The sequence below is a fragment of the Solanum dulcamara genome, chromosome 3, assembly GCF_947179165.1.
Source record: "Solanum dulcamara chromosome 3, daSolDulc1.2, whole genome shotgun sequence".
Taxonomy (NCBI): domain Eukaryota; kingdom Viridiplantae; phylum Streptophyta; class Magnoliopsida; order Solanales; family Solanaceae; genus Solanum; species Solanum dulcamara.
Window position 1 is genome coordinate 28,630,260 of NC_077239.1, and position 144,179 is coordinate 28,774,438.

A 144,179-nucleotide genomic window follows, 5' to 3' on the forward strand; every position below is an offset into this window, starting at 1 on the left:
ATGGCAGCTAATATTCTAGCGTATTGTGTATTCTTAGATTTGTGGTGAGGTCCCGGAATTTGGATCGTCACTAGTCTATCTTTATTTTTCAGTCTTTTGTATCATTCAGAGACTTATGTTGTATCTTCAGATTCGAATCTTGTATTAGATGCTCTTTACACTTATGACACCAGATTTTGGGATAATTTATTCATTGTCTTTCTTTTTTGCTTAAATCATGGCATGACTTTCCCTTTGGGAGTCTCATATGAGTTTTATTTTTAGACTTACACATCAGGTTGGATTTTGGGATGTGTGCCATCATGACCTCGATTTTTGGGTCATGACAATATTTAAAAAGTTGGTGAATTAGATGAAAGTATCCAAGAATTAAATAATGTCATCTTTAATTTAGCCTTCAGAAATGTGATGGATGTTGAACATCTTTTGAACTACCCTAACGAAAATGATACAGTTATGGAATCACCTACAGAAGAAGAGATTATTCAATTTGTAATGAATAATGATGATGAGAATGATCCTGAACAAGATGATAGTAGCATTGTCTCACATGTATCGTCAAAGGAGTCATTTCAAGCAATGACTACATTGTCAAACTATTTGGTACAACACGAACAAAATATTCCAGAAATTGTGTTCGCTCTTCAAAAAGTTAAGGATGAGATTAATTCTGGTTCTGGTGTTAAGAAAAAACAATCAACTATAGAATCATATTTTAAAAAGAAATAGTTATTGTTCTAGTATTATTGACTGATTAAATATATATAAATTCTTGATGTATTCTAGTAATTATTACTTTATATTTTTTTCTGGGCCTTTAATACTTTATTTTTAATCATTATCTAATGCATTTAGTGAGAATATTACTTTAATATAACTGGTCCAAGTCGGGACTGAAGAAAAATATATTCATTTAGCGAGATTATTACTTTATCGATATTTTACTGTATGTTTATCAGAAACACTTTTCAAATGAATTAGCCAAACAAATTATTATTTTTTCCAAAGCACTTTTCTGAAAAGTTATTTTTAAAAAGTGCTTTTAAAAATAAGCAGTGTTTAGCAGCAATGCCAAACAAGCTCTAAATTACATTAATTCGATATTTTAAAATAACTATTTAGATATTCTAAAAATTATATGAAAAGTACCATAATTGCAATATTTTTCATATCAATATGATTAAAAAATACATCTTAAAATGTTAGTCAAAGTTTATATTGTTTGACTCTCAAAAAAGAAACTATGACAACTAAAAAAGAACAGAGGAATTACTAGTATACTTGCCCGCACAACTATAAAAAATATAAAATATAAATTGATATTAGTTATTATTCTATTTTTATTTATTTATTATTTTTATATTTTTTAAATTTTAGTTGTCACTTTGAACATATAAGTAAATATATTTACCTGTTAACATGGCTTTAAGATATACAAAAACCGAAAAAATAGAATATTGAAAATGTAGATTTGTCTTAGTTACCTGTTAACATCTTAACCGCAAAATTCACATATTAGTGAAATTATGAAAGGATTGTTCATTCTCAATAATGAGTAAGAATATTAATCTTGTTTTAACTTTTGTATATGAACTTTTATATGAGTACTAAAAATAAGGGTAAAGTTAAAACTAAAATCTTTTAATTTTCATCTTATAGCTATTAATAACCATCAGATATAAAAAAAACATTCAATTTAATATATTTTTGCACTTTTAAAAATAAAATAGAAATTTACTGATATTATTTTTTAAACTAAAATCAAACCTTCTAGAATGCATTACTAATGGTAATAAAAGTTATTTTCAACTAATTTTTGTTATTTAAATTGTAAGAAAATCAGATACCTTGTATGTGATGAAAAAGAAATACGTCTTTTTCCACAGAGTCAAATTTTAAAGAACGCTAATTTAAGCAATTTAGATAAAACAAAGAAGAAACATTACAAAAAAATGATATTCATATCAAGTGGCCAAAGATGATGATGCTTTTGTCCTGTCCTCAAATCTCCCCTAGTTATATTCTAGTCTTCTTTTATTTAAGGAATAAAAGTATCAAAAACACACCTAAATTATCATTTTTTTTGAGTTTCATAGTTAAACTATTGGAGTGTAAGTTTTATATCTAAATTATCACTTATTAGTTGAAAAACACACATCAGTGGTAGTGGTGTGTAATACACTCTCTTTTATTTAAAAATATCTTATCACATGACATTGCACATGAATAAAATATTACATCTTAACAAAATAAAATAAACTTTTAATATTAGTTAAAAGTTAAAGATCAAAGTATTGCTATCCAAAGAAAAAGAAATTATTTTAAAAAAATAATTATTTCTTAAAAAATAAAAATTTAAAATATTTTTCTCACCCAACTCTACCACCTCCCCTACCCCATCCACCATATCCCACACCCACACCCCCCCCCCCGACAATCCCCCAAACTTATATACTTTTAAATTTTTTTTATAAAATATTTTTTTTAAAAAAATCTGACTTGACCTCCGCCCCTTCCTAAAATAATAAATAATTTTTTACCCATCCCATCTAGCCCTCCGCTCCTAATTTTTTTTAATTATTTTTCTCATTTTGTGTTAGATATGTACACATATTTGTAGGAAAATATTTTTTTCTACTTGCATACCGAATATAACAAAAATAAAATTTTATTTTAAAAAAAGTCTTGCGGCAAGTGAAAGATACTTATATATATATATATATTAAAAGCGAAGGATTAGGTGGGTGGCATAGAATTATTTCTTTTAAAATATTAAAACAATATCTAATTTATCATATGAGGAGGGAAGGGAGGGGGGGGGGAGATGAAGTAAGAATTTCTTTTAAAATTTTTACAAAGAAGATTAAAATATAAAGTAAATATTTGAGGGGGGGAGGGAGTACGGTGAGAGGAAATGGTGGAGTGGGTAAGAAAAATATTTTATATTTTATTTTATAATATTTTTTTGGGATAGTAGTACTTTAATATTTAACTTTAGTTAATACTAATAATTTATTTAATTTTTGTCAAAGTGGAATGTTTTGTCCATATGGAGTGTGATGTCACAATTTTTTTAAAAATAAAAGAAAAAGTGTAGTACACACCCTGATGAGAGTGTAATAAAAGAGAGTGTAATAAAAGAGAGATGTATGTTTCTCAAACTAATAAGTGATAGTTTAGGTATGAAACTCACACTCCCAATAGTTTAGGTATGAAGCTCAAAAAAATATGATAGTTCAGATATATTTTTGAGACTTATCTCTTTATTTAATCCACCATTTTATCCTCTCCTTATCCTTGCAAGAAATAATAATTCACAACAGAAGTAATGACATAATGTTTCAAGTTTACAAGGGACAATGTGATCGCATCTAGGGAGTTAGAGGTGTAATGACCCTAAAAGTCATTTTTGAAATTTTTTGCTAAATGGTCGTTTATCCCTCCCGATAGTTGGCCTGAGTCATGTTTGATCAGTTCTCGAAGTTAGTTTTGGAAAATTCTTTGAAAAGTGGAGTTTTTGGAAGTTTTTGAGATTTTAAAGGCTTAAAGTGTTCAAAAATAGTTTTTGGTACCAACCAGAGTTACGAGTCTCGGAATGAAATTTCGTCGATTCCATCAGATCCGTAATGTGGAATTTGGTATAGGAGAGTCATCATTTCTTAAATTGGAGTTATATCAGAGATTTGAGGTTCTAAGTTGGAAGTTTGAAGAATTTTAGGCTAAGGTATGAGTATGATCAACATTTAAAATTTGGATGCTCAGATTGGATTTTCGATGATTTCGTTGGATTCATGAGGTAATTTTATGCCTAGAAAGAGTTTTTGTACATTTTTTGGAAGCTCCGAGGGCGTTTTGTTTTTTTTGAGTCATAAACTAGTTCAGTAGTGACTAAACGGACTTCGGTTCAAGGAGATCTCGAATTCAAATTTCGACGGCTCCATTGAGTCCGAAATGTCAAATTTAGTAAGGTCGCATATATGGTTCATGTGCACAGGGTTCCAAATTATTTTCGAGGGTCTAATCAGTGATTTTGTTCTTATGGATGATTGATGTTTTCTGTTGTCTGAGTCGTCATCTCCGCAATCACGGAGCCCTGACTGCATTCGCGGAGGATTCTTTGGGTGAACCTTCGCGTTCGCGGAAGTCAAGGAAGGTGAACCATCACGTTCACGACATTAGCCTCCACGTTCGCGAAGGTCTTGTTGTATAGGCCCCGCATTAGCAACATTAGTCCGTATTCGCAAAGAAGAAACATACTTAGTCCGTGTCCGCGAAGAAGAAACCACTTGGGACAGTAAGTTATTTCCCAAGAACGGGAAAAGGGCCTCCTTCACCATTGTTGAGTTAGAGAGTTCGGATTAGGCAATTCATTGAAGGATTTAAAAGGTTTTTCAAGTGGGTAAGCTATTTTAATCCTAAGCTTCCATTACCCATTGATTATGTCATGAAATTGAGCTTTAATTTTCAAAATTGAACTCCAAATTTTGGGATTTTTCAAGAACTATGGATTTTCTTAAATTGAAGATTCCAAACTGATTTAACTCCAAATTCAAAACGATTTTCACTAATAGAATCCAAATGCTTCAAGGAACGTTTAGTTTAAAAATTTCCAAATTTACCCTTCATATTCAGAATTAGGTTTTTGGGGTGATTTCAGCTCGATTTTTAAAAATTATGATTTGGGTATCATTGAACTCGTATTCTTATTAGGAATTCATATTTGATTAGATTTAGTCGATTCAGAGCACCGACGTAAGGCCAAAGCAAAAGTTTTAGAGTAGTCGAGGTTGAGATTATGACAAGTGAATCTCTAAACCTTCATTTAAGTTTGTAGGATCTCGTATTCTTTTTATGTGTGTTGGGGAGTAATAGGGAGTGACTTGGGTTATTTGACTATTGTGATTGAACTTGATAACGAAGAATTAGGGTAATAAAATGTCAACTTGATGAATTATAATGTTGTGCTGGATATGATAATTAGTTTGCTAAATTATGACATGTGAATCGATTATATTGATATGAGTTATGAATTATTGTTAATATCATTTCATTAAAGTGACTTATATGAACACTACTTATTTGCATTGGTTCTGATATACTGTGACAGAATTGATATAATGATTATGTCGAAGGGAAATGGTTCCGACGATTGATGATTATGTCAAAGAAAAATAGTTATGACGATGTCGAAGGAAAATGATTCCAACGATTGATGTTTATGCTGAAGAAAAATAGTTCCGGCGGATACATAGACTACGTGACTCCCCTATGGGTTCCAGCCTGCTAGTTAACGATATGTATCATTAGGACAGACATCCATCACTATTTGTGACATTTCATTGCATTGTAATGCACATCTTTTGCCATTTGTGGACTGTGCTTACCCATTGTTGTTCCTATGATTTATGCTATTGATTGATGTGATTTGACTGAGACTTATGATCTATACTGTTGGTGATATATACATATGCTATTAGAACTGTTAGATTAGAGTGATTTCTATGCAGATTGTAGTCTGAGGAGGTTCAGTTGGGGTGACAGAAGTACTTGTATTCTATTTAAGTTTTCTTAGTCTTTGTTGTTCGCATGTTGGGTACCGTATTGTTTGGTACCCACTTCTTGCTATCTAAACAGTGACTCAGTTTTCATTCCTTCATCCGAGACTTTATAGAGGAGACTTGAGAGGTAGTTGTTCGACACCCATGATCTCCCTTGTCCCTTTTTATTATACTTTGTTCTATTCGAGTAACAAAGATATTGAGACTTTTACCTACTTTCATTTTCGTTGTATTATAGACTTTTACAAGTCATACCTGTCTTTGGGGTATTGTAGTTAACTAAGACATATATATATATATATCACATTAAATTGCTTTTGCATTATTTTCCATAATCGTTCAATTTTAGGCTGACTTGTTCGGTAGAAAATAGATACATGTCATCACACATGATTCAGATTGTGACAAAATGGTATTAGAGCCCCAAGTTTATAGATCTCACGTGTATCAACAAAGTCTAAGTAGAGTCTCGAGGATCGATATGGAGAGGTCTATACTTATCTTTGAGAGGTTATTAAGACTGTTAGGGAAATTTCTTTATTCATTATTTCTTATCATGCGAGGTTTTTATCGCTAGTACTGAGTGTCATGTGTTGTTTTGGCAGAAGCGGACGACCAGAGCTACTGCTAGTGGTAGATGAGGTGAGGTTGTCCCCGAGGCTGATGTTGGGACCCCAACTAGGGATAGAGGTGGAAGTCGAGCTAGAGAACGTGGTCATGGAGTGGCGGCAAGCAGGGGTCATTCCCGAGGAGCAGCACCAGCTAGGGGTTGCACTAGGGAGGCTTCTCCTAAGCGACAAATTAATGCTAGAGAGGACCAAGTCCTTCCAAAGATCGCTACTGCACCATTGATTCAGTCTACTTTGATGTGAGTATTAGGTATGATCGAGGGGTTTACTCAGACTATGGGTGTAATAGGTACACCCGAGTGTTTTCAGACTAGAATAGGGGCTCAAACCCTAGAGCAACGTCAGGTTCCAATTACTCACGGTATGGTGGGACAACTACTTGTAGGTCCTATGGTTGATGAGGGTGGATTACAGAGAAAGAGAGATTAGGGTGCACCTGCAGTTATGTTGACCAAAGACGAGCAAAATCGATATGAGAGATTTTGAAAGATGGACCCATCGCAGTTTCAGGGTAGGAAAACTGAGGATGCACTCGAGTTTCTTACCATGTTTAGAGAGTTATTAAGGATAGTTGGGTTAGATGAGACCCATGGAGTTTGATATGCCACACTCTAGTTACATAGGCCACACAGAGAGTGGTGGAGAGTGTATCTGGGTTTCAAACCATTTGGGTCACAACAAGTGACTTGGGATGAGTTTGCTAGGGCTTTTTATAACTATTTTGTCCCTTGGAGTGTGAGGGAGGAGATCCAGTTATGATTCGAGAGTTTGAGGCAGGAAGGCCTCACAATTGCTGAATATGAGACCCGTTTCTACCAGTTGTCTAGGCATGCCATGGTCGTCCTTCCTGATGAGACAAATGTGTTTGTATATTTGTATGAGGATTGACTTATTCCATCCATACAATAGTCTTTCAATCCACCCGAGAGGGGGCTTCCTTCTAGTCCATCATGGGAAGTAAAAGAGGAGGAGTTGATGGAGAGAGAGGAGTTTGGGTATCCTAAGAGGGCCCATGCTTCTGGTCAGTTTTTGGGTACCTCATTTGGAGGTAGAGGTTCCTATATAGAAGGTGGTTCTTTCCAACATAGAAGATTGGTTCATGCATCTATGTCAGCTTTTGAGGGTGGTCAGACACCTTATGGGTCATACAGTGCAGGTCAGGGTTATCTGGGATCATAATAGAGGACGATGGGGTCAAGATGGTCAATCAGGTTTATTCGGTTCATCACAACAGTACTCGGCTCTAAGGTCTTGTTATGGCTGTGAGGATCCCAATCACATGGTACGTTAGTGCCCATTACAGGTTTATTCAGGTCCCCAGCATACATATTCTACTCCAGCAAGAGCACTAGTGCCTTCGGCCCGAGGTCGGGGTAGAGCTCAAACTGATAGAGGTGATCGCACACCTGGTAAGGGTGTTGGTGTGTTATAGTGCCGAAGGGATGAGGTAGAGGTTCAATATAGACTGGTAGTGGCATGAGAGCTTAATGTAATGCTTTTTTGGGGAGAGCCAAGGCTGAGGCTTCCGACGCAGTTATCATAGGTATCGTCCTAATTTTCCATCGACCTACATCTGTGTTATTTGATCCTGGATCTACATTTTCATATGTGTCTACCTATTTTGTATCTGAATTTGATTTGACTTGTGACCACATGCTTATGCCCATTCAAGTTTTAGCCTTTAGTGGTGGATTGAGTGTAGCAATCCTGTCTTGTTTCATTGGCCGGGTATGATACTTGGGTAGATATGATTATTCTGAGGATGGTAGACTTTAATATTTTATTGGGTATGGATTGGATTTCTCCCTATCGTGCTATTCTTAATTGTTATGCTAACACTATTATCTAAGTGATACTTGGTGCCCTGAGGATTGAGTGGAAAGGTACTAGTGGATCCTATCCTTGTAAGGCTATCTCCTATATGTGTGCTCTAAGATTGATTGATAGGGGTCCATGTCTTATTTGGATTTTATTCGGGATACTAACACTGAGTCACTTCGTATGGAGTCTATTCCGGTGGTTAAGGAGTTTGCCGATATGTATCCTACTGGTCTTCCTGGTGTCCTCCGAATAGGGAAATTGATTGACCTAGAGCTGGGCACTAAGCAAGTCTCTATTCCTCTATATCGCATGGATCCAGCTGAGTTGAAAGATCAGTTGTAGGATTTGTTGAGTAAGGAGTTTATTCACCCTAGTGTATTACCTTGGGCTGCATCGATTCTGTTTGTGAAAAAGAATAATGGGTTTATGAGGATGTGCATTGACTATAGACATTTGAATAAGGTGACTGTCAAGAATAAGTATCGTCTTCCTCGTATTGATGTTTTTTTTATCAGCTTTAGGGAGTGGCCTTGTTCTCTAAGATTGATTTGAGGTCTGGTTACCATCAGTTGAGGATTAGGCCATTGGATATTCGTAAGACAGCTTTCTGGACCCATTATGGCCATTATAAGCTCTTAGTTATGTCTTTTAGGCTGACCAACACCCCGATATCATTCATGGAATTGATGAATAAGGTGTTTCGTTCGTATTTGGATTACTTCATGATCATTTTCATTGATGTTATCTTGGTGTATTCCAATAATGAGGAGGATCACACTCGTTATTTAAGGTCGGTACTTCAGAAGTTGAGAGATCAAAAGTTATATACAAAGTTCTCTAAATGTGAGTTTTGGCTCGAGTTTATGGCAATATTAGGACATGTGTGTCCAAGGAGGGGATTAGAGTAATCCAGCCAAGATTGAGGCAGCTAGAGGCTGGACGAGGTCGACTTCACCTACTGAGATTCAGAATTTTGTGAGGCTAGCTGGTTACTACAAACGTTTTATGTAGGGTTTCTCCACCACAGAGACTCATTTGACTAGACTGACTTAGAAGGTTGTGGAATTTTATTGGTTTGATGAGTGTGAGATAAGCTTTCAAAAGCTCAAGAATTTATTGACTTTGACTCTTGTGTTGACTGTACCCGATGAGGGTGTGGACTTCACCATGTATTGTGATCTTCCAGAGTTGGGTTAGGTAAAGTGCTGATGTAGAAAGGAAAGGTGGTTGCCTATACTTCTAGACAGTTGAAGGCTCATTAGAAGAACTAACCTACCCATAATTTGGAGTTAGCAGTAGTGGTGTTTGTGTTGAAGCTATGGTGTCATTACTTTTATGGTATGCATTGTGAGATATTCACCGATCACTAGAATAATTAGTACATCATCATTCAGAGGGATCTGAACTTGAGACAGCACAAATGACTTGAGTTACTAATAGACTATGACATGACTATCTTTTATCATCCGGGGAAGGCCAATGTCGTGGCCGATGGTTTGTGTAATATCCCTCAAAATTCTCATAAGTGCCTTAAGAATGCCTTGGAAATAGGCCACTCATGTAATGCATTATCCTTAATCTTTTTGGAAAATCTGAGTTCGGAATATCGATCAGGGGGTCAAAACCTGCAGGAAAATAGTTTTGGTGGATTTTTAGGACTGTAGATCAAAAGATAGATATCTCAAAGAACTGCGCAAACTAGTAAGGTGTGCGACAAGCCGTATCATGAACTTGCTTGCCTCCGCATCATGGACATGGCAATGATTTTCTAGCTGAATTTAGTTTTTAGCAAGGGCTCTTTAGACTTTTCCCTAATTGTTAGCTAATGAACGTAGACATTTCTAGGACCTAATTCAACTCTATAAAATGACCTAAACCTCTAATTCTATTCATTCTTCTACAATTCACCTACTCAAATATTTTTCTCTCTACAAAAGACTCTCAAGGATTCCATTGAAGACTTCAAGTAAATTCACTCAAGCTCTCCATCAAATCTCTCAAGTTCTTCCAAATTATTTGGTGTTCTCACTTAAGGTATGTGGGTATTGATTCATGGATCCTTTCATCCATGAAGCCCAATAAATTTCTCAAGTTTTCTATCAAATTAAATTATGATATTTTATGGGTTTTATGATCTCTATTCCTATTGCATTAATTATCATTAAAAGTATGATAAGTATGATCACGAGTCTATTTTGATATAAATTGATGGTTATTGCATTAATTTGAAGAGTTTTTTCATGAATTTTCCTATTTTGATCTCTAGGGTTCATGATGTAAAATATGAATATTTTCAATTATACTTCCTAATGATATTATCTATATGAATTATGTATGGGCTGATATAAAGTTTATAATCATGCATGTTTTCAAGTCAATTACATGATTTTTAAAGTCAATTGATTATAATATTGAGTTCTACTCTAAGTTTAAGGTATGAATTTCATGCAAGTTATGAAGTAAGGTGACTTAGGGCCCTATGTGGTAACTTAAGGCCTAACGATATGAATTATGCAAATATGATTGTAATGATGAAAGGACAATTCTCACACTACAAGTATGTTATGAAAATGAGATACTCTATGATTTTAAACCTATGATCATGACTATGATATATGTAATTGTGATTTCTGTGCTATATATATTCTGTGGGATTTGACTTAGTACCTAGTGGACTTGAGGTGGGGGCCCTACCAAAAGTCCTAGTAGAAACCTCATGTCTCTTGAACTACATGTCATCGTAGGAACAAAGGGATTAGAGGCGAATACCCAAATCTCTAAGAGGTGAGTACCCGAAATATCAAGGCTTGAAGGTAAGTACCCAAGTCTAAGAACTAGGGGTGAGTACCTGATTCACATAACCACTTAGTGGATCCACTTAGGCATGTAGAGCCTACCTTGGCAAGTAGATTCCCTTTTTCTTCGTTGTATGGGGAGACAATGGGATTCCATGTGATAGCTCGCGTAGTCTTATTATAGGTTATGGTTCCTATCCCACATATGTATGATCTTTTATGTATTTTATGATTTTAAATTATGCTTTTTAAATACTTTGGTCAAAATGATTTTTCTCATGACTTTACTTACCTCATCTTATCATGTGATTTACTTGACCATTGCATTTCATGATTTATATGCATGTCACGCCCTCAGACTTAGTATATTCCAACGTACTAACGCATACTTTTTGCCTATATTGTCTCATAATGTAGGGGTTGAGGTTGAAGATCATACTCATCTACTTGGCTAGTTTAGTTTTCCTATCCAGTGGTGTTTGTGATGAGTGCTCATTTATCGGGGACTAGTAATCGAGTTAGTTATTATTTTCAAAGAATTTTGCTATCTTTTATATTGAGGGTGAGCTAAGGACATGTCTTAGCCCCGGCCCATATTCAATAGTAGAAGCATCTAGTTGGACAAATGTTTTGAGTTTATATTTTCATGTGACGTTCTTAAATTTCTATTCAAGGTTTAGACTCTCTTATAATATCTCCGCTTTTGCTTTACCTTATTTATGCTTATGATATGTACAAGAGGCTTGGTTAGAGCCCTTCGGAGTTTCAATCATCGTGTTACAACTAGACCCTAGGTCGAGTGTGACAGTTTGAGTAGGAAGGCTCCTAGTATGAAGAGTCTCGCTACGATTAGTGTTGAAAAGATGCCCTTGACAAGGGATGTTTAGAGGTTAGCCAACAGTTTCATCCGATTGCGGCTTTATGAGGACAGTGGAGGTTTTATTACTTTTATTGAGGCTCGTTCTTCTTTAGTTGAGCAAATTCAATAGTGACAGTTTGATGATGAGAAATTGTGTCTCATTCTAGAGGAGGTGTTGAGAATTGAAGCTAAGGAGGCTAGACTCAATTCAAATGGTGTTTTGAGGATTGAGGGTAGGATTTGTATGCCCAAGGTGGGTGATTCAATCATATTGATTCTAGGGGAGGCTTATTGTTATAGATATTCTATTCATAAGGTGCGGCAAAGATGTACCATGATCTTAGCAGCATTATTGGTGGTGCAAGATGAAGAGGGACATCGCAGAGTTTGTGTATAAGTGTTTGACTTGTCAATAGGTCAAGTGTGAGCATCAACGGCCCGGGGGTGTGACTCAGAGGATGCCCATTCCTACATGGAAGTAGGAGCGGATTACTATACACTTTGTTATGGGTTTACTTGCTAACGTGGGTAGATATGACTCTATTTAGGTAGTTGTTGAAATACTGACGAAGACTGTCATTTCATCCCAGTTTGGGTGAAGTACACGACAAAGAAGATAGTCCAATTATATATTAGTCAAATCATTCGGCTTCATAGGGTGACCATATCCATCATTTCAAATCGGGGCTCTTTGTTTACTTCACACTTTTGGAAGGCATTTCAACAATGTTTAGATACTAGGCTTGACATGAGTATAACTTTCCACCCACAAACCGACGGGCAGTCTAAGTGGACGATTCAGGTAATGGAGGATATGCATCGAGCTTGCGTTGTTGATTTTGGTCCTAGATGGGATCAATATTTTCCCTTAGCAGAGTTTACCTACAAAAACAACTATCACTCTAGTATTCAGATGGCCCCATTCGAGATGTTGTATGGTAGGTAGTGTCGATCTTCTATTGTGTTATTTTTTGCAACTGAGATGCACTCTTTAGACACGGACTAGCTTAGGGATAACATGAAGCAAGTTTGTATGATTCAGAGTAGTATCTTGACAGCTCAGAGTAAGAAAAAGAGCGATGTAGACAAGAGAGTTCAACTGTTGGAGTTTATGAAGGGTAATCATGTTTGTCTCTAAGTTTTGTCCATGAACGACGTGATACAGTTTGGGAAAAAGGCAAGATTATCCCTCAGTTCATGGCCCATTTGAGATTTTGAGGTGAGTGGGAGACGTGGCTTATAGATTAGACTTGCCACCTAGCTTGTCAGTTGTACATCCTGTATTCCGTACTCTAAAAGTATGTTCCAAACGAGTCTCATCTGATCTTCCTTGTTCATTAGAGTTGGGTACAGATTTGACATTTAAGGAGGTGTCCACAACCATTCTTGATAGACAAGTCTGTAAGCTTAGGACCAAGGAGATAGCATCAGTGAAGGTCCAATGGAAGCACCATTCAGTTAGAGAGGCTACTTGAGAGGCGGAGTCTGATATGCATGCTCAATATCCGTAACTCTTTAAGGCTTTAGATACTTTATTTTACTTTATGTTTGAGGATAAAAATGGTTTTTAGTGGTGGATAATGTAATGACCCTGAAGGTTATTTTTGAAATTTTTGTGAAATGACTATTTTACCCCTTTTATAGTTGCCCCAAGTCATGTTTGATCAGTTCTCGAAGTTAAAACAACAACAACAACAACAACAACAACAACCCAGTGAAATCCCACAATATGGGGTCTGGAGAGAGTAAAGTGTACGTAGACCTGACTCCTACCAAGGTAGGATGGCTGTTTTCGAAAGACCTTTGACTCAATAAAAGTATAAAAGCATAAAATAGGTTAGATAGGACATATATGAGAAAGAAAATAATGAGAATGACAAGGATAAAATAGAGTAATCAAAGTATAGAAAGTAATAGATAATAATAGAAATCAGAGCACAAGAAATTATAGTGCGCTAATGCGCCTACTAATAGGGAAGAATAACGAGACTATGTACTAACCTTCCACCCTAATGTGGGTCCTTCACACCCTTCTATCCAGGGTCATGTCCTCGGTAAGCTGTAATTGCACCATGTCCTGTCTAATCACCTCTCCCCAATATTTTGTTAGCCTGCCCCTACCTCTCCTGAAACCATTCATGGTCAATCTCTCACACCTCCGCACTAGGGCATCTGTGTCTCTCCTCTTCACATGCCCAAACTATCTCAGTCGTATTTTCCGCATCTTGTCTTCCACCGATGCCACTCCTACCTTATCCCGAATAGCCTCATTTCTAATCTTGTCGCTCCTGGTATGCCCACACATCCATCTCAATATTATCATCTTGGAAACTTTCATCTTTTGAATGTGAGAGACCTTAATCGGCCAACACTCTACCCCATATAACATAGTCGGTCTAACCACCACTTTGTAGAACTTGCCCTTAAGTTGTGGTGGCACCTTCTTATCACATAGCACATCAGAAGTGAGCCTCCATTTCATCCACTCTTCCCTAATACGGTGTGTGACATCATCATCAATCTCCCCGCTGCCTTGCATGATAGACCAAAGGTACTTGAAGCTACTTTTATTTTGGATGGCCTGGTCACCAAGCCTAACTTCTGCGCCTACCTCCTGAGGCATCTCACTGAATTTGCACTCTAAGTACTCTGTCTTGGTTCTACTCAGATTAAACCCTTTAGACTCCAAGGTATGTATCCAATCCTCCAGCTTAACATTAACTCCACTACGAGTCTCATCAATCAGGACTATGTCATCCACAAAAAGTATACACCATGGCACCTCACTTTGAATTTATCGCGTCAATCCATCCATCACCAAGGAAAATGGAAACAGAGTGAGAGCTGATCCTTGATGCAATCCCATCCCGATAGGGAAGTGCTCTGAGTTCCCTCCTATTATCCTTACCCTGGTTTTGTCACCCTTATACATGTCTTTGATCACCCTAATGTATGCCACATGTACACCTTTAGCCTCTAGAAATTCTTTAAAACGTGGAATTTTTTGAAAATTTTGAGATTTTAAAGGCTTAAATGTTCAAAAGTTGTTTTTGGTGCTAATCAGAGCTATGAGTCTCAGAATAGAATTTCGTCAATTTCATCTACTCTGAAATGTGGAATTTGGTCTAGGAGAGTCATCATTTTTGAAATTGGAGTTATATCAGAGATTTGAGGTCCCAAGTTGGAAGTTTGAAGAATTTTAGGCTAAGGTTTGACTTTGGTCAACAAATGGAGTTCAGCTAATCAGATTGGATTTTTGACGATTCCATTGGATTCAAGAGGTAATTTTAGGCCTAGGAAGAGTTTCTGTATATTTTTTCGGGAGCTCCGAGGGTGTTTCGATCTTTTTGAGCCCAAAATGAGTTTAGTTGCGACTAAATAGATTCTAGGTCAAGGAAATATCAAATTCAAATTTTGACGGTTTTATTGAGTCCTAAACATTGAATTTAGTAGGGTAGTATATGTGGTTCATGTGTACAGGGTTTTGAAAGAATCCTAAGGGTCTAATTCATGATTTTGTGCTTATGATTGATTATTGTGTTCTGGTGTCTGAGTCACCTTCTCTGCAATCGCGGAGCCCTGATCACGTTCGTAGAGGGTTCTGGGGTGAACTTTTGCATTCGTGGGATTTGAATGCATTCATGAAAGTCCTGGAAGGTGAACTTTCGTGTTCGCGGCATTAGCCTCCGCATTTGCAAAGTTTAGTTGTATAAGCCTCGCGTTCGGGACACTTAGTCCATGTTCGCGAAGAAGAAACCACATGGGATAGTAAGTTATTTCCCAAGAATGAAAAAAGGACCTATTTCACTATTGTTGAGTCTAGAGAGCTCGGATTAGGCGATTCATTGAAGGTTTTTCAGGTTTTTCGAGTGGGTAAGCTATTTTAATCCTAAGCTTCCTTTACCCATTGATTATGTTATGAAATTGAGTTTAATTTTTGAAATTGAACTCCAAATTTTGGAATTTTTCAAGAACTCATTGATTTTCTTAAATTGATGATTCCGAATTGATTTTAACTCCAAATTCGAAAGGGTTTTCACTAATAGATTCCAAATGCTTCATGGAACATTTATGTGTAAAAGTTTCTAGATTTATCCTTCATTTTTGAAATCGGGTTTTTGGGTCGATTTTGGCTTGATTTTCAAAAATTATAATTTAAATATCATTGAACTCGTATTCTTATTGAGAGTTCATATTTGGTTGGATTTTGTTAATTTAGAGCACTGACATAAGGACAAAGCACAAGTTTCAGAGTAATCGAGGTTGAGATTAAGGCAAGTAACCTCTAAATCTTTGTTTAAGCTTGTAGGATCTCGTATTCTTGTTATGTGTATCGGATAGTAATGAAAAGTAGCTCGGGTTATTTGAATATTGTGATTGAACTTGATAACGAAGAATCGGGTTAATAAAATTACAATTTGATGAATTATAATGGTGGCTTCATATGATAATGATTTTGATAAATTGTGAATATGTGAATCAATTATATTGATATGAGTTGTGAATTGTTGTTGACATCATTTTATTATTGTGACTTATATGAACACTACTTATTTGCATTGGTTCTGATATACTGTGATGGAATTGATATGATGATTATGCTGAAGGAAAATAGTTCTGGCGATTGATGTTTATGTCGAAGGGAAATGGTTTCGGCGGATACATGGACTATGTGAGTCTTTCATGGGTTTTGGCCTGCTAGTCAGTGGATGTGTATCATTAGGACAGACATGCATCACTATACATGACATTTCATTTCATTGCATTACACATTTTTTGCCATTTGTGGACTGTATTTACCCCTTGTTATTCCCGTGATTTATGTTATTAGAACTGTTAGACTAGACTGATTTTTATACAGATTGTAGTTTGAGAAGGTTCAGTTGGGATGACAGGAGTACTTGTATTCTATTTAGCTTTGCTTAGTCTTAGTTGTTCGCTTGCAGGTACCATGTTATTTGGTACTCACTCCTTGCTATCTACATTTGTGTAGGTTTCAAGGCCGGACAGTAACTCAATTTTCATTCCTTCATCCGAGGCTATAGAGGAAACTTGAGAGGTAGTTGTTCGACACCGACGATCTCCCTTGTCCTTTTTTATTATGCTTTATTTTATTTGAGTAACAAAGATATTGAGACTTGTACTTACTTTCATTTTCGTTGTATTAGAGGCTTGTACATGTGACAATCAGTCTTTGAGGTATTGTAGTTGACTAAGACTTCCTATTAAATTGCTTCCGTATTATTTTTCATAATTATTGGGTTTTAGACTAACTTGTCCGATGAAAATAAATAAGTGTCATCACACCCGGATTCGAGTTGTGACATGAGGTCACATGCATTCACCTTAAACTCAAGGAATTTTACTGATGATCTGCCTCTGATATGTGAGGGGACTTGCAATCGCATTAGGCAAATGTTGATTGCATACCCTCATCGTAAACTCTAAGGTTTTGACCGAGTCTCCATGAGAGAGATGAAACGAGACTTGTGGTCACATTTCATGAGATACGGTCATGTATCCCCTCCGCATAGTCATAGATGAAATTTATTTAAAGCCTATTTTTTGAGATTTTTCATTGAACTCTCATTCTTTCAAGATCTAAGTAGTAGTTCTCTTTTTCTCCCAACCTCGAATATCAAGGTAAGTTCCTCCCACGAAATTCTAAGTGATTTCTAATAATTATAACCAGTGATTACAAATTTTTACTGAAGTTTTCGTCACGAATCCAAAAGTTTCCAAGGAAGACCTACCATGAAGGTTCAAGAACTCATTCTGGCTATCCTCTTCTCAGAAATGCATCTCTCTCTCAATGATATGGAATATTTAAGGTATGTAAGGTTAACTTCACGCGTGGAGACGTTATCGACCTTTTTTCACACATAATTTTCATGTCTATGAACTTTTTCTTGATTATCTTAAGGTTTAAGATGAAATCCTTATTCTTAAAAAAATTAAAAAAATTCCTATGATAATGTTTCTACTCAACTATTTTCCTCCTCCATGATTTTTTATGAGTCTCTGCCATGAACCTATGAATGAACTAACATGAAATGTTATGATTTTTCTTGAAAACTAAGCGTTTATGATTTATATTGATGACTTTTATATGATATTATCCTCATGACTTCTAAATTATGAAATCTCATCAAAAATTTAATTTTTATGATATTGTAACATGTTTCTCTTATTTATGAATTATGATATGATGATATGTTTTCCATGATTTCAAACTATGATACTTGAATTGTAAGAACTTATGAACATAAGCCCTCAAGCTAAATTGTGAATGTGAAAATTTATGGGAGTTAAAATGATTTATCAAGAAGGCATAAGTCTAAACGATAAATGCATGAAACTATGTTTGTCGATGTAGGTTAAGGATTTTATCTTTGGGTCGAGCGACTCCTCTTTATGCCCCTAGTACGGATTATTTATGAATCCACATGACATGTATGAATATCTCATAGCTGACAAGGTATGAGATAGCTTAGTTGATCAAGTCGAAATTAGACTCCATATGCTCACATGGTGGTTTATGTTGGTTACACTAATAAACTCCTATAAATTTACTAACACATGACTAAGAACTTATTGATAAGACAATTTGATGACTTTGATTTTCTTGATCCTCTCATATTATATTAATGATGTTGATCGGTCATCTAGTTTCTTTTGATATATTTATGTCTATCTTTTATTCTGTCATTTTACATACGGTACTATTTCACATGTACTTACCTTACTTGTTTAGAATGTTCTATTTTTTAATTGATGCAGATTCAATATTTAAAAAATATACGATCGGGCAAGTCACAGTAAAAATCAAATGAAAACGTCTGATGTTTAGCCTTCACAAAATCACACTTCAAACGCGAATGTCTAAAATTATCAAGTTTCAAACGCGATTGTATGACTTTTTTTTCAGAGAGGATAAACTTGCAAAAGAAAATTATGAAGTAGGTATAAGTTATTGGACTATAAAAATATCAAATTCATTTATATTGGACTAAAAGTAGTACTCTGCAACACTTTTGCTTTAAATTTTACCAATTCTATTATTTCTTGTTTCTCTTTAAATTTGACATCGTTCATATTAAAATAGGTCAAATCGATTTGTAGTTATTTATAAATTTATTTATATAAAAAGGTGTACTTTCAATAACCACAATATGAAAAAATTCTTCGTCCCATTTTCAATAAATGTATCCTTTCTATTAACAAAAAAATAAATTAATTAATGATGATGAACAACATAAGAAAGGAATTTTTAACATCCATCCACCAAAAAAATAAGAACTTATTACAATCAACATACTTACAAGATTTTTCTTTTGGAATTTGAAGTGACTTGTCAAGCAACTACCTCACAATCATAGACGAAATACTATTCTCAAAAATTACAAATTTAGAAAATAAATATATTCAATACGGTTAAACTCAGTTAAGAAAACAAATTTTAGATGATAAAACTTACATTTTTAATCCTTCAATTGCATTGTTTGAGTAATGTGTGGAAACGTATTCTATTTCACTGAAATGATAGGGATTTGAGATTATTAGGTTTAGGGGTTTAATTGAAGCCGTTTTTTCTTACGGGTCGTGGATAAAACTAGATCAATCAGATATTTTCACTTTTGAGTTGGGATTCCACACATTTGCATGTCATCTCCATTAACACAAGTGTACATATAAAATTTTAGTTGACAGTGAAATAATATAGCTTAAAGATACCGGGAGATAATATTAAACAATAGAATACAGTAGAAGAATATTTCGGACCATTTACCGAAAATTTTTTATGGAATCATTTTTTTCTATTCAAATGTTACATGATCTAATTAAGTTTATGATAGATTAATACCCAATCTAAAAATAGTCATATTGTAACGAATTTTCGAAACAGAAGATTTATATCTCTGGCTCGGTCTATATATATTTTAAAATATAATATAGTAAAAAAAATATAACAACACAATTGATTAGTAATATTGATTTGGGCCTTGCACGACTTGTGGATATAAATTTGTCTAACTTGTTACATAAATTTTTATATATATTTGGATTTTATCTAAACTCAGTTTATTTCACTATTATCTAAGGCTAGGGGTGTTTATTCGGTTTTTTGGTTCAGTTTTATGTTATTCGATTTTTGATTTTGAAAAAGTGTAATTCAATTTAAATAAAAAAATGATTTGGTTTGATTTTTCTCTTTTCGGTTTGATTTTTTCCGATTCGGCTATTTGGTTATGTCAATAATTAATAGCTTAATCAAAGTTATATTTGCATGCCAAAAAAAAATTACATACAAGGAGAAGTAATAATATTAAATCTCTTAAATATACTTTCTAATATAAGTTACGAGTAAAACTTTAAAACACAATAACTTAAATTATATCAATAGATGTCCAAACATAATCTAAACTAAATCATAATGGAACTTTCAATGAAACTAACTCTAGTTTAAAAATATTATAACCTAATACCTATAATTTAGGGAATAAGATTGACCAGGAAATCGGGCGTAGTTCGGGCTTAGTACTAATACAGTAAAGTACTGACCCTAATAAAAATTATCTTACTAAAAAAAAAGAGTATGAAAGTGGTTAACTATAACTTTAATTTCTAACATTATAAGTATTATATATGTAATTAGTAAAACTCCTAATTGAAAAAGCAACCTCACACTTCACATTCCTTCACGGTGCTACAAATTTCAGCGCAAGAAGCCGCCTCTCTCAACACCCGAATAGTCGCCAACGTTTACAAAATCCCAAACAGTTGCAACCTTGTAGCTTTTCTGGCTTTCCTCTATTTATATTTATACCAAATAAATGTTGAACCCCGATTTCCATTAGAATTCTTACGGTTGGCCGCTATGACTCATGTTCCAGCCAAAGATCCATGGTCTAATCCTATTTGTAAAAGGATTTGAATAATTCTTCTAATTTGGTTTCCAATTCTATTTGGGAAAGGATTGGAATTATAATCTTAATTGGAGTTGGTTTTGGCTTTAGGAAAAAATACCACTCTATAAATAGGATGATTTGAGAGAATTATGGAATTGCTCATTGGTAGTGTCTTTGAGAGACATTAGGCACATAAGAGAGGTTTTTGAGAGAGCTTTCAACAAGAGAGAAGAGAGAAGAAAAGAGTGTTTTCCGCAAGAGTTTTGCCTCTCCGATCAGCAACCTTCAAATTGCGTTTTCCGATTTATTAACCGTTGGATTGGGCTGAAATTTTTACTGAGTGTTCCTAACATCTTAGTGTTTGATTTTAACGGTGGAGATCGGATTTGGAGAATCAAAACATCCTAGTTTAGGTCTCGAACAGTAGCTCTATTTTGGGTGATTTTCTTCCTATTACTTTTGTTGGTATAGCTATTGCTTCTCCTTACTTGGCAATTGTTGTGTAGCCATTTAGGAGAATATTTGTAACCCTCTTATTGTTATAGTGGAGAAATTCGGATTTTGAAGATCCCGTGGTTGTTACCTTCGATTTGAAAGGTTTTCCCACGTTTAATTTAGTGTTATTTATTTTCTCTGTTTTTGGGTTTGCGTCCTTCCGTCATAACACTTACTTTTAGAGAAAACCAGATAGATTACCTGATATTGTTCAAAGAACAATCCTTGACTTTAGAGCGAATCAAACCTATCAACTTTCCTAAGTTCAATTAATTGCTTCAAAAGTTCAAATGCTGCCGATTCAAGATTAAATGGCTCGTCTTAATCCTTTCAGACAAAAGTTGCTTCTTAGTTTTATCTTGAGTTTTTTTATCCATGTACTAAAATCCCAACCCACTCATATACTTTGAGTCTCTGATAGTTTAACTTTGGCATATACTTATTCTTTAATCTTTGCTTTTCCAAAGAGATGGTTAGAAGACTAAATTATGACGAATTTAGTGTAGTCTGAGTCAACCAGCCACAAGCCTAAGAATGTGAAATTTTTTCCATGATTGACTCACACTTATTTTCCTGATAATTATGATTGAAAAAAAAATGAATTTTACAATATCTGGAGGAGGTTCTCATATGGCCAAAGCCGTACTGAAGATTTATTTCTCTTCCATATGAGGTCACAACTTTTGGTTTGTATGGTGGTAGACACATAGGTAGAGCAACGAATTAAGTAGAAAACAATAATCAAAACAAGTTAAATATTTTTAACCCTTCTCTTTTTTGTAAAAAGCCAAGGGATCTCCTTTTTTTTATTATTTTGTCTGATTTTATAGTTAAGGATAACATTATATATTTGAAGTTACATTTCTTAATCCTTCACTAAAATGTAAATGTGTATATAGATGTTATGTGTATAGAATCATTGAGAGTTTTCTTTCGATTAGTCGAATAGTATATGTATATTATTTGAAATAATCATATCTATATTTGAAATAATCATATCTATATTTGAAATTTGTGATCATATGAAATAAATATGATATTTTTATTTAAAAATATTATGGCTTTCATTAAATATCAAAAGACATAAATTTGATATCTCTTGACGAGGAAAACATTGTACATGTCCAAAATTTTGAATTGTTTGGTTTTCATATTGGTCACTTATTGAAATATAGTAAATATATGTGAAGGTGCATTTTCTAATAATTTCCTTTGAACCTATTGTTTGGTATAGAAAATTGAACAATTTATAATTGTACCATTGACATTAATCAATATTATTTTATTAAATTATGTACTATACGTGCAACGCATATATATATATATATATATATATATATATATATATATATATAACATATAAAATAATTTAGTTTGTTCGATTTTATGGATTTTATTTTTCTAAATTCAAAACTAATCTAAATTGAAATTCGATTTAATTTAGTTTGATTTTTCGGTTTAATCCAAATAATGCACCCTTACCTAAGAGTGTACATAAAGTGACTTTGATACCATCATTTACAATCAATTCTTTAGGATCGAATGCATATAATTTTATATATTCAATATCTCCTCTATTTTGTCAATGTGAAATTCACATATTACAATTAAATTTGAGATGACTATTTAATGATAGACTTAACTAATTTTGAATTGCGGCAAATTGGTTGATTTCTTTTCTTAACATTTAAGACGTTTATTTATAACAAGACTTGTGATAATAGCTTTGACAATGACGGTCCTTTCTCATTTTCTTCTCTTTTTCTCGTTTACATGTCAAAGATCCGATGGGTTTTAGATCTTGGTATTTTTGTTTGGTCATCTATCTTACCTGACATTTTAAATTAATTTAGGAAAAAAGGCATGATATGCTCCTCAATTTTATTATTTAAAGTTGATACATCTCTCGTTATAAAAGTGACTCATATATCGCTCTACTATTATACACATGACTCACATATATCGTTTTCCTTTAACGAAAGTGAAAAAAATTAATTTTTTATTAAAAAAATAATTCATGTAGGGATATTTTTTATCCTTCTCACGTGTATTTTTTTTACTACCTTGATTCAACCGCTAATTTGCATTTATTAATTTCATGATCAAATTTATTTTTCACTAATTTTCTTGTAAAATTTATAATAGATATCCCTTTTTTTTACAAATACAAAAACTAAATTAAATTATTACCGCAAAAAATAATTTTAAATTACAATATAGCGACAAAAAATATTAGTTTATATTTTTTTTCTTCCATTCACACTTCTTTCTTTTTGTTTCTTATATTTTTACACTAAAGAATAGAAGAAAAAATGGAATAAGAAAAAATAATCAAAGAAGTCAAAAAAATAATTCATGTGTGAAAAAGATTATATATATATATCTACATAGATTTTTAAAAAATTAAAAAAAATAAATTTAAAATTATTTTTTTCACTTACGTTAGATGAAAAGGGTATATATGTGCTGTTTTTGTAACGGAGTGTACATATGAAACGCTTTTATAACGATCGATGTGTATATAAGCCACTTTTATAACAAGAGATATATCAATTATAAATAGCAAAGTTGAGGATATCAAATTCTTTTCCCATTAATTTATTCAAAACCTACTAGCTCCCTTTAATCACTACTTGTCTACTATTGTGAATTTGCCAATGTATATATATGATTTTGCTAATAAAGGTACAGTATTTCCTCCGTTCATTTTAGTTTGTCCATTTTACTTTGTAGGCTTCTTAAAAAATAATGTTTGATATGAATATTTTAGGAAAACTTATATAGATATACTATATTAAGAAAAATACTTACCATTTATAGCAATAACATTTTTATTTTCAGTAAGCACTCATAATACATTTATAATACAATTTTAATACATATTACAAAGAATAATTTATAAAACATATATAATACAAATTTTACTGATGAATAATACATTATCACACACTTTAATACATTTATACTAGATTGTGTCAATTTCTTACGAAGGAAACATAATATATTTCAAAAACACTTATAATACATTTAAATCACATGCATAATTCACTTTTAATACATAATGCAGATTTATCATAGTAATACTATGTATTGCTATAGATAATAATAAATAAAAAATATCGTTAAAATTAGTAATTATTTATTAAAAGATATTCACTCAAGTAATTTTTCTAATATTTTATTATAATATTCATATTAATTGATATTTAGTATTAGATAGTAGAAAATAATTTAAAAATAAGTAATTAATTATAAGAATAAAATATGATTTTTTAAAATTATTTTTTTGATATGATAAAAATAACGATAAAAATAAAAATTTATTTTAAATGTCTTTGGCATTATAGATGTCAAAGTTGAAGCTATCACTTGGGATTTTGGTTGACTTGGTTACTCTTAGAAATGAAGAGTGACATGTCCTTTAAAATTTCCTAGTCTCGATTTAGGTGTCAACCTTTTTCATTCTGGCCCGATAATCAAGATTCAAGAGAAGATGAGATTAATGTCATTTTTGATAATTTTCTCAAAATAATTATTTTATCTTTTTTGATAGTTGTTCGAGTCATATTTGATCATTGCTCGAAGTTAGTTTTGTGAAATTCTTTGATGAGAATGTAATGATTCTGTGATTGATATATTTGATACTGATGTGACTTATTCGGTGATGCTGATGAGCTATTGTTGATCTTTGTGCTATATGAATTGTGTAGTATAGATAGAGTTGATTTCTGTGCAGGCTGTAGTTAAAAAGGTTCAGTTGGGATGAAAGGAGTTCTAGTGTATATTAGATTTACTCTATTTTGTTAGTTGGCTTGCTAAGTACCGTATTCTTTGGTACTCACTCTTTGCTATCTACGCTTGTGTAGGTTCCGAGTCCGAATACTGATTTAGTTTTTCTTCCGTTATTTGAGGCTTTTGAGGATACTTGAGAGATAGTTGTTCGATGCTGGCGATCTCCCTTGTCTCTTTTTATTATGTTTTGTTCCATTTGAGAAACAAAGACATTGAGTCTTGTACTTATTTTTATTTTTATTGTATTAGAGGCATGTACATATGACAACTAGTCTTTGGAGGTTGTTGTAGTTGATTAACACTTTCCCTTTATATCTATATTTATTCTATTTAAATTGCTTTGGCATTACTTTCCATAGTTGATTGGGTTTATGTTGAATTATTCCAGTAGGAATGGACAAGTGTCATCACACCTGGGTTCGGATAGTGACAGAAAAAATATGATGTTTAAATTTATTGAGAATTTTGTCGATAGATTTAAAAAGACTAGAATTGTAATAAAATATTTTTTTGTGCTACTTAAATTTTGTTACTATATGTACGCTCCTTAATAAAAAATATTTTACAATCCAAAATAACTGATACTTTAAATTGGAACACATGATTAAATAAGAGTGTGCAAAAATCAAATCGACTAATAAACCGAACCGAAAAAAATGTTATTGGGTTATTGGGTTAATGGGTTCTAAATGATTTTATAAAAACTAATAACCGGATTATCGGTTTTTAATATTAGATTATTAGGTAAATCGATAACCCATTAAGACAGTAGTATTATACTACTTTACTCTTCATAAATATTAAATATTAGTAATAATTTAACATAATAATATGCTACCGTCTTCACAGTACTTCTACTTCACACTATGCAACTTTAGTCTTTACACAAAACCTTAAGATTAAAGTAAGAACTAAGATTGTTCAAGATTGTCTTTTTTGACTGCTTGATTTTAGTTTTAGTTTTACTTTGTAGTTGTAGCTTTTGCAAGTTCGTAAACGTATATAATTTGGTTAACATCAGAAATTCCATATTATCTTTTGATTGTAACATGTAATTGTAGCCTTCGTACTACATATGCTCTTATTGATGCAATTTCTCTTTATCTTTTTTGTTTCAGTATATCAAAGCATTTACAGGCTTACCAAAAACTATTAGAGAAGTGTGAACTCATATATTTATTTTATGAGCATTTTCTTATTGGATAAATTAAAAACCGCACCAAAAATTGATAAACCAAAAACTAATAAAAAAATATCTCTGTTAATCCCTCTAATCCCATATAAATGAATTGTTGGCACTTTTTTTAAGATCCAAAATAAATGAATTTTTTCAAAGTTTCAAAATGTATTAATTATTTTTTTTCCTAAAATCACCCTTCTTTTCAATGCGATTTTCAACTACTTTTAATTCCAAATAATGAATATCTCTACTTTTAAAAGAGTTTGGAAAGAATCAAAAGAGTAATATTGACAGATTATCCTTTAATTAATGTCTTTATATATCTTTTATAATGGGTGTGTCACATTCCAACAATTCATTTATATTGAATGGGGGGGGGGAAGGGGTACTAAGGTAAGTGAAAACAAATACTTTATTCATTCACTTTTACTTGTCCACAATGAAATTTACACTCTATTTAACCTAATGAGAAGGAAGATGTTTTATAAGAAAGGCTTGTCACTTATGAACATAACAACACAACAAAAATGATGAAATGAAGAAGAATGAGCGGAAAGACATCAGAGGAAGGACTGTCAAACTTGTTACTTATGTTTGTTTAACTACTTTACTGACTTGGGGTTCTTTTTTAAGTGATATATCTCAAAAACACACTCACTATATCCGTATACGTCAAATGTTTGAATTTTTGAAAAAAGCCCCTTTCCTTACAAATAATTGGTTGAATGCCTCTCTCCCTTCTTTTGAGTCTACACGTTTTTGCTTGGTATGTCATTTATATACTTCTTAATAAGCCAGATACCTGTCATTTTTGTTCTTCTTTTACTTGTGCACCAACTCGTGGGCTAAGAGATCCAATTCGTAAGACTCAAGATGCAACTTACGACATTCTTTAATAAAATGAAGTGTAAATTTATCATAATATTCAAATTAATAGTGTGTAGTTTCAATGAACTTGGAAAATAATTTGAGAATGAGTAATTAATATTAAAAATAAAATAAAAATGATAAAATTCTTTCTTTCTTGATATGTTAAAATAGATAAATAAAATATATATATATATGGAAGTGAATAAGAAAAAATGAATGAAAAGAATAATTAGTTTTGTCTTAAACTTTTAAAATAATAAATAATTTGAAATAACTACATAGAAAAATCAGTATAAATAAATTGAGATGGATAAAATAGGACTTTACATTTTAGATTTTAGGCAAATTGAATTTTGTTTTTTCAGAATAATCCTCAAATGTGAACAAGACTAATAGGGTTTTTTTAGCTACTCTCCTTCCATCTTTACTTGTCCACTATATTATTTTGGGATATCCAATAATTCTTGTGCAGTTTATAAAATCAATGAATAATTTACCATATATGTGTATTTTACCCTTTGTCATGCCCCGAGTCAACACCATAGGCGTGGCCGACACTGAGAAACTATTGTTGGTTCCCAAGCAAATCCTTGGCCTAACTAAGAGCCCGTTTGGATTGGCTTAAAAAAAGTAACTTTTTTGTATGAAGTGCTTTTAGAACTTTGAAGTGCTGAAAGTTATTTTTATAAATAAGCAGTTGAGTGTTTGGATAAAAGTGCTTATAATGTGAATTTTAGGATTAAAAGAATAAAAAAAGGTAGTTTGAGAATTTAGTTAAAATATAAGGAATATAAAAGTAATTTCCATGGTCAAAGAAAATGACTTTAAGCACTTTGGAAAAAAAAAGTTAGGAATCCTAACTTTTCATTTTTGACTGACTTTAAGAACTTTATGGCTTAAAGTCAGCATTAGGCAAACACGTCCAAAAGCTAAAAAGGGGCTTTAAGTTGGTTTTGACCAACTTAAAGCCAATCCAAACGGGCTCTAACTCACTAATCAGAAGACTTAACTCATGCAAATATGCGCTGAAGGGCACAATAGGTATATGCAAACTTAACTTCCTTAATTTAAAACTCATATACTCAAATATATAAGTAATATAACTCAATGGTTAAGAAAACACGATCTTTGAAAATAACTGAATAAACTCAAACACTGTCTGTGACTAGTCTATGAAGCCTCTAATATTGACTCCAAAAAAAGGTATCGAGACAGGCCCATGGCTACCTCAATGACTAATAATAAATGACTGAAAGAAAATGACTCAAGAGCTCCTCTGAATGGAAGAGATCTCACGATGTGCGTGTTGAGGAACTCTATCACATATATCTGCATCATAAAATTATGCATCACCAAATGACGTCAGTACATGAAATGTATAGTATGTAAAATAAATAAAAAGAAACTTACTCAAAGATACCAAACTCAACTCAACTCTAGAAATAACTCAACTCAATAAAACATGCAATATATGTTAAAGAATGCTTTTAAAGGTATGGATAACTAAATGTAACTCAGTATATAAAAATATAATACTTTATTCTCGAAGAGTTTCTCTAACCAACAACTATCACTTATGAGCTGCTGATGATACAACAAACTGCTGTCGTTGCCATAACCGTTCAATACTTTGCCAGGGTAAGAGACGCAACTCATCTCATGGATCAAATAAAAAGTCCTCTTTTGGGACTATGAGGAGTCGTTCCGAATGAACGACACGATCCTATCCTACGTTGGCTATGCAGTTTATGGGGATCGAGATGTTTTATACTCTTACCCAAATCGGTGCTCAATACTACTTCCAAAAAATATACTTATTATGCTCATATCTCAAGTGAGTGTATTTACTCAATTAACTCATTTAGTCTTTGTGGACTTAGCTCAAAACTCAAATCTTCTGAACTCATCTCTTCTCTTTAAAATAGATAAAATCTCATCTCAATTAAAGCATTGAAAAGCATAATTTGACTTCTCAACTCAATCTCACAATAGATGTTTAGATGTTTTAATACTCAACTCAAGTAGACTCATATGCTCATGCTCAAAATAATAATTAAGATACTTTTCAAACTCAACTCATGCTCAAAGTCTTTCTAAATTAAAAAATGAAATAGATCATTCTTTAACTCAAAACAATGCATAAAATAATTAATGCAAAAAAAAATCAACTAGAGTTCATATGAATGCAAACATGAACACACATCTCAAGAACGCAACTCATAAAAATTATCAAAGTATATTTAAATATATACAAGAAATCAATGGAATTTATATAGGAAACTCAAGGATTCAATATGTCGGAATTAAAACTCAAACTCTAAACTCAATTTTACTGAATGACGATGTAAGGCACGAGAACGAACTTAGTCCAACATTGTGATTAGCCTTATATACCTGAAAAATCAATAATTTAGATGAGACTCAAAGAAATTGGTTGAACGCTTGAACGCTTGAACCGTAGCTTCTCCTCTTCTCCCCAATCCTTTCTCTCAAAATATTCTAAGTAATAATGAGAGAAAAGGCAGGTTGGGTACTGATAAGGGACTAATTTTAGTCCTAAAACATCTTGAGTTTAGTATGGAAAAGGTTGGAAAAGACTAGTTTATCCCTACTTAAAAGTTGTCTAGGTCACCTACAGATCCTTATACGGACCATAGGACCTTCTACTGACCATAGGACTTTCTACAGACCGTAGAAGGTTAGTCATTAGAACTATGGTCCAAAAACTAGGCATTTCAAAATTTGCACAATGGGCTATGACCACCTTTCTACGAGTCATAGACCCTAAGACGGATCGTCGAAGGTTGTTCATAAAACTCGACTTGGAATGGGCTTGGGGTCTACAGACCGCTTTCTACGGTTTATACCAATTATTACGAGTCATAAGACCCAATCTTAGGAACCTGTGCACATTTCAGTAGCTATTGGAATGTGTCACTCATCTCTAAGACTTATCCTAAGGTCGTAGGAGGATTTACGGCTGTAACTCCTGTTTGTAGATCGTAGGAGGATTTACGGCTGTAACTCCTGTTTGTAGAATGGGTCTTCAACACTCAAATTTTGTCTAAGTATGGGAGGGGTCTACGATCAAACTTACGACTTGTAGACCTTTCTACAAATCATACGTGCCCTCGTGACCCTCCTGGACAATTTACTTCTTAATTTTTCTCTGGATTCTTGGAACATATCTAAGTTAAAATAGTACTAGGTGTTACAATATCTCTCCTTGGGGATCATTCATCCTTGAATGATGACCAAGCTAAGTATTTACTCAAGGCACGAATGCATTGCAAGAACTTAAAGACTCAAACTCAAGAATAAGTCACTTAATTACTCAAACTCAAGAAGGTACTAACTTATAGATAAGAATAGGAATATTACCTTCGACATCGATATTGAGGAACAAATAGATGCAAGTTCTTGGATTTCATCTCCTTTTCGGCTTCCTAAGTAGCCTCCTCAATAATCTGATTTTACCATAAAACTTTGACTAAAACGGCCTCTTTGGTTCTCAATTTATGAACCTGATGATCAAGAATTGGGACAAAAATCTCCTTATAAGACAAGCTATCTTTCACACCAATATTTTCTGTAGGATCAATGAGTAAAGGATCTCCCAAGTATTTCTTAAGCATGGAAATATGGAATGCTTGATGAATGACATCTAACTATGATGGAAGCTCTAACTCATATGCGACTGTCACGACCCAAGCCTAGGGCTTAAATATGACACGGAGAACGAGGAACCTGAAGATACCTCACCCAAGCCTCTTATCATTCATTTAGACTTTCATAGGTAATGACAATTAAATGACAAGCAAAACTAAAAGGGGAAAATGAGACTATGGGAAACATCATAGCAAATATCAACAGTCAAGATTTTTCTTATATTGGTCCAATAATACCTCTAGTCTTAGACTTGATGGGGGATAAGATATGTCCCTAGCTCATTCTTAATCAAAATAGAAATGAAGTATGATGATTGATATCTAACAGTCTCAACATAACATAAGCTAGAAAGAAAGGAATATTGTTCTCGAAACATGGGAACTCACCAAATAGTAGCCTTCAAACGATCCCAACTAGCCACGTAGAGGAGAACAAGGAGGAACGTCGGTCCCTACATGGTGATATCATGTAGGTAAAAGAGTATGCGTTAGTACTTTGAATGTACTACGTATGTAGGAATGCAATAGAATGGAAAACATGTTGGCACATAGTTAATGAAACAAGATGTTGCTACTAGAATTCCCTTACTGAACCCCACCTCAAGCCTCATTCGGTGATAAGTCAAATCCCACGGAATAGTATATCATAGTAACATAATCATACATATATTTTAGGACATCAAATCATCATTCAGTAGAATAGCTCCTTAAAACCTTTAGTGATTCAAGTATGCAAGAATTGTCCTTATCGCATAAAGAATCCATTAGCTTAGGTGAGAAATCCTCTCACAAATATTCATCATTTCATACAAGACTCCCTTAATCATAGTCATTAGATTTCTTAAACATTTAAATAGAGTCCATAACCTTCAAATCATGCTTTAATGAAAATAGAGTGAAACTAGGTGGGTTCAAGTCAATTCAACTCTCCAACATGTATGTACTTGAAATCATGCATGAACACTACGAAATTCATCAATTGAAATCATGCTTTAAACAACCCACCATGAATCTCAAGAACCTTTTAGGAACTAAGTAGAGAAAATACTTGCCAATCTTCAATCTGTGGATTTGAAATCATATTGTGTAACATTCCTCAAAATGCTCACAAGTGACTTAAGAATGCCTTGGAAATAGGATGCTCATGTAATGCATTATCCTTATTCTTTTTAAAAAATTCAAGTCTGAAATGTCGATCAAGAGGTCAAAACCTATGAAAAAATGATCTCGGTGGATTTTTAGGACTCGTGTATCGAAAAATGAATTTTGTCAAACAATTGCACAAAGTAGTGAGGTGCGTGGCAACTTCGAGTCGTCCATTTGTTCCCATTTAGTGTAATTCTTTTCTGAGTCAAAATCTAGCAAAAATCTCATTCGCTAAAAATTGGCCTATCCGGGAGCAACTCTGCATCGCGGACCAGGGTAAGAAATTTTATCTGAATTCAGTTCTTAAATAAAGGCACTTTAGACTTTCCCTAATTGTTAGTTAATAAACCTAGACGTTTCTAGGGACTAATTCTACTCTATAAACTACCCTAAGCCCTTAGTTCCATCCATTCTTTTACAATTCACCTACTCAAATATTTCTCTCTCTACAAGAGCTCTCAAGGAATCCATTGAAGACTTCAAAGAAATTCACTGAAGCTCTCCATCAAAACTTTCAAATTCTTTCAAATTCCTTGATCTTCTCACTCAAGGTATGTGGGTATTGATTCATGGATTCTTTCATCCATGAAGCCCAACCTTTCTCAAGTTTTCTATTAAATTCAAAGTATGAAATTTTATGGATTTTATGATCTCTATTCCAATTTCATGAATTATGATTCAAATTATAATTATGAGTCTATTTTAATATAAATTAATGGTTATTGCATTGAATTGAAGATTTGTTTCATAAATTTTCCTATATTGATCTCTAGGATTCATAATGTCAATTATGGTAATTTCAATATACTTCCAAATGATATTATCTTTATGAATTATGTATGGGTTTATAGAAAGTATATGATCATGCATATTTTCAAGTCAATTTCATGATTTCCAAGTCAATGGATCATGCATTCATGTTTTACCCAAAATTTCCAAGTATGAACTATGATTATGTATGTATGATTTATAATGTGGAAGGACAATGCCCAAATTGCACCTATGCTATGAAAATGAGCTACTCTATGATTTCAAACCTATGATCATAGCTATGATATATGTCCATTACAATTCTCACTCTATGAATGTATTTCATAGGATTTGACTTAGTACAGAATATGGACTTGAGGTGGGGAATCAAAATATGGGGTCCCTATGTAAAGTCTCTTGTACCATAACTACGTGCCACCGTAGGATTTCCCCTTATGGCCTAGCTAGTGGATCCACATATAGCGTACGTTATGACCCGCCTAGCAGGGTAGAGTCTACTTTGGCAAGTAGATTCCCCTTTTTCTGGTGTAGGGGCAAAAATGGAATTCCATGTTATAGCTTGCATGGTCTTCTTGTCGGTTATGGTTCCTATCCCACATATGGATGGTCCTTTTTATGTTTTAATGATTAATCATATTCTTTACTTTATATGATACTCTTATCATTTATTATGCATTGATCCTTCTTGTGACTACTTATAATTTTTACTACTTCTCCTATCATGCTATTTAAATTGGTCATTTGTGCAAACATAGTTTTTTATGCATTGCATTGCCTACATACTTAGTATATTCAAATGTACTAACACATACTTTTTGCCTACATTATATCATAATGTAGAGACGGACACTGTATCCTCTTCCCGTGGCTAGTTGGTGTTCCATTAAAGATTAGTGTGGTGAGTCCTCATGCTTCGAGGGCAACCCGATTCATTATTTCCTTTATCGTTGTTTTAGACTATGGTAATGGGTAAATACTATTCTATATTGTGTCCATACTTTCTTTGAGGGTGAGCTAGGAACATGTCCTAGTCCGCGCCTATGTAGTCATGTAAAGGCATGTTAGGCATATATATAAGGAGTCTATGTTGTCTTGATTTTCTCTAGTTATGATTTGTCTTTTGGACTTTTATGAGTTTCCGCTTATTGTTCACCTTGTGTATGCTTATGATATGCTAAGAGGCTTGGTTGGGGTTTCTACGAGAATCATAATCGTCGTGTCACGGCTAGGCCCTTGTTCGGGCTGTGACATATTGCATCAAAATAGACTAATAATCAATGGTTTAATTATAATTCATGCTATTAAGTAGAAATTAGAAAGATCCATAAGAAAAATCTAAGACCCATAAGAAAAATCTTACTTGAAATTAAGAAATTTGATTCAAAAGGGTTTTGGACTCCATGGGTGGAAGAACACATAGATAAATACCCATATACCTTGATAGATTTTGACTTTGAGATTGGAAGAGGAACTTGATCTTGAGGAACCCTAGAATCTACTTGGTCTTGAGAAGAGCCTTGGGGACAGAAGGGTTTTGTGAATTGGAATATGAGAATGAGGGGTTTGAAAATGCCTAGAATCAGTAAATAGGGTGGATTTAGTCCCAAAACGACCATATTTACTGATAAAACATAGGGAAAGGACAAAATACCTTTCTTTAAAATTGGCCGAACTGACTCTACGAATAGGGCCTTATGAGTTGTAGACAGGACTCATTCTGCAGAGTCTGAGAAACCCTAAGAACTGAATCTGTGAACCCCTTCTACCACTCATTCTTATGAGTCATCAACTTGTTTACTGGTCGTAGACCTAAGTCATCCTGTTCATCTTGATAAAACCTACAAATCCTGAGTTCTGAATTTCTTTTACGAGTCATGTCTATGTCTCATCATATTTTCTATGAGTAGTAACCTTGGTTTGTCCAATTCCCAACCTTAATATCACTTCTACGAGTCAGTCCTACAACTCTCAGGTTGAGTCGTAAAAGCTGCTACAATCCACTTTCTTGAAATTTTTCCTTGATTTCAAGTTTTTGACTTATGGAGTCTTATAATATCTCTCCCTTAGGAACATTCATCCTCGAATGAGATTCAACTAGCATAGAAAGGACACAGAACAAGGACTAGCAACCCAACATGAATGTAATGACACATAAAATGCATAAACCTAGAGATTTTCATTCTTAACGTAAAATATGACTTGAAAACCAACTTCATAAACAGTTTGAGCGTGATCAACTTAGTACCTTAGCTTGACTAGAGTGAAAGAGATGAGGGTATCACTTCATCATATTTTCTTCCATTTCCCATGTAGCACTCTTGACTCATTGATTCCTCCAAAGGACTTTGACGGATGCAACTTTCTTGTTCCTCAATATCTTGAATTGCCAATCCAAAATTTCAATCGGGACCTCTTCATAGGTCAAGTTTTCTTCAATATTCACTACTTTCAAAGGCACAATGGAACTTGGATCACCTACACATGTTCTCATTATAGATACATAGAATACCAAATGAACCATAGTCATTTCTAATGGCAACTCCAACTCATAAGCAACTTTTCCAAGATATCTCAAGATCCTATAAGGCCCCACATACCTAGGGCTCAACTTTCCCTTTTTACCTAACCGAACTACACCTTTCATGGGTGAAATCTTTAAGTATATCCAATCATCCACACTAAACTCAAGGTCCCTTCTCCTAGTATCGAAATTGGACTTTTGGCAACTTTAATCCATTTTTAACCTTTCTCTAATGACTCTCACCTTCTTCAAAGCATCAAGTACCAAGTTGGGACCTAATAAAGTCATCTCACCCACTTCAAACCAACCTACCAGAGACCTACATCATCTCCCATATAAAGGCTCAAATGGTGACATTTCGATGCTTGAGTGGTAGCTATTGTTGTAAGCAAACTCAATAAGCGGTAGATGGTCATCCCAACTCCCTTTAAACTCCAACACACAATCCCTCAACATATCCTCTAGTATTTGGATTGGCCATTTGGATTACCTGTCGGTTTGAGGATGGACTGAGGTACTTAGTCTTACTTTAGTACCAAGTCCCCTTTGAAATAATTTCTAAAAATGAGAAGTGAATAAGGTATCACGATCTGAAATAATTAACAATGGCACACTATGCAACCTTACCAATTCCCAAATGTACAACTTAGCATAATTATTGTCACTATAAGAAGTCTTGATCGGTAGAACGTGAGTTGACATTTTCATCCTATCGACCACCACCAAAATTTAGTCATGATGTTTTCGAGTATGAGACAATACTACTACGAAGGACATGTTCATATCTTCCCACTTCCAAGTGGGAATTTCAATGTTTTGTGTTAGGTCACCCAGCCTTTGGTGTTCAGCCTTGACTTGTTGACAATTTAGACACTAAGATACAAACCTTGCTATGTCCCTTTTCATGCCACCCCATCAATATATATCCTTTAAATCTCAGTACATTTTTGTTGAACTGGGGTGAATAAAATATGAGGAATTATGAGCCTCCTTCAAGATCAAACCCATTAGGCCATGCATATCCAGAATGCATAATTGGCCTTTGTAATGAAGTACCCCATCCCCCCACCCCTATGAAAAGACTTCTACTTTCTTATCTCCCACCAATTTATTTAACTCCACCAATGAAGGATCAAGGTCTTTCTTTGACTTAACATCTACTACCAAAGACTATTCGGACCAATTTTGCACTAACACGCCACCATCGTCAGAACTGCTCACCGGTGAACATCCCTTACCAACTCCTTCTATTCTTTATCAACATAAGCCACACTCCTCATAAACACCCTAATAAGTGCATTGACGATAAAATTGGCCTTACCCAGATGATAAGGCATACTCATTTCATAATCCTTGAGGAGGTCAAGCCACCTCTTTTATCATAGGTTGAGGTCAATTTGGGTGAACACATATTAGAGACTTTTGTGATAAGTAAATACATCTACATGTACCCCATAGAGGTAATGCCTCTAAATATTTAGAGAAAACACTAAGGACACTAACTCAATATCATATGTAGGGTACTTACACTCGTGTACCTTTAATTGCCTAGAAGCATAGGCTATAACCTTGCCGTTTTGCATTAAGACACAACCCAAACCGACCTTTGAAGTATCCCAATATATGACGAACCCTTCTATTCCTTCTAGTAGAGTTATAATAGGAGCGGAAGTAAGTCAATATTTCAAAGTTTGGAAACTCTTTTACACTCATCTTTCCATAGGAACTTTACCTTCTTTTGGGTCAATTTCATCAAAGGAGATGAAATGGAAGAGAACCCTTTGACGGACATTCTATAATACCTGGCTAGATCTAAAAAGATCCTAATGTATGAAGGAGACAATGGTCTAGGCTAATTTCTTACCGCCTCCGTCTTCTTAGGATCAATCTTGATTCCCTCTCTGAACACTATATGACCAAGGAAAGCCACCTCTTTCAACCAAAATTTGCATTTACTGAACTTGGTAAATAATTCCCTATCCCTTAAGGTTTGAAGCACAATTCTCAAATGACTCTTATGTTCTTCTTCACCCCGAGAGTAAATCAAAATATCATTAATAAAGACCACCACAAATGTATCAAGGTAGGGTTTGAACACCCTATTTATTAGATCTATAAACACCATTGGGATTGAAATATCATCTTGGAAATGTCATACTCCCTTACCCATTATTGATGGTTGCCAGACTCGAGATCAACCTTTGAGAAATGGCTTGCCCCTTGCAATTGGTCAAATAGGTCATCTATCCTAGGAATAGGACATTTGTTCTTAATGGTCATCTTGTTCAATTGATGGTAGTCTATGCACATCCGAAGTGACCCATCCTTCTTTCTCACAAATAGCACAGGAGCACCCCCATGGTGAAATACTTGGCCTTATGAATCTCTTTTCCAACAAGTCCTTTAATTTCTCATTCAACTCCTTTAATTCTATTGGGTCCATCTAGTAGGAAAGAATAGAGATAGGTTGGGTATCAGGGAGAATATCGATACAAAATCAACTTCGCTTTTGGGAGGGACACCGTTGAGGTTGTCAGGAAAGACATTGGAAAACTCATTTACCACGGGGACAGACTCAAGAGAAGGACTTTTTGAGTTGACATCTCTAACCCTCATAATTTGATAAATGCAACCCTTAAAAATCAATTTTTGGGCCTTAAGACAAGAAATGAACCTACCCTTTACTACCGAATCATGACCCTTCCATTTGAGAATAGGCTCGTTTGGAAATTGAAACTTGACTCCACAAGTTCTACAATCTATAGAAGTATAAGATGCATGCAACCAATACATACCAAGAATAACATCAAAATCCACCATGTCAAGATTAATAATATCATAAGGAACAATATTGTGCAAGATAGACATGGGACAATCCTTATAGACCTTTCTAACCACAACCGACTCACCAACAGGGGTAGACACCAAATAGGGTTCTAATAACATTTTGGATAACATATCAAACCTATTAGCAAGGAATAAAATAACAAATGACAAATTATCACCCGGGTCTAAATGCATACACATCAAAATTGAAAACCTTTAACATACCAGTGACGACATCGGGCGTTTACTCAACTTCTTGTCTACCATACAAAGAATAAAATCGGTTGGTGCATTGGACACTCCCTTGAGCTTTTACACCATGATCAATTTGTCCTTGAGGCCTACAACCACCACTTCTACAATATTTAGCTTGGTGACTCAATTTATCATACTTGAAGCATGCATTGGAGCCGGCTAAGCATTCCTTTTTGTGAGTCTTCCCACACTTCTTGCAAGTGGGGAAAGCTGGAGCACCCACATTCTCCCTAGGAACCATTGGATTGGAACCTTTTTCCTTATTGAACCTTGGAGGAGTGGTATTAATGGGACTTTGACCTATAAATCTTTGCCTACCTTGGCCCATTCCACCACCACTATAATTGGAATTTTGGTGAGTGAACCCTCCACCGCCAACTCTAGCCTTCTTAAACCCTGTTAACCTCTCCCTCAATTTATCATCCTCAATATATTCTGCATATGTTATAAGTTGGGAGATATCCATCTCTTTGACCAACATTCCCATCTTGCATTCTTTGGAAACCAAACTAGAAATATCGAAGATGAATTTTCCCATTCTTGCCCTTGGGTCAGAGACCATGAAAGGAGCATACTTAGATAATTTGGTGAATTTGAGGGCATACTCCCTCACACTTATGCTCCCTTGGAGAAGATTGATGAACTCTTGAATCTTTGACTCCCTTAGATGCAAAGGAAAGAAGCGCTCTAGGAAGGCACCCTTGAAATTTTCCCATTCTACGGGTCCCATATCTTCACCCTTCTCAATAATCCATTACTCATACCAAACCTTGCTACGCCCTTGAGTTGATAGGCCACTAGCTCGACCTTTTCATTTGGAGGTACTTTCATAATAGCCACAATTTGATAAACTTCCTTAATGAACTCCATTGGATCCTCATCTACCTTGGAACCATCAAATTCGGGTGGATTCATCCTCTTAAAGTCCCAAATCTTAGAAGATGGGGTAAGCACTTGAGGTGGAGGAGGAGCAACACCTTGATTAGCTTGGTTGGATACGGCTTGGACCAACAAGGTGATGATATTTTGGAACTTAGCTGATGATAGTCGGACCGAAGATCAATCTTGGAGAAATTACTTGCCCTTTGCAATTGGTGAAACAGGTCATCTATCCTAGAAATTTGGTACTTGTTATTAATGGTCACTTTGTTCAATTAACGGTAGTCTATGCACATCTGAAGCGACACATCCTTCTTTTTCACAAACAACACGGGAGCACCCCATGGTAAAATACTTAGACTTATAAATCCTTTCTCCAATAAGTTATTTAATTATTCCTTTAACTCCTTTAATTCTGTCGGTGTCATTCGGTAGGGAGGAATGGAGATAGGTTGGGTATCGAAGAAAAGATTGATATTGAAATTAACTTCTTTTTTAGGAGGGACACCGAGAAGGTCATCGGGGAAGACATTGAGAAACTCATTAATTCTGGGAACCAACTCAATAGAAGGAATTTTAAAGTCGACATCCCTAACCCTTACGATATGATAGATGCAACCCTTAGCAATCAATTTACGGGCATTAAGACAAGAAATGAAACTACCCTTTACCATCGAATCATCAACCTTCCATTCAAGAATAGATTCATTTGGGAATTGAAACTTGACTCTACGAGTCCTACAATATATAAAAGCACAAGAGTCATGAAACCAATCCATCCCAAGAATAACATCGAAATCTACCATGTCAAGTTCAATGAGATGACAAGAAACAACTTTGTGCAAGATAGACACAGGAGAACTCTTATAGACTTTTCTAGCAACAACCGACTCACCAAATAGGGTAGACACTAAGTAAGGCTCTAATAATATTTTGGGTGATAGACCAAACCTATTATCAAGGAATAGAGTAACAAACGAAAAATTGGCACCCGAATTTAACAATGAATACACATTAAAAGAAAAGATATTTAACATACCGGTAACAATATTGGGTGCTTTTTCAACCTCTTATCTCTTATGTAAGGCATAAAAGCGGCTGGTACATTGTCCACTCCCTTGATCTTGTTGACCATGAGCAATTTGGCCTTGAGACCTACCACCACCACCTCTATAATCCCAAGCTTGGTGACCCGACTTACTATATTTGACGCATGCATTGGACTCGGCTAAGAATTCCCCTTTGTGAGTCCTTCCACACTTATTGCAACCAGGGAAAGCTTGAGTACCAAAATTCTCCCCCATCAAACTTGGAACATTGTCCTTGGTTGAACCTTGGAAGAGGAGTATCGATGGAACCTTGCCCTATAAATTGTCACCCACCTTGCCCCTTTCCACCACCACTACAACCAGACCTTTGAGGATTGAAACCCTGCACCATCAACTCTAGCCTTCTTGAACCCTCTTGACCTTTCCCTTAACTTCTCTTTCTCAATTTGTTCTGCATATGTCATAAGTAGGGAGATGTCCATATCTTTGACTAGCATGACCGTCTTGCATTCCTTGGACACCAAACTAGATACACCAGAGATGAACTTACTCATCCTTGCCCTTGGATCGGAGATGATGAAAGGAGCATACTTAGATAATTTGGTGAATTTGAGGGAATACTCCTTCACACTTATGCTCCCTTGGAGAATATTGATGAACTCTAGAATCTTTGCCTCCCTTAGATGCAAAGGAAAGAAGTGATCTAGAAAGGCACCCTTGAACTCTTCTCATTCTATGGGTCCCATATCTTCACCCTTCTCAATAATCCATTACTCATACCAAACCTTGCTATGCCCTAATAGGCCATTATCTTGGCTTTTTCATTTAGATGTACTTCCATAATACCCACAATATGATAAACTTCCTTAATGAACTCTATTGGATCCTCATCTACCTTGGAACCATCAAATTCTGGTGGATTCATCCTCTTGAACCTGAATCTTAGAAGTCGGGGTAGGCATTTGAGGTGGAGGAGGAGCAACAACTTGATTAGCTTGGTTGGCTATGTATTGGTCAAACAAAGTGATGATATTCCAAAACTCATCATGTATAAGTCCTTCCTCATGGGGAGCCTCAGGAACTGAATGAGCTTAGTCCTCATCATCAACTCATACTCTAGGTAGATATACCCTTCCTAGAGGTATTATCTAGAGAACATGAAATGATTCATTAGTTAGAGGAAGTCTTAGAACAACCCTAGGGCATGACATGAATCTTGAAATAAGGGAAAGTTTCCTAAATGCCTTATAGCTTCCTATTCATAATTGTGGCGCACTTCACAACCATGAACAAGACCATATTTGATGTGGAATATTGGACTTTGAGGACAATTCAAAACCTCAACTTTGATACCAAGTTTTTTATGACACAAGCCTAGGGCCTAGACATGACACGACGAATGAGGAACCCAAAGATACCTCACCCAAGCCTCTTAGCATTCATTTAGCCTTTCATAGGTAATGAAAATTAAATGACAAGCGGAACTAAAAGTGGAAAGTGGGAATATGGGGAAACATCATAAAAAACATCAATAGTCAAGACTTATGTTATATTGGTCCAATAATACCTCTATTCTTAGTCTTGACGGGGCTAAGAGATGTGCCTAGCTCACCCTTAATCAAAAAAAAAGAAATAAAGTACCATGATAGATGTCTAACAGTCTCAACATAACATAAGCTAGAAAGAAAAGGAATATTATTCTCGAAACATGGGAACTCACTAAATAGTAGCCTTCAAACGATCCCAACTAGCCATATGGAGGAGAACGAGAAGGAACTGGGTTCCTATATGGTGATATCATATAGGCAAAAGAGTATGCGTTAGTACTTTGAATGTACTACGTATGTAGGCATGTAATACAATGGAAAACATTAAGATATTTGTAAAGTAAAGTATATAAATGAGTACATGCATGACTAACCAAGTAGATAGCATTTGAACCATACATATGTGGGAAGATGACTATAATTGACATTAAGACCATGTGAGCTATAACTTGGAATCCAACACAACCCCTTACATAGGAAGGGAAGACTACTTGCAAAGGTAGAGCTCCATCAATATTTATTTCTTTAACATTAGATGGCCATTTGAGGATCCACTAGCCGAGCCTACAAGGGCTCATATATTGGTACATAATTAATGAAATAAGAGGTTGCTACAAGAATTTCCTTACCGAACCCCACCTCAAGCCTCATTCGGTACTAAGTCAAATTCTACAGAATAGTATATCATAGTAACATAATCACATGTACAATTTAGGACACCAAATCATCATTCGATAGAATAGCTTAAAACCTTTAGTGATTCAAGTATGCAAGAATTATCCTTATCGTATAAAGAATCTATTAGCTTAGGTGAGAAAGCCTCTTACCAACATTCATCATTTCATTCAAGACTCCCTTAATCATAGTCATTAGATTTCTTAAATATTTAAATAGAGTCCATAACCTTCAAATCATGCTTTAATGAAAATATAGTGAAACTAGGTGGGTTCAAGTCAATTCAACTCTCCAACATGTATATAATTGAAATCATGCATGAACACTATGAAATTCATCAATTGAAATCATGCTTTAAACACCCCACCATGAATCTCAAGAACCTTTAAGGAACTAAGTAGAGAAAATACTTGCCAACCTTCAATATATGCATTTGAAATCATATTGCATGAAAATAGACCAATAATCAATGATTTAATCATGATTCATGTTGTTAAGTAGAAATTAGAAAGACCCATAGGAAAAATCTTATGTGAAATCAAGAGATTAGATTAAAAAGGGTTTTGAACCTCATAGGTGGAATAACCCATGGGTAAAGACTCACATACCTTGATAGATTTTGAATTTGAGATTGGAAGCGAAACTTGATCTTGAGGAAGCCTAGAATCTGCTTGGTGATGAAGAAAGCCTTGAGAAGAGCCTTGGGGAGGGAAGGGTTTTGTGAATTGGAGTTAATGTGAGAATAAGGGTTTGGGAATGCCTAGGGTCAGTAAATAGGGAGGATTTAGTCCCAAAATGACCACATTTACTGATAAAACATAAGGAAGGACCAAAATACCCTTCTTTAAAATTGACCGGACAGACTCTGCGAATGGGCCCTTACGAGTCGTAGACCTTTTTACGACTCATAGAAAGAACTCATTCATCAGGATCTATGAAACCCTGAGAAGTGAGTCTCTGAACCCCTTCTATGACTCATTCTTACGAGTCGTCAACTTGTTTGCAGGGCGTAGACCCAAGTCATCCTGTTCATCCTAAGAAACCTGTATATCCTGAGTTTTGAAGTTCTTTTACAAGTCGTGTCTATGACTCATCATATTATCTATGAGTCGTAAGCTTGATTTGTACACTCGTTCCCTTACTTAGTCCAATTCCCAATCTCAACATCACTTTTACGAGTCAGTCCTATGACTCGTAGAAGTACCTATGACTCATAGGTTGAGTCGTTAAAGCTGAACAATCCATTTTCTTAAAAATTTTCCTTCGTTTTGACTTTTTCACTTATAGGGTCTTGACATTGCTAACTCTCTTTATAATCTGGTAAGTATCAACGTATCGGGGACTCAAGTTTCCTTTCTTCCTAAATCTCATAACACCTTTCATGGGTGAAACTTTCAGATACACCCAATCATTTATCTCAAATTCTAAGTCTCTTTTCCTAACATCAGTATAGGACTTTGGATGACTTTACACATTATTCAACCTCTTTTCGATAATTTTCACTTTCTTCATAGATTTATGAACTAAGTCTGATCCTATCAACTCAACTTCACTAAATCCAAACCAATAAATTAGCGATCTACATCTCCTCCCATAAAGGGCCTCATAAGGATTCATTTGAATGCTCGAATGGAAACTGTTGTAAGAAAACTCAACAAGGGGAAAGTGATCATCCCAATTACCTTTGAAATCAATGACACAAGCTATCAACATGTCCTCAAGAGTCTTGATTGTACGCTTTTCCTGACCATCCGTCTGAGGATGGAAAGTGGTTCTAAGATTTACCTTTGAAGCCAAATCTTTTTGAAATGACTTCTAAAATTGTGCAGTGAGTTGAGTACCTCTGCCAGAGATTATAGATAAGGGAACTTCATAAAGTCGGACTATCTATTGAATGTAAAATCTTACGTACTTCTTGGCTGAATCTGTAGTCTTAATGAGCAAGAAGTGGTGTGATTTGGTCATTCTATACACAACTACCCAAATAGAGTTATGCTATCGGTGAGACCGTGGTGAACCTATAATGAAATTGATATTGGTAATTTTCCACTTTCACTCTTGCAACTCTATATTTTGAGCTACACCACAAGATCTTTCACGCTCAACTTTGACTTGTTGGCAATTCGGGCACTTGGAAATAAATTCTGCTATATCTCTTTTTGTAACACACCCTAAAACTATTGTATATGATGTTTCAATTCTCGGTGAAAATAATATAATTTCTGTATTTTGGGCATAAATTTTCATAGGATGGTCCAAATTTGGTAATTCAAATTTTTAAATAACTCCAATATTATTAGCTACAACTTTCATAAAAGCCATATGTTAAGTTTTAGAGGTTAAGTAGGTCAAATAAATTAATTATTGCAAGACATGGTGTTGTGACAAAATGGAGTATTCATAGAAGAAAATTCATATCTCACTGTAGGATGCTCCAAATCAGTTGATTCTTGAACAACATGAAAGTATACCTCTAGAGAAACAACTCATATGCAGACACCAAATCCTAATGAGGAAGTTATCTTATTCAAACGTAGCTCCAAAAAAGGGTATTCTGTTAAAAGAAGGTTCATCTCACCAACCATGGAAATATCTAGATCCATTTGACATTACCCATGACATCAATAGTCCTCCATTTGATAACACCCATGACATCACAATCTTCCATTAAATTTTTAAATTTTTAAATTTTTCTTTATAATTATTTTAATTATTGTTAGGTCCGTCTTTCATACCTATAAATACCCACCTTATTTCATTATTTTGTTCATCAAGCTTTGTCAAACAACTCTTCTCTCTATACACTCCTTTACTCATTCTCAAAATATAGTTTTAGTTCTTAGTAGTGTAAAAATACTATTTCGGTGATTCATATACTCCGGGTAGTACAGAAAATGTTCCGATGAGGAAAAAAGGCTAGGATTCAAGAGTATTCATTAAGTTCTTCAATTTTGAGTAACGCTTCGGATTTCAGGTATATAAAGCTTCAATGAGAGTATTCCTTCCACTCTCATGCCTAAAGTATTTTGATTATATGATAAATTATATTTATTTTCTTTAAGTTTTACTCTAAGTATGTGGGTGTTTATCAATGGGTTATTCCACTTATGTAGTCCAAAAATCTTTCAACTAAATCTCCTGATTTTAAATAAGATTTTCTTATTGGTAATTCTTATTTCTACTTAATAGCATGAATAACGGTTAAACTAATAATTATTGGTCTATTTTGATGCAAAATGATTTCATATGTATGAATTGATGGTTTGCAAGTATTTTCTCTATTTAGCTCTTTAAAAGTTCTTGAAATTCATGGTGGTTGTTTAAAACGTGATTTTTAATTAATGGATTTCAAAGTATTTATGCATATTTATTTACATACATGTTTGCAAGTTGAAGTGATTTGAAGCCACCTAATTTTACTATGTTTTCAATGAAGTTTGACTTAAAACCTTTGACTCCAAATGAATGTTTATGAAAGCAATGTCTATAAGAAAAAGAGAGTCTTATAAAATAAAATAATGACGAAATGCTATGAATGATGGATTATGTATGCTATAAGTATAATTCTTGCATATTTGAATCACCAAATATTTTAATGAGTTATTCTACTGAATATGATGTTTTGAATTCTCAAGCTATATGCTATGACTATTTTGAAGTACTAAACTATTCCGTGGGATTGATTTAGCACCGAATGGGTTATTGAGGTGAGATTCAGTAAGAAAATCCTAGTATCAACCCCTTATTTCATTAACTATGTGCCAAATAGGAGCCCTTGTAGGCTTAGGCTAATGGATCCATAAAAGCCCTTAAAGTTAAAATTAAATAAATGAATGAAGTTAACGGAGTTCTACCCGGCAAGTAGTCTCCCTGGCCAATGTAGAGGGTTAATTTGGATTCAATATAATAGCTCACATGATCTTAAATGTCGGTTATGGTCTTTTTCCCACAAAATGAATGTTTTAAAGGATATCTATATGATTGACTATGCATGCATTGCATTATGTTTCATATTATATAAATGTTTTAATGTTTCCTCAATGTTCATGCATACTTACATACTTAGTACATTCAAAGTACTAACGCATATTCTTTTACCTACATGATATTACCATGTAGGGACCGGTGCTCCTCCTCGTTCTCCTCCACATGGCTAGTTGAGATTTCATTTGAAGACTACTTTTGGTGAGTTCTCATGTTCTGGGAATAATACTTCTTTATCTTTCTGGCTTAGGATATATTCAGATCTTTAGACACTTAGTATGACATTTTTTTCTATTATGATTGAGGATGAGCTAGGGGCTTGTCTTAACCCCGTTAAATCTAAAAGTTATTGGTATTGTTGGACATATGTAAGTTGAAAATTTATTATTATGATTTTTGCTTATTTATTTATTTTCATTACCTATGAAAGGCTAAAAGAATGCTAAGAGGCTTGTTTGAGGTACTTTCGGGTTCCTCATTCGCCATGTCATATTTAGGCCCTAGGCTTGGGTCATGACATTTTTCATACCATCCCACAAATAGACTTCTCACAAGTTGTGGTATATTTTGATAGAGCCTGTATGAATTGAATATCTAGAGCTATGAGCCTCTGCCATAATTCTATCTTGAATAACATCAACACTCGAAACACAAAGTCTACGTTGATACCTCAACACTCTATCTCCCCTTTTGGAAAAATCCATCACATTCTGTTTATGAACATATTCTTTCAATTAAAGTAAAATAGGTCTTGGGCTTTCTCTTACTTCACCTCAAAAACTAATGAAGACTAAGCCCTATTCTGAACAATAACACCTCCATCATCAGAGTCCACAAGACAAACTCCCAAATGTACAAGTCTATGCACTTGTTTAGCCAACTTTTTCTTTTCTTCCTCAACATGAGCAGTAATCCACATGAAAAACCTACTAAGAGCATCAGCAACAACATTACCTTTACGTTAATGGTAGAGAATACTCATGTCATAGTCCTTGAGCAATTCAAGTCATGTCCTCTATCTTAGGTTAAGCGTTTTCTGACTAAACACATACTGTAAACTCTTATGATCAGTGAACACATATACATGCATGTCATAAAGATAGTGATGCTAAATCTTGAGAGAAAATATTACCGATGCCAACTCTAAATCCTAAGTCGGATAATTCCTCCAGTAGATCTTAATCTATCTAGAAGCATATGTTATCACTTTACCTCTCTACATCAAAATACAACCCAATCCAACTCTGGACGAATTACAATAAATTATGAAACCATTTGTTCCCTCAAGCAGGGACAATGCTAGAGTAATAGTCAATCTTGTTTTCAATTCTTGAAAATTCTCCTCACAAGCATCAGACCATTGAAACTTAGTCCTCTTCTGCATCAACTTAGTCAATGGCGATGATGGATGAAAATACATCAATGAGCCTCCTATCGTAACCAATCAAAACCAATAAATTTTTTATGTTAGTCGGTAAGGTGGGTCTGGGCCAGTTCTTTATTGCCTCAATTTTCTGTGAATCTACCCATATTCCATCACCAGAAATAATATGGCCTAAGAATGACATAGATGCAAGCCAACAATCACACTTTAAAAGCTTAGCATATAACTCTCGGTCTTTAAGAGTTTGGAGAATAATTTTGAGATGGTTGGCATGCTCCTTCCTATTTTTAGAGTAGATCAAAATATCATCGATAAATACTATAACAAACATGCCTAGATACTACTTAAATACTCTATTCATAAGGTCTATAAATCCCGCATGAGCGTTAGTCAATCCAAAGAACATAACTAAGAACTCATAGTAACCATACTTGATTTTGAAGGTCATCTTCGAAATGTCACTTTTTCTCACTTTCAACCGATGATAGCCTGAGTGGCACCCTGAAGTTGGTCGAATATGTCATCGATTCTCAGAAGAGGATACTTATTATTTATAGTAACCTTATTCAACTAACAGTAGTCAATGCACATTCTTAGGAAACTGTCTTTCTTGTACACGAATAGGACAGGACCGCCATAATGTGAGATACTCGGCTTAATGAATCCCTTATCTAAGAGATCTCTCAATTGCTCTTTTAACTCTGTTAGAGCTATTCCATATGGTGGAATAGAAATAGGCTGAGTATCGAAAAGAACATCTATTCTGAAGTCTATCTCCCTATTAAGAGAGACTCACTTACAACTAGAACTGACTGAAGGGATAGTGTCTCCACACTATCATCTCTAATTCGAATAATGTGGTAGATATATCTCTTATAGACTAACTTTATGGACTTAAGGTATGATATGAATCGACCCTTAGGCAAATATGAACTACCCTTCCACTCATTAATTGGCTCATTAGGAAACTGAAACTTCACAACTCGAGTTCTACAAAAAATTGAGGCATAACAAACAAAAATCCAGTCCATGCCAAGAATGACATCGAAATTAACCATGTCTAACTCAACTAAGTCTGTTGAAGTATATTAATGATAGATAGATACTGTACAATCTTGAAAAACTATCTTAGCCAGAATAGACTCACCAACAGGAGTAGAAATATTCAATGGCTATAAGAGTCATTCGGAAAGGATCCCAAACTTAACGGCTACATAAGGAGTCATAAAAGATAAAAGTAGTACCTGGATCAAGTAATGCATATACATAATGAGTAAAGAATCGAAGCATACCAGTGACAGCATCTAGTAAGTTCTCTTGGTCATGGCGACTAGCCATAGCATACAGAAGGTTTGGACCTCCGCCTACTCCTAAAGTAAAACCTCCCTAATTACCTCTACCTACTAGTGCTGCTGACGAAGTTGGGCTCTGTTTCCCCCATTATTTTGCCTATTTGATGAGAAATCACTCATGAAGTGACCCATCTGACCACACTTATAGCATCCATTAGTTTCATCTCGATACTCTCCCAAATATAGTCTACCATACTTACCAAAAGGCGACTTGCTTGAAAAACTCTAGAACATACTCCTATGAGATTGTGAGCCTTGAGCTCTTCAATTTTGGTTGCCTTGAGACCTTTGGTCATTTCAGTTGTTTACTGTAGGTGCACTAGTTGAAGATAGTGCATAACCAGAAGACCTCTCTAAAAGAAGGAACGATTTTCATTATCACCCTTTTGATGGTTAGACTCATTACCTGTGGATTTGGTTTTCTTGCTCTGGTTCTCCTCCATATCCATCCTCTTGTTCTCCTCAACTTGCTGAGAATACACAATGAGCCTGGAGGTGTACATAGCTGAAATCAATAAGGTTGCCTGACACTCCTTCTTCACATGTCTGGTTAAGCCAGAAACAAACTTTCTCATATTCGCTCTCACATCGGGAACCATTTCAGGAGCATACCTAGATAGTTGGATGAACTTGAGGTTGTACTCCTTCACGGTCATTCCCTTTTGTTCTAAATTAAAAAGCTCCTCAACTTTTTCCTCTCTCAGTTCTAGAAGAATAAAGTGGTCTAGGAATACATTTTTAAACTCATCCTATACTGTAGACTCAGCATTCCCACCTCGAATTTCCTATTACTAGGTGTACCAGACATTAGCAACATCCATCAACTGATAGGAAACAAGTTCAACTCCTTCTATATCAGTCACATGCATTGCCTTCAGGATCTTCCACATGTCATCAATGAAGTTCTGAGGGTCCTTCTCAACTCTGGATCTAGTGAAGACTGGTGGGTTCATCCTTAAAAATTCTTTAATTCTTACCAACAAATAACTCTTGAGAACTAGAGCTAGGCACTGGAGTAATGACCAGACTAAGCAGTCATCAATTGGTGAGCATAGAAATTTCTCCTATGATATCAACCTTAGAAAGACCAGACTAAGAAGTCATCAATTGGGTGAGCATATAAATTGTTTGTCTGAATTCAACCTCAGAAATCATAGCAGGCTGGGTAGTCTATGGGACCTTTTGCGTCCCATTCTCATTCTCATTCTCAGATACTTAGCTTAGTTCCAGTTTTACATTTCAGACAATTATGGAATCCCATTCTCAACGACGTTCCTCTGGCTTAAAGTTCTTTTGGAAGGCATGATCTAAAATTTTAAAATACACGAATTAGAAGGAGATTTCATAGAGTTAAACTCTATAACATGAACTAGAGTATGAAAGAAGAGAAATAATTTCTAAAGTCCTGTAGTCTCTCTATTATAGATGTGGCGCACTTCACACTGATAAGAAGGACTCTATTCGACTTGACTTCATAGACATCCTAGCACTCTTGAACTCTATGCTCTGATACTAAATTTTTTACGCCTTAAGTCTACACCCTAGGAATGACTGACACTAAGAAATCATTGATGGTTCCTAAGCAAAACTTTGTCCTGGCTAACTTACTAAGAAGAAGACTTAACTCATGCAAATATGCGCAGATAAGCACAATAAGTATATATAAACTTAACTTCCTTAATTTAAAACTCAAATACTCAAATTTATAAGTAATATAACTCAATGTTTAAGAAAATATGAACTATGAAAATAACTAAATAAACTTAAACACTATCTTTGAAGCCTCTAATACTGACTCCAAAATTAGGTACCGAAACAGGCCCATGGCTACCTCAAAGACTAATAATAAATGAAAGTAAATGACTCAAGATCTCCTCTGAATGCAAAGAGGTCTCACCAATGGTGCGTAGAAAACTGATCTTCAACGATGCACATGTTGAGGATATCTATCACATGTGTCTGCACATTGCCAAATGGCATCAGTACATGGAATGTATGGTAAGTAAAATAACTGGACAAAAAACTACTCAACTCTAGAAATAACTCAACTCAATAAAGCATGCAATATATGTAAAAGAATGCTTTAAAAGATATGAATAAGTAAATGCAAATCAGTATATAAAAATATAATATTTTACTCTTAGAAAATTTTTCTAACCGGCAATTATCACTTATGAGCTACGTGATGATACAACGAACTTCTATTATTGCCACATTCATTGAATACTTTGTCAGGGTAAGGAACGCAACTCATCTCATAGAACTAATAAAAATTCCTCTTTTGGGACTATGAGGAGTCGCCCGAATGAATGATAGAATCCTATCCTATGATGGCTACGTAGTTTGTGATGTTCGAGTTGTTCTACACTCTTACCCAAGCCAGTGCTCGATACTACTCTCAAAAAATATTCTTATTATTCTCATATCTCAAGTGAGTGTATTTACTTAATTAACTCACTTTCTTTCTTTGGACTTAGCTCAAAACTCAAATCTTCTCAACTCATCTCTTCTTTTTAAAATAGATAAAATCTCATCTCAATGAATGTATTTAAAAGCATAATTTGACTTCTCAACTCTATCTCATAATAGATGTTTAGATGCTTTAATATTCAACTCATTTAGAATCATATGCTCATGTTCAAAATAATAATTAAGAGATTCTCAAACTCAGCTCATGCTCAAACTTTTTCTCAATTAAAAGATGAAATATATCATCCTTTAACTCAAAAAAATGCATAAAATAGTTAATGCAAAAAATCAGCTAGGGTTCATATGAATGCAAACATGAACACACATCTCAAAAACTCAACTCATGAAAATCATCAAAGTAAAGTTGAATATATACAAGAACTCAATGGAATTTATATAGAAAACTCAAGGATTCAATTATCGAAATTGAAACTCAAACTCTACACTCAATTTGGCTGAATGAATATGTAAGGAACGAGGATGAACTTAGTCTAACGTTGTGATTAGCCTTACATACCTAGAAAATCAATGATCTAGACAAAACTCAAAGAAAATAGTTGAACGCTTGAACCCTAGCTTCTCCTCTTCTCCCAATCCTTGCTCCCAAAATATGCTAAGTAATAATGAGAGAAAAGACATGTTGGGTACTGATAAGGACTAATTTTAGTTCTAAAAAGTCTTGGTTTATCTTGGAAAAAGTGGGAAAAGACTAGTTTACCCCTTACTTAAAAGTTGTTGGGCCGCCTACAGACCCTTCTATAGACCATAAAAGGGTCGGCGTAGGAACTATGGTCCAAACACTGGGCATTCTGGAATTTGCACAATGGGTCCATGACCACCTTTCGACGGGTCGTATAGCCTAAGAAGGATCGTCGAAGGCTTCTTGTAAAACTCGACTGGGAATGGGCTTGGGGTCTATGGACCCCTTTCTATGATTCGTTATAATTCTTACGGGTCATAAGACCCAATCGTAGGAACTTGTGCACATTCCAGTAGCTACTGGAATGTGTCACTCATCTCTATGACAGATTGTATGGGTCATAGGAAGATTTACTGCTAGTAACTCCCATTCATAAAATGGGTCTTCAACACTCGAATTTTGACTAAGTATGGGAGGGGTCTACGAGCCACATCTATGACTCGTAGACCTTTTTACAGATCGTAGATTCCCTCGTGGCCCTCCTGGACAGTTCACTTCTCAACTTTTCTTTGGGTTCTTGAAATTTATCTAAGTTATAGTAAGGGGTCATACAACCTTACTATTAAATATTATTTATTTTTCAATATTTAGATGACTTGTATTTAATAAGGATGATTTGGTAAAATTACTCTTATTATTTACTGCTTCTTAATTTTTGTGTCCAGTCAATTGTGGACAACTATTGTTGGTCAGAGGGAGTAGCAATTTTTGGTCATAAAATATGATATCTTAATGTTTTTGCTTGTTTGTTTCGTCTAACAACTTATGTTTGTTCATAAATTTTGAAGTTGAAATTTAAAAATTTGAGTTACTTAAGTTGTGATTTTCGGAACTTAAAGTTGTGTTTGGATTTACATTTTACTTGGAAAAAACTTGAAGTTTTGTGAGTGAAAGTAAAATCAGATCAAATTTTGAGAACTAGAAAATATTTAAAAGATTTTCAAAACTTGATCAAATTAAAATGTCATGGTCAAACAGATATTTGATGATAAATTTTTAATATTAATCTGAAATCTATGCCCGAGCGCTAGCTAAGATTGCTTTTGTAGAGTGATAAACAAATGAATTTTGAATTTAAGTCGACTTTAAAAAGCTAATTCATGAAAAAAGAATTGCCCAAGAAGCCAAGACCGAGGAGGTCAAGTGTCTATTAACTCACTGAGATGTGGGTTTCATTTCATCTCTACATTTAATAATGAAAAAATTACGACGGAGAACACTTTTTAATAAATAATTATTGATTTTAGCGATACTTTTTAATTTATTATCATTTATAGCAATACATAACAATATTATGATATATCTGTCATGTATTAAAAGTGAATTATGCATGCAATATAAATGTATTATAAGCGTTTCAAAATATATTGTACTTGTTTAGTAAGAAATTGACACAATGTATTGTAAGTGTATTAAAGTGTGTGATAAATATATTATCCATGAATAAAACTTGTATTATATGAGTTTTATAAATTATTCTCGTTAATATGTATTAAAATTATATTATAAATGTATTATAAGTGTCCAGTGGAAAAAATATTATTGTTATAAATGATAAATATTTTCTTAATATAATATATTTATGTAAGTTTCTCTTTAATAGTCCTCCATTTTAAGTATTAGTAATCAAATTTAGATTTTAAAATATAGTTCATAAAATTGATTTTTAATACTTATTTAAATAAAAGTGTCAAATGAATATGAAATAAACAAAATGAAACGAAGGAAATAGTTAATTTGTACTATATTTGGAAGTCCAGAATCATTATTATGAATGGAATGGAATAGAGTACGTAGTTGAAGAATCTAAAATGGATAGAATAGCAATGAGAATCGACAACTCAATTAAAACCATTGCCCTCCATTTAAGCAACGCCAAACCCAAGTTTGTTTGACTAACAATATATATATATGACTATCATCGAAAAGTGTAACATATCGACAAAATAAGAAAATAGGGTTTGTTTTGGATTTTGCAGCCTTGCTTTTGTTCCCATTGTACTCCTTTCTTGCCACTTTGTTTAAAAAATAAAGAAATGCCAAAGATCTAAAATTAATAATAAACAAAGAGGAAAATAACAATAATATCCTACTTAACATTGTTAATAACGATTGGAAGTACAAAAAGAAAATATTACTATAGTCAAGTCACGCTAACATCCTTTGACCACCGGAGAAAGGGAAGGATTTATAAGTTAAAATTCCTCTTTACAAGGTATTTTTTACTATTAAACTTGGGATTAAGAAAGAGATATGGCAGCAAAAACAAAACTTGGGTAGTGAAAATGGTTGATAGATGAGCCAATTTTCTCCTTTTCAGATAAGAAAAAGAGTGAAGAAAACATAAAAAGGAGGACTCCTAAATAAATACGCTAATTCTCAACTAAACACTTTTGTCTTAAACGGACTATTCTTCACATTGTAAACTTGTCTCAATCTACTAGTCCCTCACTTCCATATTACTTTTTTTATCTATAAATTTTATTTTTTACTTATCATTTTTAACATATTAAATATAATAATTTGTTTTCATATTTTATTCTCTAATCATTTTCCAAAATATAACGCTAATCATTAATTAATAGGGACAATGAAATAAAATAATCATATTAATTATTTTTTAATAGATTTGTCAAATCTAAATATGACATATAAAAGTGAAACAGAGAGTAATTACCGGTATTATTAAAATTATCCTGTCTCAAAACATTTAACTATTTATTATATTAATTAACTTTCTCTTCATTGCCTAAAAAATAATGATTATATTAAAAAATTAAGAATAAAATAGTAAAAGAACTTTTTATTTAATAATTTTTAAAGAAGGTGCGAAAGAGAAAGGTGAGAACTAATATGAGATTAAGGGAATACTCCCTCCATTCCATATTAAGTGAATTTTTGAGAAATTTTTTATTGTCTAAAATAATTAAATTGTTTAAAGTTTAAGATAGATATTTGAAATTTTTTCCATATTTGCATTTTTATTTATTGAAGTTTTATATTTTCTAGGAAATAAATCACACTACTTACAAAGTTATATATATGATTTTTACAAAGGATAATAGTGAAAAATATGGATTTTTATTAATATGTGTGTAATGCTTTACAAATTTACTTAATATGGAATAGAGGGAGTAATATATTAGTACTCTGATTAATGTCATTAATTGACTTTACCCTAATGATTTGATTATTTGTAACGAAAGTTTTAAAATAATTAATATTAAAAGATGACTTTGTGTCTTAAGCAGAGGGATTTCAGTTATCGGGGATTGGCTTATATGGAGTGTGGCGTGAATGGCGCGCTGTCCCAACTCTTTCAATAGTAGTAGTGAAAGACACGCCGCTATTCCATTAAACAATGTATTTACGCGTTGGTTGAAATTATTCATCTATTAAAATTACCATAATTTTATATATGATTTAATTACTCTCTTCATTTTAAAATAAGTATTGTTTGACCTCTTTTTTTATAGTTCAAAATATGAATTATTCAAAGTTCAAGAGAGTTGTTTAAAATTTCTTTTATTTTTGCTCTTTTATTTACTTTTTTTAGGTGATAATTTAAAAAAAGTTAATTACTCATATTTATAATTTTACTTTGAATTATTTATATTTTCAAGAATAATTTGAGCATAACTAAAAGGGTAAAAATGAAAAATGATATTCAATTTATGTCCTAAATTGTTTTTCTTAATGGATATGCGTAGCCTCAACAATAGGGAGTACTATAATTAGTTAAGTGTGTGTTTTATACTACATGTGTATTATGTCAATTAATAATAAATATATATTACAACAACAAATTATTGTGTGTATGCTATATTATTAAGTACAAAACTTTTTTTAAGAAATAACATAAAAAATTTTAAGACAAAAAATGTACTTAAAGAGGAACACTAACTCACTATCACACTAACAATTAAGGAGCAAACTTAAATATAGTGAAAAAAATCCGTCATTGATATTAAGACCCAAAATCATATTGGTATTGATATACGAAAACACACTCTATACAATAGGTAAAAGAAAAATGAATTGGATTTTTATATGAATAATAATATAACACAATTACTTGTTACAAACTAGCAATAACAGAAAAATAATGGTAAAGTAGAAGTGATAACTTGAAAGTTGTAATGGAAGAAAACTGAAAGTCATCTACTAAGAAGCTAACAACACGATAATTTTGCCACTAAATCAGTATCAAAATATCAACATTTATTTTAAAATCTATTTGCATATAAGAAATTATTATATTGCCAAAATATGTATAATAGTGTTTGCACCTAAATTGATATCACTAAGTTAATATTTATTTGGACTTTGTTCTATGTAAAGATTTAGAGTATTTCAATTAGTTAAAAAGATAATTACAATTTAGTGTAGCCCATAAAGTTATTTTACATAATCTAATCAAGGTTTTTAACACTTACTTGAATTAGCCCAAAGAAGGAACTTAAGGGCTTCAAAGGGCTGCCATGGGATCACAATTCCACTCCAACCTCCAAAAACTCCAAAGGCAGAATCAAGTGATAGATCTTGATGAGACGAATCCAACGCAATAAGAATTGTCTCAAAATTTCAATTGTAACTCTAAGAAATTGCAAATTACAAACACAATTATTGTAGCAAAGTTCAAAGAGCAAACTGTCATCAATTTTCAAAATATATCACAATCAAATTCTGTCTTAATTTATGTTGTCTCACCTATTGGGGATGATAGGTCATCAATATATCTACCTCTCCACAAATTTTCAGAAGATTCCATCTTGTTAATTGAGAGAAGTCAATCGATGAAGTTTAGCGAAATTCTTGTTTGTATAATAGCATATAAAATTATATATAATTATTTATGATGTATAAATACCTCTTATAATTTTATATTATATTGTATATTAGGTATATATCAAGTTCTTAAAACATTTTTGTAAAAAATAATATGAAAGTTGACGTGTAAGTACAAGTCCTAAATAGAATTTACAAGTTTTAACCCAAAATATATTAGCAAAGTTTAGCCATAAAAGTATTGGCAAAAATTAGCGAAATTTTTTTTGGTAGTTTTTATGGTAATAATTTTTTCCAGCCGTATTTTCAATCAGCGCAATTTTAGGGATTTAATATTCCAATTTTTCTTGTAACTTGTATTCATAAGAATATTAACCGTCTTTATACTTCTTTAAATTAGGAAGAAATTTTTATGGATACATGTAACATACTAAAATTGTTATATATACATTAACTATATTGCACTTTATCGTTGTATAAATTTATTCAGCTAAATTTTATAAATATACAAAAATAATTTTATTTGCATCAAATATAGCCAAATTTTTATTTACATAAGAAAATAACCCAAAATTAGAGATATATGTACAGAAAATAAAAATATTATTTTCAACCAAATGGTCATATGTATATGTAACGTATCAATATGAATATATACAATATATCGATATTGTATAAATAGTGTATACTCATATATAGATGATGTATAATTATGTATCATAGATGTACATACATCTATACACATTGTTAATACAAAAAATATATATTGCATATACACCGTTGATAAGATAAAATATACATTGCAGACCGATTTATTTTTTAATCCCAACCAACTCAAATTTCCTCTAAACAATTTCAAAATTTAATATGAGTTCCTCTCAATATTTTGAGTTTATTTGATATATTATTCACTTAAAACAATTAACATTTGCGGTACATCAAATTTTAAAATTGAACTTTCAACATAGAAGAAGAATAAAAAGAAGAAGAATGAGGAGGAGGAGGGAAAGAAGGAAAAAATAAAAAAGAAGAAGAAGGAAGGAAGGAAGGAAGGAAGATGAAGTCATTAATGGCTAGAAGAAGAAGACAAAAAAGGCGAAGAAAAAGCATGAATTGCACTTTGCTTAAAATCAAAAACCGTCGAATAACCATTTTTGATAAAAATGATATTTGGATTATTTTGGATAAGAATTTATGACGAAGGTTATTTTTCTTAATTATCCCTTTTATTTAATGTGTTGATGTATACTTTTTTTTAATTTGATTCAAAATTTATTGTATACATTGATTGTGACATGGTAAATACAATATGTATAAATTATTTATATTATATCTAGGATTTTTTAATGAATGGAATTTTATGCGCTGCTTTGCATTCAATTTCTTGATTGGAGTCTGATTTTGTTGATAAAATTAGACTTTGTGCTGTAAATGATTCATTATATGTTAAGTTAATGAGTCAAGTCAAAGACGGGACAATGCGGAGGTATTGGATCGAGGATGATCTTTCAAGGGGGGAGAATCGTCGTACCTCAAGGTGGTGGTCTGCATAAAACACTAATGAAAGAGGCGCATGACACTACATGGGCGAGGCATCCAGGTGTGGAACGGATGTTGGCACTACTGTCTCGTGTATATTTTTGGTCAAAGATGAAAGATGATGTTGAAGCGTTTGTGAAAACTTGTCTAGTTTGTCAGCTAGATAAGACGAAACGCAAGAAGGAAGCGGGGTTGCTGCAGCCTCTTCCTATTCCTGAAAGACCGTGGATGTCCATTTCGATGGACTTTATTGGTGGATTTTCGAAGGTAAACGGGATGTCATCAGTCATGATTATGGTGGACAGGTTCTCAAAATATGCTATCTTTGTTGCTGCTCTGGTGGTGTGTTCGTCGGATGTTGCGGCAGATTTGTTCTACAAAAATGTGGTTAAGTTCTTTGGTATGCCATCTGACATCATCAGTGATAAGGATACTCGGTTCACGGATCGATTCTGGACGGCTTTGTTCAACATGATGGGGACCGATTTGAAATTTTCAATGGTGAACCACCCTCAGACTGATCGGCAAACCGAAAGAATTAACCATCTGCTGGAGGAATACCTGAGACACTTTGTGATGGCAAGTCAGCGAAACTGGGTGGAGCTATTGGATAGTGCACAGTTTTGCTACAATTTGCACAAGTCGTCGGCGAAGGAGATGAGCCCATTTGAGTTGGTCCTAGGCAGACAACCTATGACTCCACTTGATGTTGCTAAGCAGAAAACTCAAGGGAAGTGTCTTGCTACTTACTGTTATTCTAGGGACAAGCAAGAGGTGCTTGATGAGTCGCAAGACAGTTTGCGCAAGGCCTATAAATGAATAAAGAAGTATGCAGACCCGCGGAGAAGGTCGTTGGACTTCAATGCTGGTGACGAGGTGCTACTCAAACTTACTCCCCAAATCTTGAAGCAGATCACAGGTAAGTTTATCCACCGTGGTTTAATCCCAAAGTATGATGGACTATTTGAAGTGGTTCAGAAAGTTGGTGAAGTCGCTTATAGGTTGAGACTACTTGAGAGGTTGAAGTTGCACCCAACCTTCCATGTAAGTTTTCTAAAGCCTTATTATGAGGATGTTGATGATCCGGACAGGAACATGTCGAAGAGAGCACGGTTGTGGTGCGCACATAGTTTGATACTAAGATTGAGAAGATATTGGATCACCGGGTACTTGGTGTCAAGAAGAATAGGCGGACAGAATTCCTGATTCAGTGGAAGGGTAAGCAAGAGGCTGATGCTACTTGGGAAAATACAAAGTCACTGTGTCAGTTTGATAAGCAATTGGAGGACTACCTGAAATCAGCCTCGACAAGGACGTCGAGTTCAACTGGTGGGGGTGGTTTGTTAGACCCCCAAGTTTGAACTTAGACGTATGGTGGGCGAGGGAAGTGTCAAGGGCGTACATTGCCCCTTGACATTGGCCTATGCGGCTGTGGCAAGCAATGTGCGGAGTTGCATGTTGATGGCATGGTATGCAGCTAAGTCAAGGTGCTTGGGTGTTGTCAAAGCAGCTTGGTGAATATCATGCGCGAGACAGGCGCATGACATCAGGCGGACATGAACGAGACAGGCGCATGGCACCAAGCGGGCATACGCGAGACAAGCGCATGGAACCACGCGGGCATGCGTGAGATAGGCGTATGGCACCAGGCAGACATGCGTGAGATAGACGCATGGCACCAGAAGGACAGGCGCCTGGCACCAGGCGGGCATGCGCGCGATAGACGCATAGCAGCAGACGGGCATGCGTGCATGCAAAGGGTTGGCACCGGCAGACATGGAGACTGACATGGGCTGGCTGTCAGCGTCGTAGCCAACTTCAGCCTACCAACACACACACGTTTGACACTTAATTTAATTCGTATCAAACACAATATATAGATTTAGCCATTATAGATAATAGGATAATTAACAAGAAAGAGGATTGCTTAGGAATATTATGAGGAAATTTATAATATGGAAAGATTAAATTTAATATTTATCCTAGGATTTCATACCATCTCCTAGATAAAGACTTTGACAAAACACTAAGCTTAATACAAGATTTTAAAAGAAAAGATTTCTTTCACAAATCCAATAGACCCTATTCGATAACATATGTAATCTCATATGCTATCTCAAATAAACATCATTCAGATTGCTTTGCCATAAAAGATACCATAGATTATCCCCATCTATTCGAAGAAGTCAGTCAGATACAAATGCCTAGTAAAGCACAGATACAAGAAATAGAAGCTACACCATTAGATTTAGATTTGCAACTTAAACTCTTGTATAACCAACAAGATTGAACCTCTCGATTATCTTTTGATGAAACTCGAGTCATAAACCCTGCTGCGATAATAAGAAAAACGCAATCAGAAAGATTTATAAGACCTATTTTAGAAGCAAAAAATGATGAAATAAAAAATTATAAGATAAAAGACGAATATTTTAACGGCATAAGATTCGTTCCCATTGACATCTTATTAGATACCGGAGCTAGTGGAAATTACATTAGCCTCCAACTATGTAATCAACTTCAACAATATAAATTAAAAGATAAACACCTCTATAACGATTTTAACGGAAAAAGACATGAAATCACCAACATGATAGAAACTATTTTAAAATTTGGAGATGAAACTATACCGATAAGATTGTTAGTTGAACCAGAAGAAAATAACAATTTTTTAGAAATCCTATTAGGAACCACTTTCCTAAATAATGTAAAACCATATGATATACTTGATCAAGGTTTCAAGATCACTTATAATAATAAAATAATTTTTATATCAAAATAACAAGTCCATGTAGTATTTATATACCTATTGGAATAACTTATAAAGATTATAAGACAGAATATTCTGCTGCTTATATCGATAATGGATCAGGACAATGTTGCTGCAAGCCAGATATATTTCCTAAAGAATACCATCAAGATTTACCTACTACTCAAGGACGAGATATATCAAATAATATTGTAATCATGTCTAAAGGCATTGCCCAATCGATTATACTACTAGGATATTTTTTAATAAAATGTCTTCCATTATGCTTCTTTCCTGTAAATTATTCTATTATCTATAATGGCTAAATCTATTGGGGTATCCAATCCTTCCCTAAAGGTAGATTTTATTATTATCTGGATTGCTCCTATATGTATCCATCCTAGTGTACTTTTTATTTCAATTTTTATTTTTGCAATTTATGTTGAATATCTTTTTTGGATAATAACGGTATTATTACTTTGTTAGAAGTAATAGAAACTTCTAGAGCTCTTTTTTGGATATTTAATCCATAAAATAAATGATGTTGTCTTTTTCTTAATACGAATCTTTCAAGTATATTTACGTCAAATTCTGAGTAATTAGTTAAAGAAAATATTTCTTTTTGTATTTGTTTTAATTTTCCTTTATCTATAAGTATATCTTGTTTATATTCTCCTGTCTGTTCTATCATTTCTTCTATTATATCCTGAATAGTTTCTATTTCATTATTCATCTTGATTGTCTTCTTCTGACGAAGAATAATAATCTGTATCAGTTAATATAAAAATTGTATCATTTGATTCAACTTCTTCAAAATTATTTAGTTGTACAAATTCTTCTGAATTTATCATTTCTTCTATATCGTCATCAATTTTTATTTTTTTACTATTATTAGCAAATTTCTTTTGACATCTATTAGCATAATGTCCTATCTCTTTATAGTAATAACATCTGCATTCTTTTGAATTTTTTCTTTTGTAAAATGATTTTTGATATCGAGTATATTCTTTCTTTTTGTAATATCTAGCCTTTCTCTTTTTAAAATATTTCCTTTTAAAGAGTTTCTTTTTCTTGTATTTTCTTTTAATCTTTTTATAATAGTAGGGGCTTTCACAACCAATCATTATTGGCATTTTTGGATTGTCACAGCAAAGACTTATTTTCTTTCTTAAACCTTTAGTTGCTTTGGCTAATATGACGTCTGCACACCACGTGCTAAGCTTATCTTTTAAATGAGTTATTTTTTTCCTAAACTATCTGCTATTTCAGGATTATAAGTATCCATTAATTTTTTGCCCCAAGGGTCTGAAATCTTAGTAAAAATATTGGTAAATACATTTCTGTATTTTTTACTCTATTATAAACATAATAATAATACTAATCTTGAAAAATACATAGATATTTATCTATTTCACACATGTCACATAGTTGCAATCGTAACAAGGCAATTTTATATTTCTTTATTGTTGCAGGGTCTTTTAAAAAATTATCTTCTCCGATAAATTCTAATCTTATAGCTTCAGTAGCTCTTGTAATTAAATTAGCAATATTATCATTCGTGCCGAAAATATCAATTTTAGTGGCTTCATTTAAGTTTTGTTAAAATCTTAATACACTATTCAATAAGCTTCTTTCTATAAAGTGTTTAGTAGTGTCATAATCCATTTTGTTTACTGTAACAACTATTCTTAATGAGGTTTTACATTTATCTATAGCTTCTTTTGTATTGTTGATACAATCTAAATCTAAATATATTCCGAACAGATTAATGACTTCGCTCTTCATTGATCCTATATGAGTATGACTATCTTTTGCTCTGAATAAGACGTTTATAACTGCATAAGCCCTTGTGGGCTTATTAAAACTTGTCTGGCTAGTTTCAGCCTTAGTAGGAAGTTCCGTAATATTAGAATTAAAATCTATATCTTCTGGTTTGTTAGTATCCATTTTTAAGTTTATCATGTCACCTTTGTCTTTTAACTTGGTGCCTTTTATATTAATTATGAGATCTTCTATTTCAGAATTTTCTGAATCTGAGCTTACCATTTTAAATTATTTTCTCTGTATCCTTTAGGTATTTTTATGTTTGCAATATGTGATCCTATAGTTCCTATGATTTTAACTATAGGTTCTTCATCGATCTTGATTTCTTTTTGTGTTAACATATCTTTTAAAGTCTATATTTCTTTAACTATTAAGTTTTCAAAGTGGATTATCGTTCTTTGTATTGCATACAAATCTTGTTCTATTTTTAGACGATTTTCTTCATTAAGTAATTTATAAGTGAGTTTATTATTTATTTTATCCGAAACTGGCCGATTGTTTTTAAAGTAATAGTTGTTTAATAATTTTAGATTATCTTTTTCTGCTATTATCTCGTTATCAGTAGCGACTAGTATTTTCTGTATCCTTCTTATCTGCTCAATATTAGTAAGGTCTATTTTCCTTAAATATCGTTTATATGATTAATCTTTCATTTTAGAGAATTTTAAATTTTTTTGAAAGGTCCAATATAATCGATAGTTTAGACTAATATCTGAAAAAGATGGTAATTTTTTCATTATCTTAGACTAGAAGGATGGGTATCAATTTTAATTTTGATAAGTTTTATATTATCAGTTAATCCTTCTATGATTCTGTCATAGTCGAATAGTAGTTGTTTTGTTCTAATAATAGAATCTTTCTCATTATCATTATTATCTTTCTGGAGTAAAAGTAACAACTTTATGCATTTTTCCCTACCTTTTTGGCTATCTTGTAAATATTTTTTAAACTTCCATAGATAAGTATTATCTATTTATATATTAGCAAAAGTAGGATGCCTTTTCATTTTATATCTATATCATTAAAATTTTCATCGCATCTTAATGAGTTAGTTATTTTATCAAATTTATTTTCATTTTTTGCTTGTCTAATATTAATATCTATAGAGGACATGAAAATGTTTTGTATTATCTACTTCTATGTCCTTAATATCTATCATGACTCTGATATCAATTGGGAGACAGAGTCCAAAAAATCGCTGATTCGATAAATCAATAGTCTATAGAGGTATATTTTCATATCTAACAACACAATCATCTTGTTTAGATTATCTTTCTCTGGTTTATTTTCATTGGGAATATGTTATGTCTAATATCAACATGGTATTAACAATAGAGTAATTTTCTAAAGCTACATAGTATTATAACAATATAACATCTTAACTTAAATAAAAAGTCAAGGGTCCAATGCGCTTTCATACCTTATTCCGCTTTGACCAATATTATTTTGGGTATTCATCGAGACTTTTAACGGATATTTCAGTCCCAACCTATTTCCAGGTAACTTCCCTGACGCTCCTTCAGAATAACTTAACACAACCTTGATTCATTTTCTACTTGAAGGAGTAAGGGTGATATGGAAGAGGAGATCTTTTCTTTTTAAGAAAGGAAAGAGATTATCATAAAATAATAAAGAAGCTCCAGAAAAATACTCACAAACTTAAGTATTATTGATAAGTGGGTATTTTCATATCTAACAACACAATCATCTTGTTTAGATTATCTTTCTCTGGTTTATTTTCATTGGGAATATGTTATGTCTAATATCAACATGGTATTAACAATAGAGTAATTTTCTAGAGCTACATAATATTATAACAATATAACATCTTAACTTAAATAAAAAGTCAAGGGTCCAACACGCTTCCATACCTTATCCCGCTTTGACCAATATTATTACGGGTATTCGTCGAGACTTTTAACGGATATTTCAGTCCTAACCTGTTTCCAGGTAACTTCCCTGATGCTCCTTCAGAATAACTTAACACAACCTTAATTCGTTTTCTACTTCAAGGAGTAAGGGTGATATGGAAGGGGAGATCTTTTCTTTTTAAGAAAGGAAAGAGATTATCATAAAATAATAAAGAAGCTCCAGAAAAATACTCACAAACTTAAGTATTATTCATAAGTGGGTATTTTCATATTTAACAACACAATCATCTTGTTTAGATTATCTTTCTCTGGTTTATTTTCATTGGGAATATGTTATGTCTAATATCAACATGGTATTAACAATAGAGTAATTTTCTAGAGCTACATAATATTATAACAATATAACATCTTAACTTAAATAAAAAGTCAAGGGTCCAACGCGCTTCCATACCTTATCCCGCTTTGATCAATATTATTCTGGATATTCGTCGAGACTTTTAACGGACATTTCAGTTCCAACCTGTTTCCAGTTAACTTCCCTGACGCTCCTTCAGAATAACTTAATACAATCTTGATTCGTTTTCTACTTCAAGGAGTAAGGGTGATATGGAATGGGAGATCTTTTCTTTTTAAGAAAGGAAAGAGATTATCGTGAAATAATAAAGAAGCTCCAGAAAAATACTCACAAACTTAAGTATTATTCATAAGTGGGTATTTTACAAAGATAGAGAAGAGAGGTTCCTAATTTTTTTTCCGATGCCCTCCTCTATACATACAACTTCCTTTTATAGAAGGAAGTAACCGCCTTGCAGATTTTAAACATACAATTTACATTCGTTTAATAAAAGTGAAAAAGACCTGAAAGAGACCTATACCTATCAGTTAACAAAAGGAAAAAAAGGATAACTACTTGTCTTACATTATTACAAGAAAACAATTTAGGTGGGTCCCTATGTTTTATATAATTACAAAAGACAAAAGGGTCCCTATCAGTCACTATCTTCTCTAATCTTCTGGCCTCTTCGTTTCTTCAGCCTTATCTTTTTTCTCTTCCTTATCTTTTTATCTGCCGTCCATCTGTCTTGATTTTATTTCGAGGATGTAGTTATGGCATATTTTATCATTTTCTCCTATTTGGGAGAACAAAATTCACACGTGCCTTTGGCGTGCTTCCTCATTTCGTATAATCTTTGTTGTGTCTGGGGGCTAGATTTAATAATTCCCTTGTTAATCAAATCAATCTTAATCTCCATGTATCGTTTTGCTGATGGTGGAATATTTTTAGCCGGGGCAATCATAATGGAAGAGTGTATTTTTGTTCCTCCATATGTCCTGAATCCTTTCTTAAAACTATGTTCCATATTTTGCAACACAATTCTCAATCCAATTGCACGTCTCTAGTGGACATCTTTTTCGGTGAACATCTGAAATATCTTGTCTTGGAAATTATTTATAATATTAAAATCTTCATCTTTACCAATTTGTATGAAATGATAAGCTGGGTATCTTTTGTGTTTGTAAAAATCAGGTCCAACAGAAATAAAATTAAGGACTAGAATATCTTTTACTATAATTGTGGGGTTATTTAAATAGCAATCTTTTACTCTGTCTTGAATTCAAGATGGTAATCGACTGATTTCTAAAAAGTTTGGAGTAGTTAAATAAATTAAATTAACAACTCCAAAATCATACCAATATCTAATTTCTTAGGGAGACGAGTATTGTAGATAATTAATTCTAGGATAAATTCCCGTAAAATCAATGTATCGGTTTGGAACAGTTTTGAGAGAAAATAAATCTTTCATTATCTGTTCTTGATTTTTCCCTAGAAGTATTTTATCAATTTTTTCTTTCATTAATCCCAAAGTAATTCCCTTTTAAGGTAATTGGGGTCTGAAAGATATTTTATCATACTTATCTGTCTGTATCTCTGTGGTAGTAAAGGTGTTATCATCTTTTTGAATTTTTATCAAACTGGTAATAATATCATGAGCGTCACTACAGTGACCAATCCTGGATGTTATCCTTGCACAAATATCGAGTAGTTTATCAGCAATCTGTTGATCGCAATCGAAATTGGCTATTTCGATTATATCAAAAACTGTGGTTTGTAAATCTTTGAAGATATCGATATTTTGTAGATGGTTCTTAATTTTTTTCATCTCTTATAAGAAAATCTGTTGCAATATTTTTGTTAGTGCTAATAATCTCAATATCAAAGGAATATTCAGACAACAACATTTGCCATGTAATAAATCATTTGTATTCTGATTTTGAAGGAAGATTATTATGAATAAAGGCTTTTACCTATGTATTATCAGTTCTAAGGGTAAATCATGTAGGTAGTAGAAAATAATACAACTTTTGACAACTTTTCACTACTGCTAATAATTGTTTTTCATTGATGTGATATTGTGTCTGAGTGTCGGAAAAAGTTCCAGAGAAGTATCGGCATAAACTTTCTCCCATCTTATTTTTATTGGAATCATAATCTATCTTCTTTAGTACGCCGCTCCAGCAATATTCTGAAGCGTCCGTTTCTAAAATTAAGTCATCATTATATTTTGGTAATTGTAACTTTGGTAGCTTGTTACACATTGACTTTATTTCTTTTACCTTTGTGGATAAGACTTCATTAAAATCAAAGCTCTTATCCTTTTTCAGTAATTCCTGAAATGACCTTCTTAGTTCAGCCAAATTCTTAATATAATCAGAGGCATAGTTAAGGATTCCTAAAAAGCTTTGTAATTGCTTTTTATCGACTAATTTTTCTGAGAAAACATATATCTTTTCGACTATGTGGCTTTGTAATCTTATACCATTTCTGTCTATTATCATTCCTAAAAATTCTATCTTAGTTTTTATTAAGCTTGCTTTCTTTTTAGAAAGTGTCAATCCATTTTCGAAATATAAGTTTGTAAATTTATTTAAGTGTATAAGGTGTTCTTCAAAATTATCGGATAATAATAAAATATCATCAATGTAGACAAATATATAGTCATAATCTTTAAAGATATTGTCCATTTTTCTTTGGAATATCTGTGGTGCATTTTTTAATCCAAATGACATAACCAACCACTCATACTGTCCTTGAGGGTAGAAAATACAGTATATTGAATACTATCTTTATTCATTTTTATTTGCTAAAATCCACTTTTACAATCAGACTTAGAAAATATCTTTTTGTTAGTAGTTCTATTAATTAAACTTTCTTTATGGGGTAAGAAATATCCATCAAATATGGTGTTATCATTTAAATTTTTATAGTTAATAACCATTCTGGGTTTATTCCTGACTATCTCTGCATGGTTTCTAACCATAAAGACGGGTGAACTATGAGGAGAGTTACTAGGTCTTATTATCCTAAAACTTAATAATTCCTTAATCTATCTTTGAAATTCTTTTTGGTCCTCGGGACTATATCTCATTGGTTTTACTCTAATGATTTTATCTTTATCTTTCATTTCTAGCTTGGCTTCTATCCTATTTTTATTCCAAAATTCTAAAGGATTTTTAGAGAAATATTTTTCTAATTTTTGTTTAATCGAATCTAAATTTTCCTCTAATTTATTGAAGGTTATCTGATATTCTGATAGATTAGCTGGCGATGGATTTATTATTTGAGGGTTTTCCCAATCAGTATCATATTGAAGTATAGGAGTACTTTTTGGAAAAAATAGTTTGCTTTGATATCCTATATCACCACGCTAGGCTTCACGGGGTTTAAAGTGAATGGGTAATCATTTTGAATAGGCAGTTTTAAATCGTTTGACCACAATAATATGTTGGCAAGGAGTTTTGAATTACACGCAACATTACAGGCAAATTCCCAACCTTTTATTATTATCTCTCACTCAGATATACAAAAGGAACTCACGAATTTGGAAGGCCTATAAAACTCTTGCTACCCTTCCTTAGCCAAATTCTGCCTACATATATACAGCCTGCCAAGGGCAGTTACAACCAATTACAGGGGGAGGGACGTGCATGGAATATACCAGTATCTACATGGGATGGTGGGAAATCATGGCATACATTACGGGCCCTAACATTTCGCCCATGTTTGCAAAGCCTTCGGAGAATCGAGTATAACTGTCGCATGTGTCTCGCACGTGACTCCTCTGTATGTGCCGCGCGCATGCCTCGCTCACGTGACTCGTACGTGCCTTAGCTTGATCCTTACCTCATAACTTTGCTCCAATGTCATGCCATCGACATGCCAACACCATGCCAACATCATGCCAATGCCTTGCCATGTCCATCCACCTTAGCCATAGCCAACCCATGTCAATCTCTATGTCTGCCGGTGCCAATTCTTTGCCTGCACGCATACCCACCTGGTGCCATGTGCCTATTGCGCGTATGCCCGCTTGGTACCATGCACCTATCTGCCTGGTGCCATGCGCCTATCTCGCGCATGCCTGCCTGATGCCATGCGCCTGTCTCGCGCATGCCCGCATAGTGCCATACGCCCGTCTCGCACATGCCCTCCTGGTGCCATGCGCTTGTCTCGTGCATGACCGCCTTATGTCATGTGCTTGTCTCGCGCATGATATTTGCTAAGCTGATTTGCCAACACCTAAGCACCTTGACTTAGCTGTACACCATGCCATCGACATGCAACTCCGCACATTGCTTGCCACAGCCGCATAGGCCCATGTCAAGGGGAAATGTACAAGACCTTGACACTGCCCTGGCCCACCATACATCTAAGTCAGAACTTGGGGGTCTAACGAACTACCCTCACCAATTGAGCTCGACATCCTCGTTGAGGCTGATTTCAGGTAGTCCTCCAATTGCTTGTCGAACTGCCACAGTGACTTTGTCTTTTTCCAAGTAGCTTCAGCCTCTTGCTTACCCTTTCACTGAATTAAGAATTCTGTCCGCCTATTCTTCTTGACACCAAGTACCCGGTGATCCAATATTTTTTCAATCTCAGCATCAAACTATGTGCGCATCACAGCCGGTGCTCTCTTCGACTGGTTCCTGTTTGGATCATCAGCATCCTCATAATAAGGCTTTAGAAAACTTACATGGAAGGTTGGGTGCAACTTCAACCTCTCAGGTAGTCTCAACCTATAAGCGACTTCGCTAACTTTTTGAACCACTTCAAACAGTCCATCATACTTTGGGATTAAACCACGGTGCCTAAACTTACTTGTGATCTGCTTCCAGATTTGGGGAGTAAGTTTGAGCAGCACCTTGTTACCAACATTGAAGTCCAATGACCTCCTCCACTGGTCTGCATACTTCTTCATTCATTTCTGGGCCTTGCACAAACTGTGTCGCACCTCAGCAAGCACCTCTTGTTTGTCCCTAGCGTAAAGGTAAGCAGAAGGACACTTCCCTTGAGTCTTCTGCTTGGCAACATCAAGTTAAGTCATAGGTTGTCTGACTAGGACCAATTCAAATAGGCTCATCTCCGTCACCGACGACTTGTGCAAATTGTAGAAAAACTATACACTGTCTAATAGCTCCACCAGTTCCGCTGACTTGCCGTCACAAAGTGTCAGATTTTCTCTAGCAGATGGTTAATTCTTTCGGTTTGTCCATCAGTCTGAGGGTGGTTCTCTATAGAGAATTTCAAATCGATCCCCATCATGTTGAACAAAGATGTCCAGAACTGACCCATGAACCGAGTATCCCTATCATTGATGATATCAATTGGCACACCAAAGAAATTCACCATATTTTGTAGAACAAATCTGCCGCAATATTCGACGAACACACCACCGGAGCAGCAAAAAAGATAGCATATTTTGAGAACCTGTCCACCACAACCATGATTGTTGCCATCCCGTTTACCTTCGGAAATCCACTAATAAAGTCCATCAAAATGGACATCCATGGCCTTCTAGGAATAGGAACAGGCTGCAGCAATCCCGCTTCCTTCTTGCGTTCCGTCTTATCTAGCCGACAAACTAGACAAGTTTTCATAAATGCTTCAACATCATCTTCCATCTTTTGCCAAAAATATACACGAGACAGTAGTGCCAACATCCGTTCCACACCCCGATGCCCCGCCCATGTAGTGTCATGCGCCTCTTTCATTAGTGCTTTACGCAAACCACCACCTTAAGGTACGATGATTCTCCCTCCCTTGAATGGAGAAGATTATCCTTGATCCAGTACCTATGCACTATCCCGTCTTTGACTTGACTCATTAACTTAACATATAATGAATCATTTGTAGCACAAAGTCTAATTTTATCAACAAAATCAGACTCCAATCGAGAAATTGAATGCAAAGCAGCAAATACCTCTTTTCTACTCAAAGCATCGGCTACCTGGTTGTGTCTTCCCGACTTATGCTCCCACATGAAGTCATACTCTGCTAAGAATTCTTGCCAACGCGCCTGCTTAGGACTCAATTTACATTGCGTTTTGAAGTATGTATTAGCAACGTTGTCCGTCTTTACCACGAACTTTGTTCCTAGAAGATACACATGCCACGTCCGTAGGCAATGCACCACAACAACCATCTCCTTCTCATGAGTAGATTATCGTTGTTCTGCTTTATTCAAGTTTCTACTTTCAAAGGCCATGGGGTGCCCTTCTTGCACCAACACGCCTACCACAGCCTTGTCTGAAGCATCAGTATACACTTCGAATGATAATTCAAAATCAGGCAATCTTAGTATGGGTTCTGCAGCAATGGCCTCCTTCAACACTTTGAACGCACCATCACAGTTTTTAGACCACGTCCACACTATATTCTTCTTCAACAAATCCGTCAAAGCAGCAACCTTCTTTGAATATCCAACAATGATTTTGCGATAGTAGTTTGCTAACCCAAGGAAAAACCTCAAGTCCTTCACACTCCTCAGCGCCTGCCAATCAACAATAGCCTGCACCTTCTTTGGGTCCATCCTCACTTGGTTTTGACTCACCAAGTTCCCAAGAAGCTTGATTTCTTGTTGCACAAACTCGAACTTCTCCATTTTTACATAGAGTTGGTACTCCTGCAACTGAGACAATACCTTTCGCAAATGGCCGATATGTTCTTCCAACAAGAAGCTATATATTACAATGTTATCTAAGTACACTACAAAAAACTCATCAAGGTACTCGAATAAGACATTGTTCATTAAATTGCAGAAAGTAGTTGGGGCATTGGTTAGCACAAACGGCATTACAAGAAACTCATATGAGCTATATCTAGTGACACATGTTGTCTTAGACTCATCCCCCTCCGCTATCCTAACTTGCCAGTAACCAGACCTAAGGTCTAGCTTAGTGAACCAACTAGTCTTGCACAATCTGTCCATAAGATCCTTCACCAACGGAACAGGGTACTTGTTCTTCACAGTCACCTTGTTCAGCGCCTGGTAGTCCACACACATTCTCATCGTCCCATCCTGTTTCCTTTGAAATAAAATAGAAACACCATATGGAGCCTTTGATGGATGAATCAGACCCGCAACTAACAACTCATTCAATTGTTTTCTCAATTCAGCCAACTCCTTGGGAGCCATCCGATAAGGAGCTTGTGCAGGTGCAATGGAACCCGGCAACAACTCGATCTTATGGTCGATGTCCCTCTTAGGTGGCAACGTTTATGTTAAGTTTTTTTTAATAAATGCATTAAATTACATTCCAAATTATCATCGTATACATTTATTTAACGTGTTAATTAGTTGACGTATTCTTTTTATAATTTATTTAAAATTTATTGTATACATTAATTGTGACACAGAAAATGCAGTATGTATACATTACTTATAATTAGTTTGTATACATTATTATTATACATAAGTATATTGTGTAGCTATTGATGTGTACGTCGAATAGATATATTACTTTCCATCAAAATATTTTGATACATATAATCAGGTTTATAGATATTGTGAACTGTGTATACATAATACCTATTGCGTATACATTCAATTTGAAGACATATACACTATACTAGGGGCTATTTAGTTTCAATTTTATCTATAAGTTCACTTACTGTGTCCTCTTTTCATTTGTAATGTAAGTTTACATACCGTGTCAGTTTTTATATTTGTAATATAGGTTAGGTAATGATAGTTTTATGAATTTTTCCTTAATTAAAAGATATATTAGCTATACAATTTGTTATCACATATGAAAATTCGATACTAAAATCTTACTTGAAATAATATACATGGCAAACACAGTCAAACCCAACTAAAATTAGAATATCTGACCTTGTTCAAATAAGAAAATATTTAATATAGAAAATCTTGTTGATATAAAGCTCTCAAACGTCGAGGAAAAACAAAGAAGTAAAAATTTAATAGCTATAAATTTAATTAATTTTAAAGTCCTAAATATTGTGATAATACCTAAATGATAATTATTTGGCAAAAATAGTAAATAACAATTTTGTCTATTGTAAATTCTTTTAATGAGAGGCAAAAAGTTTAATTAACATTTCTAAGGATTTTCATTTTTTAAATATAGTACTATTTTAGTGTAGATGCTTTGAACGTGTGTATTGCGTTAATTAATAGTAATAGTGATATATGAAAACAACAAAATTCTTGTGTGTATGTTATATTATTAAATAAAAACTAACATAGACTTTTTAAGATAAAAAATGTATTTAAAGAGAAATGACTTAACAATTCACCACTGTAACGACCTGATTGTAAGACCTCGGAAGTTGAAAAGTTGAAAAACGAGGAACAAAAGATGAAATCCTAGAAAAATGCAGGTTTTGGCACCAGGGGATGACCACAAAGGCCATCATGGGACGTAGTCGGTACCACCGCTCATGGGGAGGTGGTTCCGAAACTCAGACTTGTAGGGAAAGGATCACGGGCCGTGGTGAGCACCATGAGCTGTGGTGCCCTCCGTGGTGACCCATCCCGTGGGACCCTCAAAAAATTTTCCCAAGGCAGGGACCACACCTTACCACTATGGGTCGTGTTTCCCTTCAAGGATCGTGGTGGGTTTTGTGGCGGTCAATTCTGCAGACCCTTCTGCAAGTCCTTCACTACGCCTGCGATTCATGGACCATAATGACCTCCACAGACAATGAAGGCCTCCATGGAGGAAGTCCTGAAACTCTTCCCTGCAAGCCCAAGATTTAAGTTCATGTCAAGCACCACGGATGACCACCAAGGGCCGTGGTGAGGATCGAGGACCGTGATGGGTCCTCCGTGAAGTCCTAGTCTTTAGTTAAATGAAGGATAATTTGGTCATTCCCTATTATTTTATTAATGTATGTAGACATTTTTGGGACTAGATTCATTATTTAATTGTCCTAAATATTCCTAAGTCTATTCTTTTCCCTCATAAACTCTAAGATCACTTTTAAGAGTTGTCTCTCAAGGTTCCTCAAGATATTTTCATCTTCCACAAATTTTGGCTAGGGTTTCTTCATGAACAAGTCTCCTTTCTCAATTTAAAGTTCAAACTCATTCAAGGTATGTCGGGATTGATCCATGTGCTCGTTTCACCCATGGAGTCCCAAGGTTTTTACTCAAAATCTCATTAATTTCAATTGGGTTTGTAAGCCTGTTTCAATTACGTTTTTAATTGTTATCAATGATCATTATAAGTATGTTTCTACATAAATTACATGATTTCAAGTTAAATTATAAATGTCCATGCATGAAGCTACTTTCAATGGTAATTTACATGAAGTATGATTATGAAGCTTAGTGATTTTCAAGTATTTCATGGTTTTTAATCAAATTGACTATGTATTTAAATTTATCCTAAATTTAGTTATGAATTATGATCATGGATGACAGTATGTTCAAGATGTGAATTTCATGCAAGTTATGAAGAAAGGTGACTTAGGATCCTTAATTGGGTGACCTAGGAATCTAATGACATGAATTATGCAAATATGATATTGTGATGTTGAAAGGCATATACTCACATTGCAAGTATGACATGAAAATGAGCTAATCTATGAATTATGAAGTTTATGCACAAGTATATGATTATATGTTAAGTATGATTACTATGCTATGTATTTTACGGGATTTGACTTAGCACCGAATGATGATTTGAGATGGGGGATCGACCTACAGGGTCCTATTATAAAGTCTCTTGTCTCATAACTATGTGCCACCATCGGATTGCTCTTAGTCAAGAAATTTCATTGATTCCATTCAATCTCGAAATTGAAATATCATTACGTAGGATGACAAACAACAACAATAACAATAAGGGACATGAACTTGGTGATGGAGAAGAACATCTTAGAGAGCAACATAACAATGAACCACAACATCCTCTACAACATCTACCACAAAATGTCCTTAATAATCCACAAGTAGCAAGGCAACGTCCTTAACCTAGACAAGACCTGAATTCAACATATGGAACAACTATGGGGTCCATCCTGTCGCAGTTGGAACTACGGGTGCTATTGTGTTAGCTCTATTGCTCCCAGGAACTAAGTTTAGCATAACAAGTGAGCTGATTCAAATACTTCATAGTAGAGGACTATTTTCTGGATTGCCATCCGATGATCCAAACATTCATCTCCAGAATGTGGCGTACGTTTGCCAAAGCAGTATTGGCAACCCAGGCTTAAATATGGATATCATTGGTTTGCACATTTTTCCATTATCACTTACTAGCGAAGCTTCAATTTGGTTATCCGAACTCTCATATAACTCCATCACAACTTGGGATGAATTACGCATAGAATTCATGGAGAAGTATTTCCTATTATCTAAGAAGTTGAAACTAACAAATAGAATCAACAATTTCCAACAGTTATCCGGAGAGTCAATTTGTGGAGCTTGGGAGAGATTTGTAAAGTATCTACAAAGAGTTCCAAATCATAGGATAGCAGACAAGTCATTTCTTGAGCTATTCTATCGTGAACTTGATAATAATGAAAAGGCTGTCGCCGACACTATCATTGGCGGAGCATTTTTGGCTAATATTTTCCAAGAGGCTGCAAAGAGGCTTGATCGTATTACAAAGAACAACAAAGCTTGGAGCACTAAGGACACAAAAACTTTAAAAAACTCTTTTTCTATTCGCACAAATTAGAATCCCAACTTACAAAATGAAGAGATACTTTCGAAGCTCGCTCAATTAAAAATTGACATCAGGTTGGTAGTCAAAAGCATGGGACTAGAGAAAATTAATTCAACCGACCATTAAGGTAGGGCACCAAGTTATGACGATTATGGATATGAGAAAGATGCTTATTATGTGAATGATCAAGTGGGGGGTTTCCGGATTAATGCCCAAGTATCCAATAAGGATTCTTGGAGCCAAGATCAAGGAAATAAAGGTCGAAACTATAACAACTTCTATCAAGAGGGCCATTACAACCGTGACAACAACTACAATCATGACAAAAACTATAATCGCTAGAATAATTACAAATGGAATGGATATAATGATCAAAATTGCGGGCAAGACATAGTAGTGATTGGAAAAAGAGAGATAACAACAATAGTGGTGCATACATCCCTCCTAAAAATTGAGATGGAGGATCCAGACTTGCAAGAATTGAAGACATGATGGCTAAGATAATGAAAAAGTATGACGCAACAGAGGATAATCTTACGGAGATACGCAATGATCTTTCTGGAATGAATCCAAAAGTTGAGTCACATTCTATATTTACAAAGCTTATTGACCAACAATTGAGGCATATTTCTTCATCTTTGAACCCACGCCAAAAAGGAACTCTCCCAAGTAATACAAATCAAAATCCAAAGAATGACGAGCAATGTATGGCAGTGACTACCTGAAGTGGCATTCAAATAGTTGATCCACCCATGCTATAACTTGAGGATGATGTGCACGACATAGTTGTTAGTGAGGATAAAACAGAAAGAAAAATCGAGGAAGAAGCAATAGGTGAAGACACAAGCACCAAACAGCCTGAAAAAGGAGATACAAAGTATGATAAAAAGCGGGCAATGCAAAAGATGCTGCTTCAACTCCAATTCCAACACTAAGACCTCCTTCTCCATAAAGATTAAAGAAAAAGCTGAAGAAGGAAAGTTTCTTAAGTTTATTTCCATGTTGAAACAACTTTCAGTTAATTTTCCTTGTTAGAGGCGCTAGAACAAATGCCGAGTTATGCTAAGTTTATAAAAGATCTTGCCATAAAGAAGAGAACGGTAAACTTTGAGATGATCGACAACTTACATCATTGTAGTGCAATCCCCACTGACTCCCTTGTACAAAAGAAAGAAGACCCAGGCGTATTCACCATACCATATACCATTGGGGTATTCAACTTTGAAAAAACATTATGTGACTTGGGTGCTAACATAAACTTGATGCCTATCACAGTATTCTGACAATTGGGCTTTGGAGCCCCCACATTGGCATTAATGCAACTCTTGATGGCAGATCGTACTGTGAAGAAGGCCATGGGCATTATTTATGATTTTCTAGTAAAGGTTGAATCATTCATATTCCCTGCTGACTTCGTCATTCTTGACTGCAAAGTAGACTTTGATGTTCCTATCATTTTGGGTAGACAATTCTTGTCAACCGAATGTGCTTTGGTAGACATAGAAAATGACCAACTAAAGTTTCACCTAAACAATAAAGAGGTGGTCTTTGATGTATGTTGAGCAACAAAGTATCACAATGATCTACGAGTTGCTTTCGTGATTTATATTATCGATGATTTTCAACCAGACATACCTATTGAAGAGAGGTTGGGTGTTGAATTTCTAGCTTTTGTCATCATGAACTTTGATAAAGATCACATTGGAGAGTATGATTACATCCTTTGTGCACTAAATGGCCTTGGGATTTTCAATCACGCAGCCAAGAGACTCGACTTAGACATAAAGAATAGAGCAACTGTAACGTTCCTAATTATATAAGATAGTATTCACACTTCGATGGGACACTTCTTAGTAAATATATTATGTTTTACTCACTTTTTATGAACTTGACATTTTGAGAGATTTTAAAATTTTCTTATCATAGATTTGCGATTGTAGTTTAGGCGATCGTATTGGGGTATTTATGTAAACTACTAATTAGAATTTCCCTTTACATATAAATATATATTTGCATATATGTATGCATTTGGGCTGTCCACTTTTACTTTTGGGGCAAACACCTTTCTAGTAAGTGCTAGGTGATAAGTATAACTTTAGAAGACTTTTTATTACACTTTCTCTCCCAATTTTGGATTTTTAAAGCCAAGGCTCTCTCTCCAGCATAATCCCTCAAAAAATTCACCAAGAAAACTTGTCCTTTCAATTAGAACTCAAGGCATCCCCTCTTTTGTGGTAAGTGTTCAAATCCATTTTTGGGATTGTGTAGGTAGTAGTAATTCTTGAATATCTCATTGTGTAGACCTTTGATTTTAGTAAATAAATATGTTTTGGAAAGATAAAAGATGTACCTATAACTCGTATGTTTATGTTCGAGCCTAGATCTGCTGCTATTAAGTCGAAAAAAGGGGATGAATCATAAGACAAGTTTTATCCAGATTCTTGAGTTAAGCATCCCTCATGTATAACTGTTAGTGTTTGATTATATCTTTTTGTGACAAATGAGTTTTGCATTGATTTCTTATAGATTGAAAACTTAAGAATTAGATCTAAAAGTTTCGTGAAGGACATAAAGTCCAGATTTGTCATTTTCAGTTTCAAAATTTAGATACAACCAAAGATACTTGGCTTTTCTAATTTACTATTTTGGTAACATAATTCGGGTGAAAATATTCTAGGATTATTTTTAATAATAAATCTTATTTTATGTCAATATTATGGATATTTTGAAAATTAAAGAGGACATTTAATGGTATTTTTAAGGTTGTTTATATCGTGTACAAGTTGAGGAACTTGAGACATTGGTTGGTTTACGGTTTGAACTCTTGAAGTCGTGTTGGGTTATTGAATGCTAAAAGGCTGAGGTTTATGTATAAACTCTTGTTACCTGCTAGTATATTTGAAAGCCTACCTTGGTATGTTTTTTATTTCTTGAAATTTGTATTTTCATGTTGGTATGTTTGGAAATTTGCAAGACACTTGTTTAACTCGCCCATTTGTACGGATTGCTCGATCACTTGACATTCTTATGGACTTTGTACTTCTTATGGCTGTGACTTTGTCACTATTGGCATGGCTCTTATTTCAGACCCTTTGCCATCTTGATTATGTATTTTTAGTTCATCTTAAGTATAAAAGTTGTCCATTTTAAGTATGAATTAGGAAGCCATTTTTAATATGGTTCTTAGTTCTCTTGATTATTGGGTCTTTACCCTTCTTGATACTTGATCATGTTGGTGTGATGACATGATGTACATATTGGGAGAAACTTGGTGTTAAATTTTGTAAATGTGCATTTATGAATTATTGACACTTAAAGTTTTACATATAGAACTTGATACTCGTGATATATTTGTTGCCTTATTTTATTTATTATGTGTACATTTGTGCTGCTCATGACTTGAGAAAAATAAATTGGAGAACCTAAAGACTTCAAACTTGTAGTTTTGCACCACTAAGCTTTATGCTTAGCGATAGTTGTTTCTATCGTAAGAAATGTCCGAGAAGATGCTTGAGGTTGGCCATTGGAGATAAGGTTTTGGGAGCTTTAAGGAAGATCACATTTGCATATAGGCCTCTATATTTTGTAGTATTTTGGGACATGTATGTGATCTATGGGGTGATTTTTATATGTATTTATATATTTATTTATGAGGGTTGATCCATTCATGACACCATCTATTATAACTTAAAGTTGGTTGCTTGTTTTATTATTTTGGGTATGTAAATTTTTAAGTCTTATGATGTACTAAATTTATCTTTGGAGTTGGAGTATTTGGATGAATTACATCCGAGAGGTGGTCCGATTACATGGGGTGCCAGTTTCTATCATTTTAGACTTTGGTACTCAGTTCACTTTGCATTTCTAGGGGTCGATATAGAAAGATTTGGGTACCTAAGTCGAGCTTAGCATGGCTTTCCACCCCCAGACCGATGGCCAGTCAAAGCAGACTATTCAGGTCTTGGAGGACATGCTACGGTCCTGTGTTATCAATTTTGGAGGTCAGTGGGATCAGTACTTGGACTTGGCAGAGTTTTCCTATAATAACAACTACTATTCGAGCATCGAGATGACATATTTTGAGGCATTGTATGGTATGAGATCCGTTCCCTAATAGGTTGGTTTGATGTGATTGAGGTTCAGCCTTGGGGCACTGATTTACTACGTGAGTCGATGGACAGAGTTTGTATGATTCAGGAGAGACTCTGTGCTACCCAGATTAGGCTGATGAGTTATGTTGATACGAGGGTGTGGCCTCTGGAGTTCATGGTTGAAGATCGGGTATTCCTGCGAGTGTCTTCCATAAAGGGCGTGATGAGATTCGGGAGGAGGGGTAAGCTTAGCCCCAGGTTTATTGTCCCTCTTGAGATCTTTAGATAGGTAGAGGAGGTAGCTTATGAGTTGTCCTTTCCCACAGCACTATCAGGCGTCCACCCTGTATTCGATGTTTCTATGCTATGACGGTATATCCCAGATGAGTCTCACGTGCTTTAGTGAGATTCAATTTAGTTTGATTAGTCCTTAGCCTTTGGGGGGGGGGTGCCTGTAGCTATTTTGGACATGCAGGTTAGGAAGTTAAGGTCTAAGGAGAATCCATCGGTGAAAGTCTAGTGGAGGCATCATCCGATCAAGGAGGCTACTTGGGAGATTGAGCAAGACATGCAGACCCGATATCCTCACCTTTTTGAGGCACCAGGTACTTTTCTTGCTTGAATTTTGAGGACAAAAGTCCTTTTAGTAGTGGATGTTGTAACGACCTACAAGTTCATTTTCATGTTTTTGCATGATTTTTACCATTTTACCCATTCCCATAGCTTCTTTATAGCTTATATATGATGTCGAGATGTGTGGCTCATTTCCCAAGGTGTATGGTTGAGCTTTGTGGTAGTTTGGCCATTTTTGAGGCTTAAAGTTTGAAAGAATTGACTTAAGTTATGAAAATTTGGCTATTTTATGAGAGTTTCGACGATTCCATCAGTTTCGGAAGGCCCAATTTGGTCTAAAAGAAAGGTTGATTTGAGTTTTGGACTCTTCGTTTTGAATTTAGGTGGGTTTGCCATTTTAACTTTAAGGTTTGGACTAATTAGACTTCGGTTAATATTTTGGGTTAACGCACTCGAATGAAAATTCTGTCACCATGGTTAGCACTAGAATACCGAGTTTAGTCTAGAATGACCTTTGGTTCTTTTTTTGAGGTGATTAGAATGAGTTTTTGGCCGTTTATTTATTTTAAGTGTTTTTCTTTGAAATTCTTTGACTTTGGTCAACATTCTGTCGAAACGACCTCCGTTGGGAAATTCATCAAATTGATTGAGTCTAAAATGCCATTTCCAGTTGGGGTGTATAGTTCGTATGTGTCAACGGGATTCTGAATGAATTTTGAGCCCATTGAGGGACTTGTTTCCTTTGGTGAAAATGCACTAGCACAGCTGCTGGTGCACCTCAAATTTACTCTCCGCGATTGAGAGCCCCTGGCCACATTCAAACCATTTGTTCTCCACGTTCGCAGGCTTCAGGCCACGTTCACAGAGGGATGGCTGGTTGTACTCCACATTCGCGGACAAGCCTCTACATTCGCAAAAAGTTAGCTTGCTGACTTCCGCATTCGTAGAGCTTGTCTCAGCGTTTGCGAAGAACATTGAGGGGCCTGGCAGTGAGGTCTTTTAAGACCCGATGCTAACCCTTTTCTCTCCATTTCCAACATTTTAAAACATAATTTTTAGAGAAAATCTTGATTATTTTCAATCATTTTATTCTGGGGCATTGGGAATTCTTGTAGGAACATTTCGAGACCTTTTTCAGTCCTAAAAATCTTGTAAGTTTCGCGTAAATTACATTATTTCTTGCATTTTAACACTATTCTAGGGCTTGAAATTGGTTTGGTTGTTTGAGGTTTTTCGGTGGTTGGAATGTGCCCATTTTTGGGGCACAAGTTCCTTGAGTTATTTAGGACCTTGCGATGGAGTTGGTTTTATTTAATTTCGTGTTGCGAGTCCCAATGTCAAATTTTGACCTGATTTTAGTTTCGTTTATAATTTTACCAATATGGGTATCATTGGCCTTATTTTGATATATTCTTCGATAATTTGATAGAGTGACATCATTTGGAGGCGGCCCGAAAAAGAAAGACTCAAATTTAGTAGTTCAGATGCAGTTTCGGCTTTGAGCTAGGCTATGACTTACTCTGTTTAGGCTTGGATTGGCTAGAATTGGTATATTTTGAGTATTAATGCATGATTTAAGTTTTGATATTCAATTGATATGTTAGGGGTCAATGATCATCGTTAGTGATTAGTTGGCGCTTTAGTCGTTGGATCCTAATTCTAGGTGATTTCTTGGCTTATTTATATCGCTTAGAATCCTTAGAGCTTGTGCCTAGGTGATTTGAACGTAGGATGCCATTTGTTTGACTTGTTTAGTTTTGGTTGCCGGTTAGTGTGATTTCTGTGTATTCCTATATCCTTCTGGTTTTAATATTAAAATATTAGGCCCAAGGTCGTGTTTTTGGTACGCCGAAGTCTCAGGTTAGTGATTTGGCATCTCTGACGGGTTTTTACTCAACTCGAGTGATATATGACTTTTACTTACTACTTTTATTAATTGTCCTTGCCGATGTTAATAAACCTTTTTTTAAAGATTAAAACTGGAAATTTCAAGATTTTTGTTTTATAAATAAGTGTAATGATTTAAAGGAAATACCAGTGATATTTTAATTATGGCAATCTTATTGAGAAGCTAGAGGCGTGAATTTTGGGCGACCCATTGATACATAATTTTTTTTATTCTTATTCTTATTCTTATTCTTATTATTATTGAGAAACTCGGGTTGTGAATTCCGAGCGTCCCATGCTACATATTTGGGTTACTATTACTATTATTATTATTGGGAAGCTCGAAGCATGAATTCCGGGTGCTTCATGATACTTTTGAGGATTTTCTTTCAGTATTTGTATCAGATGGGATTATTGATGTGTTTACTTGATTGGTCGGACTTGCTTGACTGCCATATGATTATTCCCGTGCCCTTTTCCCCGTATTTGTGGTTTGTATTCTTCTCTTATTGTTATTAATATCATCATGCTGCTTCTTATATATTTTATTCTTTCTGAGCTCGGTTGGCCTATGATGCCTACTGGGTACCCCATTATTTTGTACTCATACTGCACTTCTGCATCTTTGTGATGCAGCTCCTAGTTTGAACCACCCTCCACGAGCCTGATCATTCGTAGTAGTGCCAGTTCCGGATTGTTGTGATCTATTGGCTTTCAAAGACTTTCTACATTCCCTCTTTTGCTCTAAATTATATTTTGTATTTTGGATAGTCAGATCTGTATTGTATATTTATATATTTTTTCAGTTTTTGTACTTAGTAACTCCTGTATAGGTGACACCAGGTCTATGGTTTGGTCTAGTGTCGGTTTGTCATTTCTTTTGGTCACTATCAGGCATTTTGTATATTTTGTATCGTATTTACATATCTATACCTTGGCTTGAATTTTCTTTAGTTATATTCTTTTGCTTCTGCCTTTTTATGTTATTAATTATTTAATTAGATTGAGAAGGGGAACCTTGGAGTAACTGGTAAAGTTGCTGCCATGTGACCAAGAGGTCACAGGTTCAAGCCTTGGAAATAGCCTCTGGCAGAAATATAAGGTAAGGCTGCGTACAATAGACCCTTGTGGTTAGGACCTTCTCCGGACTGCGCGCATAGCAGGAGCTTTAGTGCATCAGACTGCCCTTTTTTAGATTGAGATTTGTCTTTCGTTTGTGTTGGATTTGGCTTGCCCCGTAGCTTGTATCGCCTACATAGGGTAGAAAAGAATACCTACTCGGGGGATATGGTAGGCGTCATCATGACCCGAATTCAGGTCGTGATAGTTGACCAATGCACTAACATTATTTTATGAATTTAATAAATGGTGTCTTAAAGTCATTTCTAAATTTGTTTCTGATAGTATCTATAAACGATATCTTGATCTACTCCTAGACTAAGGAGGAACATGCATAACATCTTCGCATTGTTCAGGGATTTTAAGGAGACAAAAGTTGTATGCTGAGTTTTAAAAGTTCAAATTTTGGTTGGATTTGACTGCTTTCTTAGGGAATGTGGTCCCAAAAAAAGGGGCGATGAAAGATCCCTAAAAAATTGAGGGAGTAAAGAGTTGGGTCCAGCCTTGCTCCGCGACTGTGGTTAGGAGCTTTGTGGATCTTATTAGCTAATATCATAGATTTATTAAGAACTTTGCTTGCATTATTGCTCATTTTACAAGATTGATATAGAAGGAGGTACCATTTGTATAGTCTGACAAGTTTGAGGAGAGTTTCAGAAAGCTCAAGACAATCCTCACTACAACTATATCCTATCATTGCCAGTTGAAGGTAAGGATTTCACTGTCTTTTATGATGCTTCACATTCGGGCTTGGATATTTTGTTAATGCAAGATAAGAATGTTATATCTTATACTTTGAGGCAATTGAAGCCTTATGAGAAGAACTATCCAAACCATGATTTGGAGTTGGCAGCTGTGATAATTTCACTTAAAATCTAGAAACATTATCTCTAAGGTGTCAGGTGTGAAATGTTTACAGACCACTACAACCTGCATCATGTGTTTACACAAAATTATTTGAATCTAAGACAAAAGAGGTGGATGGAGTTCTTGAAATATTATGACGTGAACATCTAGTATCATCCGGGTAAGGCCGATATGGTGGCGGATGAATTGATATAGATAATGGTCAGTATAGGTAGTTAGGCTTTTTTGGGTATGTATAAGAAATCTTTTGCTAGAGAGATTCGAACTCTAGCATCCTAGTTCATGCAGTAGTAAATTTTAGAAAAGGGTAGAGTGTTGGCCACTATCAAGGTTACACTCACATTTCTAGAGGAAATTAATGCCAAATAGTTTAAGGATGTGCAATTAAACAAGCTTTCCACAAGGTGGTATATGGGGAGGCCCAGACGCCATATTTGATGCATGTGGGGTGTTATGTTTTAGAGGGTGTTTTTTTGTTCCTTGGGTTGATGATTTGGTCCAGAGTTTGTTGGAAGAAGCTCATGATTTGAGGTACTCAATTCATCCAGTCATAACCAAAATGTACTAGGACTTGAGGGAACTTTATTGGTGGCCAGGGATGAAGAGTGACATAGCCAAATATGTGTCTAAGTGTCAAAATTGTTAGTAGGTGAATTATGAGAACCAAATCAGCCCACTTCATTCTAAGACCACTTTATTCTGGTTGGTCTTGCTAAGACCTTGGAAATGTATAATTCAATTTGGGTTATCGTGGATAGGCTAACAAAATTAGCCCACTTCATTATACTAAAGGTAGATTAAACGCCCAGCAGTTGGCCAAGATTTACGTCAAGGAGATAATAAGGTTGCACGGGGTGACTATTTCTATTATTTTAGATAATGGTACACATTTTACTTCTAAATTATAGGGTAACTTACACAATGAGTTGGGCACCCAGCTCACTTGTAGAAAAATTTTTCATCCTCAGACGAATGGTCAGTCGAAGAGGATGACTCAAGTGTAGGAGGAGATGCTGAGATCATATGTGATTGATTTTTATGGACATTGGGATAAATTCTCATTGTTGTGTGAATTCTCATGCAGCATTAGTTATCACTTCAGTATTGACATGGCACTATTCGAGGTACTGTATGATAGGAAATGTAGATCACTCATAGGGTGATTTGAGGTAGGTGATGTGAAGACTTTAGGCATTGACGTGGTAAAAGAATCTGAAGAAAAGGTTAGAGGTATCCAAACCAAGTTGTTAGTAGCCCAAAGCAAACAAAAGGAATATGCAGATCACAAGGTAAGAGATATGACATTTCAGGTTAGTGAAAAGGTTATGCTGATAGTGTCACCGATAAAAGGTTTAATGAGGTTTGGAAAAAAGGGTTAAGCTTAGCGCCTGATATATTGATCCATTTGATATTCTAGAAAGTGTAGGGATGGTACCTTAAATGTTAGCATTGACGTGCAGTTTGTTCGGAGTCCATTTATTTTTCTAAGTATCCATGTTGAAGAGATACCATGGGGCTGGAGATTATATTATTAACTGGGATTTGGTCTTGCTAGATAAGGACCTCTAGTGTGAGAAAGAGCCAATTGCTATTCTTGATTGGGTCATTCAGAAGTTGAGGACGAAGGAAATTACATTTTTGAATTATCATTTGATTGAAGAAAGTACTTGGAAAATTGAGAAGGACATGTATGACAAGTACCCTCACTTGTTTGAGGATTCAGGTACTATCTTCATCTTAATTTAACTCATATTTTTCTTGTTTTATCATTCGAGGATGAATAATGAGTAAATTAGTATCTTTTGTAATGACCAATCGTATCATTATGGGTTAGATAATTATAAAAGAAATTGGGTGAGAAAACTTATGGGTTAGGAAGTTGAAAATTTTAGGCTAGGCTAGGCTAGGCTCGAATGAAATCTGAGCGAGGTAAGGTCTAGAGTAATCTGAGAAAGGATTTGGTAAAATGTCCAAGTTTGAGCTATTTTTCCTTTTAGCTAATATGTTACGGAGTTCATAGGACCTTCGAGAATTGAATTTGGGTGAGTATAGAACTTGACGTGAAGGAGTTTGTCTAGAATGTAAAGATTTAAAGGTGTGTTATGAAATGGGAAAAACTGGGAGGATTCCCAAGTTTCTATTCTATGTTAGCCCTCTATAGCAAGTGATACGCTGCAATAGCGACTACCGCTATAGTCGAGAAATAATTGCTATAGCAGGAGTCAAAAATGGTCAACTCCGCTATATCAGGAGTCAAAGGGAGTTAACTCCTCTATAGAAGGCAACTTCCACTATGGCGATGCTGATATAAAAGGATTGGGCTGCTATTGTGGGATAAATCGCTGCAAAAGTAGAAACTTCCCCAAAAATGTTCATTCTAACTAAATAGCATTTTAGGGAATGGCAAAGGCCATTTGGGCAAATTTTCATCACTTTTCTACCAAGATTATTCGTAAAGGTAAGTAACTTATTTTCCTAGTCTAGTACTTTTATTTCTATACCTTAGAATTGATAATTATGGGTCTTGGGGATGGTTTAGCTTGACTTAAGATGGAAAAATCTAGAGTATCAAAGATTATTAAATATTGCACCTTGGGTTTTGTTTATAAACTATTTATTCATGGTTATACTATTGTAATTCTCTAGTGTGACCATAAATTTGGTAGTTCTATGTGAATTATTAGTGGGAAAGTCCTGAGTTAGGTGAAAAGATCATGAGATTGGCTTGCGGTTTAGGATTAAGATATAATTAGGAGATATTTAGGCCATTTGGGGTTGATATTGTGTTATTATTTTTATACCAAGATCAAGTTAAAGCTTTACAAAAAGGGAAGGCTCTGGTTCAGTAGAGCATTCGGGCTTGATTCAAGGTAGGTGATAATTGAATTATTTTCCTAATTACGTTATGTGTGCATGTCAACTCTTTCATTAATACTGCTTGTACAGTTTTTATTTTAGGGGATAAGGGAATAAATGTTAAGGATAATCTCTTGTTAATCTCATACAACAAACTGTCTTAAATACTTCTTGGTTATACAAGTGTGAGTTGTTTTCATAAAGGTTGTAATGTCCTTGACTTTCGGTTGGCTCGGGTACCACTCCTAGTAAGGGATATATGTCAGTTGGCTCAGGCACCATGGTTTGTACATGTTTGGTTGTGTTTTTGTGTTTTGGCTCCACGGGTGAACCGGGTTTTATTTCTTGTGATGCAATTATCATATTTCAGTCCATGAGTGGCTAGATTATTATGTTTAAATGTTGGAGTGGTTCTTGAATAGATAGCATAGAAGATGTATTAGGGATCCCTAGGTGATCCGAGTTACTTGAAGAGTGTGAAATTGCATATATTATTTTTGTTGTGATATTGTACATGTCTCTATAATGATCTGAACCATCGTTATATAAAAAGGCACTTCATGTGAATGCAAATGGATGACGTGGTGGAATTTTACAAATTAGGCTATTCCAAAACTGAGATTGTCCCGCCATAGAGAGCTTGCTCACGCTATGACAGTGCCGCTATAGAATGATTTGGGACGCTATAGCAGGGCCATCGAGGGCAGAAACTATTCAGCGTGAATTATTTTATTTTCCTCCCCCCTTTAATGGTAAAATAGATGGGGTTCACCCTAAAATCTCTCAAAAAGTTGCTTAGAGAGAAGGAATCTTAGCGCAAGAAAGGCTGCAACCCATGGATTTCAGGTCTGCCTGACGTTTTGCCTTTCAAAAGTTAGAAATTGCGCTAGAATTCTTCAGTGGATACTTGACACCCAGGTAGGATAGGTTTTTTTCCCTCCTACAACAAAACTTTTTTCTACGATAATTGTGGTATCTTTCTTGTATGGCATTATTGGGAAACCTGAAAAAAAGTATGTCTGCCTCATTGATTTTCGCCATCGTTGGTAAGAACCTAGAATTTAATGGTTGTACAAATTAGAACTCATCAGATATAAGGAACCATGTGTAAAGAAAAGGAAAAAATATTCAATCAAGGCTGGCTAGGATGTCGCCCTCACTATAGCTGGTTGCGTTCCACTATGGTGGGGTTGCTAGTAGTAAGGACCCTGCTACAACATCCTCCACTATGGTAGAATCAACGCCTCTATAGTGGCCTTTATCTTGTTCAAAATTCAAGGGGTACGCCCATGGCACCCCTTAGCCCAATATTCCTATTTTAATCAATTTTACCTTAAATCAGTGCTCCTAAAGTACCCCACTACATAAATATACAAAGTTTGGGAAATTATAACTCATAAATAGTGCTCAAATCTAAGTGTTAAGAAAAATAATTGTTCATCTTCCCCCATCAATTCTGAACCATTTTCAGCTATTATTTTTGATATTCTTACGCTCAAAATGTTGTAGACACTGTAAATGTAAGGGAAATGTCCATGCTAAAAATATTCCATCAATTTAGGCAACCCATTCATGTTTGTACAGAAAACTAACCCAAGTCTATTCTACTCAACCTATTCCTAGCATGCGATTATGATTATGTAAGGAATGATGTAAATGAAGTAGGGAGTAACATCCTTACCTTAGATTTGACATTCAGAATGGAGAGACCGAGAGATATTTTTGAAGTTTGAGGGTCTGATAGAGAAGAAAATTAGAAGAGACCCATCTCTCTTCTCCTATTTTCTGATCCCCTCCATCCCACCATAGCTGGTGGGCTTCCACTATAGAGAAATTGCTATAGAGGGATCATAGCCATTATAGCAAGGTTCAACTTGGTAAGAAGGGGGAAATTTTCATGGTTCCATTTTATCTTCCTAGCTCAGTCTATTGGCAAGGTCCTCCCTAAGTTGTGATGGTGTTGCACCATTAGTTTAGAAGAACATCCAACTCTAATCATGCCCACTTCTCCATGTTATTATATGGAGATGAACGATGGATAAATTGATATCTATTGTAATGACCTGAATTGTTATTATGTAAATAGACACTTTATGTGAAAGCACTTAGGATGAAGTTGCGGAATATCATAAATTAGGTTGTTCCAAAATTGACACTGTCCCGCCAAAGAGGGCTTACTCCCGCTAAAACGACATTGCTATAGTGCAATCTGGGTCACTATAGCAGGGTTATCGGGGGCAAAAACTCTGAAGCGCAAATTTTATTATTCTTCTTCTCCCCGTAAGTGGTAAAATAAATAGAGCTCACCCTAAAAACCCTCCAAAAGATACTCTAGTCTTGGGAGCCAGAGAGAGAAGGAATATTAGTGCAAAGAGGGTTGCAACCCATAAATTTCTAGCCTGCCTCTGACATTTTGCTTCGAAAAGTTAAGAATTGCGTTGGAATTCTTCAGCAACTACTTGGCGCTTAGGTGGGCTTTTTTTATTAATTAAGTAGTTATAGACATGTTTTCATTATATAATATATATTGTATATTGCCGATTAACAGGAGATTTTATATCTAGGTCTTCGGGCATGGAGTTTGGATGATTGTGTTGTTAATATTGTTTAAGGGCAGATGTATGTTATGTCGGTTATGAATTTTCTATGACCAGAGGTATATGGCTAGTTCTTGATTGTTAGCATGGATAATTTCGGTTCAGATAGTTGGTAATACCTAAGAACAAAGGTGTGTTTATAAGGGAGGTCCATTAGTTGTCTATGACTATGTATAAGCATAGGTTCACATATATGCGTGTGACTATGTGACTGCCCGTGTGAATTACTTGTGTAAGAAATACTCAAGGAGTAATGGTTAAGTGTGAATATGTAAGGCCTTGAAAGTTGAAAAGTTGGAACAAAGGAAAAATTCAAGAAAAATAGACTGACTTAGAGTCTACGAGTTGACCTATGAGTGGTAGGTATTTCTATGAGTCAAAAAAGTGACTCCTAGGACTGATGCTAAGGTTGGAAATTTCACTATGTGAGGAAGTGAGTCTACAAGACAAGTTACCACTCATAGAAGGATTGACGAACCGTATATAGGACTCTCAGAGAAACTTTAGAAACTCTAGTTTTACAGGTTTTCAGAAGTTGCAGGATGAGTTAGGTCTATATCCTGTAAACTTTTTGATGAATTATAAGAATGAGTCATAGGGATGATTCAGAGACTCAGTTTTTAGAGTTTTTTTAGATAGAACAGGATAAGTTGTTTGTACGAATCGTAGACCAAATGATAACTCATAGAAGCCCATTCGTAGGGTCTCCCAATGGAATTTAGTGAAGGGTGATATCATCTTTTTTCGATTTTAGTTCAATGATTCTAGACACTTTTAGGGGAAAGTTCAGAGCCTATAAATACCTCAACCCTTTAAATTTCCTCCTATTCCAATTCATTCTCAAAAATTCTTCAAAGGCAATCAAGGGAATTCTCTGAAGGTCTTCTCCTACAATTTAAAGCTAGGTTTTCAAGAACATAAGTATCCTCTCTAATTTCAGAGTTAAATTCACCAAAGTATATGGGATTTCATTCATGGGTTCCACTCACCCATTAAGTCCCATGGTTTTCCTTAAATATCTTCTAGATTTCAATGGTTTCCTAACCCTAGATTGTTGATATTGAATTGGGTTATTTCAATTATGTTTTTACTCATCTTCAATGATTATCGTAAGCATGATTCTATCCTAATTGCATAATTTTAAGTTGTTTTACGAATGCCATGCATAGAGATATATTCAATGATGATCTCCATGAATTTTGATCATGGATTTCAATGCTTTTTAAAGAAGGATTGTATAAAAGAATGTTTTATGAATGATACGGGCTTCACTCAAAATTTATGAAAGTTATTTAATCATGTTTTATTGAATTCCCTTAAGAATGAATTAAAGATGGTGAGATGTTATGTCATCTATTCAAGGTGTGATAAGTATAATGCTCACATTGATTGAATCAATGTTTTTAAGTTGAACTCACCTATTCACGGATTTGAGATGTTTATATGTCGAATTCTCACATTGATCGAATCAAAGTTTTAATGAGCTACTCTATATGAGTGATGTTATAATTAATTTCAAAAGCTTATGATTGATACATGAATTACTATAGTATTATAATTTACTATTCCATTGGGATATTGACTAAGCAACCAGAGGACTTTTAGGTGGGGTTCGGTCCAAAAGCCAAAATTAGTTATCCAAGGGAATCCTAGTAGCAACCTAGAGCTCCAAACTACGTTGCCCCCATAGGTTGAATTTATGGCCTAGCCAGTTGATCCACGTATAGCTTATGATGTTCATGATGTTCTCATAGAGTCTACCTTGGCAAGTAGCCTCTCTTTTCTCGATGTGGGAGTTACATCAGATTTTATGTTATAGCTCGCATGGTCTTCGATGTCGGTTAAAGATCTTATTCCACAAAGGTTATATTAATGATGTAAGTTTTACTATGAAGTTTTATGATACATTGGCCACATGATTTTACCATGATTTCAAATGCTTTTATGTCTTATCTATGTTCTCATTACGTTGGTCATGCATCCTATGCCATATTGCTTATGCTATAGTTCTTGTTTATGCATATCTCATATACTTAATACTTTCTATGTACTAACACATACTTTTTCCTACATTATCCCATAATGTAGGGACAGGTGATCATATTATGTATCCTATTCATGGCTAGAGTTTTCCATTACTTCAAAGTTATTGGTGAGTCATCATTCATCGAGGATGAGACTTTATTTTCTTGTTGTCCACTTTTCACTCCTTTTATGTTAGGGTGAGCTAGGAGCTTGTCCTAAGACCCCATCTAGTTCTAGAGGCATATTAATATATATAGTGATGTAGTCCATTCTTAGACATTTGAATTGAGTTTCATTTCATTTATACATATCTATGATTGAGATATTTCTTTCCCTTATTCATTATGTTTTATTCGACCTTATGAATGTGATGTATACTAAGAGGCTTAGTTGGGTTCCTTCAGATTCTCGATCTCCATGTCACTCCTAGGGTCTAACTTAGGGTGTGAAAAACTTCGTATTATAACACAAGGTTTAGGAGTGTCTTGGGGAATTGTAAGAACCCCTAAAAACATTGTATATGATGCTCCAATTTTCGATGAAAATAATATTGCTTTTGTATTTTGGGAATAAATTTTAATAGGCTGGTCAAAATTCGGTGATTCAAATTTTTGAATAACCCTAACATTATTACCTACAACTTTAGCGAAGACTATATTTTAAGTATCATAGTTTAAGTAGGTCAAATAAATTAATTATTGCAAGACATGGTGCTGTGATGAAATAGACTATTTGTAGAAAATTCATTGAGGTTTTCTCCCAAGGAGGAGATGGTGTGCTTCATTATTAAGGTCGGTCGTGTGTACCTAATGTTAATATTCTAATAGAATTGATCTTGCATGGGGATTATAGTTCTCGGTATTTTATTCATCCAGGATCCATCAAGATGTATTATGATTTGAGGAAAATATATTGGTGAAATGGCATGAAGAAGGACATAGGACATTGCGGAATTCATGGCTAAGTATCCTAATTGTCAACAAGTGAAGGTGAAGCATCACCAACTAGGAGGTTTAGCTCAAGACATTAAAATTCCTACTTGTAAGTGGGAAGATGTGAATATGGATTTTGTGTTGGACATGCCTCATACTAGAAGGCAACATTATTCTATTTGAGTTTTTGTGTATCAAATGACTAAGTTGGCATATTTTCTACAAGTTAAGATTTCTTATAGTGTCGAAGATTATGCTAAGTTGTATATTCGTATGTTGGTAGGGGTTCATGTGTCCTCTTATCTATTATATCAGATCGAGGTACTCAATTCACATCACATTTTTGGATGTCATTCCAAAAGGGTCTTTGTATGAAAGTCAAGTTAAGTGCCGCTTTTCACCTTCACATCGATGGTCAACCCGAAAGAATAATTCAAATGTTGGAAGATATATTGAGGACATGTGTCATTGATTTCAAAGGAAATCAGGATGAACATATACCGTTGATTGAGTTTGCCTACAATTATAGTTATCACTCTAGCATCCAAATGGATCCTTTTGAAGCTTTATATGGAAGAAGATGTAGGTCCCCGGTGGGATGGTTTGAGTGGGTGAGATGGCATTGAATGGTTCCAACTTAGTGTTGGATGCTATGGAGAAGGTGAGGCTCATAAGAGAAAGGCGGAAGATGGCTCAAAGTCGCCGAAAGTCCAATTTGGACATTAGGAAAAGAGAACTTGAATTTGATGTGGATGATTGGATCAATTTGAAGGTTTCACCTATGAAGAGTGTAATATGCTTTGGTAAGAAGGGAAAATTGAGTCCTAGGTATGTGGGACATTATAAAATATTGAAATATTTTTGGAAGGTGGCATATGAGTTAGACTTTCCATTTGAATTGGCTATGGTTCATTCGGTATTTCATGTATCAATATTGAGGATGTTTGTGGGTGATCCAAAATCTATTGTACCTTTGAAAGATGTGAGTGTTGAAGAAAACTTAACGTATGAAAAAGTTTCAGTGGAAATTCTAGACCAGCAAGTGAAGAAGTTAAAGAACAAATAGGTCGCATCCATCAAGGTGCGATGAAGAAATCAACAAGTAGAGTGTGCTATATCGGAAGCGGAAGAAGACATGATGAAGCGATATCCGTATTTCTTTCCTTCCACTCAATTTTAAGGTATTAGGTTGTCTTATTCAAATTGCCTAAATTCCTACGTTTTAGTTTTCCTTTGTCTTTCATATGCATGCATGTTCTTAAACATTGATTTTAAAGTCATGTTTTTATGCTAAGTTTGAAAATCTCACATTCTATGCATTTTAAAGTGTCATTATATTCATGTTGGGTTGCTAGTCCTCTTTCCGTATCCTTTCTATGCTAGTTGAATCTCATTCAATAAAGAATGTTTCCAAGAAAGAGATATTGTAAGACCCCAAAAGTTGAAAACATGGAATAAAGGAAAAATTCAAGAAAAATAGACTGACTCAGAGTCTATGAGTTGATCTATGAGTCATAGGTACTTCTACGAGTTGTAGGAGTGATATGTAGGATTGACGCTGAGGTTGGGAATTTGAGTAAGTAAGAAAGTGAGTCTACAAGAAAATTTATGACTCGTAGAAGGATTTATGAGCCGTACAGAAACTTCAGAAACTTAGGTTTTGCAGGTTTTCAGAAGTTGTAGGATGAGTTGGGTCTATGACCCATAAAACTTTGGACGAATTATAAGAACTAGTCATACAGATGATTAAGAGACTCAGTTTTCAGAGTTTTTTAGACTCAGTAGGATGAGTCATTTGTATGACTCATAGACTAAATGATGACTCACAGAAGCCCATTTGTAGGGTCACTTGATGGAGTTTAATGAAGGGTAATATCTTTGTAAGACCTCATATGTCTAAAAGTTAAAATGAAGGAGAAACCCTCAGAAAAAGTGAACTGACCCAAGTCTATAACTCCACCAACGAGTCATAAATGCTTCTACAAGTCGTAGGACTAACTCGTAGAGAGGATACTGAGGGAAAGGAAATTGGACCAAGTGTAGGATGAGTGTTTGAGTTGAAATTATGACTCATATAAGGAATGACGAGTCGTAGACACGACTCATAGCAAAAGTTTAGAGACTCAGTCCTCCGAGTTCCTCCAACCCTGCAGGACAAGTCCCTTTGATGATTCATAAAAGAGTCTACGAATCGTAGGGATGAGTCGTAGCAAAAGTCTTCAGAGTTAGTTCCATGGGTATTCCCAAAACCCTATAGGATGAGTCGCTCCTATGACTCATCGACCTTTGTACGATTTGTAGGGTCAAATCATAGCGTCAATTCGGCTAGTTTAAAGAAGGGTATTTTAGTCTTTCCTTACATTTAATCAGTAAAGTGAGGTTGTTTTCGGGACTGAATCTAACCTATCTAAAGAATCTAAGCTATCCCAAACCCCTCATTCTCATGCTTATACTCAAACATAAAATCCTTTCCTCAAAAGGGTTTCATCTTCCAAGCTAGGGTTTCATCCCCAAGATCTTCAGTCTCCAACTTTCAAGATTTCATTAGGACTTTATTCCTCAAGGTATGTGGGTATCATTTATGGTTTCTTTCATCCATGGATCCTAAGTATTTTTTTTAACCTAGCAACTTAAATTCTAAATTTGTGAATGCTATGCCTTTTCATATTATAATTTTCAAATGCATAGATTATTGAATATTTAAAGTATATTTACCTATATTAGCATACATTGGTCCTTAATTGCATGAAATTGGTGATTTATATTAAAGGTCCTTATTTGAAGGTATGAAAGAGTTTTAAAGTGAATTCGTGGGTTGTTTCAAGTACGTATTAAATTGTTGTATTCTTTTACTCTCATGCATGCTAGCATTGATTTTGATGATTTGAAAGTTGGATTGAGTAGAACTCACCTAGTTTTACTATGTTTTCAATGACTTTTGGCTTGAAGGCTTTTGACTCCAAATGAAAGTTTATAAAAGTATATTTTATGATCCAAGGAAAGTCTTAAGAAATGAACGAATGATGGATTCTACTTGTGAAAGGCTATTTCTCACTTGTGTGAATCAATGAAAGGTTTTAATGAGCTATTCTATCGAATGATATTTTGATGATCTAAATCTATGTAAATGATTATGTTCTTATGTTATATTAAACTATCTTCCGTGGGATTGACTTAGCACCGAATGGGGCATCGAGGTGGGATTTGGTAAGGAAATCCTAGTAGAAACCCCTTGTCCTATTAACTATGTGCAAACATAAGAGCCCTTGTAGGCTTAGGCTAGTGGATCCACAAATAGCCCTTAATGCCAAAGAAATAAATAGAATTTGATGGAGTTCTACCCAACAAGTAGTTTCCTTGTGCTAACGTAGGGGGTTGGGTTTGATTCTATGTAATAGGTTGCATGGTATTAGATGTTGGTTGTAGTCATATTCCCACAAGAATGAAAGTTTCAAATGTTATTTATATTGATTATTTATGCATTCACCTACTTATGTACTCTACCTCAAAATGCTTTAACGTCTTCATTGAATTGCAAGCCTACAATCATAGTATATTCAAAGTATTAACGCATAATCTTTTTTCTATATAATATAACTATGTAGGGATTGGTTTTTCTCCATACTCACCTTCGCTTGTCTAGTTGATTTCATTGAAGGCTACTATTTTTGCGAGTTCTCATGTTTCGGAACAATATTCCTTTCTTTTTCTAGCTTATGTTATGTATAGACTTTTGGATACCTTTCATGGTACTTGTTTTCATTGAGATTGAGGGTGATCTAGGGACATGTCTTAGCCCCCATCAAGTCTTTAAGTAGAGGTATGTTGGGACATAAATGTATGAAGTTTTGTGTTGACATTGACTCTTATTCTATAATGTTTCCCTTAGTCCCTCTACCCCCTTTTTATTCTGCTTGTTATTGAATGTCATTATCAATGAAAAGATAAATGAATGCATAGAGTCTTGGATGAGGTACCTCTGGGTGTCTCATTCATCGTGTAACGTCTAGGTCCTAGACTTGGGTCGTGATAATCATTTTTCCCAATTTAGGTTCAATGAATCTAGAAATTTTAGGGGAAAGTTCAAAACCTTTAAATACCTCAACCTTTCAAATTTCTCCCTATTCTGATTTATTCTCAAATATTCTTCTAAGGCAATCAAGAATATTATCTCAAGGTCTTCTCCTAAAATTCAAAGCTACTGTTTCAGAATACAAGTCTCCTCTCCAACTTCGAAGTTAAATTCACCAAGGTATGTGGGATTTCATTCTTGGGTTCCGTTCACCCATGAAATCCCAAGGTTTTCCACTGAAACCTTCTTGAATTCAATGTCTTTCTAACCCTAGATTGATGATATTGCATTGTCTGTTTCATTTACGTTTTTACCTATCTTCAATGAATATTGTAATCACGATTCTATCTTAATTTCATGATTTCATTTGTTTTACAAACTCCCATGCATAAAGCTATATTCAATGATGATCTCCATGAATATTGATCATGAATTTCAACAGTTTTCAAAGAAGGTTTTTATGAAAGAATGTTTTACGTTTAATAAGAGTTTCACTAAAGTTTTACAAAAGTTATTCAATCATGTTTTATTGAAGTCACTTAAGAATAATTTAAAGATGGTGAGATGTTATGTCATGAATTCAAAGTGTGATAAGTACAATCCTCACATTGATTAAATCAAAGTTCTTAATTTGAACTCACCTATTCACCGATTGGAGATGTTGATATGTCCCATTATTATATTGATGGAATCAAAGTTTTACTGAGCTACTCTATATGAATGATGTTACAAGTGATTTCGAAAGGTAATGATTGATTCATAAATTACTATGGTATGATGATTTACTATCCCATTGAGATATTTACTAAGTACCAAGAGGACTTTTAGATAGGGTTTGGTCTGGTAACAAAAGTTAGTTACCCAAGGGAATCTTAGTAGAAACCTAAAGTCTCAAACTATGCTGCCGCCGTAGGTTGTCTTTATGGCCTGGCTAGTGGATCCACATATAGCTTATGATGTTAACGATGTTCTCATGGGGTCTTCCTTGGCAAGTAGCCTCTCTCTTTTTGATGTGGATGTTACATCGGATTCCATGTTATAGCTCTCATAGTCTTAGATGTCGATTAAAGGTCATATCCCACACAAGTTATATGAATGATGTAAATTTTACTATGAAGTTTTATGATGCATTGACTACATGCTTTTACAATGATTTCAAATGCTTTTAAGTCTTATCTATGTCTCTTTACATTGGTCATGCATCCTATGCCATATTGCTTGTGCTCTATTTCTTGTTCATGTATATTTCACATACTTAGTACCTTTTATGTACTAACACATACTTTTGCCTACATTCTCTCATAATGTAGGGACGGATGATCAGGTTATGCATCATATTCATTGCTAGAGCTTGCCATTACTTTGAAGTTTTTGGTGAGTCTTCATTCACCGAGAATGAGCTTTCTTTTCATGTTTTCCACTTTTGACTCCTTTTATGTTAGGGTAAGGTAGGAACTTGTACTAAGCCCCCATATAGTTATAAAGGCATGTTTAGACATAGAGTGATGTAGTCATGTAAGGACCCAGAAATGTGAAAGGTCCTAAATCAAGAATCAAGAAAGAATTCTCATAAAAGTTAAGAAAACTAGCTCATAAGCTCACCACGAAAGTTTCACGGACCGTGGTAAACACCACAGATTGTGGTTTGCAATTTAGAGGCTCAAACTGCAAGGGATGAACCACAATGGAGGACCATAGAAAGAATGAGCACCACGGGCCATGAAGCCTCCGTGGTGAGACTTCCTCAAAGTACTCAGGAATTTTCCCAAGGCGGGGTCCACAGACGACCACCACAGGCCGTAGAGACTTTCACAGATTGTGTAGTGGTCCATGATGGTGAAATCTGTAGTCCTCGTGTAGGACCTGCACCACAGTCACCCTAACGGGCTGTGATGCGTTTCACGAACCGTGAAGGTGTCCATGAAGAAACTTCAGAGACTAACTTACAAGTCATTTTTTCTGAATTTCTCTAAGTCCCTTATCACGGGACCCCACCACGGACCGTGAAGGGTCACCGTAAAGTCTCTTTTGGCCTGATTTTTTAAAGGGGCATTCTAGTCTTTACCTACATTTTAAAGTAAAATAGTGTCGTTTTGAGGTCTAAATTCTCTTATCTAAAGACCCTAAACCCTTCAAAGCCCTTATTTCTTTCACTGTAACTTCTCCTACACAAATCCTCTCCAATCAAGTTCTTCCAAGGGCTTCAAGCTAAGCCAGGGTTCATCTCAAGGCATCTTCAAGTCTCCTCTCCTTCTCAAGCTTTCATTAGGGATTTTTTTTCCCTCAAGGTATGTTGGTTTTCATTCATGGGTCCTTCCACCCATGGAACCCAAATATTTTCTCAAACTAGTTTTTCAATTTTAAATGATGAAATGTTATGTGCTTTTATTTGATGACCTTAAATGCATAGATTATGATATATTTGAAGTTTCCTTACATATATTGGTGTATATTGACTACTATTTTTATGAAGTTATGATGTTATTAAAGTGCCTATATGATGGCTTGGAAAGAATTTTAAGACATATATGATGGGTTACTTTAAAAATGTGTATTTTATGCATTTTCATCACTCCTATGCATGCAACAAGTCTTTAAAGGCATTGAAAGTTTTTTGTGAAATGAACAAACCTAGTTTCCTATGATAAAGTAAAGTTGAAATGAAGTTTGACTCCAATGAATTTTATGAAGTAAATGCTTATGAAAGGGAGTCTTTATGAAATGAATGATTGATGAAAGGGCTTCTTAGCCAAACTAAGGTTTCAATGTGAAAGGAGAATTCTCGCATTGAATTAAATGAAATGTTTTAATGAGCTATTCCACCGATTGATGTTTTAATGTTAAAGTTATATAATGCTTATGTTATAATGATGTTTAAACGTTATTCCATGGGATTTGACCTAGCACTAATGTAGCATGTAGATGGGGACTCGACCAAAGGGGTTCTTAAGTAATGTCTCGTATTGCATTAACTATGTGCCACCATAGGAGCCATTGTCAGCTAGGCCTTTGTATCCATCAAATGTTAAAGTTAAAGTTAAAGAATGTTCAAAGTTGAATGGAGTTCTACCTGGAAAGTAGTCTCCCTATGCCAACGTAGAGGGATATGTTGGATTCCATGTAATAGCTCGCATGGTCTTAAATGTTAGTTATGGTCACTTCTCCAAAAAATAAATGTTTTAAGGTCTCACATGATAATTTCTCATACATGCATTCACTTATGTATATTTCTTATACATGTCTTTCTAATGTTCTTCATTTCATAGCATACTTACATACTTAATAGATTCAAAGTACTGATGCATACTTTTTCTTATATGATATTACCATGTAGGGACCAACGTCACTCCATACTCTCCTCCCCATGGCTAAGTTGAATGTTGAAGGCGACCACTTTGGTGAGTTTCCATGTTCCAGGAATGACACTCCTATGTTATCTAGCTTATGTTATGTTTGGACATTTAAATTAAGTGTTTGGTACTTTTGATTTAATCTTGAGGGTGAGATAGGGACATGTCTTAGACCCCGCTAAGTCTTAATGTAGAAGGTATGGTTGGACATATTAAAGGATGTTATATTGTTTTTGACTCTTATTAATGTGAAGCCCCTTATTTCCTATATCCCTTATGTTTCCGCTTGATTTTTTTTATCATTACCAATGAAATATTTAATAAATACTAAGAGTCTTGGGTAAGGTACCTCTGGGTGTCTAGGACCTAGGCGTGGGTCGTGGCAAGTCCATTCTTAGTCATTTGAATTGAGTTTCATTTTATTCCTAGACATTTATGATTGAGATTGTTCTTCTTCTTCTTCATTATGTTTTATTCGACCTTATGAATGCAATGTATACTAAAAGGCTTTGTTGGGGTCCTTTGGGTTCTTGATCACTATGTCACTCCTAGGGTCTAGCTTTGGGTGTGACAGAATATCTTCACGTTGATAATCTCATGCAATGAATATGTAAGATTTACTTATAATCTTAAGTATGGTTGTTGCATTTTGAGATGTGATTATAATATGTGATTTTTTGTGAATCGGGTGCCAAGCCAGCACAACTAGATTATGTACCACACCAGTACAATTGAAATGGGTGTCACACTGACAAAACTGGATTGGGTACCACGCCGGTATACTACTATGATTGGGATCAGATACCATGTTGATATACTAATAGTTTGGATGCGAGTTTGATGAGAAAATAATAAACTAATGTTGTTGTATTATGATTGATCGTGCTCATGTTGTATAATGAAATGAAGGTAAGCAATGAAGGTTTGATGGTTTATATTCATACTTAGATAATATATCATCATCTTGATTATGTTAGTCTTGCAGTGGTTTACTAAATAATCAAGGCTAGAGTGTTGGCTTGAAAGCATGAGGAAAAGTGGTAAACTGGTTAGACAGGGTTAGTAGTGGACGTATTTGGGAACTTCTTTATGTGATACAAGGGCTAATTTATGATATGACAAAGTGTTAGGCTTGGAAAGTGGTAGTAGATTAAGGGAGTTGAATGATAAATGGTAGAATACATAACGGAATAGAGTAGGGGCTGAAATCAAGTGTTCTAGTGGTGTCTATTGTAGTTGTGGTGGTGTATTTCCTTATGTCATGCCTTATTCTAGTTGATTACATTATATTATAGTTTGGGTATTGGATTGACCAATTATTCCTACCAATACGCATTGTGTGTATTGGTACTACTCTTGTTATGCCAATTAACACAGTGTGGTTGCAGGATTAGTGATGTTTCATAAGCGAAGATGGCTATGATCTCCGATAGCTTCTACTCCTTGTTTTCTCATGGTGAGAACTGTGTATTATTTCATTCTTGTATAATGTACTTCTTTAGTAGTGCTTTTACCAATTCAGACTAGTTCCTTGGGGGGGGGGGTAGTATATTTTTTAGTAATTTAACTCTGGAGTTTTAAATTAACTCATGGTAATTTTATAATTATTTAAGGTGATTCTTACCAATAATTTATTTTTTCCAAGTTGTACCCGCTTAGGGGTTGAGGGTTCTCTTATCTAGATATTAGAGTAGGTGCATGTATGGCCCAATCGATTGGGTTATGATAGTCTCTTGTAGGTGAGTCAAGTTTATGACTGATAGTCTTGGTTATATTCACTTACTTGGGTTATACATGTTTTGTACTGTTTTACTAAGTTATAGTTATATGTTCATATTTCATATATTTGGAGCTAGTCAATGATCCTACCAATATAATATTGTTTTGTATGCTGATACTGTACTAAGTCAACACAATGTTGTTTTTTATGTTGATACTGTACTAACTCTTCTTTTGTTGAGTACAGGGCATATTCTAGTAGCAATTGCATGACCTCAGTTGTGATATAGACGTTTCCTGAATCTAAGCATGCGCCGCTTTTTCCGTCGTGCCATGGTTTCATGTATTCTCTCTTTAATCCATTATTTGGACTTATTATTTTTATTTGGGATTGCATCCAGTTTTCTAGACTATGTTAGATGTTTTGATACATGACTTCAGATTCTAAAGAGAATCATTTCCACAAGTTTTTCTTTTAATGATTTTAGGTATGAATCTTGGCTTTAATTAATGCAACTATTTTTCTTAATTGTTTAGTGCGTTAAGTGTTGGTTTGGGTAATTGTTTTACCCATCGTGGGCTTAAGTGTGTATGTAATGACCCTAAAGGTCATTTTTGGCATTTTCAATAAAATTACAATTTTACCCCTCCCATTAGATTTTTCGAGTCACTTTTGTTTGGGTTTGAAATTTTTTGAAAACTTCTGAAAAGTTGAGGTTTTGCTTGAGAAATGTGTTCTAAAGGCTTAAATTGTCAAAAATTCAGTTTCGGAGTCATTCAAAGTTTCGAGTCTCTAAATGGAATTGTATCAATTCCATTAGCTCCAAAATATAGAAATTAGTCTACAAGAGTTGTTGGAATTAGATTTAGAGTTAAAATGGGGATTTTAGGTGCGACGTTGGAAATTGAGTTCAAGTTTGATCCAAATTTGACTTTGGTCATCATTTGAAGTTCGGGTGCTCAGATTAGATTTCTAATGGTTCTAAATGGTTTCGGGAGGTGATTCTAACGCTATCAATGGATTCATTATAATTTTTAGAAGTCTCGAGGGTATTTTGGGTATTTCAAGTGTCAAAACTAGTTTAGTTGCAACTTATCTGATTCTGGGTCGAGGAGGCCTCAAATTTAGTAGGGTGCATAAATGGTTTCTGTGCATGATATTTCGAATGAATCTCGAGGGTCTATTCCGTGAATTTTAGACTTTCCAAAGATCTGCTATCTCGTGCTAGATATGTCCTTTTCCATGTTAGCAGAGGAGATGCCGCATTCGCGAAGCTTACTGAGTCCTTTCTTCTCATTCGCAGAGGACATGCCGTGTTCTCGGAGTGTACCTAATCCCTTCTCTGAATTTGCGGAGTGTGATCCACGTTCGTGGAGAGATATCTCTGTTGTACCCGTATTTGCGGAGTAAGTTGTCCGCATTTGCGGAGAATAAATGTGGCTTGAATAGTGTTTGGTTGAGGTTTAGGCCATTTTCACCATTTCTAAGTTTTCAAGCTTTAGAGAGGCTATTTGGAAGGGGTTTCTGGCGGGAAAAATATTGTGTAAGCTATTCTAACCTAATTTCTTGATTACCCATTATTTATTTGGATTTTTATATATGAAATTGATGATTTTGTGTTGGAGGAATTGGGTTTTTCAAGAACAATGTAAGTTTGGTTTTCTAAAGATTTTCAACTCATTTTTCAAATAGATTTCATCGTTAGATTCCTTCTTACTTGATGAACACCTACATCTAAAAATAATCAAATTCTGAGTTTGATTTCCAATATGAGATTTTTGACCCTTTTACCCTTTTCCCCCAAATTTCTTGATTCTAGTGTCAATATATTCGAAATATGATTGTGATTATATAGTTGATTAGATTGTGGTGATTTAGAGTATTGTTGGATAGGAAAATCAGTAATTTCAGATTGTTCATGACTTTTTGGCTAAGGCAAGTAGAATTCTAACATTTGTTAAGTATGTTGGACCTTGTATTTTCTTATGTGGGGGGATTAGGGTGTGTTGGGTCATTAGATTGGATTGAATTATATGAGTTAAAGGGTGATAGTGGAAATGCGGATAGGGTTTATTTTCTATGTGTTGTGAACTACTGGACATTGGTCTATTGTGTGATTGTGAATTATATGATATCTTATGTGAATATTTATCATGTTTCACTCATTACTTGTACATATATTATATCTATGATGGCTGAGAAATTATATGAGTGAGATACTGGATATTAGGGCCGAAGTTTCTACCGGTCGAGGTGATTATTTGAGGGTTTTTTTGGTGGCCGAGGTCTCTTTCAGAGGATATTATGGTCGAGGTCTATTCTGGTAGATATTGGCCGAGGTCATTTCCGGCAGATAAATAGTCTATGTGAGGCTCCATAGGTTTTGATATGAGGTGATCAGCGGATATGTATCATAGGACAAACATGCATCATGATATTTTACATTGCATTTGCATCTATTTCATCCTGTGATTGATTATGATTTGAGATTTCCTGTATTTACATGAGTATAATGGTGAGAACATACGTGTACTTTCTATTTGTGGACTGTCTAGTATTCTAGTGCAATTGTGATATAAACTATATAGATTGGGTTGTCTGAGTGAATATGTGTAGTTATGGAGGATTGTGGTTGGGATGTCAGGAGTACCTGTATTCCACATTGCATTACTTAGGTTTTAGTTTCCATTTTGCTGAGTATCATGTTATTGGTTCTCACCCCTTGCTTTTATATTTATGTAGGATCTAAGCCCGACACCTTTTGCTCTTAATACCCCTTTATCAGGCAGCTTCTGGACGCTTGAAAGGAAGCAATTTGTCATCTTTGGCTGACTGTCGTCATTCATTTACTTTATGTTTAGTTCTACTTGGGAACTAAGATAGATATACTTGTATATTTTCCATTTCTGTTGAAATAGTAGCTTGTACATATGACACCAAGTCTTGGATAATTTAGAATCTATTTTCTGCTTATTTTTATCTATGTCGTTTTAGACTTTATATTTCTGCTTTTATTTCTATTTATTTTAAATTGTTCAGACTTTTAGGCTGACTCATCTTGGAGGATTAGGCGAGCGCCATCATACCCAAATTTGGGTTATGATAAATTAGTATGAGATGAGTACAAGCCAAGTCTAGTAGAGACTTGAGGATCGGTGCGGAGACGTCCATTACTTATCTTCTAGGGGATGTAAATCCTGTTAGGAAATTCTCTTTTATTTCTTTTAACTCTATCGTGCGTAGGTTCTTGTATAAGTATTGAGTAATCTCGTGTTCTTTCGGCAGATGGCTAGGACTCGAGCATCAGCTTCTACTCGATGAGGTGAGCCAGTCCTCAAGGCTGCTACTGCGACCCCTGCTCGGGGTAGAGGTAGAGGCAGGGCCAGAGGCCGAGGAGCAGCACTAGACAGGGATCATGAGAGAGGCATTTCCCTGAGCCGGCGACAGAGTCTAGAGTGGAGTAGGTTCCTCCTGAGTATGCGGTAACACCATTACTACAAAACACTTTATTGAAGGTGTTGGGTGTGCTTGAGACTATGGCATAGAATGGCAGTGCAGCAGGCACACCTGATACATTATAAACCCAAATGAAGGTCCAGGTCCCAGACTAACAGCAGGCTCCTAAGGCTTAGAGACAGGCGGGACAACCACTAGTAATCCTTATAGATGAGGTTCCTCTAACTCAAGTAGTTGAGGTTCATGACGCACTAGTAGCTACATTGACTGAGAATGAGAAGCATCGTTATGAGAAGTTGAGAAAGATGGACCTATCTCAGTTCCAAGGTGGGAAGACTGAGGATGCATATAAGTTCTTGATAACCTACATGGAGTGCTTGAGATAGTTGGTTTGGCTTAGTCCCATGATGTTTGCTATGTTACTCTTCAGCTTTGTGGGCCATCTAGAGAGTGGTGGAGGATATATTTTATATCTTTACTAGTTGGATCCCCTTTAGTGACATGGGAGTCATTCACGAGTTCTTTAATAATTGTTTTTTCATGTGGATTGTGAGGGAGGAGAGTCGCATCAGGTTTGAGAGACTAAAGCAGGATGGGATGTTCATTTCTGAGTATGAGGTTTGCTTTTGTTAGCTAGCCAGACATGCCACCACTATTATCCCTGATGACACTAAGAGAGTTCTCCATTTTGTGAAGGGTTTGACTTATTCTATCAAGAAGTCAGTGTTCTGGGTATCTAGTGATAGAGCCTCTATTTAGTAGGTGGTTAATGCCACCAAAAAGGCAGATTTGATGGAGAAGGAGGAGTTTGGGGACCCCAAGAGGGCTCGTGCTTCTAGATAGTTTTTGGGTACCTCATCTGGAGGTAGAGGTTCTTACAAAAGAAGTGGTTCCATTCAGCGCAGAGGGCTGATTCATGCCTCTATGCTAGAATCTGAGGGAGGATGGGGTTATCTTGGTTCATATAGATCGAGTCAAGGTTCATCCAATTCACATTATAGGCTTGTAGGTTGAGGTGGTTACATTATTCCTCCTATTTATCTGCATTAGCCATTTATTTTGAGGTCGTTTTTAGGTGTGGATCCCCGAACTACATGATTTAATAGTTCCCCATGAACACTCATGATGGTCTACAACTTACTTATACAGCAGTGCCAGTCAGGGATCCGGCGCCACCAGCCAGAGGTTAAGCCCCATAGACCCAGGGTTGTGGTAGGGGTCATCTTGATAGAGGTGGTCATACTAGAGGTAGGTGAGTGGGTGATGTGTTAGCATCGCAGGGTGGTAGAGGAGTCTCCCAAACAAGTGGAAGACAAGGAGCTAATTGTTATGCTTTTCCAGGTAGATACGAGGTTGAGACCATTATTGCAGTTAGCACAGGTATTGTTTTGGTTTGTCATCGCCCTGCATCTTAGTTATTTGATCCTGGATCCACTTATTCGTATGTGTCAGCATATTTCTTTTCTGGGTTTGACTTGCTATATAATCGTATGCTCATGCCCTTTTATGTTTCTACCACAGTAGGAGAGCCCTTAGTCGTGGATCGGTTGTACCGTTCCTGTCTTGTGTCTTTGGCGGGTTATGAGATATGAGTGGATATGATTATCCTTGAAATGGTAGACTTCGATGTCATTTTAGGTATGGATTAGCTATCTTTGTATCATGCTATTCTTGATTGTTATACCAAGATGGTGACATTAACTATGCCTGGTAGGCCATGGATAGAGTGGAAGGGTTTGAGTGGTTCCTATACTAGTAGTGTTATTTCTTGTATTCGGGCCCAGCGATTAATCGATAGGGGTTGTTGGGCATATTTGGCATTTATTCGTAATACTAATATTGAGCCTCTTTCTATGGAGTCTATTCCTGTGGTTTGAGTTTATAGATGTATTCCCTACTGATCTTCAGGGGTTCCACCTGACTGGGATATTGACTTTACTATTGACCTCGAGCCGGGCACCAAGCCCATTTCTACTTCTCCTTATCGTATGGCTTCAGTTGAGTTGAAGGAGCTAAAAGTGCATCTTCAATATCTATTGAGTAAGGGGTTTATTCGCCCTAGTGTTTCTTCTTGGGGTGCCTAGGTATTATTTTGAAGAAAAAGGACTAGTCTATGAGTATGCGTATCGACTATAAATAGATCAACATGGTGACTGTCAAGAACAAGTACCCTCTTGCCCGTATAGATGATTTAGTTGATCAGCTCCACGGAAAGACCTTATTCTCTAACATTGATTTGATATCCAAGTATCATCAGTTGAGGATTCGGCCTTCAAATATTCTTAAGACAGCCTTTTAGGCCAGATATGACCACTATGACTTTCTGGTTATATCTTTCGGGCTGACTAATGCCCTAATAGCTTTTATGGAATTGATGAATGGGGTGTTTAGTCCATATTAGGACCTATTTGTGATTATCTTCATTGATGATATCTTGGCTTACTCCAAGACTGAGGTAGATCATGTGCAACACTTGAGGATTGTGCTCCAGAGGCTTAGAGAAGAGAAACTTTTATGCCAAGTTCTCCAAGTGTGAGTTTTTATTATGTTTGGTAATGTTCTTAGGACATGTGGTATCTAAGGAGGGCATTAGAGTCGATCCGGCTAAGATCGAGGTGGTGTGAGGATGGACTAGGCCTACCTCAGCTGTAGAGATTCGCAGTTTTGTGGGTTTGGCTGGGTATTATCACTGTTTTGTTCAAGGCTTCGCTATGATAACAACTTCAATGACCAGGCTCACTCAGAAAAATGTGATATTTCATTGGTAGGATAAGTGTTAGGAGTGCTTCTAAAATCTCAAGGTATTATTGAATACTATGCTTATGTTGACCTTGTTTGATGAGGGTGTTGACTTCACCATGTATTGTGATGCATTAGGAGTAGGCTTAGGTTGAGTGTTGATGCAAAAGGGGAAGGTGATCGCCTATGCTTTGAGACAATTAAAGACTCATGAAAAGAACTATCCCACCTATGATTTAGATTTGGCGGTTGTCATCTTTCTTTTGAAGTTATGGCAATATTATTTTTATGGAGTTCATTATTAGATATTCATCGATCACCAGATTCTACAGTACATCTTCAGCCAGCAGGACTTGAATTTGAGATAAAAGAGGTGGGTTGAGCTTCTAAAGAATTATGACTTGACTATATTTATTTCACCATGGAAAGGTCAATATGGTGGCCGATGCATTGAGTAGGAAGAATTCTAGCATGGGAATTCTTGTAGCTATTCAAGCTGAAGAGCGACCCTTGGCTAGAGATATTCAGTGATTGGCTAATGGGTTGGTGAGATTACAACTTTCTGATAAGGGTTGAGTTCTTTGTTTCATAGATTTCTGCTCTTCTTTGATAGATCAAATCCGAGAGAGGTAGTTTGAGGATGATAAGTTGTGCCTCATTCAAGATAAGGTGATAAAAGGTGAAGCTAAGAAAGTGGTGCTTTATTCGGAGGGTGTTTTGAGGATTGGGAGTCGCATTTTTGTGCCTAAGGTAGGTGAGTTGGTTAGATTGATACTTAAGAAGGCCTATTGCACTTGATATTCTATTCATCCAGGAGCAGCAAAGATGTACCATGACTTGAGTCAGCACTATTGGTGGTGTGGTATGAAGGAGGACATCGCCAAGTTTGTGTCCAAGTGTTTGACATGCTAGCAGGTTAAGTGTAAGCACCAGAGTCTTGGAGGTGAGTTTCAGAGGATGCCCATTCCCTCTTGGAAGTTGGAGAGGATAATGATGGATTATTTGGTAGGTTTTCCCACTACCATGGGAGGTTTTGATTCTATTTTAGTTGTGGTCGACCAATTGACCAGATCGACTCATTTCATTCCAATTAAGGTTAGTTTCATGGTAGATAGGTTGGCTCAGCTCTATATTAGCCAAATTATTAGGCTTTATGGGGTCCTTGTTTCTATCATATTGGGTCAGGGTCATTGTTCATATCTCACTTCTAAAGGGCCGTGAGGTATGGATTGGGTACCCGATTGGATCTAAGTACCGCATTCCACCATCAGACGGACGGACAATCTGAGAGGACTATATTGGTTCTTGAGGATATGATACAAACATGTATTACTAATCTTAGTTCTCAGTGGAATCAGTACTTGCCCCTGGCAGAGTTCTCTTACAACAACAATTATCATTCCAGAATCTAGATGGCTCCATTTGAGTCCTTGTATGTCCGGAGATGTAGATCTCTAATTAGATGGTTTGATTTGATGGTGGTGGATAACCTAGATACCGATTTACTTCTAAATACCATGGAATGGGTTTTGGTTGATTCAGGGGAGGTTGTTGATAGCTCAGAGTCACTAGAAGAGCTATGCTGATAGGAGGGTTAGACCTTTGGTGTTCATGGTTGGTGACCAGGTATGGTTAAGGGTCTCACCCTTAAAGGGTGTCATGATATTTGGGAAGAAGGGAAAGCTCAGCCCTAGGTTTATTGGCACTTTTGAGATCTTAGATCGAGTGGGAGAGGAGGCCTACGTTCCAAATGAGTCTCATGTGATTTCTCATGATTCAGTAGAGTTGAGCCCATATTTGACATATGAGTAGGAGCCTGTGGCTATTTTGGATAGATAGATTAAGAGTTTGATAACTAATGATATATCTTCGGTGAAGGTTTATTGGCGGCATCGATCCATGGGGGAGGATACATGGAAGCTAGAGTCCGACATGCGGGCCTGTTACTTCCATCTTTTTGAGACTTCAGGTATGTCCCTTGCTTTAGGTTTGAGGAAGAACATAGTTCTTAGTAGTGGATGTTGTAATGACCCTAAATGTCATTTTTGTATTTTGATAAAATTACCATTTTACTCCTCCTGTTAGTTTTCCCAAGTAACTTTTGTTTCCATTTGAAAGTTAGTTTTTTGAAATCTTGTGAAAAATTGAGGTTTTGCGTGAGAAAAGGATTCTAAAGTCTCAAGTTGTCAAAATTTGAGTTTCGGAGTCATCCGGAGTTTCAACTCTCAGAATAGAATTCTGTCGATTCCATTAGCTCCAAAATATAGAAATTGGTCTAGGAGAGTTGTAAAAATCAGATTTAGAGTTAAAAAAGGGATTTTAGGTCTAAAGTTTAAAATTGAGATAAAGTTTGATACAAGTTTGTCTTTGGTCAATATTTGAGGTTCGGATAGTCGGATTAAATTTCTTATGGTTCCAATGGTTTTGTGAGGAGATTTTAATGCTAGAAATGGCTTTTTTATATTTTTTAGAGGTCCTATTTTGGGTATTTCAAGTGTCGAAACTAGTTTAATTGTGACTTATCAGATTCTGGGTCAAGGAGATCTCGAATTCAAATTTGGATGATTCCATTTAGTCTGGAACGTCGAATTAAATAGGGTTGCATATATGATTTGTGTGTATGGGATTTCGAATGAATTCTGAGGGTCTATTTCGTGACTTTGAGACTTACCAAAGATCTGCTATCTGGTGCCTGATATTTCTTCTACGTGTTCGCGGAGGAGATGCCGCATTCACGGAGCTTACTGAGTTCATTCTCCGTGTTTGCGGAGGACAGGCCACGTTTGCGGAGTGTACTAAATCCCTTCTCCATATTCACGGAGGGTGATCCGCGTTCGCAGAGAGATATCTTCGCTGTCTCCGCATTTGCGGAGTAAGTTTTCCGTGTTTGCGAAGAACAAATGTGGCCTGAATAGTGTTTGGTAGGGGTTTAAGCCATATTCCACCATTTTTGAGTTTCTAAGCTTTGGAGAGGTGATTTGGAAGGGGTTTCTTGTGGGGAAAACATTGGGTAAGATATACTAACCCATTTTCTTGATTACCCATTACTTATTTTGGATTTTTAGACATGAAATTGATGATTTTGAGTTGGAGGAATTGGGGGTTTTCAAGAACAATGTAAGTTTAATTTTCTAAGGATTTTCAACTCATGTTAACCCCATTTTTCAAATGGATTTCACCATTAGATTTCTGATTACTTGGTGAACATCTTCATCTAAAAATAATTAGATTTTGAATTCAATTTTCGATATGAGATTTTTGACCCTTTGACCCTTTTCACCCAAATTTCTTGATTTTAGTGTTAATAGAATCAAAAAATTTTTGTGAGTCTATATTTGATTAGATTGTGGTGATTTGGAGTACCATTGTAGAGGTGAGTGATATAAGTGATGTACTAGATATTGGGATTGAGGTTTCTACCAGTCAAGGTAATTTCCCGAGGTTTCTTCTGACAGCCGAGGTCTCTTCCGGCAGATATTTTGGCCAAGGTCTCTTCCGGTAGATATTGGTCGAGGTCATTTCTTATGAATACATGGTCTATGTGAGGCCCCTATGTGTTCCAGTCTAAGGTGATCAATGGATGTTTATCATAGGACAGACATGCATCACGATATTTGAGAATGCATTTGCATCTACTTCATTCGGTGATTGATTATGATTTGAGATTTCCAGTATTTTCTTGAGTAAAGTGGTGAGAACGTACTTGTACTTTTTATTTGTGGACTGTCTAGTATTTTAGTGCAATTGTGATATAAATTATATAGATTGGGTTGTCTGTGTGCATGTGTGTAGTTGTGGAGGATTGTGGTTGGGATGCCAGAAGTACCTATGCTCCGCATTGCTTTACTTAGGGTTTAGTTTTCATTTTGCTGAGTACTATGTCTTTGGTGCTCACCCCTTGTATCTACATTTATGTAGGATCTAAGCCCGACACTTCTTGCTCTTAATACCCCTTGGTCAGGCCGAGCTTCTGGACGCTTGAGAGGTAGCTGCTTGTCATCTTCGGCAGACTCTCATAGTCCATATACTTTATGTTTTGTTTTACTTGGGAAATGAGACACATATATATTTATGTATTTTCCATTTCTTTTGAAATAGTGATTGTACATGTGATACCAAATCTTAGGTAGTTTAGAATCTATTTTTCGCTTATCCTTATCTATATCATTTTAGAGTTTATATTGCTGCTTTTATTTCTGTTTATTTTAAATTATTCAGACTTTTAGGCTAACTTATCTTGGTGGGTTAGACGAGTATGACAGGGTGCCTCACACAACAATTTAGGTCATAACAACCACCCATAACAACAGCAACACCATCTGCTCAAGGATTCATGAAATAGGTTGTTATGGCGCGAGATCATAATGACCAATTGTCAAAGTTGGTAATAGCCTAGCTTTATTTCATTCATAGAGCAATTAAAAATATTATAAAACAAATGTCTAGAACACTGAGTAAAGTTTGCAAAAAGATCAATAGTTTTGAAAGGGAAGTTGTACAACTGCAAAGGCCAAGTGACCCAATACCACCACCTCATCCTTGAGAGTTAGATCTTAATCTCCCGGCTAGTGAGGAAGAGTCTGCCCTACAAGCTGCCAGCCTACTGAATGATTGGTGGGCTGATGACGATAAGTCCCCAAAGTCTGATACAAGGGAGAAGAAAGCAGAAGCCGTTCCAAGAGGCTCAACTACCCATCAGCAGGATGCATCACCTCAAGTACCCCTGTTTCTCCTATCATCACACCAAGATTATTGCCAGTAGGTGGGAAGTAGTGTCTCCATCAGGTATATTGATCTATCTATTAGATATTTGGATATTTTAGTCTAATTAATAGAATGGTATAGTATGAGCTTGGTTTTTAATGTTTTGATCATGATGGACCCAATCCAATAATTTTATTTAATATTGTTTGTAGTTGGATTGGTCTTACATTTCTCTATTGTCTTACTACCCGTACTTATTACTTTCACTTAGTGCCCTCTATAGACCTTGTTCTCTCAATGAATTTACGAGCGCACGATCCAAAATTGTCTTTGTGAATAGTAGGTAGTCGAATAAGCTCTGTAGTTTTTTTCATACCACCGTTGTTTCTTACAGAGAAAAGTCTTCTTTAATTTTCTTTTCTTTTCTTGAGTATTTTTGTTGGGTCTTTTTGTGTTGAATTGGGTTGGCATTTCCCTATGACATATTGAAGGTGACTTTCTTAAGGGAAAATGCTATGTTTTAGTTTTTAGTTGAGTCTTGTGTCCCACTTCTTGCAAAAGGGACCACCAAATTTACTTTTTTTTGGAAAGGAAGATTGAAAATAATTTCAAAAATGAGGAAAATAATAAATTTTGAAGCAATCTCTTGTCATGGATCATACATTATTTGTTTGTCTTCATGATTTACAAGTGGGTGGCAACTCATCCTGTTGTAGTTTGTCAAAACTCATTCGGTTCATTTATTTTGAGACTAACTTGAGATTTTGTTCAGTTGTAATGCTTTATGTTGTAAGGTTTTGATTCATTCGTGTGTATGCATATTGTCTAGAACTTGCATCTTAATGTGCTTCAAGGCAAAATTCTAGATATGACTTGGCTTGAAGATGATCCTACGCCTCCATTAACTAACTACTTTACTCAAATTTTGATTCCCTTTATATTGAACTTAGTCAATCCATTAAGACTAAACCTATTTATTTGGTCACCATATTGCACACCATAATATTTTTAAATCCTCTATTTTAGTACCCTCATCTCCCTAATTGCTTATGACAAAATTGTAGGCTAAGAGCATATGTTTGGGGAGAAGAAATGAATGAAATATTGATGTAGGCAAAACCCTAAATTTGGGGGTATGATCACAAAGAAAAGAAAAAGGAATGAGCTGAAAAGTTTTAATGCACTATAAGATTCAAATTGGAAAGTTTTTAAGTGAACTCTTAGATGAAAGAATGAGAAGAAAAAGAACAAAAATATTTGCTGCTAACTCATTTTATGCACATACCTCAGGGGTCCTTCAAGGAGTTAATGTCATGAATAGAAGAAATCAGGTGAAATCAAGTCGATGATGTGAATGGTGTGCTAAAAATAAATTAAAAAATGAGATGTGATAGCATTAGAGAGGTTTCTTAGTAATTTTGAGCCTTGTAAATCTACATTAGTGACTTATTTTATATAGAAAAAGCCTATAATTTGATGTGTGTATGTTCGAATTTCTTTATGAGAGTGAGCATTGTTGCATGCTCTATAATTCCTTAAATTGATAGTCAAAATTATGAGTGGGATGCTCTCTTGTATGAGTTTCATTACATCTTTTATTTTAATAGTGATATCTTTATTTCAATTGAGTTGCATGAATGTGATAAATTCATGTGAATCTTTTAAAAAAATTTGAAGGTTGACACCACTGGCTTGAGATTCTTTGAAATAGTGCTTGAATGAATCATTATCCCAGATTGTGCTTGAAAATTTGTTTTAAATGAGAAATATTTGGAAAGAAAGAAAACCATTGCCACTTGTTGAAGGTGGAATTAATTGTGAGTTGTATTTGTATATAGAGCCTTTTATTTTGAGTCTTTTGTTTATGACGTTTTTGAATCTTAGTGTGTAGTTATAAATATCCCATAATGTGTGGTTGAGTGTCAATCCTATGCTTTGTGAGTGTTTTTCTTGAGGACAAGCAATAGTTCAAGTTTTTGAGTCTAATGAGTTTGTAATATACCAAGTCATCATTTGGCCGATAGATGTCTGAAGTTACTAATCTCATCTTCGAGTTCTATACTTCTAGTTAGTGGAAAGAACCTCTCAAAAAATATTATTGTAAGTCTTGACAACCTCAACTATATTCCTTCTTGGGAGATTCATAGAATGCTATATGTCAGACACTCTCTAACAAAGCCTTTTTAAATATTTGTTTGGGTCTTCATGAGCTTAACCACCAAATAATTCCTTCATGCCTAATAAAAGAAACACTATGATGGTGATGTTGAAATTTCATATATACCAGCCTGTGGTGGAGGTCGAATGGCCCTAACAAAGCCCTTTTGTTTAGGAGCAACCTTATTGCTACCATCTGATCAGCCTTGATGTTGCCTAAATTGAATCTTGTATTGAAATATAATGTGATTGTTGATCAAATATAGAACCCAGCTAAGTTGGTATCGATCATGCGGGGAATATGACTAAAATTAGGTCAATCCAATTATTTAAATTAGTACTCAGTTATTCTCAAATGGGGGTTTTTAAAGTAACAAGTAATAGTTTGTAAACTTTAGCAACCAAATAATAGAATATTAGAATATTTTTGTATCATTTAATGCGAATGGACCAAGATTATGTTATCCATGATTTCATAACTCGATAATGTAGTGTGCCAGTGATCTATCCCTGTGCTTGGTTCACCTAAATGTCTTTCAACACTAATTAAATAAATATCACAATAAATACCTCTCGGTATTTGAGTGTTTGAATATTGACCCTTACCCTTAGTCTCAGATTAAATTTATCTATTAAGGCTCAAGTCATTAGATAAGGGGTTAGTAGCCTCAAATATCCTTTGTTAATCTCTTTTCGTATTCTCTATCTTTATTATCAAGCAAGTTAAGGATTAAGGTGAGTTCTAATGTTTGCAAACATTAAAAAGAAATCAATACAAATAGAAGAACAATACATGCATGGACACCATTTAAGAATAACTAAGTACTTTAACCTACTTTATTAATTCATCATGGTTCACACACTTCTAGTTATGAAATTTATGTATTCATGGTTGCAAGAAAAAAATTAAAATTTATTATAAAAAATGTGATTAAAAACTTACACAATGAATAATTAAAATCTGGAGCCTTGAATTATAAGAATAAAGTCAATAATCAAGAATTAATGTACTTTATCGCTCAAAAACCAAAGAATGTATGTTTCCGAGCAAACAAAATTACAACAATATATTTAGGGTGTCTGAACTGAAAATTAAAACCGAAGTAAAGTATTTGTAAACAACAAATCATGTCCTAAACAAAATAGGATTGCAGGCCCATAGGGTATGTGAACTAAAAATTAATTTCTAAGTAAAGTATTTTTAAACAACAAATCCTATCCTAAAATAAGTAGGATTGCAGGCCCACCAGCAATGTACGAGTCGTAGGTTCGATATGTACAACTCATGATCTGAATATCTCAACTCGTGGTTAGCCAAAAATTAGTAAAAATTCTTCATTTCCAATATTTCATTCCATGATTCGTGATCAAGGAATACAACTCATACTTTTGACTCATGGTCTTAAACTCTATTTTGTACACTTGCAAATATCCACCTATGAGTACACAGTACGGACCCATACTATGAATGTCATGGGTTTTAGGAGTCGCAGTATGACTCATTCTATCTAGGATAGCTTACTAATCTAAAATTCAATCTACAACAAAGAGTACGACTCAAACTTTGTGTTCAAAAGTTGTTGGACGAGTCAACGTATCAATTTTCACTTCGCACAATCTTTAATGATCACAATAGGCCTTAGTATGACTCATCAAGGATTTCACAAGTCGTACCTAGAACTTGACAAGTCATACTTAGCTCATTTTCAGTATATTTTCAACTTTAGCTTTCAGAACCTTAACACACAAAAACATACCACATCTATCAAAACACACTCAAGAACATAAAATTTCTATATTTAAAGCATTGAAAGTATCATAAAATTCCGGCACATCAAGCCTCAATATCCATAGTAATACTCAACCTCAGGTGTCTCAAGAAAAATCAAGAGAGATGCTTAACTCAGAGTATCATGCATACATTAAAATTATAACCTATAACAAAGAAAAAATAAAATAGAATAATTATAAAAAACAATAATCACTCTACGAAATTTTAAAAAATTGTAATCTATAAACGACACTCTCGATAACGACATAAAAATTTGATGTCGCTCAAATTACCCCCTCAATAATGTATGAAATATTAATGTCAAATATAGTAACCCAACTAGGTTGGGGTTGAATTCCACATAGAGTGTGGCGAGAAAATTATAATTTGTTACGATAATTTAATCTAATGATTACTATTTCTGATGGAGGGGGAGTTAATGGGGATATTGTTAATCTGATTTATGCTATTAAATACGAATTAGAGTTATGATTCCTACAAATTAGAATTCAAATGGATAATTGACTCCCAACTCATCCAGATATATTCATAATGCAAAACTGACGACTCTATAAGTTTTGTAAAATCTCTCGACCCAATTAGAACAAGTTCACCCTAATTTCTTCCAACACTTAGGTATTTATTTGATTTGATCATTATCATAGGTCTCAAGTAAGTTATCCAATCTCTAGCTTAAAATATTAGATGGGTGTTGGTAGCCCCAAATTTTTGTTAATGATTCTTATTCCTAATCTTGGCTTGTTATGTCAAGCAAGTCAGAATACAAGTGAGTCTTTAATTGTTACAATCATTATAAAAAAAATCTTTATGAAAGAACATTAATGCACAATGATCACACCTTCATGCAAAGATTTTAACATGAATAATCCATTATCCTAATCCCTACTTTAAGTTCCATAGCCATACGTATGAAATTTAACTAATCATAACTAGTTGTGAAGAGGAGCCTTGGAGTAACTGGTAAAGTTGCTGCCATGTGACCAGGAGGTCATGGATTCAAGCCTTGGAAATAGCCTCTGATAGAAATGCAAGGTAAGCCTACGTACAATAGACCCTTGTGGTCAGGCTCTTCCCCGAACCCTGCACTAAATCGGGATGCCCTTTTTATAACTAGTTATGAAGAATAAAAGTAATTGTTATAAGTAATAAATATTACAACAAAAAAATACAAACTTTGAATTAATTGTAGTACTTGCAAGAATCTCTTGTTTGTGCAAAAGTAATGTAATGACCTTGAAGATCATCTTTGGTTTGTTTTGTAAAAATGACCATTTTACCCCTTCTGATAGTTGCTTCGAATCATGTTTGATCAGAATTTGAAGTTGCTTTTGAGAAATTCTATGAAAAGTTAAGGTTTTGGGAAAAATTGAGTTTTGAAGGCTTATGTTGTCAAATAGTGGTATTCAGTGTCATTTAGGGTTATGAGTCTCGAAATTGAATTCTATCGATTCCATCAGCTTTGGAATATAGAATTTTGTGTGGGAGAGTTGAAGAAATCATATTTGGAGTTATATCAACGATTTCAGATCCTAAGTTGGAAATTCTTCAAATTTTGATCATAGAGTTGACTTTGCTCAAAATTTTGAGTTTGGATACTTGAAAATCAATTCCTATGACTCCCTTGGATGTGGGAGATTATTTTAGGCCTAAAGAGAACTCCTATGTATTTTTCAGAAGAGCCGAGGGTGTTTTGATATTTTTGAGGCTTAGAATTAGTTTGGTTGCGACTTATTGGATATCGGATCAAGGAGACCTCGAATGAAAATTTTGATGATTCTACTGAGTTTGGAATGTTGAATTAGTATGTTAGCATATATGGTTTGTGTGTACAGAATTCCAATCTAATTCTGAGGGTCAATTTAGAGACTTTGTGACTTGTAAAATTTTCTGGTATGCTATGTTCTGATGCCTTCACTTTTCAGAAGGGGACTTGTCTTTAGAGACCTCTGCTTTAGCAGAGACCCTTTGCTTTAGTGAAAGGAGAATATTTTTGCGAGCTATGCTTAAGAGACCTTGTGGTTTGGATGGGGTTTTGGTCCATTTTTCCATTTTTTCAGACATTGGAAACTCGATTAGGAGATTTGTGAAGTAATTTTTTAGGCTATTTGATTGGGTAAGTGCTCTTAACCTAAAACCTACATTACCCATAATTTATATCATGATTTTAACTTCGAATTAAGTTTTTTGGACCCCAAATTTTGAGAATTTATTCAAGAACTTTAAATTTCTTTAAATAGTGATTATGGGATGTTTTGAACTCCATTTATGAAATGGTTTTCGTTAATGAGTTCCTAATGCTTTGAGGATCATTTTCATCCAAAAATCCCCAGATTTAAACATTATTTTAGGAATCAGATTTTTGAGTTATTTTGACTATTTTGCCTGAATTTCATGATTTTGGTGTTGTTAGTTCCGTAATTTAATTATGAATTACTATTTGAATAGATTGTGGTATTTCAGACTCTATTCGGAAAGGGAAGGCTCAAGTTAGTTATTGACCGAGTATCGATTAAGGCAAGTGAACTACTAAAACCCTATAATTCTTGTAGATTGCTTGAACTTGCTTTCATGTATATGTTGGGGAGTAACGGAAATAAGGTTTGGGATGATAATCATATGAATTGTGTTTAATGAAATATCAGGGTAATAAAAGGACTATGTGTTTGCTATGGTGTTGATCGAACTCTTTGACTTGTACTTGGCATGAACTTGATGAAATGCTATGATAGCCTAAATGTAATTATGAAATTAATTATCATTTTCTCATTGTTGATTATGGGAATTGACTTGGACATACTTGCTCACCAATTGATCTTAAATATGATAAAGGGGTAATGAAATGTAGACTTGATGACTTATAATGATGTACTTGTGGATGTTGATATATTATTGATAGCGTGATGTGAATTGCATTATGACTGTGAGCACTATCATTCTCGCATTATTTTTGTGAACATGCTTATTTGCATTAGTTCTATAACACTGTGATGAGACTCGATTGATGACTATGTAGATGAGAAATGGTTTAGGTAGATTGATATATATGCTGATAAGAAATGGTTCCAATAGATTGATATCTATGTCAATGGAAAATAGTTTCGGTGGATTTATACTTATGCCGATAGGAAATGGTTCTGACAGATTGATAGTTTTACTGATGGGAAATAATTCGGATAGATACATGGTACTTGTACGGCCCCCATGGGTTCCACTCTAGTATATAACGGATGTGTATCATTAGTACATGCATGCATCAATCTACATGACATCCCATTGTATTGCATTGCATCTCATTTGCCATCGCGAAGTTATATATATGCCCTCTGTGTTTTCTGTGATTGATCTATTTAAAACTTATATGACCAATTTGGTGATACTGATGATTTACTATTGATCCATGTGCTATATAAACTATGTAGGATAGATTGGGTGGATTTTAATGTAGGTTGAAATTGAGGAGGTTCGATTGGTATAAAAGGAGTTCTAGTGTCTTTTTGATTTACTTGGCTTTGTTAGTTGGCTTGCTGAGTACCGTGTTATTTAGTACATAACCTTGCTAAGTACACTTGTGTAAGTCCAGTGCTCGGACAGTGATTTTGCTTTCATTCCTTCATTTGAAGCCTTGTGAGGAGACTGGAGAGGTAGTTGTTTGATGCCGATGATCTTCTTGTCCCTTTTCATTATGTTTTTTTCTATTTGAGTGACAAAGACATTGATACTTGTACTTATTTTCATTTATATTGTATTAGAAGCTTGTACATGTGACAACCAGTCCTTTGGGGGTCTTGTAGTTGACTAAGACTTCCATTTTTATATATTTATTTATCTGTTTAAACTGCTTCTGTATTATTTTTCATGTATGTTGGGTGTTAGGTTGACTTGTTCTGTGAGAATAGATAAGTGTCATCACACCTAGATTTGGGTCATGACAAATGGTATCAGAGCCCCAAGTTTATATGTCTCACACGTACAAGCCTAGTCTAAGTAGAGTCTCGAGGATTAGTACATAGACGTTTGTACTTATCTTTAAGAGGTTATAAACATTGTTAAGAAACTTCCTTTGTTCATTCTTTCTTGTTGTGCATGGTTGTTGTCATTAGTGCCGAGTGTCGAATATTGTTTTGACATATGCTGAGGATCAGAGCTTTAGCCATGGGTAGAGGGGAGGTAGTCCCTGACGCAGTTGTTGAGACTAAAACTAGGGGTAGGGTAAAGCTTGAGATAGAGGCCATGCCTGAGGTCATGCTAGAGAGGCTTCCCTAGAGCCACATGTTGAGGTTGGTGAGGAGCAAGTTCATCCAGGATCGCATGACCATTGCTTTAGTAGACCTTATTGAGGATACTAGTGTGATGGAGAGCTTTACTTAGGGTGCTACAGGCATGCCACTACGGGGCCCAGACCATAGAGCAGTATTATGTCCCAATCGTTTAGGATCAGGTAGGTTATCTACCATAGGTTCCCCCACTAGCTGTCGGTTCAAGTGTAACACCCTATGTTATTCTAGCCTAGACGGACTTTATGAACCATGAGGAAAGTTGAGAAAAATAAGCTGATTAGTGGACCACGAGTATCCTCTATGGCTCATAGAACCTTCTAGCACTTAGTTAAATTTTGTTTTATAAGGAGCCACCTACAACTGACCTTATGAATTGTAAGATTTTCTACGAGTCATAGAGATGACTTGTAGCACCCCTTTGTTACTTAGACAAATCCAAAAATTGAATGTCACTTCCATGAAAGAAATCGATGACTCATTAAAGAGTCTACTAGTCATAAGAAAGACTCGTAGATGTTCAGAGACCTGCAGAACGAATCGTGTCTTAGACTCATCGAGGGTTTTAAGACTCGTAGACTTAAGTCCTAGACCATAACCTTTTCTAACCCAATTCCATGAATGGAATTAACGATCCATCAATGTTCCTATGAGTCGTATTCGTAATGAAGACTCATAGACGAACAATTTCAAGTTCTAATGAAGGGTAGATTGGTCTTTTTCCACCCTTCCAAAACCAAAACTCTGTTATTTTCGGACTAAATTGAGTCCCTTATCAGTACACTGAATGTATAATACTCTTATTAACACTTAGATTATTTGAGAGAAAGAATTGGAAAAGAGAAGGAGGGCTAGGGTTCAAGTTTTTCAAGTAAGGTCTTTAGATTCTCGATTGTCCTTCGAGTCCTGGTATGTAAGGCTGAAATAAACTATGAACTTTGTTCCTTAATTCGCCCATGATTATGGTAGGTCGATTCTGAATGGATTGAGTCGCCATTAATGTGTTTCTTGAGAATTTCTTTTCTATAATATACATGTTTTACTGATTATTAATAAATTCATGATTTTCTACGAATGAGTTCCTTGAACGTATGATTTGAATTACATGTTTTATATATCCTAGTAGCATGTTGATAGATATTAAATTATATAAGTCTAAGGATTGAGTCTAGAGCCTTGAACTTGTGAATGTATGATTATGATTTGGATGTCAGCATGATGATAGTTTTGATAAAATTAGATTGTCCTTTATATCTTGATAATTGAACCCAAGTGAATGGTCTTACTTGATTATTGTCATAAATGATTGTTTAAAACTTCTCTTAAATAAATGATTTGGAACTATTGGGAAATTGATTTGTTGAAAGGATTGATTTGATAGAACTGATGAAATAATTAGAGACCAACTAAGACTTATATGATTTGGTTTGAGTGGATTAATTGTCTTATGAGCTTTGAATATTGGGAGGAGTATCGAGCACCAAATTGGGTAAGATTAAGTAATAACTTAAATCCAATAACTACATCACCAAACATAGAAGAGGATAGAACCGTTAAGTCAGATGTTTCCTAAATTATTGTCCTGACATAATAGGATATGATTGGTTTTAGATGCATGATTAGTTGATTCGTTCTTACCCTGGTAAGGTATTGAATAAATGTGGCAACAATTTCAGCTTGTTGTACTATCACTGGATCATAAGTGATTGTTGTTGGATAATAACAACCCCCATATAGGTCTTGATAGAACTCTGATTGGAATAGATTAGATAGGATTATATATGATTGATTTCTATCTAAATCTTACTCTTGTCTTAGACTTATGACATCTTGATTAAGTTCCTTACTCCTAATTGAGTTACTTGAGTTGATATTATTCTACCTTATGCATGTTTCATCCTGCTATATTACATACCCATACATTCCATGTACTAACGTCCATTTGGGTCTGCATCATTTTATGATGCAGAGATATGTACTAGAGATCATCAATAGCCGTATCATTAAGGATCTATTCGTATTCAGCTGATTGGTGAGTCCTCCATGCTTTCGAAGGATACCATATTTATCTTTCTAGCTTTTGAGTTTTGTTTTTTTCATTTGATTTGAGTAGCCATGAACCTATTATTGGCACCACCTAGATAGTTGATAGAGGTTTATTTGTCTAGTTTCATTCATACTAGTCATGTTGAGTTAATTGATTAAAAAGATTTGTTGGCCTTTGGCCTTATCTTATAAGTTGTGTTTCTCAATGAGTTAAGTCTTCCGCTGATAGAATGTGATTAAATGAATCTGTGAAGGAGCCAAGTGGTTCTCTTGAGGATCAACAATAATCTTCGAGTGTCGGCCACGCCTAGGGTACCATCCTGGGGTGTGACAAACTTGATATTAGATCAGAGAGTGCAAGATTCCTAGGGAGTCTTTAAATCCATGTCTAGTAGAGTCTTGCTTATTAATGTGTCGTGCACTATACATATAATCGGGAGGTTATAGGACATTAGGAATTGTTTCACTTCTTCCATACTCTGAGTGCGTGCTAAAGAGTTTAATTCTAAAAGTTCCTTCTTAATTTATGCGTTATATGCTTGCAGATAATGCCTTCTAAATAGACCGCTAGTCAGAGAAACACCGCCAGCACTTGAATCCTATAGACTGAGATTCCCCCACTATCTGGAGTGAGAACTAGGGGCCGACCTACAAGGTCTACTGAGGCACCCAAGAGGCTACTACTCAGCCAACTCATACTTCGAAAGCTAAATTCATAGGTGTTATCATCATGCTCACCCAACTGATAGTTGTCTAGAGTGGTAACCAGAGTTTGGTGGCTCTCAGTTCTAGCTGTCCAGAGTCATTAGCTTCGGTGAGGATTAGAGACCTTTTGAGGATGGACTCACTAGTTTTCATGGCTCTAAGGCTGAGGAGGACCCCAGAACTTCATTAATGAAATGTGCAAAATACTAAAGGCAATGCATACCACTAAGATAGAGGGGGTTGAGTTAATTTCCTATCAGCTCAAGAATATTGCTATGTCTGGTATAACTAGTGGAAATAAGGTAGATGTGAGGAGGTTGATCCTGGTATTTGGGATGAGTTCGTGGGAACATTCCTTGATCACTTTTTTCCCAGAGAATTGAGAGAAGCGAAAGTTAAAGAGTTCATGAATTTGAAGAAAGAGGAATTGAAGTGAAGGAGTACAACCATAAATATATCTAGTTGTCTAGATGTCATGACCCGACCTAGGGCCTAGTTGTACCATGATGATCGGGATGCGAGGGACCCCAAACCACAAGCCATCTTAGCATATATCGCATAAATGAGGTAAAGAACAACATAGTTATGAGAGGAAGTAATCATTAAGTAGGGAAATGGGACTAAGGGAGATCAACTTTATAAACGTCCAACCGGACTACACCATAATTTCGTCTAAACATGTCTCTAGTCTAGCCTTTGATGGGGGCTTAGGACAAGCTCCTAGATCACCCTAACAATAAAATAAAGTGTAAACAATAGTAACATGAATAAAAGTCTTGTCCTTGGTAGAATGAAAACTCACCAACTTCTTTGAAATCTAAACAAATCTCTATCTACGAGTAGGGTGATTTTTGAATGTCATCCGTCCCTACATTATGAGATAATGTAGGCAAAAAGTATATGTTAGTACGTTTGAATATACTAAGTATGTGAGGTATGTATGAACAATTAAAGTACGTAATCAATATGCCATAGGATGCATGATCAATCATAATGAACAAGAGTATATTTTAAAATTAATTTAAATTATAAAAAACTCTTGGTCAATTCATATCATAAAAATTTATCATAAACTTATAACTTGACATCTCATAACTTCAACTTCAACTTGTGTAGGATAGGACCATTAACTGATAACTAAGACCATGCGAGCTATTACATTGAATTCGATGACTTCTGTATCCAGACATACCGATGACTCCTGCATCAAAACAGGAGAGGCTACCTTGCTAGGGCATACTCCAAAAATAAATCAACTCAATTCAATAGTGCTACATGTGGATCAACTAGCTAGGCCAAGGAGACAACCTATGCGGGCACCGTAGTTTGGGACTTTAGGTTGCTTCTAGGATTTCCATGGGTAAGTAACTACGTTATATGACTGAACCCTTCCTAAAATCCCTCTCGATGCTTAGTAAATATCCCAAAGGAAACTCATAAAGATGATCATAACACAGTAGGGAAAGATAGTAACTGTCTATCAATCCATCTTTAAAACATATTAGGAATAACTAATATATTTAGTGTTCATAAGAATCTACAAGTTCAGTGAGAGTTGTCCTTATCACCATCTTTAAACATCTTTTGATCTTAACTCTGATCATCATTATAATATTAACTTTAGAATCATAAATCTCAACTTTAACACATATAAAACTTTTATTGAAAATCATTTAACTCATGATCAACTCATAAACTCATCTTGAATTCATAATCATAGCTTGAAAATATAGCTTTATGCATAGGCATCTATAAATCAACTTGAAATCATGCAATTCATATGAGAACATGCATTAAAGATCATTGATAACATTTAAAAATCAAATCAAATCAGCCCAATGCAATTCATAAAAATTAGGGTTCATAATCAATTGAAAATTAAATGAAAACTTGAGAAATTTTTGGGACTTTATGGTTGAAAAGGGCCCATGAATCAATCCCCATATACCTAGAGTGAGAAGACAAAAGAATTTGGAAGAATTTGAGAGTTTTGATGTAGAGCTTTAATGAATTTCTTCGAAGTCTTCAATGGAGTCCTTGAGAGCCTCTTGTAGACAGAAAAATATTTGAGTAGGTGAATTGTAGAAGAATGAATGAAATAAGGGTTTAGGGTAGTTTATAGAGTAGACTTAGGCCGAAAAAACGTTCAGGTTCATTAACTAACAACTAGGGAAAAGTCTAAAGTGACCTTACTTAAAAACTGAATTCGGGCAAAAAATATCTCCTAGGTCCGTGACGCAGAGCTGCTCCTGGATAGGTCAATTTTTAGCGAATGAAATATTGGCCAAATTTTGACTCAAGAAAAAATTACACTAAATGGGAACAAGTGGGCTATGCAGTGCTTCCGCGCACCTCACTACTTTGTGCAATTTTTGAAAAAAATCATCTTTTGATACACGAGTCCTAAAATCCATCGAGACCATTTTCCCACAGATTTTGACCCCTAATCGACATTCCAAACTCGGATTTGCCAAAAAAAATAAGAATAATGTGTTATGGCCTATTCCCCAGGAATTCTTAAGATTTTTATGAGTATTTTGAGGAATGTTATAATATCTCACCCTTGAGAACATTCGTCCTCGAATGAGTTTTAACTTATCATAAGAAGGAGACGAAAAGAGGACTAGTGACCCATCATGATTATGATATCTTAAAATACATGGAACATGAAATCTTCAACTAAACATAAAATCATAACTTTGAAATCAACCTTTTCATGAACATTCATGCATATGAATGACATAGGAGGAACTGAATGTGTAAGAGTTCAACTAGCTTGAATAAGAACAACTTACTACTTTAGGCATGAGTAGAGGGAAAGAGGTATGGGTATCATTTCATCATATCTGACTCTACCTCCCAAATAGCACTTTCTACTTGTTGATTCCTCCATAACACTTTGACGGACACAAATTCTTTGTTTCTTAACTTCTTAACTTGTCGGTATAAGATTTTCACCAAAACTTCTTCATAATTCAAATTTTCCTCAACACTTAAATCTTTCAATGTCACAATGGAGTTTGGATCACTCACAAACTTCCTCAACATAGACACATGAAACAGCGGGTGAACCATAGCTAACTCAAATGGCAAATCTAACTTTTCCAACACATCTCAATTCCTTGTAAGGTCCAACATATCTAGGACTCAATTTCCCTTTCTTACAAAAATGCATTACACCCTTCATGGATAAAACCTTCAAATAGATCCAATCATCCACTTCAAATTCAAGCTCTCTTATCCAAACATCAGAATAGGACTTTTAACGACTTTGAGCCATGTACAACCTATACCTTATGAGTCTTACCTTCTCCATAGGATTGATAACCAAATATGGACCAATCAAGGCTATCTCACCAACTTCCAACCATCCCACCAGGGATCTACATCTCCTCCCATACAATGCTTTGAAAGGAGCCATATGGATGCTAGAGTGATAACTATTGTTCTAAGCAAACTCAATTATTGGCAAATATTCATCCCAACTTCCTTTAAAATCAATAACACATGTCCTTAGCATATCCTCTAGAGTTTGGATTGTTCTTTCGGCTTGACCGTCGGTTTGAGGGTGAAAAGCAGTACTTAACTTAAGTTTTGTACCAAGAACCTTTTGAAACGACCTCCAAAAGTATGAAGTGAATTGTGTAACTTGATCCGATATGATTAATAAGGTCATCTAATCTACAACAGCCCAAATGGAATCATTTTTCTTCTTAGTACGAGGAAAACCCATTAGAAAATCCATATTTACATCTTCCCATTTCCAATTATGAATTTCAATATCTTCGGCTAGACCTCGATCTTTAATGCTGAAATTTTACTTATTGATAAATTGGACACGTAGCTACAAACTCTGCTATGTTATTCTTCATGTCATTCCACCAATACACTTCTCTCAAATAACGATACATCTTGGTGGAACCTAGATAAATCGATTATTGGGAATTATGAGCCTCATTTAATATCACCTCTCTTGAAACTCTTAAAAAGAAGTCATCAATATCCTACTACAATCACTCGCATATCTACAACCACAAATTCAAGACTACCATTCTAAATACTTTATGGCTTCCTTGAAGTCAACATCACTTAAGGATTTTCATGTCTACCTTAGCATCTATATATCTTCATTTGTATTAACTCCTCCCAAAGGTCACACCAAATATACTCTTACCTATCTATTGCCCATAATAAGATCCTATCTACCTCTTCCTCTAGGTGTATAGCCTTAAATGGAATAAACATACTTCAATCCTCATAATATGGAACACCTACTCTTTTCTCAATCTTCCCTAACTCAGCCATCAAGAGCTATGGGCTTTACTCAATATCATTTTTCTTAAGCCATCAACATTTGGAACACACAACAGATTTTGGTAACGAAATACTCCATCTACCCTTTGTGAGAGAACCTCAATTTTCTCATCAGCCACCAATTTATCATGCGCTACCATTTATAATTCTGAACTATTCCGAACAAGAACACCACCCTCATTAGAGTCACTCAATCTTACCCTCACTCAATCTCATGAACCTGGATATCTAAGAGACTACATTTGCAATAGTGTGGTGTTCACTAATCTATGAAAAGCTTGTTTTGATCACCCTCATAAGGCTAACCCTATCTTCGCGCATACTTCCTTGGTTGTCTGGGAGTTGAATCAGAATCATCGAATGAAAGGTTGAGGCTGCATTCATTTATTCATATTCAACTTGACACGTGGGAAGGGCTTTGCTTCTCCTCTTTCCACTTCCCTTCCTCACCCTCACTAGTTGTAGTTGACCGCTTTCTTAAGGATCCTCGCTAATTCAACTAGTTTTCTTTTCCGGGAATGAACTAGCCTAGAGGAAAGCAAGGAACTTTCCATTCCATTTTCTTTTCTTTTCATAGGCTCTTTTATTGAGACCAGAACATCTTTAACTAACTCCTTCTCGCTATCTTCCACATGAGCCACACTATTCATGGATAACTGACTAAGAGCATAGGCAATAACTTTTGATTTATTTGGAAGGTACAACACCCTCATATCATAGTTATTTAAGGGTTACAGCCACCTTCTTTGCCTAAGGTCCAAATCCTTTTAGCTAGACACATATTGCAGACTCTTGTAATTGGTGAAAATATCCATATGGACACCATAGAGATAGTGTCTCCTCAATTTCAAAGCAAATACCACCACAAAAATAACAAGGTACTGTTTAAAAATTCGATTCATCAAATCCATAAATATAGTGGGAGCATTAGTAACCCAAATGACATAATCAAAAACTCTAAATGTACATACCTCATTCAAAAAGCCATCTTAGGAATGTCACACTCCCTCACCCTCAAATGGTGATAATTGGACCAGAGGTCAATCTTGGAGAAGTGACTTGCACCTTGGAGTTAATCAAATAAATTATCTCTTCTTAGAATAGGATACTTACTCTTTATTGTGACCTTATTAAATTGCCGGTAATTTATACACATGCGAAGTGACCCATCCTTCTTTATAACAAACAACTCGAGAGCAACCCATGGTGAAATACTTATCTTTATGAAATCCTTATTAGTATCAATCCTTCTTTGGATTTGAGCTCTTCTTGGAGACATCTTTTGAAAATCGCAAAGAACAATCGTTAGGGGTAAAAGACCTAGAGTACGCTCTATCGCACGACATGGATCATGAAAGAAGTGAGAATTTTTTCCTAAGACGTTTCACATCTTCATATTCGTAGATATGGCTTGTTTTACATTAATGAATTAGAATCTACTTAACGTAGCTTGTTAGACTCCCTAGGATTCTTCTAAACCTTATGCTCTGATACCAAGTTTGTTACGACCCTACCTAGGGCCTAGTCGTAACACCATGATCGGGATCCAAGAAACCCCCAACCATAAGCCATCTAAGCATATATTGCATACATAAAGTTCAGAACAACATAAATAAGAGTGGAAGTAATCATTAAGTAGGGGAATGGGACTAAGGTAGATCAACTCTATAAATGTCCAATCGGACTATACCATAATAGCGCCTAAATATGCCTCTAGTCTACTGTTTGATGGGGGATTAGGACAAGCTCCTACCTCACCCTAATAATAGAAGCAAGTGTAAAGAATAGTAACATGAATAAAAGTCTTATTCTCGGTAGAATGAGGACTCACCAACTTTTTTAAAATCTAAAGAAAACTCTAGCCACGAGTGGGGTGATTGTGAGTGTCGTTCGTCTCTACATTATGAAACAATGTAGGCAAAAAGTATGTGTTAGTACATTTGAATGTACTAAGTATGTGAGTTATGTATGAATAAGTAAAGAACATAATAAATATGTCATAGGATGCATGACCAATCATAATGAACATGAGTACAGTTTAAAAGCAATTTAAATTATAAGAATCTCTTAGTCAATGCATGTCATAAAACTTTATCATAAAATCATAACTTCAACTTCAACTTATGTGGGGTAGGACCATTAATCGATAACTAAGATCATGAGAGCTATTACATGGAATCTGATGACTCCTGCATCGATGATTCCTGCATCAAAACAGGCCTATGACTCCTGCATCAAAATAGGGGAGGCTACCTTACCAGGGCATACTCCAAAAATAACTAAATTTAACTCAACTGTTCTATATGTGGTTCCACTAGTTAGGACATGAAAGCAACCTACGCGGGCAACGTAGTTTGGAACTTTAGGTTGCTACTAGGATTCTCTTGGGTAACTAACTGCTTTACCAGACTGAACCCTACCTAGAAGCCCTCATAGCGCTTTATCAGTATCCTAATGGAATCTCATAAACATGATCATAACATGGTAGGAAAAGATTGTAACTGCCTATAAATTAATTTTTAAAGCATATTAGGAATAGCTCATCTATTTAGTGATTCATAAGAATCTATAATTTCGGTGGGAATTGTCCTTATCACCATCTTTAAATATCTTTTGATGTTAACTCTGATCATCATCATAACTTTAACTTTAGAATCATAAATCTCAACTTTAACTCATATAAAACTTTTATTAAAAATCATATAACTCATGATCAACTCATAAACTCATCTTAAATTCATAATCATAGCTTGAAAATATAGCTTTATGCATGGGAATCTATAAATCAACTTGAAATCACGTAATTCATATGAGAACAAGCATATAAAGATCATTGATAATAATAAAAAATGAAATGAAATCATCCCAATACAATTTATAAAATCTAGGATTCATAATCAACTATAAATTGAATGAAAACTTGAGAAATCTTTAGGACTTCATGGGTGAAAAGAGCCCATGAATCAATCATCACATACCTTGAGTGACAAGACAAAAGAATTTGGAAGAATTTGAGATTTTTGATTGAGTGCATTAACGAAATTCTTCGAAGTCTTCAATGGAGTCCTTGAGAGGCTCTTGTAGAAAGAAAAATATTTGAGTAGGTGAATTGTAGAAGAATAAATGGAATTAAGGGTTTAGGGTAGTTTATAGAGTAGAATTAGGCCTTGAAAACGTCCAAGTTCATTAACTAACAACTAGGAAAAAGTTTAAAGTGCCTTTACTTAAAAGCTGAATTCAAGCAAAAAATATTTGCATTTCCTTCTGCAGTGCAGAGCGGCTATTGGATAGGCCAATTTTTAGCGAATGAGATTTTGGCCAAATTTTGACTCGAGAAAAAATTACACTAATGGGAATAAGTGGGCGACGCAGAACTACCGTATACCTCACTATTCTATACAATTTTTGAAAAAATTCATCTTTCGATACACGGGTCCTAAAAATCCTTCGAGACTATTTTCCCATGGTTTTTGATCCCCTGATCAACATTTCAGACTAGGGTTTACCAAAAAGAATAAGGATAATGTGTTATGCAAGCGACCTATTCCCAAGGCATTCTTAAGGCACTTATGAGCATTTTGAGGAATATTACACTAGATATGCTCCAAATATTGTCCCAGATATGCAGTCTAGGATGAGGAAGTTTGTCTCTGAATTGAAAAGACATATGAAGAAGGAAAAATCAACTGGGCATAAAAATGAGCAGAGGTAGAGGTAGAGTAAGGGCAATAGGTCCTTATTTCAGAAAAGGTCTTTCAACTATTCTCCATCAGCAGAAAGTGCACCTGCATCATATAATAGGTATGACAATAGGGATAGAGTCAACAAAGTACCAGAGCCCAAGGTTCTCAATTCCAGGCTAGTGTGGCTCAAGGTTCTAAAGAAAAGTTACCTTGTAGAACGTGCAGTAAGCTCCATTTGGGAGAGTACTGAGAGAAAAATAATGGTTGTTATAAATGTGGCCAAGTGGGTCATTTTTAGAGGGTATGTCTAAAATAGGGCAACAGAGCCCAGTGTTCTACACGGAAGCACTAGTTAGAGGTGATAAGAGAGGTACCACTTTAGGTACGGGCGGAGGTACAAACTGCCTATATACTATGGTTAGTAACCAAGAATAGGAGAACTCCCCAGATGTTGTGATGTGTATCATTTGAGTCTTTACTTTTGATTATTATGTTTTGATGGATCCAGGTGCCACGTTATCATTTATATCTCCTTATGTGGCTAGTAGTTTTGATAGAACTCCTGAGTGTCTTTTTGAGCCTTTGAGTGTATCTACTCTTGTTGTTGAGTCTATCTTAGCTGACAGGGTCTATAAAGATTGTAATGTGTCTATCTGTTACTAGGATACCATAGCTAACTTAGTTGAGTTGGACATGGTTGACTTTGATGTGATTCTTTGCATGGACTGTCTATATGCTTGCTATGCCTTTGTTAATTATAGGACTAGGATTGTTAAGTTCAGTTTCCCGAATCAGCCTGTCTTATAATGGAAGGGTAGTCTTGGTATGCCTAAGGGTAAATTTATCTCCTAACTTAGGGTTAGAAAGTTAATCTCTAATGGGTGTATTTATCACACTATTAGAGTCAAGGATGGTAGTGTTAAGCCCCCTACTCTTGAGTCAGTTCCGATTATAAGTGAGTTTCCTAAAGATATACCCCGAGTCCCTCCTGATAGAGAGATTGACTTTTTGATTGATGTTCTTCCTGATATGCAGCCTATTTCTATTCTTCTATATAGAATGGATCCTACAAAGTTGAAATAATTAAAATATCTGTTGAGGGATTTTCTATAACAGGGCTTTATTAGGCCGAGTGTCTCACCTTAGGGCGCTCTTGTCCTATTCATGCGAAAGAAAGATGAGTCATTGAGAATGTGCATTGAATATCATCAACTGAACGATGCCACCATAAAGAACAAGTATCCCCTTTCCAGGATAGATGATCTGTTCGACCAGCTTTAGGATGACATTTATTTCTCAAAAATAGACCTAAGATCAAGTTACCACCAGTTGAAAGTGAAAGAACACGACATCCCAAAGACCGCCCTACAAACCCGATATGGTCAGTTTGAGTTTCTTGTTATGTCCTTCGGTCTGACTAACACTTCTGCATCATTTATGGACTTGATGAATCGAGTGTTCAAATAATATTTGGACATGTTTATTATTGTATTTACAAATAATATATTGATTTATTCGACCAGTGAGGAGTGAGGAGGAGCATGCTAATCATCTCAGAATTGTTCTATAGACTCGCAAGGATAGGGAGTTGTATGCTAAGTTTTCAAAGTCTGAATTTGGCTTTCTTCTATGGCATTCCTAGGCCATATTGTATCCGGCGAGGGTATATGAGTTGATTCACAAAAGATTGAAGCAGTTAAGAACTAGCCAAGGCCCATATCCCTGACTGACATAAGAAGTTTGTTGGGTTTGGACGGCTATTACCGTAGATTTGTTGAAAGTTTCTCATCTATATCTTCACCATTGACTAAGCTTACTCAAAAGAAGGATAAGTTTCAATGGCCAGATGCTTGAAAGAGGAGTTTTCAGAAATTAAAAATAAGGTTGACTACTACTTCAGTTTTGTCCCTACCCGAGGGAACCGATAGTTTTTTTTTATTGTGATGCAGAAGGGTAAGGTTATTATTTATTCCTCCATACATCTTAAGATTCATGAGAGAAACTACATGATCACGTCCTTGAGTTTACAGTCATATTATTCTCTCTCAAGATTTGGTGCCACTATCTATATGGCATACATGTTGATGTGTTCATAGATAATATGTGCCTACAATATGTGTTTACTCAGAAAGAGTTGAACCTCAGGTAGAGGAGATAGCTTGAGTTTCTCAAAGATTATGATATGAGCATTCTCTACCATATAGGTAAAGCTAATGTGGTTGCTGATGCTCTTAGTAGGTTATCTATGGGAAGCACAACTCATGTAGAAGAGGGAAAGACAGAATTAACTAAAGAGGTACATAGGCTTGCACATTTAGGAGTCCAACTTTTTGACTCAACTTATGGTGGTACTATTGTTCGGAATATTGAATCATCGCTAGTTGCATAAGTGAAAGAAAAGCAAGATCTATAGCCCATTCTCCTCCAAATAAAATGTGATTTCACAAGCAGAAGGTAATGGCTTTTGCCAATGGGGGATATGGAGTGGTGAGGTATCAAGAGAGATTATATTCCAAGCTTCGATAGTATTCGAGAGAGGATTATGGCAGAGGCCCATAACTCCAAGTATTCCATCCATTTAGGTTCTACAAAGATGTACCATGACTTGAGAGAAGTATATTTGTGAAGTGGGATGAACGGGAATATAGTGGATATTGTGTCCAAATGCCCAAACTACCAATAAGTGAAAGTTGAGCACGAACGGCCTTGTGGAATAGATTAGGATATACAAATTCTAGATTAGAAGTGGGAGATGATAAATATGTACTTCATTATAGGTCTACCGTGATCCCATAGATGGCATGACTCTATTTCAGTAATTGTTGATAGGATGACCAAATTGGCTCATTTCTTACCAGTTAAGACTATGGGCACCATAGAGGATTATGCCAGGTAGTACCTTCGAGTGATTGTTAGACTGCATGGAGTTTCTTTGTGTATCATCTCAGATAGGGAGCTCAGTTCACTACTCAGTTTTGGATGTCATTGCAGAAGGGTTTGGGTTCAAGAGTGAACTTTAGAACTATTTTTCTTTTGTAGATAGATGGCCAAGCAGAGCGTACAATACAGACATTGGAGGATATGTTGAGAGACTATGTAATCTACTTCAAAGGTAATTAGGATGATCATCTACCATTTATTGAGTTTGCATACAGTAATAGCTTCTATTTGAGCATTCAAATGGCTCCATATGAAGCTCTATATGGCAGGAGATGTAAATCACCAATTGGGTATTTTGACGTTGGTGAAGTTGAGTTGATTTGACCAGACTTGGTTCATCAAGCTATGGAAAAGTGAAGATCATCTGAGGGAGGTTGAGAACTTCGTAGAGTCTCCAGAAATCCTACACTAATATTAGGAGGAGAGATTTGGAGTTCAAACTATACGATTGGGTATAATTGAAGTTTTCACCCATGAAGGGTGTAATGAGATTTGTAAAGAAAGGAAAGCTTAGTCCCCTCTACATTGTTCCTTATCAGATTGTGAAGAGGGTTGGTAATATATCCTATGAGTTGGAGTTACCACCAGAGCTAGCAGTTATTCATCCTGTGTTTCACATATCTATGCTTAAGAACTATTTAGAAGATCCTTTAATTGTTTTCTAGACTAAGAGAATCAGGGTGAAAGAGAGTTTGAGTTATGAAGAGAATCCAATTCAGATTTTTTATCGTCAGGTTCGTAAATTGAGAACCAATGAGGTAGCATCATTAAAAGTTCTATAGCGGAATCAGTTTGTTGAAGAAGATACATAGGAAGTTGAAAAGGTTATGAAAGCTAGATACCCCATCTATTTGTGCCTCCTAATGATGATGATAATGGTAGTGTTCCTTGTTCATATCTCTGATTTAAAGTTCATTCCGAGTTTGAATATTCAATGTGTATTCTTGAATCTAAGTAGTGATTGTTTGATTGATTAAGTATTTGAGTCTTGATTGTATTCATGTCTTCAGTAAACCCTTAGGTAGGACTTCATTTGAGGATGAATGATCCCAAAGTAAAGATATTGTAACACCCTATATTATTGTAGCACAGACAGAGTGTAAGAACCATGGGGAAAGTTGAAAAACAATAAGCTGATCAGTGGACCACGAGTGTCCTCTACTACCCATAGGCGGTTTTATGAGTTATAAAGAAGACTCATAGACCCTTCCAGCACTTGGTGAAATTTTGGGTTATGAGAATCCATCTACAACTGACATTACAAATCATAAGAGTTTCTACAAATTGTAGAGATGACTCGTAGAACCCCCTAACACTTAGTCAAATCCAGAAATTGAATGTCACTTCTACAAAAGGAATCTACTACTCCTCAAAAATTCTATGAGCCATAAGAATGACTAATAGAAAAAGTTCATAGATGCAATTTCATCAGAAGTTTAGAGACCTGTAAGATGAGTCAAGTCTACGACTCGTCGAATGGTTTATGACTCGTAGACTTAAGTTGTAGACCACAACCTTTTCCATCCTAGTTCCACAAATGGAATTGACAATCTTCCAAAGTTCCTACGAGTCGTAATGACGACTCATAAATGACCAATTTCAAGTTTTAAAGAAGGGTAGATTGGTTTTTTCCCACACTTCCCAAAGCATAACCCTGATGTTTTGGAACTAAATTAAATCTCCTAATAGAACCCTGAATACATAATACTCTCATTAACACTTAGATTATTTGACAGCAAGAATTGGAGAATAGAAGGAGGGCTAGGGTTCAAATTCTTCAAGTAAGGTGTTCAAATTCTTGACTGTCCTTTGATTCTAGGTATGTAAGGCTGAACTAAAATATGGACTTTGTTCCTCCATTTGCTCATGATTGTGATAGGTCGATTGTAAATGGATTGAGTCCCTATTTCTTTTCTAAAATATACATATTTTACTGATTATTGATAAATTCATGCTTTTTATGAATGATTTTCTTGAACATATATTTTGAATTACTTGTTTCATAAACTCTAAAAGCATGTTGATGGATATTGAATTTTATATGTCTACGGATTGAGCCTAGAGCCTTGAACTTGTGAATGTGTGATTGTGATTTTGATTTGAGCATGATGATAGTTTTGAAAAAATTTGATAGTCCTTTATATCTTCATAATTGAACCCAAGTGAATGGCCTCAACTAATTATTGTCATAAATGATTGTTTAAAACTTCTCTTAATAAATGATTTAGAATGATTGGAAAATTGATTGATTGAAAATATTGATTTGATTGAATTGATGAACTGATAAGAGTCCAACTGAGACTTATATGCTTTAGTTTGATTGGATTGATTGTCTTTTGAAATTTGAGTCTTGGGAGTAGTATTGAGCACCGAATAGGGTAAGAGTAAGTAATAACTCGAATCCAATAACTACGTCACCAAACGTAAGAGAGGATTAAACTATTAAATCGGACGTTTCTTAAATTATTGTCCTAACATGATAGTACTTCATTGGTTTTGGATCCATGATTGGTTGATTCGTTCTTACCCTAGCAAGGTATTGAACAGACATGGCAACAATGTCAGCTTGTTGTACTATTACTGGCTCATAAGTGATGGTTGTCGGATAAGAGAAACTCTCATATAGGTCATGATAGTACTCAAATTGAAATGTATTTGATTGGATATGATTTTATATGATTGTTTTCTATCTAAATATTACTCTCATTTTAGACTTGTGACATCCTAATTGAGTTCCTTACTCCTGATTGAGTTACTTGAGTTGATGTTATTCTACCTTATACATGTATCATCTTGCTATATTACATACCCGTACATTCTACGTATTGAAGTCCATTTGGGCCTACACCATTTTATGATACAAAGACATGTACAAGAGATCATTAACAGGCGTATCATTAAGGATCTATTTATATTCAGCTGATTGGTGAGTCTGCCCTGCTTCTGAAGGATACCACATTTATCTCTCTAGGTTTTGAGTTTAGTTTTCTTTATTTGATTTGACGTAGCCATGAAACTGTTATTGGTACTACCCAGACAGTTGATAGAGGTTTCATTACCTAGATTGTGATATTGTCAGTTAGTTTTGTGTGTTGGCTAGTTTTATTCATACTAGTCATATTTTTTATTAATTAGAAAGATTTGTTGGCCTTTTGCCTTATCTTATGAGTCGTGTTTCTTGATGAGTTAAGTCTTTCACTAAGAGAATGTGATTAAATGAATGTGTGAACGAGCCAAGTGGTTCTCTTGAGGATCAACAATGGTCTTTGAGTACCCTCCTGGGGCATGACACACATGTTGCTCCAGCTGTGTTCTTGACAACAGTTGATTAACAGTGTTATGAGAGGTATCAAAAGATGAACCCACCCCAGTTTCAGGGTGGTAGTAGCGAGAATGCACATAAGTTCTTGATGTTGTGCCATGAGATACTTGAGGCGGTGAGCATGGTTGATGCCAGAGGTATTTTTTTCATCGTACCCCAACTATGTAGGTCAGCCAGAGACTTATGGAGGACATTAATAATGTCTAGACCTGTGAGGTGCTTTTGCTAGTTGTTCTAAGGAACACTTTATTACTTTGAGCGTATGTGAGGACAGAAGGTTGAGGTTTGAGGGTTTTACCCAGGGTGGTATATCAGTTGTTGAGTATGAGGCATGATTTTGCCAGCTATCTATTTGATCATATGTGTTCACATTATCTTTTTAGGGGCTTCCTTCTGGTCCATAGTGAGCACCTCCAAGGAGGCAGAACTGATGGTTACAGAGAAGTTTGGGGATCCAAGAGAGCCTATTCTAGTATTCAATTTTTCCAGTATCTCATCTGGAGGTAGTGTTTTACACAGGGGTGGTAGTTTATTTTAGCGTCATAGATACATTCATGCTTCTATGCCAGTGGTCGAGGGTGGCAAGTAGCTTGAGGGTCCCACAATTTAGGCCGAGGTAGTTATAGTACTCCATCAGGTTTATCATAAAAGTCCTCCTACTCATGATCTTGTAATAGTTGTGGAGATCCAAGTCATCTAATGTGACAGTGTCCCTACAGATTAATTCAAGGCCCCAATGCACTTATTAAGTAGCTCTAGATAGAGATTCGATGCCTCCGGCTAGAGGTTGGAGTAGGAGTCAGCCAGGTACAGGTGTTAGAGCCTCTAGTAGTAGTGCTATGATTTTTTGAGGTAGAGTTATAGTACAGGCTGGTAGTGGTAGGGAAGATCAGTGCTATATTTTTTTGGGGAGACCCGAGTGTCACGACCCAACCCGTAGGTCGCGACTGGGGTCCGACCTGGACCCCCCGTACACATATCTATCAGCTGTGGTCATATAGAACTATAAATAAAATAATATATCATATAACAGAGCCCCACTGGGCGATAACATTTACATCTACCTGTAGCCCTTTTTGTTTGTATCACAACATGACAGGGCACGCAAGCCGACAAGGCTGCCATAACATAACAACATGTACAATATATCATATAGACCCAGCTGAACCAAACTGACATATACAACCCACATATACATGTCTGCAGACCTCTAAATATATAAATAACAACATATGGTGGGACAGGGCCCCCGCCGTACCCCTGTATGGATAAAACAATTTCTATACATCCATGGACAGTATCAAAAACTAGGCCCCGATACAATGGAGCCTATTCCAGTTGAGCTGCATGGAATCCTAAGCTGACGGACTCCCAAAATCTGTATCTGTACCTGCGGGCATGAACGCAGCCCCCCGAGAAAGGGGGTCAGTACGATATATGTACTGAGTATGTAAAACATAATATAATACAACTGGAAGCATATCTGAGATAGAGAATAGGGGATAAGATATCAATTCAGAAACCTGTACCTGTACTTTGTGAATTACAAAAACATGCATGTTCGAGTCATATCATATAGCCGACCCTTTCAGGGGTCCGGTGAATCATCTCTGTAAAATCATCTCTGTAAAACCATCATGGCCCCAGTGCCATCACCACCTTATTACAACACATCATCATATATCTATACACGTATCCTGGCCCTCTATTGAGGGACTCAGGGAATGATGCAGTGAACTATGCACGAGAACATATCCTGGCCCGGGACTCAGGGAAAGAAGTGTTACGATATACACGAATAGAGTAGTGAGTAACTATATGCAATTTAAATCATTATCAGAGACTTGACCGTGTAAGAAGATTAAAATTTTGTCGGAGGACTCGAGTAGTAGTGTAGTCATCTCGAGTGGCTTCTAAATGCCATTATGGCCAATATCAATTATAATCTCGGGGCTCCTAGACATGTACTAAAGTAAAGCCAAATCGCTCATGGAACCAGAAACATTTGTTAACAAATAATCTGTAAGACTTGGAGCCTGTACATTTGTTACCTTTTTAACATATAAAATTTTCCAGGGAAATAGTTCGATTATTATAAAATTCCGATATTCAGACGTAGTAAGAGATGCTAAGAATGGAGTTACCCCGGAACTCATATCATGTTTAACCTACAACTAAGACATGCCAGAAGAAGAAAAAGAATAAACTATATATAGTCTGTACTTTCCTTTATGGGATCTGCATACACATATTTCATACCCGGCCCATCATGGGGCTCGGTGAATCATTATGGCATCATAGTCTCACTTTCGTACTAAATACGTATCAAGGGAAATGAGAGATAGCTTTCCACACCCTAGTGTTTAACACGTAGAAGCCTTACTAGGCAATACTCAATCCTTGCAGAAATTCCAATACTAAGCAGTGGATAGGGGTTATGAGGTATACTTGGAGTTTTGGGAATGGAATTATCCCCACATTCCACACACAATTCACTTAAGGCTAATACTTGCCAAAAGGAAAGAAAGATACTGTACGTGCTTATACCAAAACATGCCACGAGAAAGCTTTACATACCTTTTGGGAGTTACCCTTTATCCTGCTCGTCTTGTCGTCTTCCGAACCTATTCAATATGAAAGTAATACGAATATCAACTACTCTTAACTTTCCAGCATCTTGGATTACGCCTTAATGTTAATGGAATCTATTTCCTTAGTCGTTTCCCCCGACTAGTTTTGTTATTCGCTAAGGCGTCGATGAAAATTGGGCAGCACCTCCCCTGTAATGTGCCCTATCCAAATTTCAAATTAGGTCCCTAAGACCTACAGCCAACCAACAACAACAACCTGCAACAATTCATACCAACAATATACAACATAAACTCCAAACGACTTATTCAAAAAGATGATATCAAATAGGGTGTCTAGTCTTTATTTTACAACGCCTTTAATTATACGCAACGGGGGTTCATGTGGACTCAACCAGAAGCACCCTAACCCACATTAGAACATATTTAGGCCCTGCAACAAGACACCACACCCCTGCAGCAGCAACTCACAAGAACAACGCCTTACCTTGACGACAATTCGACTATAACGACTACACTTTAGTTTATTCCGAACGCCAAGTATTCTAATGATATTTACACACTTCCAGCCACCTATAGGGCGTGTAAAATGCTCCATCAGAACACATAAAGCTCAAATTTAAAGAAGAAACCTTACCTTACGTTAAACTTGTCAAACTCGCCAAAACTATCCAAAATGTGAAATCTGGACAGCTTACTGTTTTACCTTGTCGCTTCGTTTCGATGGGGTAATGGAGGGAAACAGGATTTATGTCCTTCATGAAAGTTATATACATGTGTCTTAGGGTAGCAAACAATTTCGAATCATCCCTACATCAATTTTGTACAAAATGATATGACCAAAATACTTACAGCTGTCCGTGTAGAATTTCCAAAACCAAATCTGAGCAGTACCTCCTCTACGCTTCATCACCATTTTTCGAGCTGATAAATGTAAAACTGGATTTTGGAGTCTGAATGAAAGTTATATACCTACGAAATACCTTTCCAAAACATATTAAATCACTCGAAACGAATCTGTACAGAAGAACTTATACCAATATTACTAACCACTGTCCCTTCCAAAAACGGGTTTGTTAACTAGCGTTTTCTCTTATTTTCTCTTCCAAATTCCAATTGCAAAGCTGGAGTTTTACTTCCATGAAGGTCTTAAAATACATATATACGTATCCACGTACTTAAGGTACACCGTATATAATTAATTCACGGAAGAAAATTGGAAAACTAACCTTTAAACTTCAAGAACCATGGCTGCTTCTCTATTTCTCTCCCTCACGTTTTTTTTTCTCTATGTTGGCTGATGTTTTGATGGATAACTGAAGTATATGATATATATCAACATATATATGTGGCTTTAGGGTGTGACACGTGTCAACCCCAAGAGGTGACACGTGTCCAGACCCTATTGGGCCACCGTATCATGCTGCCAACTATGGGATGCCATGTGGCAGTGGGGTCCAACCCCCCCCCCCCAAGAAGGTGGGTCACCTGCTTGCTTGAGGTGCTGCCACATGTCGCTTCTTCATTGGCTACCACGTGTCGTCTTTTTTTTTCCCTTCCTCGTGGGCTCGTAATCTCGTCTTATTTTATGTACCTATGTAATCCATGCTACGTAAGTTTGATATATGCTTAAGTAGCTCAAGTGCATATGACTTCTAACTTAGTAGCTTACATAGGTAAATCGAGTCCTACGACTCATTACTTGGCCTCCAATTCCTTCCGGACTCTTATGATTTCATCTCCAACCTTCTCTAGTATGGGGTATCACATTCTCCCTTCCTTAGAGTCGTTTGATAGTGTCGTAACTTATGTGGCTCACATGCTAGCTTCTAATTAACTTAAGGGACATTCCGAGTTCAAAGATGTGGGGTGTAACATCCTTCCCCCCTTTAGAACATTCGTCCCCGAATGTTAAATGCAACCTTCTGTAAGACTTTATATAAATTATATAGGGGTTCCTTTCCTTTATGCTATCACATGCATTCCCATCTATATTATTAACATACGAGTTCTCAAGAGTTGGAGTTACCTGTAGACATCGGTTACAGGTGCAAATACTTATATTCCATGTTCTCTTCAGTTCCCTGATCATCCTCTTTCTGGTTTTGGTTTTTCCACCGTAACTTGACGGAAGATACGTCTTTAGTCTACAATCTTCCAGTTTGCCGATCTAGGATGGTGGTAGGATTTTCCTCATAGGATTCCATCTACTGGACCTCATTTATGGAATATACCCTGGGTGACTCGTCAGTATCTAATGGACTGGGCGTATAGTTTCCAACTGAGGTGGTAAGCTTAACTTACCAGCCACGTTGCCCACCTTATGAGTAACTTGATACCGTCTAATATATTCTGGGTCAAGTTCCTTTTCTAGGTGACCCTATGATGAACATCCAATCATCAACTTGAACTCTGTATGTCGACGTCAATTATCTGTATGTCATTCTTGCCGACTCTGGGCTTTTAGTCAATAGCTTGCTTAATCATGTCGAGGCCATTGGAATACTAGAGTAGTAATTATTATTGTAGGCAACTTGATAAGTGATGGATAATCATTCCGGCTACCTTCGAAGTTAATCTCCCGGCTTGTGACATATCTTCTAGCGTCTAATAGTGCGCTCAGTCTGTTTAGTAGCTCGAGGGAGAAATACGGTATAAGACCTATCTGTGCTCCTGACCTCTTCTTGGACTGATCTCAAGGCGTTAATTATAATTGAAGTCCCTTTACCTGGATATTAGAGGAGGAAACCTCACGGAACCTTACCATTCTCCATGTTCTATAACTCCCTCTAATTTCAGCAGCATAGGTGCTCTTGATTGGAAGCAAATGGGCTGATTCCTTAGCCTAATCACAACAACTCATATAGCACCCTACTCTTACCAAGTATAAAATGGGTGCGTAATGACGTGGATAATTTGGGAACCGTTAGCCTCATATAGTCTTTCTCGACTCTTTTCAGAACTTTAATTGGCCTATATTGTTATTCTGTGGTTTTCCACTCGTTAACTGGTTCTATGTTGAAGAACTATGGCATTCAAGTGTGTTGTCAGTTAGCAATTAGCTAATCCTTCTTGTGTTGCTTAAGTTCTTATTAGAATTGCCTTAACGTATCTTATAATACTCTGGGTACATCATCTCATATCGTTTCTCCGTTGCTAGTTCAGATTCTTCCATCTCGCGTGATTATACCAGCACTAACGCATTAAGTTCCATCAGAATTTTGAAGTTAAGCATGCTGGGGCGAGAGTAATATTGGGATGGGTGACCTTCTTGGTAAGTCTTCGTGTATCATTTCACTGTAATCCTTTCTACGATGTGCGGACACTCAATTTAGCCCAAGATTTACCTCAGTGTTGTCTCGCGAGTCTTTATGTTTTGCCCTGTCCTTCCTTTGTTATCTTGCGACCAGTATCGGCGTAGACCTTTAGTTCCGCTATGACCATGTCCCTTTTTGGTCAGTTTGGTTTAACTTCCCCTATTGTATTCCCCC